This window comes from Miniopterus natalensis, chromosome 17, assembly GCF_054644295.1.
Source record: "Miniopterus natalensis isolate mMinNat1 chromosome 17, mMinNat1.hap1, whole genome shotgun sequence".
Lineage (NCBI taxonomy): Eukaryota > Metazoa > Chordata > Mammalia > Chiroptera > Miniopteridae > Miniopterus > Miniopterus natalensis.
The window spans coordinates 38,688,405-38,808,938 of record NC_142097.1 but is presented as its reverse complement, the minus strand read 5'-3'; the positions used below and the strand labels follow the sequence as shown (position 1 = coordinate 38,808,938).

Below are 120,534 nucleotides of genomic sequence, written 5' to 3'. Positions count from 1 at the left end.
AAAAGAGTATTAGGAATCAAGAGAGAGATTGTATAATGATAAAAGCAATAACCTGGGAAAATGTAAAATCTCTATACTTGTTCCCTGGCCAGTGTGGCTCGAAAGGTTGCCGGTTCAATTCTCTGTCCCGGCACAGGCCGGGGGCTGTGGGCTCAGTCCCCAGCAGGGGGCGTGCAGGAGGCAGCTGATCGATGGACTGCTCAATGTTCTACTCTCACTCGATGTTTCTCTCTCCCTCTCCCTTCCTCCCTCTAAAAATTAATTAAAACAAAAACAAACAAACAAAACTCTGTAATTGTACATCCCCAACCACCTGGCCTGAAAATATGTGAAGCAGTGTGACAGAGACCTGGATAAATAATCCTGACAGGAAGCGTGTCAGATCCACACGGGGACATTAGAAACACCAATGAAGGACCCAGAAGAAGACCTGAAGCAAAGGGAAGGCATGTCATTGCTCAGGGACATCACGCCAGTGCCGATGTCCCCTAAATAAGTCTGTACATTGAACTCGGAAAAGATACAAAGTTTTATATTTTTGTTTCATGCTTAGTCTGATGTTGTTCTTGCCCTGTTTCTGCAGTAAGTCTGCTGTTTGCTACAAGTGTTCAGTAGATACTCCCTATTAGGGTAAGGAAATTCCTTTCTATTCCCAGCCGGGTGAGGATTTTTATCATGAATGAATTTGAAATTCTTCAGTCCATGAATATGTTACAATTGCATTAAATGTATTACTTTTCAAACGTTAAACCACCCCTTCCTTAAGGCAATCCGTCCAAGTTAGACTTCATACTTATTTTAAAAGACATTTTTCAATGTTTTATATACTTATTTAAGCAGATAGGAAAACTCCGGTGGTGTTTTGATTTCCAGTGGTTGGTGTTCTGCGGTTTTCATTTGGTGAGCTGATTGAGAAACCCTGACCGGGAGCTGCTAGCAGGCGGCCACCTGACTTCCTGCTCGGCTCACCATTCCGCACAGGACCGGAGGTGGCCCTGCCCGCCGCCAGCCTTCTCACTATGCGTGACATCAGGCAGCCGGAGATCAGCCGGGGGCGGGGGGGGGGGGCCTGGGGTGCTGCCGTCCAAGTCACCCAGCCCTCGGGCCTCCTGCACACGCACCGGGCGTCCAGCGCAGGAAATAACCTTCTGTCCGCATCGTCTTCATTCAGCAGGAAGCACACCTCATCCTTTTAAAAACAGCCACAGAAATGACAGCTGACTCCCCACCTTTCCAAAAACAGAGCCGGGGGGGGGGGGGGGGCGAGTGGATCTGACTTCACGCTCCGAGTTGGGAAATTGTCCAGGCTTAACATTTTCGGCCGAATTGAACAGTGGGGAAGGCGAGGAGTCCTGAGCTGCAGGAGTCAAGGCTGGACCCATCTCCAAGGGGCCACCCACCACCTCCTCGCAGCAGAAGCAAGAGGCTGTGGACCGGCACCGGGGGAAGAAGCTGAGAGGGAGCCCCAGGAGGTCACCCACACCAGGACCGGGCCGTGCAGAGGGGCCCAGGAGACACCACAGATGGGACCCGTGAGAGAGAGTCTTTTGGAGACGTGTGGAGAGCTGCCCCAACGGGAGAGTGTGAGGGAAGAAAGAGCCACAAGACCGCTCCCCTCTCCTGTTAATCCCATCTCCCCGCCCCAGGAGATGGGGGGGGGGAGGCAGAGGTGGGGGAAAGGGAAAGCGGAGCTCCGAGGTGCTGAATTGGCTTTGAGAGGGATGTTTTCTACTCCTCAGGAGGACTGGAAAACTTAGGGGATCTGCCCATACTATAATTTCTGTAATTATGATTACGGAAAGATGAGCAGTCTCCTGTTAGCCCCTCCACTGAGTTCATGTCAGAAACCAACTCATGCACACACCTTCTAGCAGAAACAGACCTCACGCTACCGAAGCTTTTTTTCACATAACAACATATCTCGGAGATCGCCTGTGTCAGTGCCAACGGCGCTGCCTTCCTCTTTCCGGGGTTGCGTAGTATCACATCTAGAGATGGACCACGATTAATGTAATCTGTCTTCTAGCGACTGTATTCTTCCATCTTTTGCACTGACTTTTTTTTAAGTACACATCACTGAGAGAAAATAAAAAGAAACTACCTTTTTTGATTCCTTGATTTATTTGCAAAAAGCAACAAGGGTAATCTGTACAGTGGGCTCTTCACTGTTTCTAGTGCCCCCCCCCCCCGAGTTTGTGGTAATCTAGCATTGGATGGTAAAAGACACAAGTCTTTGCAGTAACAGAGACTTGAGTATAGCAGTCCCTATTCCAGCTCTGATTAGCTTGGGGACCTTGGATGCATTGTTTAAGTTTTCCAAGCTTCCATTTCTTTGTCTATGAAACGAGGTTAATGATTCTTTCCCGGGTGTGTTATATAGAGTAGCGATAATCGTTGGAAAATATGGGGCATGTAGGAGGTGCTCAGTAAATGCTTTTATTATTGATGTTGTTGTGTGTGTGCCTGTGGATGTGTCTGAGTGCAACAAATTAACTTCTGAGTTGCTTCTCCATCGCCCAGCACTCACTGCGCATCCTGGCCACCCTCGGTGATGATATAGTCATGAGGAATGCAAACGTATCTTAGTATCGAGCTAAGCAAAGGATGTTGGAAAAGAAGATACAATGTTTCGAGGCAGTGTAGTTCAAAGGCAAGAAAAGTGTACTTCTTTATTAATATTGATCCTTTGTTCTCAGACCATGCTTCAAGGATGCCTGGGGCTACCCGAGAATCTCCTGGGGCATCTGTGAAGACAAAACTGTTTTCAAAATAATAGTAAGATGCAATTTGCCCTTTTCACTGCCATTCTTCCTCAGAGGCACGGTGGGGATTTCGGAAGCCTGTATGATGTGTGGTATCAGACTGAATGCAGAAGCAGCTATGAGAATCCAGCTGTCTGCTATTAAGCCAGACACTGAAGAGATTTGAAAAAAATGTTAAACAGTGTGTCTCCTCCAGAGCCACCAATACTGTATAGTTCGTGGACACTTGGTGATAATACTAAATAAATCTGGGTGATGTTATTTTTCAAGAGAAGCAAAAAAATGACACATGATGAGTTACTGAAAAGATCATTTCAGTGTGATTTTTTTTTTAATGATTGTTTCTGTGAGTCAGTCAGTGGGTAAACATTTCATGATTCCCTATTATGTGGTCAAGCATCGCTCTAGATGCTGTGAGAAGACACACAAGACCCTGCCCTCATAGGGCTTACCTTCTAAATGGAGGAAATAGACAGAAACACATAAATAAACAAACAAGATAGTTTCAGGTTGTGAAAACTGCTCTAAAGGAAATGCATTGGGCCATATGATCATTGGAAATGACATACCTAGCTCAAAAGCACCTGAGAATCTATACTATGTTCATGGATTGGAGTTGAAGAAGACTGGAAAATAACAGCCTGCCACTCAAATGGTCAGTGGGTAAAATGGTGCAAAATACGTGATTCCTGTCCTTGGTGTGGGATACATCTCTTTTTAAAAAAACAACCCTCCCAGATTCCCTGGGAATTGCTGAAGCAGGATTCTTTCAAGAGCTCAGGAAAAAGATTCTATCAGAAACACGGCGGAAGTGTTGAAGTGCTCTGGGAGGCAAATCAGAGGCAGGCAGAGCATTCCAGGCAGCGAGGTCAGACAGGGGTCATCTGTAGACAGAGACTGACTTAGACACCCATGTGTGGGAACAGACTCCTGGGACAGAGCAGAGAGAGAACTGAGGGCCCAGGAAACAGCCACATTTTAAGACATGTCTTGGCCACTTGACATCTTTCCTAAAGGAACCAAATTTCCATTAAAAATTTGAAACCCACCAAAGAGAAATAATAAAAAGTCTCCCTTCCACTAATAATAAATCAGGCTCCTTCCACCATGCAGCAGTGAAAACTCTGTCGTGGTTTTGGAAAACACACCAGCCTTTTATTCCTCACATGTATTTGCCATCGATAAGGAAAGTAGGAGATCAGGTAGCTAAAAGGCACCGAAATAAACCGGTGCATTTGGTTTTAGCCAATGAGCGTTGGCCTGTCTGCGTTTCCATTTATAACAGAGGTTCTCACACTCGCCAGCGACGTGTGACTGACCCCGGAACTGCCGCAGCCGCTCCAGCGGCCTCCTTTCTGACCGTGTTTCCGTAATCAAAGGAATTCTCAAAATACCAAACCAGGACATTTCTCCCCAGTTCTTCAGCAACTATCACACCCTCCAGGACCTCTGCCCTCATCTCTTGGCTTCAGCTGCCACCTCTTTGCCTTGTCTCTCTCAATCCCACCTCTGTCCCACTCCCAGGATACAGATATCTACCAACTGCCACAAAAACATAAGCTTAAACAAAAATGATCATTTCAATAAAAGCAGAAAAAGCCTTGGAAAAAACAAACAAACATTGGTGTTGTCACAAAGGACCCCAGTCCTGACAGTGAGGAGGCACCATCCTCAAGGGTCATACACAGTAAGACAGGTCTCTGTGTGTGTGAGACATTTCTGGGGACTTTATAATTACTGGGGAAGGCTTTGAAGGTAGAGGCGAGAGCCAGTGCAAGGTGGGTAACCAACGGCACAACCTCATTTCACTGGAAGCCCGGGAGGCCCGAGGAAACCAGGTGACACTGGCTGCCACTCTGCATGTGGACCTGTCTCTCCTTAGTCCTGTGTCTAATAAGCCACCAAGTCCCATGCCTTCTACCTCCACTCCCAGCTGTCATTGGAGTGAAAGTCTAATCATCTCTAACCTCCCCCCGGTCTCTGCCTCTGCTTCCCCATCCATTCTCTGCAGACTTCACTTCTGCTGCCGCATGAGCTTTTGAAGACGCAGGTCTGACTTTGTGGATCACCCTTGCTTACACGCTCACACAGCAGGGACGTGCTGAGGAAATGTACATTGCTTAGCCCGAAACCAGTTTGGTCTTTCCCTGGACATCTGTGTATTGCCCGAGAAAATCCAGGGAGGCCCAGGGCAGGAGGGGAGGGTAGGAAGCCCTGATCAGGCCAAAAGGGCCCACAGCACATATGCTCAGCCAGAAATGTTAACAGAAGAAGGGGCCAGGCAGGCAAGAGGCAACTTATAAAAATAACTCATGCTTCCTATTTTTAAAATATTTGATGTCCAGCCAGTGTGGCTCAGTTGGTTGAGCATTGTCCCCTACACCAAGAGGTCGCCGGTTCGATTCCCAGTCAGGGCACATGCCCAGGTTTCGGGCTTGATCCCCAGTAGGGGGCGTGCAGGAGGCAGCTGATTAATATTTCTCTCTCATTGATGTTTCTATCTCTCCCTCTCCCTTCCTCTCTCTGAAATCAATAAAACATATATTTAAAAATACATATATGACAATACAGTCCTCACCCCTTTCAATCATCTTACACTGTTTTCCAGTTGGTACACAAGCCATTTTCAGCGGGATGCAATGTCTCCGCTGCACACTTACAGAATTTTGTGGTAGGAAGTCATCATTCATCCAGCTTTTCTTAAACTCTGTTCTATGAAACGCTGGGGGCTGATCACACCTATAGGTAAAGACCACCAGGTTCACCCAGTCGGTGTTAGTTTTGCGAACTTACTGCAGCAAAGCAGCATGCACACCCAGTGAGCCAGGGGCCGTCTCAGTAAGAGGCCGTGGGCAGGGGCCTGGGGTGCGGCTTGGTCTGCCCTAAGCGATTCTAAGGTGGGGAGGGAAGGAGAAACAGAAATCAGGGCGGATGGGGTCAGGAAGCAGGCCTTTTAATAATTGGGTATCTCATATCTCTGTTTAGGAGGCGGGAGGAACAGCGTGAGCTGGGAAGGCACTGATAGGAAAGAATTAGTCCCTCAGTGTCGGTCTCTCTGCAGCTGCGGTGCGTCCTTGAGAACAGCCCGTGTTCTGTGGGCCTTTCCCCGGCCTTGTTTCTGACTGTCCAACGGGGACATCACAGCACAGGGCTCATTCCCACTGTCTCAGGCCCCACAAGAAGCCAGCGGGGGTTCCCGGAAGGAAGAGACCCAAATAAGCCTGGAAAGCGCTCGTTGAACAATGTTAAAGAAACACAACGCTGGGCTTCTGGGCACTTTTCACCACTAAAGTGAACAGGGAATTTCCCAAGACGCCTTCAATTTAGTTTCAACACAGCTGCCTAAGGGATTCTGTTCAAACAGAAGTCAAGATGTCCAGTGGTTTCGCATCCCTCCCCTCCCCCAGCATAGCCTTCGGATCTGTTTTCCTGTTTGTCCTGCCCCTTCCTCCAGTGAGGTCTTCTCTGCTCGCTCTATACAAAATCTCCCCCCTCCCCAATACTTCCAAATGCCCTCCCACGGCTTTATTTTTCTCCTGGTCACTCATTGACATATAAGACACTGTACATTTTATTTTATTTTTTTGTGTATGGTGTCTCTGCCCATACGGCAGGCGTTTTTATTTATTTTACCCCATGGCGCACCTGATAAAAATAAAATTGTCAAACGAATGCATCTGAAACCTCTCCCAAACTTCTCCTTTGGCAGAGGAAGTGGTGAGGCCTCTAGTTTTCCGGTGTATAGACAGTAAACAAGTTTTGAAAGAGCACATGGAGAGCCTCGGGGCTCTTCCAGGGTTTGCAGCAGCTCTGCCTTCTCAGACCAGCCTTTCCTTCAAGGCCCACCCAGGGCCTGGAACTAGACACGGCGCGTCACCAGGTGGCGCTGTTCACCAAGAACAGTGGGGTTCTCAGCCCTCCCCTGGCTCCCCGGGGCCTTAGCCGTCACCCTCTTCCCAGAGCCAGGGATTCTGAGACACGGATACCACTCCTGCACTGTCTCCAAGACAAGAAGAAACCCATGGTCATTTAGAACCACTTCTGAACTAGCCGAACCCCGCCATGAGCTCGGGTTAACCCTCTACTTGGAAGCAAAAGATGTTTTTAAATACTTCTAGTAATATACGCGGCAAATGTGAGCAAAGCTTCAGTCCCCTGTGAAAAGCTGCAGGACTCCATCGCCTGCCCCTTGCACTTGGCCCCTGGCCGGCCCTGTTGGCACAAGGCTGTCCCTTTCTCTCCACCCCTCGCCTCTCTGTCCCTGTATAGGATGAAGTACAGGTTAAGATGCCAATTCTATTTCTAGCCTTGAGCCACAGCAGGCTGAGAGGCAGCGTGGAATGGTGACCTTGTACTTGGGGACCGAGTGCAAACTACGCCTCCATCACACACGGCCCCTGGCCCTTTCGCAACCTACCCAACATCTCAGGTTCGGGCCACGCAGCTGCGCGGTGGGAATAAAATCCACGGAAGGGGACAGATGTAGTGAGAGTGAAGTGAGCGGGTGTATGAGGCTTCCAGTCGTGTTTTCTGTAAAACTTCGTCTTCCATTTCGGATCAAGTTATACCCTAAAACTTAAGTCAGGGTCACTGGCTGACCTGCTGAACCCTTTTCTGCAATCTCGGCTGGTCTCGAGATGTCCCAGAGAGCCAAAGCGCCGTCGCTGAACCTCTGCATGTTGTCTTGAATAGTAAACAGGCCCTTAACTCAGCTCAAGGTAGGTCTGCAAATGCATACACACTGAGAGCTACCGGCTTCATGATCAGCAAGGATTTATGGAGAATTTAAGATCCGCCTTGGAGGGGTTAGGAAGATTATTCTGGAAACAAAAATAGACAGATGTGGGGAGAAAATGAAGACAAAGACACCAGCTCACTCTTGGGTGAAATGCCATTGTTTCCCACTCTTGAGAGGAAATGTATTAAGTCAACAAGGAATATGAGACTGGTTTTGGTTTTGCTCTCTGCCCCCACCCCTTTTAAATGGAGAGACCAGAAATAATGGTTCCATTTTGGGAACCTTTGCACAGAATAGGACTGTTCCTTCCCTGTGGCCGTGCTCTCCCACGGGGATGGCGTCTGTGATTAGAAACTACCAAGTTCAAAGGTGCCTGCTGCTCAGCCACACCTCCGGCAGGGGACTTCCAGGGGGGCACCTCCTTTCCCAGGAATCACCCCAGAGTCAGCCTCTCCCCTGCTACTCTAGAGCTGTCGGCTGACTCCTTGAGCTTCCTTCAGGGTGGGACACATCGCCCGTCCCCCAGCCCCAGGCCTTACCTGTGCTACACCGTCCCCAGGCCCTTCCTCCCTGCACTCCTTTCTCAAAGTCCTACCACTGTGAATGAAGTTGGACTCTTTTCTCAGCCCCAGTTCTGAGTTGCCGAAACTCATCAGAAAAGCAGGAGGAGATTATTTCCTGTGACCTGGTTTTATAAAAATAGATTTTATAAAAAGAAGATGAGGACCGGAATGGTATTGGCTCACCTAGTAGTTACTCTAATTATAGACGGTTGGGTGCAAGGGGCAACCATATTGGGTGACAAGAGGGTTGTGTCAGACAGGATGTCTCCCTCCCAACTTCCCCTGGCTATGCCCTGTGCGTGCCCCAATCGGCATTTTTAAATTACAACCTGATAGTTGCATCAATAGGAAGTCTGCCCATTAGCTGAACGGGGGCCTCTGAAACTTTGTATCCCCGAAGATGTGTGAGTCCCAGAGCCCAGCTTTATTCCCCCAAGATTTTGCTGACTGGCTGTGTGTTTTCCTAGGAATGATGGACATTTTGTCCGGGAAAAGGAATTTTCATTTAGACTAAGGAGGAAAAGTGCAGTGTGGTGTTCACGTCCTTCCCCCAGTATCTTTTGCTTCTGTTGTTTAGCAGTGACGTGTCTGTCCCGAGAATGAGGAAGGACTAGCAGCCATAAGCCCCACGTTCAAACTGGGAGCTTCCACTCCCATGGAACCTAGCATTAGGCCTAGGGCTTAAAAAACAAAGCAAAAACTCAGCCTGACATTAAATGAATTCAGCGCCTCTAAATTTAGTTATAACCGTTCCCTTGGCTTTTTATATATGAATGGGCATCTGGGAATTTTTGTTTGAGGGTAGAGCCCCTCAAAGAGGCTGTTGACGCCTTTAACAGAGGTCACAAACTGGCCCTCCACAGACCACATCCAGCCAGCTAATGTATTGAGTTTGGCCCGCATGGTGTTTTTTTAAAATAAGAATTGTCAACATTTTAAATTTTTACATAAACCTATAGGTTTATATAAAATACACATCGATTTATATATAGGTTCCCATAAAAGAAATACAGATTTCTATAAATATAAATTTTTGTAAAAATATAGATTTCTGTACTGTCTTGGGGAAAAAAATAAAACCAGACGAGGCAGCCCTGAGATGTTATTTCCACTTGCGTGGTGGTGGACGGTGGACCATGGACCCGGCAGGAGACATACCAGGGGCAAGGGGATCATTCACAGGAAGGGTGGGGCTGGGAAGATGACCCGTTTCCTTCCATATCTGCCTCTCTAGTCCTGAACCTCGATTCCAATGAACAGTCCATTCTGCTATTGCAGCATGTCTGAAACTAAATGCCTCTTCCTAAATACCTGCCCAAATATCTGAAAGCAGCACAATGGGCCGCCCTTTTCCTAACCACGGAATCAGCTTTAGCTCTTCCTTCCTCTTGCCTGCCACTCCCCGTTCCCCATCTGTCACCATGTCCTGTGGTTTGGGCTCTCAAAGCTCCACTGAGCAGTAAGATAGCTGCCAGCGACATGGGCACTTAAAGCCTAGCTAGCGTGAGCTGAGGTACACTATGAGCGAAAAAAACGCTGGATTTTAAATCCTTAGGCAATCATCATCATCATCATCAATCTAAACTAGCTAATTAATAATTTTACATTGATTGCCTGTTAAGATGATATTTTTGACGTCTTGGGTTAAATTTTAAAATATTAGAATGTACTTCCCCATTTCTTTTTACCCTTTTTAACGTGGCTTCTAGAGAATTTTAAATTACACATGAGGTTCACATCAGTGGCTCACATTAACTTTCTATTGGATAGCAGTGACTCAAAATATCTCTGGTGTAGAGGTGCCGATTATCGCTAGATGGCAGTCATATTACAAGATATAAGTGTATCAAATCAACATGCTATACGTCTTAAATTTATACAATGTTACATGTCAAATATAGTTCAATTTTAAAAATACCTGTTGAGTTTGTCCTAATCTATCTGACCCTGCTGGCATCCAATAGCCTAGCAGTCTCTCACATCCTAGAGTTTCACATTAGTCTAGCCCCCCCTCCCCACCTTCTAATCTGTTTTGCACACCCTGGCTGAGTTTATCTGCCTACAACACTGCTTTTATCATTAAACAGTCCGGCACAAAAACTAACACCAGCTCCCGATTCTAACCCCATAAAGTCCAAACTCTTGGACTTTAAGTATACTCTGAATAACAACCTCCACTTAAAAAACCTATCGGGCACCTCGTGTAATCCTCTCAGCAACCTAGCACCTAGCGTGCCAGACTCTCGGTTTCCTAAATAGAATAGGAAGCATATGCTTAAGCTGGGAGGGAGAGGGGCTGCACCTTTGATCTGAGAGGTTACAAAGATGATGCCGTTAAAGCATCCAAACAGCAGCTCTTTCCACTTAGGATGGTTTATTTAACACCTCGCAATCAACCAAAGAGCAATCACACACACTGTGGATCTATGAGATGAACTATTTTTACATCAGCTGAGAGAAGAAACTGCTATATTTGCATTTCAGGAAACCAAAACTGGAAACCCAACCTTCTGCTTAAGTGAAAGAAGCCTCTTCTCTCATCCATTCTATGTCCAGGTTCCATAGATAGCTTTGTCACAAGATAGATAAATTTGAATTATACCAATTTGAAATGCTGTGGCGTAACAATAATTAAAATACCATTTCATCTCAAAATTTGAAAAGCATGAATTAAAAATCTATCAGAAGTTAAATAAAGCCAAAGCTAGCAGAGCTAATAGAGCTAATGATTCTTGACATCTGAGCTAGTGGTATTTCTACATGGCAACATGTATTTAGCTTGGGAATAGAGACCCTTTGTCATCTCAAATTATGAGTTTTGACTTGTATATTCAAGGCTTCATAAAATACACCATCCTGTACATATTTTCCTTCATTTTTTTCAGCTACAGATCAAATAGGTTTTATCAAATGCTGCCTAGCAGAGCCATTTGGTGAATGGATCTTGAAATCAGGCAAAGCCACATCCTACCACTTACTGTGTTACTTTGGACAGATGGTTTAGCAGCTCTGGGCTTCAGTTGCAGCATCTCTAAATTGGGCATACGTATACTTTCCTCACAAAGTTCTATCAGAATTCAACATGAGATAATACACATGCATACAGTGCTTGGCATGCAGCAATCCTCAACGGCAGTGCAATGGGGAGATAACTTATCTGTCTGGCCTTAGCACACTCATTCCAGAAACGTTTCTCAAAGCAGCTTGGAGACTCTACAAAAGGGTGGGGCTTTGGCGTCTAATGCTCTCTACTAATCCCTGTAAACTTAATAGACCAAGAGTGACACGTGACAGGGGAATGGGGTTGGGTAGGAAAGAGAGCGTCCGCCTGTCCCTTCTGCGGCCGCCGCCACGCAGATGCGGGACAGGAGCCAGCAGGTCCGGCCGCAGCTGCACCGGTTCTTCCTTTCTCCGGGCCGACGGGCGGCGCTGGCAATGAAAACACCACCACGTGGCCTGCAGCCTGTGCATCACACGCCTTCGCCCAATGGCGAGCCGCGTCCCGGAATCGGGGGCGGGCCTCTAGCAAGGCGGGCCCGCCCACAGCCGTCGCCAATTGGTCAAGGATGCCCCGCAGCATGGCCTCGTAACCAATAGCGGCTGAAGGTTAGGACCCCGTCCTCTCAGTGGCTCGGTTCCGCCTGACTGGCAGGAGAGGCGGGGCGAGGCCAGGAGGGGCGGGGCGAAGCGGGAACGGGGCGGGGCTGGGGCGGAGAGGGGCTGGCGACCCGGCCCGCGGAGCCGGCGCCAGCGGGCTGCTGAGGTGGCTGTCGCCGGGTCGGCGTTTGCGGCTTCCCCGGGTCGAGCCCCCCATGGAGGCCGAGGCCGCGGACGGCCCCCCGGGCGGGGTCGAAGCGGCGCTCAGCTGCTTCTCTTTCAACCAGGACTGCACGTAAGCCGCGGAGCCCGCCTGGCCGGGAAGCGGGGGACGGAAAGTCGCGACCAGGGGTGTTGTCCTGTCCGCAACTTGGAGCGAGAGAGGCGCGGGCCTGCGCCCCGAGAGGCCGCCGGCGGGAGGGTCGGCGGCTGCCCGCCACCGGCTCGCGTCTAGGCGGCCGCCTCCGCCCGCGCCCCTCCCCCAGCAGGGGCTCGGGCGCCCCCTACCCGCGCTCGGGCCGCGAGCCCCGAGGGGCCGGCCGCGGGCGAAGGGGGGCGTCGGCCGGCGGAGTAGGGCTGGGGAAAGCTCGGGAATGGGGGTGCGGTGGGCACCGCAGCGGGGGGTCTGGGGAAAAGAAGGGGCCGAGACCAAAACAAAGGAGAGGGGAGGGGAGGAAAGGGGAGGGGCAGCTGCGAGTTGACCCCCGGCGGCGGTAGCAGCGGCCCGGGAAGATGGGCGTCCAGGAAAAACTTTCCCATTTGTCCTTGAGCATCTCAACGTGGCATCTGGGCAGGGCCTCGGGCGGAGCGGCAGCCTATCCCCGCCGCGCGCCCGGCCCGGCCCCGGCCCCGGCCCCGGCCCCGGCCCCGGCCCCGCGGGCGCGGGGCAGCCGCTCCGCCCGCCGCGCCCGGCGGGAGCCTGGCCGGTCCCCTCGCCGAGCCCACGCAGCCCCCTCGGCCCGGCCGAGTCGCGCAGGCCGAGCCCGCGAGCCCCGGCCCGGCCCCGGGCGGCTTTCCCCGCGGAGCAGGAGCTCCACCCTGTTGCTTTGTCGAGTGGATTTTGAATGTTTCACCTTGATGTTCACGTTTGGACCTTGGCCAGAGAGCTGGGATTTACCGACCTGTGTTTAAGGCATCTGGAGGATTCGGTCCCTTGGAAGCATGAGGGGTTTTTTGTTTTGTGTTTTGTGTGTTTATTTTCCCTTCCCCTCGTTCCGTGGCTTTGCTAGACGCCGGCCCGGGACCATATGGGATAACGTCCTTGGCATGCGCCCCCAGCGCATCGCGCGGGGACGACCTCTCCCTGGGCTCCCACTTCCTGCTGTACCAGTTTCTGTTGTGTTCTGGTTTGGAGTCGGCTTCAGGCTTGTGCTTTTGGCCTGCGACTGGGCTATGCTAATATTGAACATTCAGTGGTGTAATTAAGGCCATCATGTACCATAAGCAACCCTGGCTTCCATTCCCTTTGTTTTTCTTCTTTTAAAAAAAAAAACCCAATGCCAAACAACAGTATGCCTTTTGTTCAAAACACTGTATGTGTAGTCTGGTGATCTGGTGGCCGGACAGCTTGGTTAGACGTGTGACTTTGAAGCTTGTCTTGACCACAACCCGCAATAAGAAATGTATATTACAACATCCCCAGTACCCATATACAAGTAATATCACTGAAAAAAATTTTTTTAAAAAATGAGTCACATAATGGTGTTTACCCTTATTATGGGCGATACCCTCTGCTGTTTTCTATTTCCTTTTTAAAAGCCATTTGTGACTCCCTGAATTGTTTTTAGGATTCACTCGCGGTTAAGACTCACAATTTACAAAAATGACAGTCTAGATTAAATTTCTGATGTTTTGTAAGAAAAATTTTGCAAGAGGGGATGGCTGTTGAAATGCCTGGGTGTTTCCTTTCCGAAATGAACACAGGTTAAGGGGGGGAGTTAGTTTGCTTATTAGCAAATGGTCTAATTCCTGCTTTATAGCATTGTTTATTAGATTATTTTTTAAATATTTTTTATTGATTTTAGAGGAAATGAGAGGGAGAGAGAAACATTGAGGAGAGAGAGAAGCATTGAGGAGAGAAACATCCATCAGCTGCCTCCTGCACGCCCCCTACTGGGGATGGAGCCTGCCACCCTGGCCCGTGCCCTGACCTGGAATGGAACCCGTGACCTCTCAACCTCTTGGTGCTGGGAGGGTGCTCAGCCAACTGAGCCACACCAGCCAGGGCTAGGTTATATTAATGTTAATCTTTATTCTACTTAAGTCCAGGCTTTCACGGCAACCGGACACGAATGTTATTTTCAAAACTGTCGGGTGCTTGGCAAGTTAATTTCCTTAGTCCCTACTGTTAGTTCTGTTTTCTTGGATAAAGGCTCTGCTGGGCAGCTCTGTTGTCACCTATAAATAAAAGTTTTTGTCACGGTCAGTTGTTTTGAGCCACAGAGGGTATGACACTGAATTTTAAATAACTCAAGCCCCTTACTGGGTACACTTAGGAGTATCAGTGTGTCTTTTTCTCTAAGCCGAGTCTGAGCCTGAGAGCTAGTATTTCTGGAGAAGGGGGGTGAAGATGGCTTATCTTTATGGGTCTCCTTCACTCACACTTCCTGCTTGGCTCTGTGCTGGACACTTTGGGTACATTTTTTCATTTGATGATACATATTTACCTCAAACCCTATGCCTGTGAGGTGATGAGAATTTTTTTTTTTTTTCCTACAAAAAGGCCTTATGGATAAAATAAGGTTTTAGTCTACATTCTTTGATTCAGAGACTTTTGTAGCCAGTGATTAATCACTGAAAACATAACACTGACCAACCACACTGTCATTTTCTCATATATAAAATTATTCTGTTCCAAGAGCAGGGCATATGTTTAAAAATTATTTTAAATTGCTAGATCTATTGGTTAATATTTTAAGACTCTAGTTACATTTTTTTGTTGTTGTTACTTGCAAGCTTTAGAAACCTGTTTACAATTGCATGTGTCTGTATTTATGTGGAAAAGCTTATGAGAAAAAAATTAAAAACAGTAAACACTACAGGGCCTATTTGGAAGGTTTAAGATGCTGCTGGCTCACCTCGCCAGTAGCTGTCTGTCATCATTAAGGCTGTAGCTAAAGATGCCAAACCCACTGCTACTCTTAAGAACATCTAACACACCAGCTAGCCTTGGGGCAGGCTGGAGGGCTAAGGGATAGAAGAGGCTACCTGGCTGATTATGAGTTGACTGTGTAGTCACCTGTCCCTGTGTCCCAAGGGAGAACAAATGTTTGGGTAGGAAAAAATTATATTCCAGAGAAAATCATGTGACCTTCTCTTTTTTAGGTGAGTGAAACAAGAGCCGTGGCCATCGGGCTTGTATCAGTCAGCTGCTTATTTTAGTATGTGCTTCTCTGTGAAGAGCAAATCTCACCTTTGCATATATTTGTTTTAAATGAGGAAGTTGGACTAAGTTTTAGGTCCATGGAGGACGACTTTAAGGTCCCTTTCAGCTCGGACTTTAAGGTCCCTTTCCATTCTCCCAGGATGGAAGTGCTCAGGGTTAGACTGTTTATCTTGCCTGTCGTCATCACCCAGGTCTCGAGGGCAAAGCAGGAGAGAGCTGGAAGGGGATTCCCGGCTGCTGAACAAAAGGGACTCATTTGCTCTCATCCTGAGGCCAGGGAAACCGAGTTTCACACTCTGTCTTTATCTATGGGCTGAGAAGTGAAAAATTTTTTAAAAAAGCAACAACATTTTTTTTAGCCCCTGTTGCCCTAGATAAGTGTTTAGTTTTTGTTTGGTTTGCTGGTTTGTGGAATGTAAAAATGACTCACCTCTTGGTAAAGTACCTCTCAAACAACCAGAAGACCCCTAATTGTGATGGGGGTAGGACTATGGTGAATATTCCTACACATCCCATTTTTCCTATTTCTGCTCAGCTGGGAAAGCATGGTGTCTGGTAGGTTCATTTCTTTCGTTTTGATGGCAGAGCCCATGAAGTTTCAGGTCTCTCAGCCATTTTACATTTTTGTGTGTAGCTATCTTTGACCTTAACACACCTGCCCACCTAACAAGGTGTGCCTCACCAGTTAGAAAGTCCCCAAATATCGAAGCACCTGAGCATGTATGTTTATCTGTCCCCTGTGAGGTGAGAGGGGAAAGGGGTGTCTGTCTTCAGGCAGGTCTGTGGCTGGGATCCAGTACCTGTTGTCATTCCCAGGCTCTCATTTTCTCCCACAGATCCCTAGCAATTGGAACCAAATCCGGTTATAAGCTGTTTTCTTTGAGTTCTGTGGAGCAACTGGACCAAGTCCATGGAAGCAGTAAGTGTGTGTGTGTGTGTGTGTGTGTGTGTGTGTGTGTGTGTGTGTGAGAGAGAGAGAGAGAGAGAGAGAGAGAGAGAGAGATCCCAAGGATGTCAAATTCTCCCTCTAGACTTTAATCCATGCTACTCCTAAGCTTTCTGAATTTCCCTCCATTCACCACCAAACTCAAGTCAGTATTTTTCAGATTTAAATATAAATCAATGTCTCTGCTTGTTTTAAATAAAACCATAATGAAGCATTTAGTGAGATGTAGCAATAGCTTAGGTATCATTTTATATTAAGAAATCCTTTGTTAGAAACCGCACTGCTGACAGTTTTTCGTATACATATATGCACAGTCATCCGCTGTTATAACTGTCATACCCGAAGATCAGTTAGGATTTTCCCCCATTATATAGGCACTTTAGAATATTGGTAGCATTCATTGAGTCATGGAAGTATGTCCTTTGCTTTACTAAAGCAATACTCTCTTATTTAGATAGTCCATACTAAAGATGTTGGTGAATATTTACCAAAAAAATTCAACTTTAGAAATGTGACTTATTTTCCCAGGGTTCGTATAGTAATAGTTTATGCTCTCACAATAGCGAAGGATACAGTCTCTGGATTTCCTGGAAAGAAAGTGGTTTGGTAAATAAAATATTGGGCTCCTCACTCATTTGTAAGATGTTCTTTTTATTATGCCATTTTCATGAATATAGGGTATCCCCCAAAATGTATACACCCACTTTGATAATTATAAAGGCAATGTTTATTAAAATACATTTCATTTTCAATATTAAGGTATCAGCTGTTAAAGTGTGTGTACATTTGTGGGAGACACCCTGTATTTTGCTCTATATCTGTCCTGTGTTTCCTATGGGACTTGCCCAAGAACAAGAAAGGCATGCATAGGGAAGGAGAGTTCTCCAGCTCTGGGCGCTCAGGAGGCTCACCGATGTACCTTTTTCCTGAGTACAGTAGTACTTCCCTGGTCATTACACGGACGTCCAGATAGCTTTCAATAGGAAATGGGTTCCAGAAAGGTCAGGGAACACAGCAAGATAGGGAGGAGTACAGAAATTTTTCTATTACTGTCCCCCATGGCAGACACCCTCTTAGCAACAGGGACAAGAATTCTGAAGGCAGAGGCTCCTGACAAAGCAGTCACTTCTTTGAAACCTCTCAGTGAGAAAAGGGTAGACTGAGATTGCCAAACCCCACTGTGTTTCATAGAGCAAACAGGGGCACCCCAGGGCCCTGGAGGGGAGCTCTGGAAATTGACTCTGTGGTCACTAGCATCTTCTTTAGATACGTGAAAGGGCTTTGGAACTGTTACATTTGGAAGCAGTTAAAGCTTCCCCATGGGGAAGAATCATTGCAAATGCATGCTGATGGAGGGTGTCCAGTTGACAGGACCTAGAGGATGCCGGCTGGCTGGCTCAGCTCAGGAGAGGCTGGAGCCTGGGTAACCTCAGCTGCTTTCCCTCCCAGATGAGATCCCGGACGTCTACATCGTGGAGCGTCTCTTCTCCAGCAGCCTGGTGGTGGTGGTCAGTCACACAAAGCCGCGGCAGATGAATGTCTATCACTTCAAGAAGGGCACAGAGATCTGTAATTACAGCTACTCCAGCAACATCTTGTCCATAAGGCTGAACCGGCAGGTAAGTGGGGGGGATCCCTCTGGATTGCAAGGCTTCTGCTCATTGGGACCGAAAAGAAAAAAAGATACCCTTCAAGACGAATGTCTCTAGAACAAGCATCAGATTCTAAAGGGGATTTTCATACTCAGGTCTCGATATATTGGGCTCCTGTAAAGAGAGTCTACTCCATGCACTTGTCTCAGTGGTGGGTCCTCCTTGGTCCTCCTGCCTCCCCTGGGTGCAGGCTGGGTGCACCACTGAGGCTCTGAAACTCTCCCTGAGGTACTGCAGGGACACTTTCAACAGAGGAGCGCCTCTCTGCTTTGGGTCCCTGATGGTGCCATTTGTTGCAGATTGGTGGGAATGCCTCCCGAAATGAAGCTCCCAAGGATAAAGTGTGGTCCTCCTGGGTTGGATCTGAAGCCAGTCAGTAAAACTGCCCTGTGGGCCAGGGCCTCAGGCTTCCACTTTTCTTGCATCCAGCTAACCCTTGAAGATTTTTCTTGTAGTGTTTTCTTTGTTGAAGGATTATCCTTATCTCAAATATGCAGCACCTTCTCTTGAAAAATGTCAGTTCTTGTTAAATAAGTGTTTGAGGTATTAGCAGAGTTTCCTTTGAATTATTAGGTCTTAAATCCTGGAAGGAGGGCAGGGGCTGTATCTGTTTTGTTCACTATTGTAAGACCTGGTAGAAAAGATAGTGCCTGGTAGAAACGTGTTCCATAAATATCTGTTTCCTGACTGCCTACAAAACAAACATGCATTCTCTGTATGACCATGCAGCTCTGTCTATTAGGAGGGTGGAGGTCGTGGCATTTGCCGAGGACAGTGTTTTCTTCCGTCTTTGTACCCAAACTATGAAGTACTGATTAATTTTTTAAACAGATGAGACGAAGTGCTTTCTTAAGCCTATGGTAAGGAAGAGATTATTTCTTTGAGGTGATCAGCTATTTTGATTGACTCCACTTAAGCCTGAGAAATAAGATACTGGGATTTTTATAAGCAAAGAGGAGCCAGAGTAAAGAAGAAAATAAACCCGGGTTCTTAGCAAGGGAAGGAAAAGGCACTTTGAGAGTTTTCAACTTGAAGGCTTTAAGCCCTGTGCTTGGCTCAAGTGCTCTCTCTGAAATCTCCTGGGAGCGCCTTAAATTTTCTCGCAGAACTATTTTTTTTTCTTTGCCTAGAGTAGTAGCCTGTATGGGAACATTAACTATCCTTGTTCAGTAGCCGATTGTCTTTTTATGATTGTTTAGGCAAATGTCCTGTAAAGACCAGAACCCTCGAATCGTATCTATGGCACGTATCTGTGTAACTTCTCTCCCACTTGCTCTCCGATACTTTCATTAACAAGTGGGACAAGGGAGGGTTAGCCAGGCATCCGGGTCTGTTAACCTTTAGATGTCACTCCCCTCAACATAATACTCATTAACTTTAAGGCTCTTCTCCCCCACCTGCCAAAGGACATTAATGCACCTGCAACTACAATGGTACCTCGGTTTTTGAATGTACTCCGTTCCCGAAGACCCTTCGAGCTCTGAAACATTGGAAAACTGAGGGATTGACAGCCAACAACTAGGCCTCAGGATCTTGCCCTCAGTGGAAGCCGCAGAGCATGTTCGATTTCCGAGGCCTGTTAGAAAACCAAAGCATTTCCTGCCAGGTTTATGGCATTTGTAACCCAAAATGCTCATCATCGGAGACCTTAGAAAACCGAGGCACCACTGTACTCGGCTATTAATGGCCAAGCTCATCTGAGCCCAGATGGAACAGGTGTCTCTAACGTTTCTGCACCTAAAAAGGTGACTTGGAACAGGTCTCGAAAGCTTTTGGGGTTTGCTTCCCTTAAAACGTTCAGGTTTGGGACTTAACAACTTGAGGTTTAGGCAACTCCTGCAGCCCCTCCCTGCCAGGTGGGGGAGGGGTCCCTCAAATACATAGAAAGGAAGAATATTTAGTAATTGTGACATTTTCCACTTTCAGTTGATGTGATTGCCCTGGTCCTTGATTGAGAAGATGTGTTTAAGGGAATAAAGGCAGTAAACTGGATGCATTTCGATATTCAAGCTTTACGGCTCTCTGGCCACCTGTTCTCAGCCTCTGGCTGGGGATGAGGACCCTACAACAGATGCAGCATCTGCATTCAGCTTCTGAAGCTGAGTCTAGGTCTGTGCTGCTGAGTGCAGATGAAGGGAATTATTAAATTGTAAAACCTAGAAAAGTCAATGTAAGCCAAAGAGACAGGGAATGAGCTGAGGCTGAAAACTGATTGTTAAAGGAAGCATGTTCCCAGGCCCATACCCAGATTGTCACAGGAACTGGAGACAAAGTACCTCCTTTCCCTCCAATGTTTCCTTTCTGTTCTCCCACATAACTCTTGTCTGCAGCCAACAGGGGGCAACCTGAAATCCGGCCAAGTGGGCCGCAGGGCAGATGGTGCTGTCAGAGCTGGTGGGAAGACAAGCTAGCAGTGGGTGCCATTCCTGCAGGACTCATGTGTGGAGGACCCAGTGTGCTGGGAATTGGATGTGGGACTGGGAGGAAATACAAAAGACTATCAGAAACCTAAGAACATGAACAAGCATAGAGTAATGCAGTCCAAACCATAGTAAGTGTGCTGGCAAAAGACAGAAGGACGAGGGCAGTCAGAGAATATGTGCTCTGTGGAGAAACACTGATCTGTCATCAGTGTTGAGACCCTGTTAGAATCTTGTTGCCTCTCAGCACCCAGCCTCAGACCTGTGACCACAGAGCCTTCATTAACGTTAAGATGTTGACATTTTATTTTTCTGCTTAAAGTGTCGGTCTCCACTTTTCTGAGCTTCAAGGAGTCTTCTGGGAAAACAGTAAGGCAGTCTTTTCCTGTTGCTCTTTTGTAGTGTTTTAGGTACCTTCCTTTCCAAGTTTTGTTCCCTGGGATGAAAGGGTCTGGCCCGAGAACAGTGGTTCTCAAGCACAGGTGTGCGTCAGAATCCCCCAGGGCACCTGTTGAACAACCTCCCGAACCAGAAGCTCCAGGGGGAGCCCTGGCCTTGCCCCTTGGGTGCTCAGATCTGCATCCAAGTCTGAGAACCACTAGCTTCAAGGGCAGGGAGTCAGGTGTGTGCAGGGGTAGGAGGCGGCTGCTCGAAAGGCTGGACTTGAAGTGGAAGAGAAGAGAAGGGTCTCACAGCACTGGGGAGGGGCCCCCCCCAGGGAGCGGAGCCAAGCATGGGAGGGGGAGGGGTGTTCCATGAGGGCTGAAGGACTTATCCGTTCCCTCTACTAGAGCTGGAGATAGTGCACAAAGGTAGGTCTGCAGAAGAATTCAGTGAAGTTAAAATCTGACCATTCATTGGAGAGGGGTAAATCAGAAGATTGGGTGACCCAGGGGGAGCAAAGAAACCCACCTCTAGGAGGGAGATTTGTCACGAACATTAAAAGGGAGCCTATCTCCATACATTACAAACTCACAGCCAACATTATACTCAATGAGCAAAAACTACAAGTGTTTCCCCTAAGATGGGGAATGAGACAGGAATGTCTGCTTTCACTACTGTTATTTGACATAGTACTGGGAATCCCAGCCACAGCAATCAGACAAGCAAAAATAAAAGGCATCCACACTGGAAAGGAGGAAGTAAAACTATCATCATTTGCAGATGGCATGATACTGAATATAGAAAAGCCTAAAGACTCCACCAAAAAACTACTAGAACTGATCACTGAATTCAGTAAAGTAGCAGGATACAAAATAAAGCCAGAAATCAGTTGAGTTCTTATATACCAATAGTGAACTATCAAAAAGGGAAACTAAGAAAATCCCATTTATAATTGCATCAAAAAATAAAATAACTGAATAAACTTAACCAAGGATGTAAAAGACCTGTACTTGGAAAAGTATAAGACACTGAAGAAAAAAGATTGAAGGATATATAAATAAGTGGAAGCATATACCTTGTTCATAGATAGAAGAATTAACATCATTAAAATGTCCATACTACCCAAAGCAATCTATAGATTCAGCGCAATCCCTTTCAAGATACCAGTGGCATATTTCACAGAACTAGAACAACTATTCCAAAAATTCATATGGAACCACAAAAGATCCCAAATAGCCACAGCAGTCTTGAGAAAGAAGAACAGAGTTGGAAGAATCATGCTACCTGGTATAAATCTATACTACAAGGCCATGGTAATCAAAACAGCATGGTACTGGCATAAAAACAAACAATCCAATTAAAAAATGGGCAAAGGACCTGAATAGACACTTCTCCAAAGAGGACCTACAGATGGCCAAGAGACATATGAAAAGATGTGCAGCGTCGCTCATCATCAGAGAGATGCAAATTAAAAACACAACACCTGCCAGAATGGCTGCCATCAATAAATCAGCACACAAGTGCTGGGGAGGGTGTGGGGAAAAGGGAGCCCTCGTGCACTGCTGGTGGGGATGCAGACTGGTGCAGCCACTGTGGAAGGCAGTATGGAGTTTCCTCAAAAGATTAAAAATGGAGCTGCCTTATGACCCAGCAATTCCACTTCTGGGAATATGTCCGAAGAAACCAGAAACACTGATTGGAAAGAACTTATGCCACCCCTGTGTTCATTGCAGCATTATTTACAATAGCCAAGATTTGGAAGCAGCCCAAGTGTCCATTGGTAAATGAGTGGATAGAAAGGCTGTGGCACATTTACACCATGAAATACTACTTGGCTATAAAAAATGAAGGCAGTCTTACCCTTTGCGACAGCATGAATGGACCTGGAAAGCACTATGCTAAATGAAATAAGCCAGTCAGAGAAAGACAAGTACCATAGGCTTTCACTTACATGTGGGATTGAATGAACAAAATAAACTAACAAGCAAAACAGAGACAGACTCATAGATAGCAGGCTGACAGCTGTCAGAGGGGAGGAGGGTTGCGGAGCTGGGTGAAAAAGGTGGAGGGATTAAGAAAAAACAACCACCAGCTCATAGACACAGACAACAGTGTGTTGGTTACCAGAGGGAAAGGTGGGTGGGGAGGTAGAGGAGGGTACAGGGGGATAAATGGTGAAGGAAGGAGACTTCACTTGGGGTGGTGAACACACAATGCAATATACAGGTGATGTGTTATAGAATCATACACCTGAAACCTGTATAATTACGTATTAACCAGTGTCATCCCAATAAATTCGATTTAAAAAGGGAAGCCTATCTGATGGAAATAGGAACCCAAAAGCTTGCCCAAAATTGCCCTAAACAGCAAAGGGAGGGATCCTGATCAGGAAGGGTTCAGAAATTGCCATTCTAAGGAGAAGGAAAACTAACCGCCCCCCCCCCCCCCCAAAAAATCTCAATTTCTAGGCGAAATTTCTAAAGGTCTTGTATTTTATGTTTCCATTCAGGTGGCTAGTATGTGTGCGCGCACACGTGTGTGTGTGCACGTGTGCATACATAAACATCTTCAAATCCATCATTCACATTTTTCCTCCATTAGACTCAGGACCAAGTTAGGGCTTAAGGAAAGATGGGTGATTTCTATGGGCTCGGTCCCTTCCGAGGCACCGGTCCAGTAGGCTGACGCGTCTGTGTGGTTGCAGAGGCTGCTGGTGTGCCTGGAGGAGTCCATCTACATCCACAACATTAAAGACATGAAGCTGCTGAAGACCATCCTGGATATTCCTGCAAACCCAACAGGTGAGCTCCCCGGATGAGACAGGCGACCCCTCCTCTCGCGTCCAGGTGCCCCTTTCACAAGCCCTATTCCCACCCAACTTGAGAACCTGAAGCGGTGTTTTTGCTTTATAAGTGTTCGTGGTGTTTACCCCGCAGCTGTGTTTTAATGGTGGCAGGTTCAAGTACATCAGGCTGTGCATCCTGCAAGAGGCTGTGTGGCCCTCACGGCCACCCGACAGAAACTCCTTTCATCTGGGGCCCGCTCTCGGCAACTGTGCCAGGGCTTTTAAGGTAGACGCGTAGGAGGCTTCATGCATCTGATGCTGAGAGGTGTTTGCCCCTAATTATTTCCTGTGGTTGCTCAGCACAGAGTGGGCGTAATAATTAAAAGCAGGTTCTGACTTGGCGTGTCTACATGACTAGGAGAAACAGGAGCCGAGCCGCCGAGAGTATGTTCTGTTACGTTACAGAGACACGTCTACTTGGGGGATGTGCTGGAACACTGGATTTCACAAACTTCTCAGGGTGCAACGCTGTTGGATACGTTTCCCAGCTAAGAAGGGGAGTGGCTTGGATTTGTTAGACTGAAATAGCAGGTGGTGACATTGTCTGAATTCACTGAGCGAGGCGTACACGAGGACGAGGTCCTCCGTTGGGTGGCAGAGTGGGGAGTCGTCACACTGGAGTAGTTTGCGTCTCTAATGATTCAGTTCACAGGCGTAAATTGATTACAGTTCAGTATCATTAAGTGGCTGCTTCCGTTTCCTGTGGTTTCCCAGTCCTTTGACTGTCACTGAATTTTCAAGATCTGCATGGACCAACCCATGTCACGTAGACCCTGAGCCTTAGTTTCCTTTTCTGTAGAATGGGATGATAATACCCATCTCGAAGGACCGACCGAGAACTCAGTGAGATAATGTTTGGGAAAGCGACCAGCTCCCGCACGGCCGGCCACGCGGTAAATCTCTCCTGTGCCTCGTTCCCTCCTCTGCATCTCGGTTATGTAGATGGCCCTTTACTGCTGACTTCAGTGCTTAAAACGTTTAGCCGTGACACGGTATTTTTAAAAGAACAAGGCCATCGAGGCCACTGTCAAGGCCTGTGAGATGACTTTAAAGCGTATTTCACAGAATGGAGGGTGGTGAGGGAGGGAGCCGTGGGGTTAAGTTGGGTGTTTTAGGGATGAGGGGTTGAACTAGTCTGGAAGAGGAACTGCTACTGAAGACGTACTGTGTGGCCACACTGGGCACCAGCAGGTACAGATATGGCAGCCACACACCAAGAACCCCAAATCTAGCCACACTGGTCCCTGAGACCCTCTGCTCCGTGTGACGTATAGGGGCAGGACACGTAGAGGTGGGACCCGGGGTGCGACTGGGGTGCGGGGAGTCGACAGGACCATGTGCTCTCTGGTCGGGCAGGAGAGGCGAGCAGACAGAATCTGAGCAGCACCCCCGGAAGGCGTGGGCCTGAGCTGGACCTCAGCGGACTGGGCAGGGGACGTTCAGGTGGGCAGAAAGCTCAGCTGCCAGCGGCTCTCCATTTTTTGGAGAGAGGGTAGCTGGGCACAGTCAGTGGGCTTCCTGGCAGAGGGACCTGTGGGTTACCCAGCGGTAATCTGCCCTCCCTCCCTCCCTCCGTCCCACTCGGGCTGCTCAGGCCAGGGGACAGTGCTGCCTGCCCTCAGGACCGGGCCTGGACCTTCTGTGAAAAGCCAAGTTTCTCCTCATGCACTCCTCATTTTTAGCAAATATGGCTGTTTTTCTTAGCTCAGAAAACTCACTGGCTACCTCACTTTCTGCAGTTTAAACAGGGAGGAAAGAAGTTTTTGAAAGTGTGAGGCTATTTGGAAAGAATGTGTATTATTTGCAAAGGGAATAATTTTATCTCAAGAAAACTTAGAAACAGCGGTAGGTGTTTTCTCTGTCTCGGAGAAGCATTGCGAGTGGATTCGGGGATGGATTTAGCATTTCCTTCTGAAAGGCCAGGGTCAGGCTGAACGACCACAGTGCGTCTTACTACACCTTGGCCATCCTTCGGAGAGAATGTCCAGGAGTTTTTCAAGTCCTGAAATTTATAATTACCCTCTCAACAACCACTGAGCTCCCTTTCTACTTCAGTAAACCGGAGATGATGATTATCACCCCCCCAGAATTACGGGGGGATTACCCGAGGGCAGGGAGTGAGAGCCCGGGCTGCGTGTTCCGCGCGTGCAGGCGGCCTGCTAGGCTCACCCCCTAGCCCAGCGCCAGCCTGGAGGGCAGCCTGGCCCTGCAGGGACGTGACCGGCTCCTCACGCACGAACCCTCATCTGACTGAACTGTCAGAGCCACGAACATAAAATCCTGAGGCCGGCGGTCGGTCTCCTTTACTCTCATTCTCTAACAGACTTTCTGAACAGCAACAACGATGGCTCTGATTTTTATAAACCCTTAATGAGTCCACAAGGGAGACACAGTCCCCTGTCTAACTGGCTCGAGCTCACAGACTCGGGATGTGTGCTGCCCACGTGAGCCGTGAATCAGTGCCCCGAGCAGCCTCTCCCGCTGCTCTGCGCTCAGTGTCCGACGTGGCTGTGAATTTCCTTCCTCTGTCTGCCTTTGCGTCCTGTGGAGGATCGCAGGCTGTTCCCCCGCAGAGCTGGGCCCGACGGGGCTCAGGGCTCATTTCCTGCCAGCACAGCAGTCTGCGCGCGGAGCGGTGGAGGGTAGAAACGTCCGGGCGGGGTCTGCCCGCTGCAGGACTCGGCTGTGCGCGGATCCCGCGGCCTTCTGCGGAGCGTCGAGGGGCAGCCTACGCCGCACACAGTGTGTGTGGCAGAACAGAGTCGTGGCTTACTGTCCAGTGATCCCTCTCTGGAAATGGCGATGCGAGGGGGGGGGGAGATGGCGCTCATTTGCCGACGCACAGAGACTCCTTTCTGTTTCTGAAAACTGGAAGGCATATCCTGAGCCGTGAATCAGCCCAGAGGGAACTGCATGTCATCAGTCTCCGTTAACTTGCTTGAGGTTTGACATGTCACACTCTGACTACCAAGATGACAACGACCTGGAACCACAGGACGTGCCTCTAATCCAGCGGGTGACGCCGCCGGTCCTTGAACAGATAGCAGGCCCTTCTTTTCCAGCCGTAGGAGGATTGCAGCCAGACTGTCTCAGTGAAATTATAGCTGACGGCGACTTACGAACATGTGTGGCAAGGGTCCCACGAGTGCAAAAGCCACGTCAAAACCTAACGCCGGTGGAAGGAAATGTGCTCGAACACTGAGCACCGTGAAAAGCCTCTGGGGTTTAGAATGATGGACGATTTTCTTTTCTTCTTTCTTCCTACTCTCTGGGCTCTGCAGATTGTTTACATGATCACTTCTGTGTTATAAAATAATGTCAGAGGAAAAGCTCATTTCTGTCCTTAAAAGGCTTTGCGTGGCACCTGTGACAGAAACAGAAGACAGACTCTTCGTGTTTTCCTTGGGGGCTTCACAAGAAATAAAGCTACATTCTCACAGCTGGTTGGGTTTGCCTGAGAATTGGACCCTAGGAGATCGAAGGAGCTCATGTGAAGCATTTCTGGGCACCTTGGTTAAGCCTGCGAGGGTCAGTGTGCAGAGCCCCCCGGCTAAAGTCGGGGGGTCGGCACAGGTGCAAACCTGGAGTGCGAGCTGCCAGTCATGCGGTTAGTGTCAGAGGGTACCCTTCCTCGCCATCACCCTTACCCCCTTGTCAGAATCTAGGGCCATCTCATGCTCTATTAGGCACGACACAAAGTTCCACGTTAGCTGAAGAGCTTGAAGCCTTTCTTCCTTTCTGAGGTGTCTGCATTTTCACATAAAACTCTGAAGGGCACCTCACACCTGTTAGACGGCCTCAAGAAGTCACCAGCGTTGCTGAGCACGTGGAGAAAGGGAGCCCTTGCGCCCCGTGGGGAGAATGTAAGTTGGCGCGGCCGCTGTGAAAAAGAGGAGGGAGGTTCCTCAAAAAACTAAAAACAGAAGCACCCTGTGATCCAGCCGGTCCACTTCTGGGAATATATCCGAGAGAAAATGCAATCACCCTCCCGAAGGGATAGCTGCACCCCCGTGCTCACTGCAGCAGCATCCGCAGTAGTCAAGATACGGAAACAACCTAAGTGTCCAGCGATGGATGACTCAATAAAGAAAATGCGCTGCGTACGTACCAGGAAGTATATTCGGCCAGAGACAGAATGAAATCTTACCACTGGGACAACATGGATGGGCCGGGAGGCACGCCGCTAAGTGAAATAAGTCCGAGGGGGGCAAACAGCGCAAGTACCATACGATCTCTCATATGTGGAATTTTAAAAAAATGAGTTCACAGATGCAAAGAACAGATTAGTGGTTGCCAGAGCAGGGAAGTGGGGGGGGGGGGGGGCAAAACAGGTGAAGGGGGGTCAAAGGGTACAAACTCCCAGTTATAAATAAGGCCTGGAATGTAATGTACAGCATGGGGACTACGGTTAATACTGTATTGCATATTTGAAAGCCGCTAAGAGATTAGATCTTAAAAGTTCTGCTCTCAAGAAAAAGATTGTAACTATGTATGTTGACAGATGTTAACTAGACTTATTTGTGATTATTTTGCAATAAATACAAATATTGAATCATTATGTTGGCAGACCTGGGCCTTGAACTCATGTCCTCAGCTTGTCTCTGCCAGATAGATATTCTTAAAACCGCTTTACTGAGATATCATTGACATGCCATATGATTCATCCATTTAAAGTACACAATTCAACAGCTTTCAGTATATTCAAAAAATTGTGTGACCACAACAATTAATTTTAGAGCATTTTTCCTCCCCCCCCCCCCAAAAAAAAAACCAACCATTCCTCTTTGCCATCACCTCCTGTATCTCCAGGCCTAGGCAACCCTAATGTACTTTCTGTCTCTCTAGCTTTATCTCTTCTGGACATTTCATATTGGTGGAATTATACAATATGTGGTCTTTTGTGACAGGCTTCTTTCACTTAGCATTATATTTTCAATGTTCATCCATATTATGTTGTATTATATATATATCAGTACTTCATTTCTCTTTATTATCTAATAATATTCCATCGTCAGGATATAACACATTTTATTTCTCCAGTCATCAGTTGATAGCCACTTGGATTGTTTCTACTTTTTGACTATTACGAATAGTGTTGCTGTGAACATTTATATACAAGATTTTGTGTGGCTCTGTGTTTTAATTTCTCTTGGGTATATACCCCAGAGTGGAATTTTTGGTTATATGATGAATGACTCTGTGTTTAGCCTTCTGAGGACCTGCCAGGCTGTCTCCCAAGGAACTGGCCACGTGACTTTCCTAGCAGCAGTGTGCGAGGGCTCCAATTATCCATCCTTTTGATAACAGCCGTCCTTTTGATAATAGCCGTCCTAGTGGGTGCAAAGTGGTATCTGGTTGTGGTTTTGATTAACTGCTTTTTTTAAACATATGCACTCAGAAACCTTCAGGACTTACCAGCCGCATTTATAAGATCTTAACTCTTGGATTTGGCACTCAAGTCCTACGGTTGCCACGTTCGATCTTTACCTTCTTTCCACTAACCACCCATGTGGGCACCCGCATGCAAGCCACCCCGGTGTCCTGGTCATCTTCCCTCCCCCGTTTCACAAGACCAGAGTTTCTTCTGCTGGGCAAGCTGTCTTTGAAATTGCATTTGGGTTGCAAAGAACCCAGAGGAGATGGGGAATTGGGGTTCCCAGAACAAAACCGGGAAGGTCTGAATGGTTTCTTGTGAGGCCAGGGCCAAGAGTGACCTTGTACAGGCAAGGGGGTGCAGGGAGCCAGAGCATGCGGGTAAGGGCGCCAGGCTCAGTCAAATTCTCCCCATAGTTCTGTGTGGCAGGTGATATGAGCACAGCCATGGCTGTGTTGTTGGCAAAGCCAGAGCAGGAGGTGGGACCTTGGTTCCAATTCTCAATGTTGGATTTTTTTCCTCCGTTCTTCCCCCCAGCAGATTAGGTAGGGTACATTTGAGCCTGATCTAAAGTTTTTCTTATATTTTTATAAGGAACCCATTTAACATACTAACCTGTATCAAAGATGTCAGTTACCTTTTTTATTTGAAAAGATGTCTCTCTTGCTCTAGCCAGTTTGGCTCAGTGGTTAGAGCATTGCCCCAAAGACTGAAGGGTCCTGGTTTAGATTCCCGGTCAAGGGCACGTACCTCAGTGCTCTGTCCCTGGCCCTGGTCGATGTTTCTCTCCCCCCTCCCCAGGAAAAGCAATGGAAAATGTCTTTGGGTGAGGATTTAAAAAAAAGATATCTCTCTTGCCTAATCTCAGAGTTCCTATTCTGGTAATGCTTTCAGTTCTGGTAATTCCTTGAATTCACTTCTATTGTCGGTACCTAATTAGATAATTAATGATTGAATTATTAGGTTATTAATAATCTAAACCACTGTTATGAAAATCCTTCACTTACATGCTATTGGAGTCAACTGTAATTAAAAAATAAAAAATTATTTAAAATTAAAAAGTGCTATTAGGACCCCCCCCGCCCACACACACACACAGACACACATTCTTAATCCCCCTTGTAAATAAAAATGGCTTATGTTGGTTCGATGGTTTGATTGGCTGTTCACTCCTCCAGAACCTTGTCCAAATGCCCTGGGTCCCGAATGCCCTTTTTTTAGTGTGTCTCAGTGGTAGACACATGGTTCTAACCGCAGTCCTCAAGTAAACTTCCATCTCCGGAGGCGTCCTTTCCCTTATCAGGGCAGGATGTTTGGCCCCTAAATGAGTGATTTCTAAACAGGTCCTTTCCCTCGCCGCCTCCAGTTCTCCAGCGTGAAATGACTGGCCGGCTGTATTTGATCACCTGCAGGGAGGCAGGCACATTCTCCCTTCACAGTAGGAAGTCCCAAGTCAGTTAGAGTCAGTTCTCTTGCAGGCCTAGAGGGTAATGGAATTGGAAAAGTCTATATGGTTTCGGAGCTCTGGGGTAAAATGTGAAGACGGGCATTTGAATATTCTACATCCTGATTGCTTAGCTGGGGAGAGGACATGGCCCGTGTCCTCAGGAGATCTTCCCCCTGTAAATATACTTAATCGATTAGGTTAGAAACATCCAATTAAAGTCAATGTCTGCAGCGCCGTTCCTCCCCTCACCAGTAGGTGGCGGTGTAGGCGCACTGTTTTCAGGGGCCCCTTCCAGGTGCGTTCTCTCCGGACGCTGGCTTTTCATCTGCCGTTTGTTCTCTGCCAGGTCTGTGTGCCCTCTCAATCAACCATTCCAATTCTTACGTGGCCTATCCCGGAAGCCTGACTGCAGGCGAGATTGTGCTTTACGATGGACACTCCCTGGTAAGCCGACAGTGAGCGGGCTGGCCCAGCCCACCTGCTTGGCTCCGCCCGCAGTCAGTGGCAGGTGGTAGGGAGGCTCTGTGGCAGTGGGCTGAGGTTCAGAGGTGGAAGCAACACTGGGGAGTTTGTTCTGGCCACAGCGGTTGGGTGTGGAGGAGAAGGGAATGATATTTGCCCTCAAGCCATCAGTCAACACAGCCAGGAGGCAGTGTGCCAGGCCACGGCAGACATCTGCAGTATCATGGAAACCACATACCAGCTGGTGGCCCGCTGTCAGCTTGAAGGTGTTGTACTGCAGCCTGGCCTGGCTGGTGACAGTGTACAGCTCGTGCACACTTCCTGTCCTCTGTTCTCCAAGCTTCACAGCGCGGGGCAGGGTTGCTGTGGGCAGCCCCCTAACGACGAATGCAGGGAAGGGCCCTAGACTACGCACCGGGCACAGCTGATTGTCCATCTCCCTGGGGGCAGGAAACGGAGCGGCCCTTGAAGCATAATCTGGATACACAGGAAAATGGTGTACACCTTGTATGTAAAAGGCCTGATGGAAAGAGAGAGACAGGCGACCGGCAAATGAGGGAGAGTGTTTGAGAAGGAAAGAGGAAGGAGCGGGAGGGAAATCCACCTTTCCTCTTTCCCGGAATCAATATCCGTTTTTCCTTTTCGCCAACAGAAAACAGTCTGCACTATTGCTGCCCATGAGGGGACGCTGGCCGCCATCACCTTCAACGCAGCGGGCTCCAAACTGGCGAGCGCTTCTGAAAAAGTGAGTGCACTCGGCATCCTCACAGGCTCTCCTCCTGCTGCGGGTCTGCTGGATGGCAATCTGATGAAACGCGTCTAGTAATCTGATGAAACGCGTCTGGTGACGTGAGACTGACTGGTCTCTGGGCCCACTCAGAATTCATTTCAGAAGACAATTTTTGTGTGGTGTGATATGATGATGCATCTATTCAACAGACCAGAGGCCTGTGCTATGCAAGACGCAAGACACTCTGCACGGAAATTCACCGTCTTACTGAGAAATGTGTGTGCCGATTGTTGTAGATACAGATAGATGCTGCCGTTCATTAATGTAATATAAACAAAATGCTTTGCTCTTTAGCAGGACAGCTTGATCTCCCCTGACTAGAATAATCAGGGAATGTGATCAAGTTCAAATGCCATAAAAAACAGGTCCGTTTGGACCGTCAGAGACTGACTATTCCAGGAAGCCAGAGCCATCTGAGCGAACACACACCGAGCATTGGGCTAGGGAGGGAGGGAAAGGGGAGACAGAGACGGTCCGAGAATTGCTTATCCGGCACATACACAAACAAATAGGCCTCCCTGCCCAACACTTTGTGCTTCCTCTTTGGGGACAGATGTTCACAACCAATAAAACAAGCTCTTCTCTAAAGGGACATGTCTGTGTGAAGCCATGAATGGTATGAAATGTTCTCCTGCTTTCTTTTCCAGGGCACGGTCATCCGGGTGTTCTCTGTACCTGATGGGCAAAAACTCTATGAGTTTCGGAGAGGAATGAAAAGGTGTGTGTTCACTGTAAAACCCACTTTAACGTACCCACCGAGGTTCTACAGTGGACGGCTGGCAGTCATCTAGGGAGAGGCCGGGGGTGGGCAGCTCTATCCCCTCCTCTCTGCCCCAGAGTGGGTAGAACTATACTTTCTCAGGTAACTGACCCAGAGGCCCGATTACTGCTTAGTACACCTGAGAGCAAAGATGCCATTTTAACAGAGTTTAGCCACGAGAGTCTTTTTTTGATGTGGGATGGGTGGCCAGCAAAGGAGAAATGAGAAAGCAAGAGAGTCACAATCCACAAGTAATTCCTGACTCCATTCTGTGGAAACAAGGAAGTGTGATGGTCTGGGAGCCTGTTGGCTGTAGGGGTTTGCAGCTGGAAAGCAGCTGGAGAACCTCCACGATGACAGGAAGGCACAACTGCCTGTTTCTTCTCGCCTGAGACCACGACCCTTAACCAGCCTTTCAACATTAATTCCTAAGGAATGACATGATGTCAAAGAGATTCTTAGAATACCTAGACTCAGGGTACATGTAGTTCTCTTACAAAGCTGATTTCTGAACTGTCAGGCAGTAACCCCCTGGCTCACTGGTCCACACGCTGCTCTGTTTTCTAGGTACGTGACCATCAGCTCCCTCGTCTTCAGTATGGACTCGCAGTTCCTCTGTGCCTCCAGCAACACTGAGACAGTGCACATCTTCAAGCTGGAGCACCTCGCCACCAGGTAAGCTCCGCGCCAGACATGAAATACTCGGCCGAAGGAGTCAGGCCCTGATTACTCTGCCCCTAGAGGCCACTGGAGGCATAAGCGATTTCTTCCCCTGTGAAAGCCACAGCCTTACATCTCAGAGAGACAGGTGTGTGTTAGCAAAGGCTCGGTGGTGTAATGCATGGAGGCACAGTCTGCGAACCTCAAGGTGGGGTAGTCACTTAGTCTTTCTGGACCTCAGTACAGATTCACCGTCTACACATCTTGGGCTTGTTCTAAGGATGAAATGAGTCCCGTGACCTAAAGCGCTTAGTGTAATACCTGGCATATAGTAAACGCTACTAAGTATTAGCCGGTGTAGCGCTAAATACAGTAACACAATTGTTGCATTACCCGCCACGGAGCGCCGGGCAAACATTGTCCGTGCCCTCGAGTGTGACTGTGCGGGAGTAGGTGAGGTCGGGAGCAAAGGCATCTGTTAGGTCGCAGCCAGGGCCGTGCGATTCGTTTCCCGTTGTCGCTATAACAGACCACCACAAATGTAATGGCTTAACGCAGCCAGCATGCGTTACCTTGGGGTTCTGCAGGCCAGCAGCCCGGGACGGCCGCGGGTGCTCCGCTCGGCCTTGGGAGGCAGCAATCCCAGCGTCGGCTGGCGCGTTCGCATCTGGAGCTGAAAGTCCTCTTACAGACCCATCGCGTGGATTCCTTCCTGGGCTTTGGGTTCCTCCGGCTCCTCTCTCTGCCAGCAGCCAGAGAAAGCGCCCTGCTCTCAGGGCTCGCGCGATTAGATCCAGCCCACCTGGGTAACCTCCTACCTGCCGTCAGCTGGGCCGCATAGCAAAGCAGCCACGGCTCTCAGTGCCGGCACGGTCCAGGGCCCAGGCTGCGGGATCTCGGGGCCATTCCTAGAAACCCGCCTGCTGTGGTGTGTGAGTGTGAACTCACAGTGCTAAGTACACGCTACTCGTGTGCCTGTGCCCTCTCCTGGGGACAGTTCACACTCAAAAGCAGTAGGGCCCTAACGAGGTCTCCTCCCCCCAGGCCATCCTCCACGGCACGTTGCCTTGCCCAGCCCACCCCACCCCGCAAGGTCAAGATCCCGCCTCTGGTGGCGCAGGTGGCTCACACCTTCCTCGGGGGACTTCGGGCACCTCCTGTCTCCTGACACTTCTCTTCAGTGTCATTACAGGAAACTGAGACGTGCAGTGTTAGTGATTAGCTCACACTCAGAAACCAGGCCGTGGAGTCAGCAGTAAGGGTGCTTGCTACACGGACAGAGCATCTCTCAGTCCGTGGAGCATCGTCACACTTCCACCCTTGGTCCCTACAATATTCCTGGGAGGCAGGCAGGTGTGTGTGTCCCATCCACACTCAGGTCTCAGCAACAGCGCAGTCCCCCTGTGGCAGAGGCCCCGGGATGAAGCTGGATGGCTGCAGGGGGCACACCAGGTCCCTCTGAACCATCTCCACCATAATGAATCCCCCCGTAGCTGGTCCTTTGGGACTGTAACCAAACACCGCCCAAGGGTCGTGCCCAGAGGTTTGCTTCCCACTCCGTCTGGCTCGGAGGCCTCACACTGAGCCAGGTCTGTTCTTCTCCGAACGCAGGGCAGGCTTGAGCCTTAATTTCACAGAGTTCAGATAGCAATTCCATCCCATACTCTCCCCTGGCCCTGTTAGAAACCTGGAAATCAGACTAATCATCAGATACGACCTGTTTAATGGAGGAAAGTGTAACACTGGGAACCTCTTAAGAGCTCTGTAATGGCTCTTCTGGACACACGGGCCCTTGCTGCCCTTCCTGCATGCCAGGACAGTGTGTCCCGAGCCGTTCTAGGTGGGCAGGACACCAGGCTGAGGCAGTTTCTTCCTCTTGCGGTGCCCGCAGCTCACAGTGTCGGGGTGTGGGGGTTATCCCGTGGATCTGGTGCCTGCCGCTCACAGCATCAGGGTGTGGGTGTTACCTCGAGGATCTGGTGCCTGCAACTCACAGTGTTGGGGTGTGGGGGTTACCCCATGGATGCTGGTGCCTGCAGCTCACAGCATTGGGGTGTGGGGGTTACCTCGTGGACACTGGTGCCTGCAGCTCACAGCGTCAGGGTGTGTGTTACCTCGTGGACGCTGATGCCTGCAGCTCAGGCTCACCCTAGCCTGTGCGTTGCTCCCCCAGCCGACCAGAAGAGCCTTCGACCTGGAGCGGCTACATGGGAAAGATGTTCATGGCTGCTTCCAACTACCTCCCCGCCCAGGTGTCCGACATGATGAATCAGGACAGGGCCTTCGCCACCGGGCGCCTGAACTTCTCTGGACAGAGGAACATCTGCACCCTCTCCACGTACGTCCCACCCTCTCTCGACACTGCTACACGTGCATTTCCCCAAAGCACAGACTCCCCAAACACACGCACAGAAGAAAAAAAAAGACAGCCGAGAGGCAGGGTGAGCAAAGCCAAAACCCTGCAGTCTCCACCAGCTGTGTTTCCTGCCCGGCTATGGTAGATGTTCTCAGGGCAGCTGGAGGCTGGCGTGGGAATTTGCACCTTCAGCTTATGGTGACACTGTCCCAAAAACAATGTCTGTTTTTACATAATTACGTAAAAAGGCTCCCGTCCCGCTGTCTAGGTTCAGACACCTGTGGGATTGACAGACGTTTTACCTAAGGAGTGTAAAGAAGTTAAACATTTTTAAAATTTCACAACACTAGCCAGCAAAGATGGCGAGAGAGTTTTCCACTTTTTTCCTTTTTGTCCCTGTTGAAGGCAGAGATAAGATAGAGATGATGCCCCACTCAGGCTCAGGCGAGCTCATGTTTTTGGTGGCAGTAGCTCTTCATCGAGTGATCGTATGTACACGTGTCATTTTGTCTCTTCCACACAGTTACTTTCAAAGACAATTAATCCTCGAGGTAGATCGCGAGGTCAGAATGCAAAGAAGTAGCCAGACACCCAGAACCTGGGGCCAGTGGGCTGCAGAAGTAGGTGACCATCGGGGGAGTGAGGCTCTGTCATCTGAAGCTGGGCCGGGACCCACCTCTGTCATAGTCACAGCACGTGTCTTGCTTGGCTCTTAGGATCCAGAAGCTGCCGAGGCTGTTAGTGGCATCGTCTGACGGACACCTGTACATCTACAACCTGGACCCTCAGGATGGAGGAGAGTGCGTCTTAATCAAGACCCACAGGTGGAGTTGCAAGTTTTCAAAAAGACAGCCTTTCACGCCCTGGCTGGTGTGGCTCAGCTGGCTGAGCGTTGTCCTGTGCACTGAAAGGTCACTGGTTCGATTCCCAGTCAAGGCACATACCTAGGTTGCGGGTTTGATCCCTGTCGGGGTGCATGTGGGAGGCAACTGATCAGTGTTTCTCTTTCACACTGATGTTTCTCTCTCTCTCCCTTCCTCTCTCGCTAAAATCAAGAAAAAAGTTTTGTTGGTTTTTTTTAAAGATAGCCTTTCAACAGCTGGTTGTGTCGAGTTGCCATTTGGCCAAGAACAGTGACAAGCTTCAGTGCTCTTTTCTTTGTTTACCAGCCATCTCTGTGGCAAACCTCTAGGGGGCACCCGCCTTGAGTGGGGCTCAGTGTTAGGCCCCCTCACCATGCTGTAGGCTTCTGGGGAAAGGTCAGGGTGAACGCAAAGCAAAACGTCTTCCTCCTCGGGCATGACGGCTGCTCAGAAACATTTACTGGGCAGAGCTGAGAAGCTCTCCTGACTTCTGTGATCCAGTCCAGGATGGCCTCTCCCTGCGGTGGACACGACACCGAGCTGCCACTGCCACTGCCCCTCCCCCATGGAGCGCCCTGGCAAGCCCGTCTTGGCGCCCTTGCCCGAGTGAACCTTGAAAAGCCAAGCGCCAACCTTCCCTTATTAAATATAAGAGGGGTCACTGTGAAGTCGTGGGGCTGACCCTGGCCATAGAGGTCCCTCGGTCCACACCGACCCCGCAGGGCGCTGAGAGGGCTCCCCTGGAAACCAGTGGCCGAGCCTGAGCCCCCAGCGCCGCTCCTCCCGGGCGCCCTGAACACGCGCTGACCACTCTTCCCGTCCCTCTGCACTGCTGCTTGTAGGTTGCTTGGCTCAGGAACGGTGGGCGAGACTCAAGAAAATGACCTCGGACCTTCATTACCTCAGTCCTACGCGGCAACTGTAGCCAGACCAAGCGCGTGTTCTGCCTCCACTGTGCCAGGTGAGCTGACGTGGGGCACATGCTGACAGTGCCCCTCTCCTCCCCTCCACTGTTACGTGGGGAGGGAACCGCACGGGCCACAGGACCAGCCTCTAAATGCAGGTCCCTGACCCTGACCCTGGCAGGCACCCCACCACAGGCCCAGTTCCCTAACAAGTTAACGCTCCGCCGCTGAGAATTTGCAAACTAGTGGAAAGTTCTAGGCACCTGGGTGGAGGGTGGGTAAGAGCAGCTCATCCGCCCCTCGGAGGCATCAATGGTGGGAATTTGGACTCACTCAAGGGCAAAGGTGGCCTCGTGGTTTCCCCGGATCCTCCCTTTTTCTGAGGTCCTGCCCCGGGGTTGTGGCACAGGAAGGGACCCTGTGGCCTCTCTCACGCCCCCTTCTTGGCTTCCAGGGTACTCCGAGGACGGCGGGGCGCTCCGCGGAGAGGTTATTCCTGAACACGAGTTTGCCACGGGACCAGTGTGTCTCGACGATGAGAATGAATTCCCTCCTGTGAGCATTAGGAACCCTTAAAAGAGCGGCTCAGTCTGTGTGCTTCGAGGGAAACCTCTGCCACGTGCAGGAGGCCAAGGCCCTTTCCCGCCGTCTAGTTAGGACAACTGGTCCCCCTCCCTGACACTCAGAAGGCCACAGTGTTTACCGCGCTGTTCGCTGCCAATTCCACAGACTAGCCACTAGGGGTCGCTCTCAACACAACAGCATTAGAGTAACGGATACTAATCCAGGGAGTCTCAGGGGCCTCGCTCGCCTCCTTCCGGGGCCTGGAGCCCTTGACTTTGCTTCCATAGCACTATCTTGGCTGCTTCTAGGGTAGGGACTTTTGCCTGGGCACACTCTTATTTTCGTGAGGTTCCTAAGGGTGCTTTTGCAGAACGCCGCCGTGTTTGGACTAAAGAAGTCATCTAACAGGGCTGGGCAGGTGCGCTCTGCGGGCGAGCAGGACCCTCAGCCCGTCCGGCTCTGACAGGGCAGACCCCAGCCTCTGCAGCAGCTACAGCCCTTGTTAGCTAACGGCCGTGTGGAGGGCTCCCCTGGGCAGCTCCAGCTGGGTGTCCCGGCCTCCTGCTTCGGCTGGCTGGCAGCGAGGGCCCCGGGCTGGCTGGGGGCTGGGCTTGGCTTCTTCCAGCATCCCTGTCTGAACTGAAGATTCTCTCCCCGGGTAGCTGCTTGTGGCTGCCTTAGCTTCCGATTCTTCAAGCTTCCATTTAGGGCAACGTAGAGACGCCTTTTGTGAGCTGCAGTTAGAGAACAGCCAAGATAGTCAACCTGAAATCATTTGAAGACAGAAGCAGTGTTTGGGCTGAGACTCGGAGAGTCAACCGAGTGGCCCTCCTGGAGGCAGAGCCATGGCCATTGGGTGCTGCTTCCAGGTTGTTAGGTCCTGGTGTCTAATGTTTTCCCCTGACCGGTACTTTGTATCAGTTGCGATTCCGTTTGCAGAAGGATGGCTTGCAAGTCTGGCTTTTTGCTTGTATAGATCCACAGGACAACCTAGTAAGCACAGTCAGCTTAAAAAAAAAAGGTATCGTGGGGCCCTTGCACATGACTGGAGGGCTGTGGGAGCTCCCATAGAGACTCCATGGATTACAGATTTACACTCTGGCTTTTGGTAGGCAGATCGCCAAATACATTGCCAACAAGGGGGTGGAAAGCAGTGGTTCTTAAAAATACTAATTACACATTTAAAAACCTCTGTTGGCTGGCTGCCTCCCGATGTACCAGCTGTTTTGCCTTTGGGTTCTCTTGCCCGAGCCAACCGTAAAGGGAGTTTTTCTGTCACCCAAAAGTTGGTGGTTATTTACCTGAAGTTGCATCTTCCAGGAACCAGAGCAAGTCAGATGCAGTTGGGGATAAAGGCAACTGTTAGGTTCCCTTTCTGTGACTTTAGTAAAAGTCTGTGACAGCTACAAAAGGTTATTAAATTCTTAACTGTAATCAGAGTAGACCTTACCTAACCTCTTAAATTTATAAGATCCAGGTGTTTCAGATACTAGCATGCAGGAGGTGGTCCCTTGCCAAAGAAAACCTGTATAAAGTAATAGGCATGCGGTGTAGAGCATTTGTTTGGAATGAAAAAAAAATTGGAGATGCTTAAGAACTAGCGCCGAGGCCTGTTGGCCTGTGCGCTGCCAGGAAGCTCTCCTTCTTGAGGACCAAAGGGCTGAGAGTTGGTTTATGTCCGGGGTTTTTATTCATATATAAGGAAACCTTCCTTGGCTGTGAGGTCACCGAGTGAGGTTCCCTAGAGCGGTTGTCAGCCCCCAGCAAGGGTCAGGCAGCCTGTGGGCAGAGCCGGGGGCAGGCGTCACGAGGGCGCCAGACCCCAGCCCGGCCTCGCACCTGCAGACGACAGAAGAGGGCCCTGCTCCCATGAGACTCTGACACCGTGGCAGGCAGGTTTCTCCATCTCACTGCACGAGGACCAGAGACATGAGTGCTACCGGGATGCTCTCCCAACAAGGACCATCTCAGTCACGCCCTTACCAGCATTAACATCCAACTGGAGATTCTAGACAGCTTCCTCTCTCTGCCTTTATTATTCTGTGTTTGCTATAGACATATCTGTCCAGAATCCACATCTCTACCCACATTCCTTAAAAACCCAGGACTGTGAAAGAATCCCAGAATTTAAAATTGCTTCTATAGACATGACCGTGGGTTTCCCCGGATACTTTCCTGAGAGGCTCTGGGGCCTTTGCCTTAAGAACACGGGTCATCACCAGTGGTCTTTTAAAAAAAAAAAAAAATACACATCCCTGGATATGATGACTCTTATCTCCTTGGGATTTTCTTTGCCCCTAGAATAACGAAAGAGAAGAGACTGGATCGTCTCTGGTACCTCAGAGAGATGCAGTCAGTATTCAGGAAGGCGGGCAGCTTCTGTGTTGGTAACAAGCCAACCTTTACAAGTCCGCGTGTTTTCTGACACTAGTCTCACTCTTGTGAGCAAGAGCCAGGGGCCTGGGGCCAAGGGTATTGGCTGACTTTTTAGTAGTGATGTAGCAGTCTGTGTTTACAAGATGATCCTGTTTTAAGAACCCACATATACATATCAGTACACATACAAATATTTTATAGTCAATATCTCCTGAAACTGTGCCACGCTCGTCCACACCTGCATGAGACGAGTGCATTCCTGCGGCCGTGTGTGCCCAGCGCCCCCTGCCGACCCCTCCCGGGCACAGACCTGTGGATGATGCAGCTTAACCGCCTCTTCCTGGGGAGAGTAAGGCCCTTCTGTTTTGATTTCGGTAGATAATCTTGTGCCGCGGGAGCCAGAAGGGCAAAGCGAAGCAGTCCTGAGAAGCGCGCCTCAGAAAGCAGGACACCCCCTGTCAGGTGGTTGTGGAGAGAACAAGGAAGGTGGAAGAATGGCGTGCGATTGTGGGAGCAGGATGGGGGGCAGGAACCCCGGGTGCCGCCTGCTCGAGCCACGGGACCTGGCTCGCTGCTCACCACGCCCTCCCCGCCCCGGCCGCCGGGGGGAATGGGAGACACGGTATATGCATCCTGCTAGTGAAACTATGTTACAGCCATAACGTCAGTACTAATAACCATATTGGTCTATAACCGTAATTTTGTATTAAAAGGGCATCCTTTTTCAATGTATGCTGTGTAAAAAAAATGTATGTATAGGAAAATGTCTTCGAATTGTATTTCTTGTATATTACATAGTAGAGAAGAGACTATTTTAGCCAGGCGAAGGGTGTTTTTGCAGTGATTGGAATACATCACGTCCTACCTTCGAGTCCCATTTAGGACACTAATAATAATAAAATTGTGGCAATGCATGTTTGAGGCTCTGACAGTTTATTTCTTCGAAGTTTTAGGAAGCAGGAAGGACTCCTATTTGACCTTTAAAAGGGGTGGGGAGGGGGGAGGGCCACGGACGTACCTGTGGCTCTTCTGCTCCGAGACCTGGAAGCACCTGACGTCGTCTAGTCAACATCCGAGCCACTCAAGCATCCCCCGGGGGCGGCCTAGAGATGGAGGAGCTCGGGCCCAACCCAGACCTACCGGGTGGGAATCGGTTCTGTCACAAGCCCCCAGGTGATTCGTATGAATATGAAAGATGGAGCCCAGGCTGGTGTGGTGCAGTGGTTAGAGCGTCAGCCTGCAGACCAAAGGGTCACGTGTTCGATTCCCGGTCAAGGGCACATACCTGAGTTGCAGGTTCGATCCCCAGCCCTGGTCGGGTGCGTGCGTGAGGCACCCAATCGATGTGTGTCTCTCACATGGATGTTTGTTTCTCTCCCTCTCTCCCTCCCTCCCTCCTTTCCTCCCTTCCACTTTCTCTAAACATCAATAGAAAAAATATCCTCGGGCGAAGATTAACACCCACAACAAAAAAATGGAGAAGCGCTGCTCTAGATACCAGTTGGCACAAATCTCTATTTAAAATGGGTGCATAAAAATAAAAATAAGATGCTGAAAACATACTGAGGGCCTGCTTCAAGTGCCAGGGAGCGCGCCCGGCATCTCCCGTCTGCCTTACGGAATCCTCAAGGTCCGCTCGCGAGGCCGCAAGGAGCGGCCGGGTTCCAAAGCGGGCTTGGGCCTGGGCCGGCTGGGAGCCGAGCGCCTCCCGGGACGCCTCTTGGCCGCTGCCCTCCCAAGTCAGCACGCAGAAGGGGCGGCTTCCGGACAGAATTCCGAGGCTAATTTCTACAGCGTCCGTCGCTAGGAAGAGGGCGACACGGGCCTTCCCGCGTCACTCCCCGAGGTCACCGCTCGCGGGCGCGGCGGCCCGCCGGGCGGCCTGGCAGCGGCACGCAGTTTGGTGGGGGTTGCAGCAGGGCACCGCCGCCGGGTCCCGCGTGTAGTCCGCCCTGGAGACGCTGTCACCGGCAATGTCGTGAAGGACGTCGGCGAGGGCCCCCCTGACCTCGGGCAGCACGCTCCGGTACTCGGCGCTCCCCGGCTCCAGAGGCGCGGCTTCCGCAACATCGTCTTCCAGGTTAAAAATGAGGGGGGGCTCGTGATGCCGCTCGGGCCCCACACCCCCGTCGCAGGCTTGGGCTCCGCCTGGAGAGAGGGCGACGACAAATACCCTGTCAAGCCCAACGCTGGCCCCCCGGTGTGAGAGGGGAGACCTGTGACTGAGCGTAAATTCACTCAGACACACCAACGCTTCGACCATTCAAATGATGGCTCCCCTGTCCCAGGAATGACCTCGAGAACCCGCCCCCATTCCACGGGGCTCCTGTTGTCCAGAATGGCCTGGAACGTCCCCTTGGACCTGCCTTCAGAGCCAGCAGAACATGCGTTCAAATATCTTTCATCTCTGCCCTTTGGGAATAAATTTGCTTTTTAAATCGATTTCTTAAAGAGCAAATATATTCCATTTTTTCGCACCTCAGGCAGGAGGACAAGGTGACTAATTCCACTCTGGGTTGCAGTGCAGATTCTTGTATGAATTAGTCTGGCTATTAAGGCAGTCCCCAAAGAGGAGCGAGGACAAACGTTTGGAACGAGGGCAGCATCCTTGGTTGCTAATGATTCAGATGACTTTCTGTTTGTTTGCCTTTTCCATGAAAATAAGTAAAGAATCCGACATAAATGAATACAATTGAATAAATAAAAGGAACGGAGGCAAAGGACAGCCCTGGGGAACACGGGAGTTCCTAAAGACCTCCTTTGACTCCGAGCTTCTCAGCGGCCAAACATTCCTAAGTCAGAAACTCCAATCCCATTGCTCGGGGCAAGCAGAGCTTTTTCTGGCACCATCGGGTGAGAGAACTTCTTCCAACGGCTCCTCATACGTTCCTACGGGGAGCACAGCTGCGCGGTTAGGACGGTCCAGCCGACGACCTCCTATCATGCCCTTTATTACCAAGACGAGAGCACCACGCCAAAGTGCGATTCCGTGAAGGCTGGCCTACGGGGGCCAGAGCCACGTCCCCTGGGCATGTGGCTTTCAGGCCGGTCCCATCAGGGCAGGGATGAAACCTGAAGTGACCGAGTGACAAGACCAGGTAGACCGAAGAGCCTGTGGGGAGCCGTCGTCAGTGGTCTTCCCCCCCCCCCCCACGTGGTTGAGAACCAGGTCACTGGGAAGAGTACGGGAGTTACTGCCGTGGCCTAGAGTTTGGGGTCGAACCGAGCTCTTCCTCACTGACATAAAGAGCGGTCTCGTGAGGCTTGGCCGTCAGTCAAGTGAAGGTTGCGGTGGACTCCTCTTAAAACATTAAAGACTTCCCATTAAGGGAATAGTGGGGCATATAGCAAACCCTCCTATAGATAGCAATTATGCATCCTAGGCGACGGATTAGGGGAAATGGAAGGCACTGGGAAATAACCAATGCGGGCAGAAACCGAAAGGGATTCAGTCTTTGAAAGGAGGAAGGCGCATTGGGCTGGGTCTGAGTTTAAACGCTTTTCCCCCGGAGAAGACCTCCCCCCACCCCCGTCTGGGTCGCACAGAGCAGCTGCGGTCTCTTTGGCCTGAGGTGTCGGGGGCAGAGTTCGGGGCCGCCACGGCAGACGAAAACGGGTGAGCAAAATCCTGGGCAGGAGGGAGCCAACAAGGGGAGCCTCAGGGTCTGCACATAAAGCCCCTTCACGTCCGCGGCTGAGCCCTGAACGGTGCGTGCGCAGGGGACACAGGTCCTAGCGGCAGCTACGAGCCCGAGGAGCTCGGTGGGCACTCCTGTGCTGCTCACCACGGGGGAGGGAGTCGAGAGCGTGAGGTCTACTAAGTGAGAGAGGCCTAATGAACATGTCCTGCTTTCCACCGAAGACCCGAAAGGTTCACGCTAGGGTTAAAGACCATGTCCTAGGACTGAGGCCTGCACCTGAGTTAAGGCCCGAGTCCGCAGGAGCTGGTTCCCGCAGTGTAGGCTCCACCAGTCCAGGGCGATGAGCGAGGCACCCGCCGCCAAGAGGTCAACAAAACCAACCTCCTTAGGTCACAGAAGTCAGACCCTCACGATGCGTCACCCACAAGGTCCAGTTTCTTTAACACTGCCAAGCAGGCAACTTCCAGCTTCTAGCCCAGCGTCTAGGAGCCTAGAAGCCGCCGCTGCCCCCTGACAAGCAAGAAGCTCAACGAGCTGAGAAAGCAGCGGCCCTCCTCAGACCTGTCAGGGAAGCGAGGCCACAGGGCACACCGACGCCCCCAAATCGGAGACGCAGGCGAATCAGGAGAGCACCGCCGTGCCAGGGCAGAGAGCACCGCGGTGCCAGGGCAGAGAGCTCCGCCGTGCCAGGGCAGAGAGCTCCGCCGTGCCAGGGCAGAGAGCTCCGCCGTGCCAGGGCAGAGAGCTCCGCCGTGCCAGGGCAGAGAGCTCCGCCGTGCCAAGGCAGACGGCTTGGGGGCGCAGTGCCCCGGGGCGGGAACCTCGCCTGTAGCGGACGGTTGCCCGAGGCTCAGCCTGCACAGGCCTGAGAGTTAGCAGCTCCACGGGGCCAGTCATTTCTGAGACGGAAATTCTAAGAAAGGGTCAAAAGGAAAGGCGAGGGGTCAGAAACACTGTAAACAGGAATAAAGAGGAAGAATGGCTTGATGGCTCCTTAGGCTGGACACGGCTGAGGAAAGACTCCGAGCTTGAGGATATCGCAAAAGAAGCTTCCAGAATTGAAATGCAAAGATTAAAAAAAAAACAACAACCCACTGGGGGGGAGAAAAAACCAGAACAGAATACCCAAGAACTGTGGGACAACCACGAAAACTGTAACAAATGCATAATGGGAACACCAGGTTTAAAATTAATTATCTTTCTGTCTACTTTGGGAAACTAGAGTAAGGAGAGTAAATTAAACTCAAAATAAGAAAAGAAAGAAAGAATAGAAATAAAAGCAGAAATCGCGACACAGAAAACAATACAGGAAATCAACAAAGCCAGAAGTTGGTTTGTTAAAAAGGTTAACTGGGACACGGAGGAAATATTATGAACAAATTTATGCCAACGAATTTGACAACTCGGATGAAATGAACAAATTATTTGAAAAACACAACTTACCAAAGCTGATACAAGAAGAAATATAAAATCTGAATAGCCTTATATCTATGAAAGAGATTAAATTTATAATCAAGAAGTTTTCCATCGAGCAACCTCCAGGTCTCACCCTGGCCAGTTTGGCTCAGTGGTTAGAGCGCCGGCCCGTGGACTGAAGGGTTTCGGGTTTGATCCTGGTCAAGGGCATGTACCTCGGTGGCAGGCCTGATTCCCCCCTCACCCCCTGGAAAAGCGATGGGAAAAAATTCCTTGGGTAAGGATTTTTAAAAAAAAGAAAGAAAGAAACCTCTAGGTCCAAATAGCTTCACAGGTAAATTTAATCAAACATGAAAGAAATAATACCAGTCTTACACAGACCCTTCCAGAAAACAGAGGAGAAGGGAACACTTCCTGACTTATTTTATGAGGTCAGCAAAACTCTCATCATACCAAACCCCGACACAGGAAAATCATAGACAAAACCTTAGCAAATCAAATCCAGCAATATATACCATAAAATATATATAGTCACAACTAAGTGGAATTTATGCAGGAATGCCAAGCTGACAACATTTAAAAATCGGTGTACTTCACAGCATCAAGAGGGCACGTATACAAGTGCACATGTTAATAAAAACCCCTCAAATTGCATCGTTTATGTCTGCGCCTTTCCCGGTGTGTAAAGTTGGCCTTGATTGCTTTTTGAAAAAAATGGAAAAAACAGTTGAGACACCTTAGTTCTAGGCCACACACCCAAACAGACGGGTTGCCTTCTTAAGGCCACTCCTCGCTCACGACCGTAAAAATCACACCCTCGTCGCAGGAGGACACGCATCTTTCTCTAATCGGACGCAGTAGATGCCAAAACCAGCTTTAAGGAACCGGGATGCAGACTCTCAGGGGGTGCGGGGAGGCATCGGAGCACGGCCCCGTCTCGTCCTACCCGCTTTCATCCCATCTGCTGACATTTCAGCCCTCCCCACCCCGACTCTCCTGGGAGCCGTGACTCCTCAGCGCGGAGGTCCCCTGGGTCTTATCATTCTTGTGTGACTGTGATCATTGTAAACAGTCCTGTTGCTTCATGGTAACATTCGTGATTCCAGTGTTGTGGTGCCGAGGGCTTTCTGGCAGGGCTATTCCCCCTGAAATTAACTCAGCCTGGGGAAACCATGCCTCTCAGATACTGTAATGTAAGGACTGCAATCTAGAAACTTTCCATCTGAGAGCGGAGCCATCACCCGACTGGTTTGCGTTTTCGGGTTTGGAGGAACAAAGGCTGCTGTGACATGTCCAATATCCTCCAAGCTATGAACTCATACAACTTGTTTTGTTTTCATGCCACATTCTCTTTGGGGTCACTTATCGACACTCAGGGAAAATCGTTTCTGTTCTGTGTTATATAACCCTTTGGAAAGCTCCAACATGAAATAACTGAATCTAATTGGAATCCGCATCAGGTCCCAGATTTTGGTTAGGGGTGGGTTTTTTGTTTGTTACTTACTTATTTAAAAAAAAAAAAAAAATCGCCCTGGCCGGCGTGGCTCAGTGGTTGAGCGTTGACCTATGAACCAGAGGCGATGGTTTGATTCCCGGTCAGGGCACATGCCCTGGTTTTGTGCTCGACCCCCAGTAGGGCAGCTGATCAGTGTCTCTCTCTCATCATTGATGTTTCTCTCTCTTTCTCTGAAACCAATAAAACTGGTGTCTTTCTGAGTTCGACATAGGGCAGAATGTGATCGGTATCGAATTTCTCCAGATCCTGCACAGCTGGGAAGAGGAGAGGGAGTTTTACGATCGAGGCGGCATTCGGTCTGAGGCCTTAGAAGCTGATTTTAATACGGAGGCTACGGAAGACGGCCCTGGCACTTGGAGAAGACTAGGAAGGGAGCGGGACCCAGGGTGCAGGGAGTCTGAATGCGACTGGCAGCAGGAAGCCACTGGAAGATTCTGAGTGCCATCCTAACGCAGTTTCTACAACGTACATTTAAGACAGTCGCCGAATGAACCCCGGAGCAGAGACGTGTGTCGGTTTGCTAAACAGATCTCTAAACTCTATTTTCTGAAACAGTCTATTGTCAAGGAGATTACACTTTCAAATATCTCCAAGCTTCCATTTAATGTTCATCCAAACTGGCATCTGATGTATAACAGTAAAATGTGTTAAAAGAAAGAAATGAAAAAATAAAAGAAACAACAGACCAAGCGGAGTCACTTGAGCTGAGCCACATCACCAACCCAAAACTCACTAACCGATCTGCAGTTCCAGCCTTTCTGGGGTGCGCAACTTGAAACCAATCAGTCTGGGATTTCCTGATCAATACTAGTGAGGTAATCTGCAGGATAAAACCCCCACCACCCCTTCCCCCCAAAATGAAGATGGTTACCTTAAAAATAATCCTTTCTTTTCTCTTTCTGACAACTCCCCTGCCACACCCTTCGGCCTATAAAACTTCCCATTCTCTACACCCATCCAGAGGCGCCCTTCTAGTTGCTAGATGGGTTGCTGCCCAGTTCATGAATCACTTAACAAGGCCAATTAGATCTCCAAATTTACTCAGTTGCATTTTGTTAACAAATGAGATGTTCTCCAAGTGAAAAGGAACTGTACAAATGTGCTGAAGTAGCTCTGAGCTTGTTGGAAATTTAACAGTAGGAAGACCTTGTTTGCTGTGTGTGGGTGCAGAGGGCCTGTGCTGGGCCCTTGGGTGCTGGGCCCTTCTGCTGGGCTCAGGCTTTGGGGGAAGGGAGGGCACACTGTCAGAGGTGTTGAGGGCCACCCACACTCATTCCTAGAGGCCTAAGTGAGGGTCCAGACCGGGGTAGGGGCAGGGGCCGCTGTCCAGGTCTGTGGGCCGGCACCCCCCTAACTCACCGGTAACGTAGAAGGCCTTGTAACGCTCCAGGCGGACGGTCTGCAGGGCTCCGTACTCTCCAGCTGCCCCGCTGTTGGGGTGAAACAGCGCCTGGGGAAGGGTGGCAGGGCTTAGTTATAAGAAACCATGCTAGAGGCTCCCTGGAAGCATTGCTTTCTTTGTCACAATCCCTCCTTGTCCCCTCACCCCCATCCCTGTCCCAAACACTGACAGACATAGGCCAGTAGCCTACACCAGCCCCTCCTGGGCCCCTCTGTGAACTGACCGGAGGGGGCTACAGCTCTGGTAAGACTCCCGGCCCCAGCACCAGCTGTGTAAGCGGCAGGGTCCCGCGCAAAACGAGAAAGAAAGAAATCTCGTCCACGAATGGAGAATTGCAAGAGGACCAGCAAGTGTGTTTTGAGCCCAGCACAGGGTCCTTCCGAGTGTGGGGCTCCGGGTGAGTGCACAGCTCATGTGTCCAGGAGCCTGGCCCCGCCCGGGCTCCACCCTCCAGGCTCAACCCGGGGCCTGGGAACCTGCGGGTTTCGCAAAGGTTCCCAGGGATCCTGGCGCAGGTGATCCTGTTCTCAGCAAAACGGCTTCTTCAGCAGCCAGTTGGTTTTCTCTCACTTGAGCAAGGACGGCATCGGGAGGCACCTCGAGAGGACCTCTCCGTGTGATTTCTCCAGAAAAGGGCACCCCCTGACCTCTGAGTGGCGCCATCCTCCCCTCCCACTCAGTCTGACTCCATTCGGACTGAGGGGCTCCTTCCTCTGCAGGTCCCAGATGAAAGAATCCCTATAGCATAGAAACACCTAATCCGGGGATCCCAAGGGCAGGACCTGGTAGTAAATAAGTGACCAGCATCCTTGGTAGGCTGGTGGGTTTGGGCTGAACGTGGGAGACCGCCCTGGTATGAATCATGACCGATATATATCACTGGGAAGGCGCTTACATGATTCAAAGTTTCCATGGGGCTAAAAAAAAAAAAAAAAAATGAGAAACATCTGTTGGAGCAGTAAACAGCTGTCCCCCCAAGTTTCCCGGCTGCGAGAGGATGCCGAGGGCGGGGCTCCCTCCTCCCACACCTGCCTCTTCCGTGCCGTGGCGCTCTCGTGACAGCCTCTGCAGTCCCCCAGCCAGCGTGATGACAGCGGGCTCCTTCCAAACAGGAAAAGAGATGGTAACTCAAAACCCTCACTTCTTCCAGCCCCGGGAAGCCAAGCCTCTCACCGCAGGAGGCTGCTGTTTCCTTGCGGAGAAGGCAGGAAGTGGGGGACTTGGAAAACCTATTGTCAACTGATCCATGATGCACTCGGACATCCAGAAGATGGGAGTCAAGGTCCGCCGGTTCCCGTCACGGGCGTCGCGTCTCGGCGACAGAAATTCCATAGTGTGGGCTGGGATATTTAGGCGACAGTTCCAGAGGCAACTTCCACGGCCCGAGAGGAAGCTCACACTGGGGGACGGCTCACCCTCAGAAACTTGGACGGCTTTTGGAGAACGTGTATATCTTTTCCCCCCTTGGAGCAGCCTGATTGTAGTGTTCTTGTTTATATCAACATAGGAAGGAGGTTGGCCAATTTACCCATGAATCACAGCTGCAGACATTTCCTCCCCCGGGGACGCCAAATTTCAAAGACGAAACTACCTTCCGAAAACACGTTGCACCTTCTCGGTTGCCCTTCTTACCCCTTTGCTTTGTTCTGTCCTATTTTGTGTCTGCACATGAGAGTCATCCGAAGGCAGGTGCCTGCGTCGCATCCCCAGGAGGAGGCCTCCTATCCCATAGGGTGGGGGTGGGGGTGGGTGCACAGCTCGTCTCCCCCCAAAGTGGTCAGCCCTTCGCCAGCCACTCGGGATGCTGTCTCTCACCACGAGAAGCGACAGGGGCTAAAACCTAGATACCCAGCTTCCGTTTCAACATATGGCCCCCATGCATGTGCCAAGCATTTTGTGACCCACGGCAGCTCCGGGCTGGTTTGGGCTGGGCAGTGGCAGAGCCATCAGGCAGGCCTCCCCTTTGTTGACAATTCTTGGGCTTGGTCACGGCAACCTGGGGCTGAGATATGACTTGACCCGTGGGGACATTACGGCCTCCCACTTCCATCTGGGAGACCCAGAGTGCAAAGTGGGAAGCTGGTGACCCTCCCCTGCCTGGCTCCCCTCTCCCTCCTTGTGGTCGCCCTCTCTGCTAAGACGCGGCCCTGTCAACATCAGAAGCAGGAGGCTCAGCAAATGCAAGAATACGCAGCGTGGAGCATGGCGCCAGCTGCTTCTGGTCCCGAACATCAAGTCTCAGGACGGCCCTAGCTGCCATTCAGCAGGAAAACCAATTGCCCGTTAATTTGCCTTTAAACCTCTCAACAAAGGACCTGGGGAGGGTGCAGAAAAGTTAGTGGCTCTAGGTTACTTCATTTGCAAAGTAGGGAAGAACCCAATGGCCGCGATATATTTGCATATTGTATTGAGATAACTAGGAGTCACTCTGAGTTTCCTGAAACCAGATGGTTTTCTTCTAACCCAACCCTATGAGAATCCTTGTAAGCCCAGGCCATCTCTGAGGGTGAACACAACTAAACTGTGCTATTTAAACACACCCAGGCATAACACATCGGTACATGTGTACACGCATGTGTACATGCATATACATGTGTGTACACGTGTCTATATAATCACTCATAGTTTTACCCCTGGCCTTCCTTCATCAAGTTAGAGGTGATTTATTGTAGTCTCTTTAGTAGGTGACCAGAGAAGTCCAAGGCCAACAACTACCTATGTGCCCCCAAGCTCCGAGTAAGGGTCTTCACCTGCGGCATCGGGCGCCGAGGGCTGGGTGGGCCCCGGGTGCCTGCGCCCACGCGCTTTCACTCTCAGGTAACCGCCGCGGCTTCGGCAAGAGCACAGGGCGGGGGTTTCCGTGGGCCGTGGGGTGCGGTGAGGGGGCAGAGCAGCCGGGCTCGAGCCGCGTTACCACGCAAGCACTCCCACGACAAGCCCGAGCGGCCTGTGGCTGCGCCTGGCCCTCCGTCGGGCACTGGACGCGTAACTGTTGAGCCCTGTGGATGGGGCCCCGGCAGCCTGCAGGCTCGAGAGAGACGGCGGCCGTTCCCGCTGTGGGAACGGAAGTGAGCGCGAAAGAGCTGGCTCCCACAGCCCGAGCCACATCAAGGAGACCGCAGGCCCTGAAGCCCTTCCTGGTGACTCCAATGATTTCGTTAGTAGCCATGGTGACAAACACTCAGGAGCACCTCGCTGACGTCCTGGATCAGCCCCCAGGGTCACTTACTGCAAACTCTGAGCCCGAAGGAGGAAACCACTTCCCTGCTTTGCTGTGCTCAGGAGCAGGGCTCGGCCTGGGAGCCCGAGCGTCTGCAGCTGCTAAAAGTCAGCTGCTCCGGAGACTCGGTACTTGGGGGGGGAGGGGGGCAGGCATCAACCGACAACACCTGGAAGCTAACGCGTTTACCAGAAGCGCCCTCCCGGGCCCAGGGTGCGGCTTGCTGGGGCGGCCGAGCGGGAAGGGCAGCTTCGGTGGCTGCCACAGGACACTCAGCAGCATCCGAGTCAAATATAAATAGGCCCTTTGATGTGTGGTCCGAAACCGTGAAGTCCTGCTCCCGGAGCCTTGCAAAGAGGCTTCTGGTTCCTTCCCCCTCCTCCCCCGCTCCGACTTCCCCTTCCCCTCCTGGTGAAGGGAAAACACAGGGAAATGACGGGGAAAGGCCATCAGGCCCCGCATTTCCTGGCTGTGCTTCAGAGCACCTGAAGAGAGGACACTGGGGTGTTGGGAGCACATGCCCGAAGCCAGAGTGGGGGCTGCTGAGCCTCTCCCTGGGCCCTCCAGGAGCCAGGGGACTGTCCCTCCACCCAAAGGTCTCTCACAGGGAATGAGCACCACTGTGCACCCACCCTTGGCCATATGGTTAGACATAAACCTGGACTGACACAGCAGGTGGGTTATAGGGGAAGGGAAGGGAGTGGAGAGAGAGGGTCACCTCAGAGGAGTCACCCGTGGGGTTTCTTGAACTGGATCTGGAGCAGCTGCTTGCCTGTATCCTCTGAGGATGGCTCTGTTTGCACAAAGGCGAACTGACCCCGGGTGAGAGGTGGCAGGTCAGCCCCCTGAAGAGCCCGGACGGGTACATATTTCCTCCACTTACCCTGTGCCCAGTCTGCGACCCGCCAAAGAGCACGTCGGAGGCATCCAGGCCGTCGAAGTGGCGGCCTTGGGGCAGGCTGGCCCCCGCCAGGGCCACCACAGTTGGGAAGATGTCCAGCAGGCTGCAGGGAAAATGACACACCCTTGGTCCTGGCTGGTCCCAGACTCTCTCCCTGGCCATACTGTGGGCAAGACCTACTGGACCAGCCCACGCCCGGCACTAGCAGCCTCCTTTGTAGCCCGCCCCCTCCACCTGCCTGGCCCTCTGTTAGGTTCCACCTTGGTTTCTGCTCCTGCAAGAGGCAGAAGAGCCCGGTGGCTCAGCGGCCAGGTGCTGCCTGGACTCAAACCCCAGTGCTGCCACCTATCTGGCCCCTCCAGGCTTCGGTTTTCTGTTCTCTAAAATGGCCAGGATGAGCCCTGGCCAGTTTTGCTCAGTGGTTAGAGCGTCAGCCCACGGACTGAAGGGTCCTGGGTTCGATTCTGAACAAGGGCACATACCTCGGTTGCAGGCTCGATCCCCAGCCCTGGTCAGGGTGCGCGTGGGAGGCAACCAATCTGTCTCTCGCACATCAGTGTTTTTTTCTCTCTCTCTCCCTTCCACTCTCCCTGAAAAAGCAATGGAAAAAATATCCTCGGGTGAAGATTATTTTAAAAAAGGCCATGATGATAATAAAGACACAGAGAAGAATCTAGCACTCAGAAAGTGCTCACTGGATGTATTATAACTGTTCTCAGGGGCACCCCTGTGGGCCTATCTAAGTGGTTCTACCTGTCACCAGCTAGGCCACAGCCACCAGCTCAGAGGGCACAGTGTGTGACAGGTGCCTGAAGAGAATGTGGACCTCATTTCTCCTTCCCCGGGTTTCTGTGTTGCAAATATCTAGTCTTTGCTTAGAATCCCATGATGTGTGAAACACTCCAACTCCTTTAATTTAGCTATTTCCTCCCATCGCAGAAGAGCAAACGTTCCTGATAGAAATAGCACATCCAGACATAGAAAGGAGAAAATGATGCACAGACAGTCCACCGCCCAAAGACAGCCACTGTTAACATTTTGGTGGGGTTTGTTCATGTGATTGTTTTAAACTCATGGTACAATTTTACTCTACCACAGGGCGCACCTGTGTCCAGCCCGCTATGCTCACGTTGGAAACAACTCGTCAGCAAGACCCGACGGGCTGCCCTTTCACCAGAGCTGCTGACCCGCGGGCCCGGCCCACGGAGCGTCTGTGGGACCTGTTGGAACTGGGAGGGCAGGGGCAATGTGAGCGAGGCTGGACTTCCCCGGGAAAGAGGCTCCGGCTGGCCTGAGGCTGGGCGCAGGAGCAAACTTCAGACTCACACCTGCCACTTTTCCCAGTGGGCGCCTGGTGGGGGAGCTCTTCCCTCCAAAAAGGGCGACAGCCTGGCTGGTGCGGCTCGGAGGTCGAGTGGCCTCCCACGCACCTAGAGGTCGCCAGTTCGATTCCAGGTCAGGGCACATCCCGGGTTGTGGGCTCGATCCCCAAGAGGGGGCGTGCAGGAGGCAGCTGATGGATGTTTCTCTCTCACATCGATGTTTCTCTCTCTCTCTCTCTCTCTCTCTTCCCTTCCCTCTCTAAAAATAAAAAAATTAATAAAAACATATCTAAAAGGGAAGGGGTGCTGCAGATGGGACCTGCCATGCGGCTTCTCCCCCCGCCTCCACTGCCTCCTCTCCAGATCGCTGCCTGTGACCCCGGGCAGAACCCCTCCTTTGACTACGGTACAGTGTCTCTGGTTTGCCTTCCGCTTTCACGGCCCCTGGGGCTGGTGGCTTATCTCCTGACCTACGTGCCCCGGGAGCTGGCATCCCACACGGATGCAGTGTCAAGGAGCCCAGAGAAAGCATCTGCAGAGTGCAGCGCCGCCCAGGAGCCCGTCGGGGGGCCCAAGGTGGCTGCCAGGCCGCAGTGCGCTGTGGGGGGCGCGGGACCCTCCTCTAGCTCGCGCCCCGACAGAGGTCCGCGTCACACACAGATGGGGCCAGCCGGGAGCAGGAGGAGCGGGGGTGTTCGGTCCTGGAAGGCCTGGTGCCCTTTCCATGCTGTGTTTCCCCGCCTCTGTCACGAGCTCGCCTGCTCATTAGACAGCGCCGAGCCTGATGTTCTCGGAATCCCGGTGCCTCAGCGTTTACCGGGAACCTCAGAGGGTCCCAGGCGGCCAGAGCACAGAGGAAATCTCCAGCCCCAGAGAAACGCGTGGGTGTCTCGGTGACTCGCCAGGCCCAGCAGCTCGGGTTCTCAGAACTCCTTGCTCATGCAGTGGAGGAAGCCAAGCCCCAGGTTCTCCCTGGAAGAGGGAGGTCCCCCTGGGCACAGACAGTCCCAGTGCCCCCCGAGCCTGGCATGGACCTGGAGAAACCATCAGCTCTACAAAGGCTGCCAAAGGGACCTCAGCTGCTCCAACTTCAAACCTCACCTAAGTAATTGGTCCTGGGCGTCTTTAAACCTTGAGGAAAGTGAAGGAAAAAAACCTGACATTTTCAGGTTTCTGCAGCTTGTTATGATACACGGGGTGAGGCGTTGGGCGGGGTCCCAGTCTGACTCCCATGAGAACCCCGGTTCTGTTGCCTTCCCAGGTCCTTTCCTCCATACAAACTATCCAAAATTCCGTTTCACAGCTGCGCGGACATAAAGATGACTATATAAACAGTATACATAAAACCATTTTCTTCTACCCAAAAGTTCTTTTTATTTCTTCTGGTTTTAGAAGGAAATAAAAAGGTCACGTGCTCCCAAAGTCTCCTGGCCCCGGCAGAGAAGCCGGCCCTGACTTTAGAAGGGAGAACAACCCCCGTCCCCCAGCCATGGCCTCTGGAGACGCGAAGGGCAGCCAGGAGCCTGCTCGGCTCCACCACCAAAGGCTGCCACCGGCGTGGGCAGGGGACACCCCTGCAGGTTCTTTTGCCCGTGTGGGAATATATTCCATTTCTTGCTATGGCTTTGGCCGACGCAAGGCGCTGACGGCTGTCCGCAGGCAGTGCGTGCACCCATGTTCTCAGCCAAGGAGCTGCCAAGGAGCCTGGGTGTGGAGGCCGGTGACGGAGAGGATGGGGGGGGCCCTGCCCCCAGCGGGGGGGGGGGGGCTGTGTGTGGAACCGCCTGGGCCTCAGGACCAGGGCTGATGGGAAGTCTGCTGCTGTGACGGGCCACCCTGGGGTGGAGTGCATCCCAGGGCAAGGTCAGCGGGTGGGAAGGGATGGCGCTTCCTAGAAGCTGGTGAGAGTATATCTGGGAAAACGGTGGACGTGATCTGAAGACGGGAAGTGAGAAGGGTGAGGGGGTTGCTCGGGGAAAGAGTGGGGGGGCGTGGGACTGGACATGGGGGGGGACAACAGGACTTCCTCCATCCAGACCATGGAAGAGTGGGAACTGTCCCTAGGACGTGGAGAGCAGTGTTTTTAGCATGTAGTTGCAAGCTTCTTCCTGCGGGGTCATTCCCTCTCGTTTCCCCTGGGAAAAGCCAGTGCTACCCCTTCCCGGCCTACGCCGCCTGCGGGGGCTGGAGGGGCCGCAGCTGCCCTCAGAGCATCAGCAGAGCCCAGCGGTGAAGCGTGAGCGTTCACCGCAGAGCCCAGCGAGGCTGGGGGGGGGATCACCTCCTTGTCTCCCCTACTGCTGCTCACTGCCAGGTAAGGGGGTGTGTGTGTGTGCGCGCGCGAGCGTGCATGCGAGCGTGCACAGGGGGTGGGGGTGATGACTTGCTGGACATGTGGCTTGACCCTGACCAGGGCAACACCGAAACCACCGGACAGTGACATGAACATCTCCCCCTCGTAGCTCCTACTCCCAGGATACAGTTCTGTGGCTCGAGACAGTCCAGAACCAGTCGAATCCCCCTTCCATGTAATGACCACCTTTCGGATGTCAGAAGGAGCCACGGGGTTCCCAGGGGATTATCCACTGTCCTGGCTAACCAGCAGCTTTCGTGTTTCTCAAATGAGCTTGTTTCCAGCTCTTCACACCATTCTGGTTCCCTTGCGCTCGCCCCAGGGATCTGAGAGAGAGAACTCTTCTGTGCTGAGCAGACAGGGGCTCCCACTTTGGATGCAGAGCAGGCCCCTCCCCTTCTTACGCACAAAGCTCTGGTTCTCAACCAGCCTGAATCTGTCCTCCCTGGGGACACTTGGAGCTGCCCGGAGACATTTTGGTTGTCCTAACTAGGGGTGGGGAGGTGACCAGCATCTAGCGGGCAGAGGCCAGGGATGCTGCTGAACATCCCACAGTGCACAGGGCAGCCCCCACGACAGAGCATGATCCGGCCCCAAAGGTCAACAGTGCGAGGCTGAGACACCCTCCCTTCTGGTTTTAGGTTCCAATCGCCAGCAGGCTCCTTCCCACGTGCCGCCCAAGCCCCGCCCTCCTGAAGGCAGGTCGCCTCCCCAAAGTCAGGAGCATCCGTGCCTAGGGCAGTGCTTCACCCCTAGCTGGACACAACAATAAACATCTGTTGAATAAATGAATTTCCCCCCATTCTGTCACTGTGTCACCGGGCTTTGGAGTCCTTTCTCGGATCCTACCACGTCAGCTGCGTGCACCCGGAGTGTGAGCAACGGTTACCTCTAAGAGGGAGCCAGTGGCATTAGTGCGGATCCCTTCTCCCCTGCCCCTCAACACTTTTTACTTTTCTGTATTTGTGTGAATCCTTGTATCAACTCATCTGCTCCCTGGTGTTTACATCAGGGCAGCCAGAATACAGGTTAAACGACTCCGGCCTTATCTGGAAGATCTGTTTCCTCTGAGCTGTGACAGATCTGTATCCTCTGCGCTGTGACGTACTCGGAGAGCGATAAGCACTTGGGCGGGAGCGCTGGGCTCCCGGGAACAGGACGCGTCAGCCCGTCTCTCCTCAGCACTGAGCCTGAGGGAGCCGTGGAAACGGGAGGCAGGCACCGGGCAGCCGGTCCCGGCAGCAAGGATGCTCCCCCAAGCGCACATGGATTCAGGTGGGAAACGCAAGAGGGTGGGTTCTGTGGAGACAAACTGTCCTGATACAACTGAGACCCGTTTAACACCAAAACCATCCTACAAGGGGCTGCTAGAGTGTATCAGTGTCGTTCTGGTAAAAATTCCTGGCGCCCTCAAGTAAATGTTACCTTGTACTGAGATTCACTTCCTGCGGTCCCCAAACTATCCCGTGTCAGCTGCCGTCTCTGGGGCCCTGGATGATCCACAGGATGACGCAATCGTATCACAGGGCTGTGGCAGGGGACAGGTGTAAACACCGCTCTCAAGTGGGAGGCACGTGCCTGGTCTGGGTGATGTAACTTGAGAGACGGCGGTTCCTTGTGCGTGTGCAGCCTGGCCTGAGAACACTTGGCCTGGCCGCGCGCACCAAGTCAGCCCCATAAAAAGCAGAGCGCCTGGCCCTCTTCCCGGCCAGCCTGACATCACAGGGCTCCAGCCCTCTTGACGGTATGGGGCTGACCTGGAGTCCTGGGCCCCACAGGCTGCCCGGGGTGGTGCCTCCCACTCCCTGCTTTGGCCAGTGGAGCCGTTTACCCACCTCTGCCCTGGGCTTGTTTCTCCTCCCCCCACCAGGTCTGGGGGTGCTCCAGGGGGCCCGTGGAGCTTGCTTCCCTCTACTAAGCTGTGTTCTCTAGGCTCGTACATTCAGCTGATGAAGAACCCGTGGAAATAGTAAATTAGTCCTCAAACAGACCCAAACCTCCGAGCACATGAGCAGGCACTGGCTTCTACTGAGGGTCCCCCTTGTCGGTGAATATAGGGCAGACCCTGTCTGAATGAGTGGTAAGTCCCCACTGAGGTTACACAGCTCAATGGCACACCCACAGCCAAGTTCTGTGCCCAGGAGATGGCCTCCTAGATGTGCCTTAATAAGGAGTTAAGGGCGACGGCGAGATGTCACATGGACAGTTGTCCTTTCTTTGAAGGGAGCACCCAGTGACCGGCCTTCTTGTAGAGGCCTCATTGCCAGGGGTACGGAGAATGTCCCCGCCTAAGGATTCATTCTCTCCCTGCCAGCCTGGTGGCCCCGCCTCCCTTCCCCCTCCCCTCCAGGGCAAGTGGACATCTACATGCCTCTCTTGGGGCCATGGGATTGCCCGTGAAATGCTGGCTTCACACAGCCACCCCTGGGACACCTGCCCTACCTCCAAGGATGGAATTATTCCAGCTCAAATGATCGATTCCTCCCATCAGCTCGGGCCAGGGCGGAAGGGACACGCTGTAGCAGACCCACCACCACGACTCAGCGCTGAAGGCCACCAAACCCGCCCGGTCCCCTCTTCACCCAGACATTAAGCCGGGTGGCCTGGGAAGACTGCCCTGCGCCACTGCTTTAACAGCAGGTGGAGCTGCAGGTGGCAGGTCCATGCTGCTACAATCCGAGCTTTGGAACTGCCTGGGGACGCCTGGGAAAGGCGGGCGGTGGATGAGGTTGAGGTCTCTGACCCATTCAAACGCCTGATTTTCTTTATTCTGTTAATTCTCACCCGAGGATATTTTTTCCATTGATTTTTAGAGAGAGTGGAAGGGAGGGAGAGAGGGGGAGAGAGAGAGAGACATGGATGTGAGAGAGACACATAGATTGGTTGCCTTCCGCATGCGCCCCGAAAACCAGGGCCGGGGATGAAACCTGCAATCGAGGTACGTGCCCTTGAGCAGGAATCGAACCCGTGACCCTTCGATGCACGTGCCAACGCTCTAACCGCCGAGCCACACCGGCCAGGGCCAAGATATTCTTGTGGTGAACCCCAACGCGTCAAGGTAGTTTGGGCGTCATACCTTAACAGGGCAGGACTGGTGACATTGGCGGGGATTCTGCCAGGCCAGTACGCCACAGCCGGGACGCGGTGCCCTCCTTCCCAGGTGGTCCGCTTGGCTGGACTTCCCCCTGCGGAAGGAGGGGAGGCGGTGGGTTCTTTGACAGCAGTAACTCAGGCCTGCCCTTCACCTCGGAGCTGCGCCCTGGGTCACGGGCCCCTCTCTAAGGGGGCCCTCCCAGAGCACCTGACAACTACAGTAGTGACCAGCTATTTTTAGCCAACTAGCGAGTATCTTTCAAGACGTGCTTTTATTTTACCAGACTCGACATATGTAAGTAGCTGCCTCGGTCGCCCTTTACTGAAACCGCGTCACTTTAGTCTCTTCAGACCGCATCACACTTCGCATCGTCGGCCTCACTGACTCGCTTATCGTGAGTCTCCACACCACGAGACTTTGTCAGTCTTGTGCACCCAAGACACGGGCACTTAACAAACACTCATTAAATAAATGAATTTGTCTTCCTACTGATCATAATGTGGCCGTCTGCTTTGGATGAAAACATACAATGGTTTGAAAAGAGAAAGGCAGAAAGTTCCCCAGCTCTCTGACCTGCCCGGGCCCAACCTCGGGCCGGGCATGGACTCTGCTGTTGTTTCTGCTTTGCGTTGTTTTACCTTGAGTTCACGAGCTGATCCCATGCTGGGGAGACAGCATTAGTAAGAACTCCGACCTCACGCCTCCCCGGAGGAGGCAAGGACAATCTATGTGCAATCTATGAATTTCCACTCTGGTAACGAAAGGAATTCCTTTTGTAGACGCTAAGTCAAAAAGTGACCACCAGAGTAACGGTGGCCAGCGGGCCGGAGGAGATGAGGTCATGTTTGATGGAAACATCCCGAACACATGTTGCCTCGAGTTAACCATGACCATCCCCACCACTCCCACACTCGCCCCACCCGCACCCTAGCCGAGCCAAGGATTCCTCAGGGTTAGCCTGTAGAAAGCCTGCCAAAGCAAACGTGTGTGTGGCTCACACGTCCCGTGGTCATGCGACTCCCCAGCTCGGCTGGCGTGGATGTGAGAGCAACGGTGATGGGAAGGAGCGGACAGCAAGGCCAAGGCTTCTGCCCCTCTGCACGACACAGAGCCTTGGAGGTCCCTGGCCCGGCGCCCAGCATGCCACCCCAGAAATGCTCGGCATTCTTGAGGTTTCCTCGTGGCCAGCTTTGGGGTCCCCCAAGTGTCGAAGTGAGAAGCAAAAAACACAAAGCAACCCCGCTCCTATGGACCGTTCGTGTTTCGGGGTGTGGGGCTCTTGGGACCAAGTGGAGTTGTGCAGCCTGCATGGGAAGCTCTTCGGCCTGGCCCAAGAGTTCTCAAATCCATCCTTCCGGACGAGAGCCACCCTTCCACAAACACACACAGAGCCTACTCCCAATCACTGACGCCCACAGACGAGAGAATCCAGAACCACACAAAGCAGGGAACCCACGCCCGCGCTGCTTTGGGTACATGATTTACGCCGCAGCTGAAGGCCAAAGAGTAGGGAGGAAGGGAGTGTCCACACTTGCATGTGCTAGGGCTCTGCAGAGAATTCCACCCCCACGAGGGGAATTTATGGGGAAGCTTGGGGGAGAGCTGGGAGAGATACAGAACCTGTTTATTTGCATGTCTCTGGTGCACAAAATTCACACAGTTCTGCAACCTTTGAGGCCCGATGCTAAGGTGAAGGCTTCAGTTCCAAGAAATGAGCTGGTAGTTCTGACAGTCACCAGATGCAGGCACCAGGGTGGGCACAGGAGTTGTTCTCTGCCTCCGGGATGTTTCTAGAACGGTACACTAGCCCCTAATTAAGAAATCTGCTAATTGGCCTTCACCACTAGGGAGTCTGCTTGTTTGCCACAAGCTTTTGTGTTGCTGCTTTCAGGCAAGGGACTTGCCTAAGTCATTTTTCAGAGAAAAATACTTTGATGTGTTTGCCATTTTCAGCAGAGGGTTGAAAGCTGGAGGGGTTAGAAGGAACTCAGTCAGTTATAAAACGTGTAGATGTCAACCAAGCGAATGGGCCGCAGGCAAAGATTCAGAATTAAGAGAAAGAGAAAAAGGCTAGCTGAGCAAAGCCCCTCGGTGTGTCCGCAAGAGGGTCCATCCCCCTGTGTGGTGGAGCTGGCCAGCTAGTCTGGCGGCAGCTGGGTTCTGGCTTTAACACAGAGACACGGCTCTATATCCCAGCCATGCCCAGAGACCTCACACTCGAAAGCGATTTATCTGAAAAGCATCCAGGGTGTGCATAAGCAATTATTAAAGTGTATACGCCTCAAGGTGTGGATACCGTCTTATCCTGCATCCCAGCATCTCAGTGGCGCTGCTGGGGGTGGACAAGCTTAAAAACTCTCACTGGCATTCTCTGTGGGTCCCCAGGGCTGTGGAGTCTGATGATCACAGTCATAGTGCTTGTTGTGGCTTCTCTGCACTAGCAGAGGCCGAATCCCAGGAGAGCTGCCTCCGGTCCCCTGGTCCTCTCCAGTGATCCGTGCTCCTGCTAATGGAAACTCACTCCCAGCTACACACAGTAATAACAGTAACACTAGCATCTCCTGTTTACCGAGCCCGGCCGAAGCACCAAGTTAAGTACTCCTGAGCGTTCCTGCATTATCTCATTTAACCCTTGAGAAATAGGTGCTTATTATACCCATTTTTCAGACGAAGAAACCGAGGCTCAGAGAGGTTAAGTAACTTGCCCAAGTTCACACAGCTAGCAAACGCTAGAGCAGGGATTTGAACCCAGGCCTAACTACACAGCCAGCACTCTCAGTCATTACATTTTCCAGGGTGGCGTTCCCACTCACCCCTGGATGTGTAGTAGAATCACAAGGGGAGCATGAAAAATACCCATGCAGAGGTCCCTTCCCAGAAATCTCAATTTAATTGGCCTGGGGTGCACTCTTGGTGATTTAAAGTAGAGAGTGCGCCCATTCCAGAAGCAGGCGGGGCAGGGGCACGATCGGAAAGTGGGCATAATGCATTTGAAAATTAAATGTAGCCTAGTGCTTTTAATCACGGGGTTTTACACTGCCCACACCTTCACATCTTTAAGACACCGGATCATAACTATGAACCCATCAGTTATAAGAAGAACAACAGGTAAGTCCACAGGTTACCTTTCTATGTACTTTCTGATGCCAGAAGCTGTTTCTCAGTGTAGCTAACCCCTAATCCCTTGACCAGTGGCACCAGCTCATGAAAAGTGTTAGCTGCATGTGGCTTTCTGTTGAGAAAAGCATGTCCCATAGTCATGAGAACGCATCTCAATGCACTTGTGGTTAGTTATGACTCTAATTAAAGCAGAGCCTCTTACTTAAAGCAATAAATATTTAGCCTCAGCAACCAAAGTATAAACAGAACCATGATTCATGGATTTGCTTCCTTGTCCTTTCCTGGCCATGGAAGTGAAGTGACCAGTCCCTCATGCGTGGAGACAGGGCCAGCCAGGGACGGCGCCCTTGGCCCAAGCTTGGAACAGCAGTCTCTCCCGAAAGGGACCCAAGCGCCACGCCACGCTGAGTCAGAGACCGAGTTCGAAACTTCTTGGTAGAGCCCGGAGGCCACAGGGAAAACCCCAGAGACGCGGGCTCACTAAGTCCAGGGCGGGACTTGGGTTCTGGGTGAATCTGAAGCGATGGTCTGAGGGCCCGAGCTTTAGGAATGTTAGCAAGGTAAGGGGGAGGCGCCTCTGGCACCCGGCAGGCCTCAGGTCGAGCTCCAGGGCCACCCCTCCTCGATTGTGTGGCCTTGGGCAGAGCTCTTAACTCCCATCAGACTCAGTCTCCCCAGCCACGGAGGGGCAACAAGGTTGTACTCATCTCATGGGGTGGGGGGAAGTTACACAAGAGAATGTATATGAAGCTTGAAGCAAGATCCTTTGGCATAGTGTGTGCCACAAAGTGCCAAAAAAAAAAAGCCATCCAAAAAAAAAAAAAAACCACCAAAAAATTACCTACAGATAGAGAAGAGCAGCAGTTGCCACCGGGGAGCTCAGACACTGAACTGCGCCCTCCGACACCTGGTCTAGCATGGATGTTTTTTTGCGTGTGTGTGTTTTTTAATGCTTACTCAGCGATATTTTTTCCATTGCTTTTTAGAGACAGTGGAAGGGAGAGAGACAGAAAGAGAGAGAAACATCGATGTGAGAGAGACACATTGATTGGTTGCCTCCTGCACGCACTTGACCAGAGCGGGGATCGAGCCTGCAACCGAGGTCCATGCCCTTGGCCGGAATCAAACCCAGGACCCTTCAGTCCATGGGCCGACACTCTAAGCACTGAGCCAAACCAGCCAGGGTGGCATGTATGGTTTTTGTGTGTGTGTGTTTTAAAACTAATTTTGAATGTCATTAGACAGGACCCTGTCTCCAGTGTCCTGACTCCGGAATGGCCCACACTGGTGACACGCACACGTGTGTGTTTGTATCACCTGCCTGGGCTGCGAAGACATCTGAGCTTGTGGCTTGGGAGGAACACGCCGGTTCCAAGGAGCCCACGTTCTCTAACCTTCCGAAGCAGCAGGCTTCCTTTCTAAATATAAACATGTGCCCTTGCCAAGGGTGCCCGTAGCATGCTGGTTTTCTAGAAACAAAGGGCAGCCAGGCCTCTGCTGGGACCGATGACTCTGGCTGGCCAGGGGTGGCCTGAACTGTGATGATGGGGACATTTCAAGCCTGGTGGCCCAAGGCCCAGAAGGACACACAATTCAACCTCCACTGGGTCCCCACCAGCTGGCCCTGTCCGCGACCAGGGCCAACAGCCAACAGCCTGTCCCATGCATGCTCCCTCACCCAGCCCACCTCTGACCTTTCTCTGGCCCTCCCCCTCCCCCTCCCCACTGGACAGAAGGCCCCGGATGCAGAGCCTGCTTCCCAGTGGGAAAGTTATGCAACAACCTGATAGCATCAGATTACAAACAACCAAGGTCTCTCAGAGGCTGAGGGTGCCAAGTTCAACAGAATGTTTCCTCATCACCAAGGGGGAGGAAGGAACAGTTCTGCTCTTCCAATAAAACAAAAAAAGAGTTTCCAGACAGAGGAGCAGTGTGTTAGGGGACAAACAAGGTGCGGGTTCTGTCCTGGGCAGGAGGCAGGTCTGGAGTGGGGAAGAGAGGGACAGCCGCTCAGAGCCAGGCCCGGGCGGGGGCCGTGGGCTTGGGGTTAGCGGTGGGCAGGCGCCTCATGTCCTGTTCGGGAGGAGGCAGGGTCACTTTGGGTTGCCCTCCGCCCCCCGGGATGGTTTCCCCTCACCCCTGCAGCGCGCAGGCCGAGCCCAGGGGAGCACCCTCGCTCCTGCACGGGGTGAAGAGATGACTCCAGGAGACGCTGCCTCATCCCATCAGCTGAGCAAGGCGGCCCGGCCAGGAAAGGAAGGGGAAGCGAGGAGGGGGGCCCGGGGGGCCGAAAGCAGGAGAAGGCAGTGCGAGGCCTGACGCAGCGGGCTGGCTGCACAGAGGAAAGAGCAGGGCTCTGAGTACTGTTTGTCCTACTCCGCTGCAAAAATATCGACCGTCTTCTCTCTTTCATCCGCTCTCGAGGCCGGCCCCCTTACCGTGGGATGTGCAGGCGTCCCGCCGACGGGGAACCTGCGCGAGGAGGGGCAGGCGGTCTAGGAGGACCCCCAGCTCACCTCCTGCCCGGGCGCCTGGCTCGGCCCTTCCCCGCAGGGCTCCGCCTGGCCTCCCGGGGCCCACTGCAGCTTGCTGGGCAGCGAGGAAGGCTCTGGAATAGCGGAGCTGGTCTGGAGGTGAACATGAAGCGTTCACCCCCAGGCAAAGTCTGCCTCCAGGATCTCCTGAGAGAAGAAAACGAATCCAGCCCCAGCCCCCCACAAATTCAGGTGCCGTGCCCGCCACTCAGATCCCACATCGAGCAGCAACACTGGGCAAGTCCGTGCCCAAAAAAGTGTTCTCTTGAGACAACTGAAATCCAGCTACTGAGGAACGTTTCCCAAGACAGAGGCCAGGACACCAGGAAAGTTATCCACATGCTATTTATGCTACCCGGGTACCTTACCAAGAGAGCCTCTCTTAGGGCATTTGCCGGTCCCCTCCCAATTCCCCCCTTTGGGGCACCGCCGTGTTTCGGCTGGCTGCGAAGCAACGGAGTCTTGCGGGGATAGGTGAAGGCCAAGCGTGAGGCTGAGCGAGCGTCCCGCAGGCAACAGCCCGGGGGCCCCTCCCAGCGGTCCAGTGAGATGGGTCCATCACTCTCATCACAGAGGGGGACCGGGCTGAAAGAGAATAGTGGCCACAGCCCCGACAGCCGCTCCCTTGTAAAGCTCTCCAGGGACCCGAGCCAAGGAGCACCAGGTTAAAGTTGACAAATAAAAAGGAATGACCAGCACGTCCCTCTCGCCCCCGGCCTCGAGGGGCACAAAGGTTACAGTCCTGGGAAATGACAAATATTCTGCCAGACTAATATGAAAGGGACTTTGTGTCCTTTGACCTGGGGGGCCACAGCTCAGGATCAAGCTGGACGGCAGGAAAACCCAGGCCCAGCGGGAAACCTCGTCACGTCCACTTCCGAACCCCTGGGATACAAGCACCTTCTAAAAAACTTTATTTTAATTTTTTCGGATATGAATAATACAAGTTCGTTGTGGGAAAAATCATACCCAGAGGTAATTACTGCTAATCTTTCGTTACCTTCTGTTGCCTCTTCTAACCATTTCCCGAGAATACCTACTCTTATTTTTATGTAATAAAATTGTCCTTCACATACTGTTTTGCAACCTGCTTTTTTCGCTGAAAAGTATTGAATGCAAATGTTTCCAGGTCAGTGACATGCAGCATTTCTTTAAATGGATGCATCGTAATTTCTTTCACACTCCTCTACTGCTGGGCACTTGGGTTATGTCCAACTACTTTTTAAACAACTACTGCAATAAACATCATTTTATATACATTGTTGTGCACTTGGATATTTATTTCTTTAGGAGAAATTCTTAGAGGAGAAACTGAAGCAGAAAGAGGCATGAGCCTTTTTGAGGGTCTGGTCCATACTACCAACTGCCCCAGAGAGGCTGCTCTCTCAGAAAAGTATGGTCCTTGGGAGGAAAATTGTCCAGAGCAGATGGGTGCTGAGCTGGGAGCGAGGGTGTTTAAATAGAGAAGGGCAGTGTGGTGTGCCCGGGAGACGCAAGCCCGGCTCTTTCCTCATAAGCTGTGTGTCCACGGGCAGGTGACTTGGCCTCTCTGAGCCTCTCTCTGTAAATGGAAATGAACCTACCTTTTATGATTGTAAGGCGTAGAGACAATGGATACAGACACCTTCAGTAGCTGTGTACTCAATATTTCTTGAAGGAATGGAATGACTTAATGGTTGGGTGGATGGAGGGATGACTTTTTCAAAGAGGAAAGAAAGAAGGGAAACAATGAGAAGGGCAGCAGGATGGAAGGAAAGGAAGCGCACAGCTTGGGCAGGCCCGCGGGCTGGCTTGTCGGAAGAGGGCCGGTCCCCTGAGAGTGTCCCAGGAGGAAAGGAGAGACAGGACGCTCTGGGCTAACCAGAAACTCTCTCTGTTCCAATCGGTTTCTTTTCTGGCACCTGGTGACTGGTGAGGACTTTGTCCTTGTTTCACAATGATGCCCTAAGGCCTGGGTAGAAGTTGGTCATTCCAGAGACAGAATCCCATGTCCCACCCACGGTGGGATCCACCAGCGCCAGCTGAGACCCCTACCTTGATGAGCTTGCCATGATCCGGTGAAGGGACCCACGCTGCCTGCCAGCTCACATTTCTGAGCCCACGGGCCGTTGTCTCCTAAAAACCAAAAGAAGCAACACGGAAAGGTCAATGGGCTAGTGGTCACTTTGGCTGATTCTCTCTCTCTCTGGCCCTACATCCCTGGGCACAGCAGGGAACTAGATAGAAGAGGGACTTGTAAAATCAAATACGACCCTGCCCTTGAAGAGCTGCCCTTCAATGAAGCTCTGCTGGACCTTCAGAGGTGGCCCCTCCTTCCCCAGGCTAGTCCCATCTTGAGGCTCTTGCCTCATGGAGTTTTGCCTGTTAGCAACTGCATTACCGTTGCCATCAGCCCAGCAACTACTTATTGAGCACCTATTATGTGCCCATTGCTTCACGTAGATTATCTCATGATCCTCCAACATGCTGTGGACTAGGTTCCATTGTTAGCTTGACTTTGCAGGTGAAGAGGCTTGGTGAGATTAACCTTCTCAACAGTAGCATAGACTCAAATCCAGGCGTCTCTGTGACCCAAAGGCAGTGCTTTTGACCACTGCCCTCATCCAGATGGGGACCTGAAACCCACAGTGCCTGTGGGGCCTCTAAATGGCTCACCAGTTCAGATCCACTCAGCCAAAAGACAGGACCTGGTGGCCTAGTGACCAGTAGCAACCAGAGTCCCTGGGACCAGGAGGGCAGTGAAGAGGGAGTCTTAGAACAGTCCAACCGAGGACTACATAGGTTCACAATGTCAAAGTCATTCATTAACAATTAAGAGCAACACCCAGATGGCCCCGATCAATACCTAAGGGCCCAACAGGGTACCAGATCTCTCGGTGCAGACCTTTCCAGGGGCTTAGTCTTGGAGGCCCCAAATGGACAGGTGCTTAGCATTCAAACCAACCAACACTAGTAGGGCCCCAAGTTCAGAGTGAGCCTCCTACCCGGTTAAAGATGATCACTTGACCAGGCTCAGCTCTTCAGGGCGCACATGCAGAGCTGACCATTAGATCTCAGATAGGCTGGCTGGGTTTTACTACTTACCTGCAAACCAGAGGAATGTATTTCCTTTTGCTGTGCGGTCAACTTGGTCTTTAATCTGGCCCACCAGGCCGTCCATCTCTCGGAGGCCTGCAGCGTATGGCCTCCGGGCCTGTGGGCCTGCTGGTAGCTGGGTCTTGGTTAGGGGGACGTGCATGTGGGCCAGGGCCACATAGAGCAGGAAAGGTCTGCTGCTGGCGCTGGAACGGAAAAGCCGAGAGGTTATCTATGCACATCTAAGACCTACTGACTGGTAAACACCCTGGAATCTTGACCATCTACTCTAATTTCAAAGAACCTTCACTACCCCTCATACCTGTGCCCAATGCCCTCATCATGGTCAAACCCTTGCCCCCTAATGAGCTTCAATGCCCAGTCCCGGGCCCTGCAAGGAGCAGAGGCCCGGCCAGCTGTGATGGAAGGAAGAGCTCACACCACCTGCTTTCTCCCTTTCTGTCAATTCAGAGTTTGCCTGCTGCTTAAAAAAACCCAAGTCAAGGATTAGCTTTCAGCAAGGGTCTAAGTTCAAGTACAGATCCAAGTAAAACTTTCAAAGAAGCCCTAGGGCGGGCCCCTTGTGGAGGAGAGCAGGACCCCACACTCTAGGAACCCTGATAGTTCTGACACACAGGTGGGGAGGGGGAAGGGGCCCCAGGGGGAGGTAAGGGGGAGGGTGGGCACCGCAGAGGAAGGAGCACAGGCCTGGAGGCCTTTTCTGCTGACGTTCTGAAAGTCATGGATGAACTGGTGAGCCAAGCCCTAAAGAACTCAGCAGGCCTGAGGATTCTTTTCTGCTATGTTGAAAGCCAATGGGATTCATGTGACTTTTCACTTAATAACTGATGAATAAATCAGCTCTTCACCTTTTCACGTGATAAAGTAGGATCTGTTTGTCCTTTAACTGAGTAGTGAACAGGTGAGTGAACAGTACTACACTCTCTTCAGAGCGAGAGGTAATCTGTCCCTAGGTCTCTAGTCCCTGGCCGACTGCCACCTCTCATCTTGAGGAAGCTGTGCTGCTCCAGGCTCCGTGAAGACAGGAGAGCCAGTCCCCACCAGGCCAGTCCCCACCAGCCAGAAGCATCCACCTGTCACTGGCCACAGGGCCTGAAACAATCTCAGAGCTCCAGGGAGCAGAGAAATGCTCCACCCTCCAGATGGAAGGGTCTCTCCCCTTTCCCTAGGGGCCACCTGCACAAAAGACAGGGTTTCCCAGAAAGTCCCGAGAAACTGGTTAGACGCAATCTCAGAAGCCCCAAGACGCCGCTCTGTAGATTTAGGCCTGACGTAGGTTTTATTATCAAGAAAACATACGTGGATCTACGACCTTGCCGCCTCCACCCTCCCTGCTGCCCTTCTCTCTAGAAAAATCTGACCTGGTTGAACAAGGGGCTGGGGGGATTCTTGCACATTCAAGGAGCTGGGTGGTCAGTTGTCCACAGGTGGAGTCTATTTTTAATTCTGCACAGTAGAGAGGCACTCAGCACATTTTTTTCTTGCCCACTTAGCCTACAGCCACAGGAAATGCTAGAGCACCTACTGGAAACTACTGCATTGCCCTGGAGGAGTTTACAATCTGAGAGAAAGATGAAAGGAACACACAGGGGGTCATTAGAGGATAGTGCCGGGGCAGCTGAGAAGGGTCAGGACCAGGGGAGGGGTGGTGGTGTGTGTGCACGCACGGGCGTGAGCTTGTTCCCCCTTGGTCTATGTACGTGCACCCAAGAGGAGTGTGCACGACGGGGAATCCCACTCTCTGCCCTGGCCTGACAGAGGCTGCAAAGCAGCAGCCCTCACACACATACAGCTTGTTAGAGACACACTACGGTGTGGTCCTGCTTTTTGCTTTTTGTTATTTTTAATTAGTTGTTTCTAACATTCACAGATCAGGTGATTTCGCACAAGGGGCAAGTATCCCGTCTCTCTTGTAAAATGGAAAGCTCTGACAATCCAGGCTCCCATTCCCACAAAGCAGCAGCGGGCAGTTGGAGCTAGGTAGCGGCTGCCTCCTGAGATGGGGAATGTGCTTTCAAGTACGCCACAGGCCCCACCATTCCCTAGTGCCTTGCAGTCAGCCTGCTTCCCTCTTAAAGGCTACCTACCTACATCCTGTACATGCTGAAATTTGTAAGCCCTGTGGGTTACACTGATAATGGCCCCCAAAGATATCCAGGGTGTAATCCCTGGAATCTGTGTTACCTTATATGGCAAAAGAAACTGTACAGAAGCAATCAAAGATCTTGAGATAGGGAGATTATCCTGGATTCTCCAGGTAGACCCTAAATATAATCACAAGTGTCCTTATAAAAGAGATATTCTAGAGGGATATTTGATGACAGAGAGGAGAAGGCAAAGGGACAACAGCAATCGAGATTAGAGTGATGTGGTCACAAGTCAAGGAAGCCAGCAGCCACCAGAAGCTGCCCAAAGCAAAGAACAATGTTGCCCTGGAGCCTCCAGAGAAATAGCCCTGCTGACACCTTGATTTTAGCTCCTAAGGCTCATTTCAGACGTCTAACCTCCAGATCCATGGGAGAATAAATTACTGTTGTTTTAGCGAATAAATTGGTGGTAAGTTTGTGAGTGAAGCAATAAGAAAATACAACCTGCCAACTAACGAAGTCAACGAAAGCCCTAAGCGCCCAAAATACACTGGACAGACGCTGCCCCAGGAGAGGGCAGGTGATGCTGACAGTAAAGCAGGATCCCAGCAGGAATGCAGGGAAGCCCAGCAGGAATGCAGGGAAGCCCAGCAACTCTGGGAACACACCTGAGGGACAGCAGCCCCGGGCCTGGGGAGTCCAAGGAGGACCGCTTTCCAGTTTTGCTTACAGGAGACAGGTGTGCCTTGCCCTTCGCTGGACGAGGGGAGTCGGCCACGGCTTTGCAGGGCGCTCAGTGAGGCCCGGGGACGTGGTGGGCAGCGCTTGGGGCCACGGGACTCCTTACCTTGCACGCTGAATGAACCGGGTGGCTTTCTCGGCGTACCTCTGCGCAAGGCTGCTCAGGTTCACGGGCTGCTCCACGATGCGCAGGTTCTCATACAGAGGAAGGGCCACGTCCATGTAACAGTCCCCATCGGAGGCCCTGTGTGGGAACCGCAGACGGGAGAGTATTCATTTCCACGGCCTAAGTAGCTACCAAGTAGAGCAAGACGCTTTAACGCAGCGATGGGCGTAAGTGCAAACCCTCGAGAGCCTGGCGCCAGATGAGTTTTCCAGTCGGCCATCTCCTCCAAGTGCAACACTGATACACTACCTTCTTGCCTTCCTTTGAATAGAAAGACTTTTGGGAGCTAGAAACACTATTACTCCCATTTTGCTGGGAGAGAAACTGAGATCTAAACAAACTGAATTACTCGAGTGGAGCCCCATAGTCCATCAGCAGCCCCATCCCTGGCTTTTTCCACTGTTCCCCTAAAGGATGACTTGTCCATGGGGTGCAACAACTTCATGTGGCACAACATCTAACAGCAGAAAAGATAGCCGGGACAATTTTAAAATTTCAAACCATGTTTAGAGAATTTGGAGAAACTTCAGTCATCGAGAAAAGTAGAGGTCAAACCAAAACTCTCTCCCAGAAAAAAAACACACAAAAACTCAGCCCTTGACCTTACAGATCAAAATTAATCTGACCCATGAATGCTTCATCAGTGTGGCTGAGGGACGACTCTGGCCATGACCTTGGGCAAGTTACCTGAGGTCTGAGAGCCCGACTTTCCTTAGCTGAAGCATGGGGCTGCCTGTGTCCCCTCACAGAGGTACTGGAAGGACTACATGAGATAACGAATGGTTAGTGCTTTGCACACTGATCGATGTTCTAGAAACTCAATGAAAACCCAAGCCCTCTGTCCTGGTTGCCGCGGAGAACCAGGCGCAATGCTGACCACCATGCAGAGAGAGGGGGGTAATGGGGGGCCCCTCCAGTAGAGAAATGGTCCTCATGGTGCAGCCGAGGGCTTGAGAAACAACGATCACACCTATACGCAAACACTCCCATTACGGAAGCTTAGGCGACAAGCGCCGACTGGGGTAAATCATCGCCAAGGGCCACAGTTTTTAAAAAAGAAACAGGAGTTATCACCACACTGGGCATCACAATGCTAATCGCAAGATTTGTGTTGAAATTTTCAGCTTTTCATGATCTCGTTGCAACTCCACCATCATTTACACTCCCCCTTTCCCCCCACAAGCCAAACCTTCTTTCTATTTGATTTATTTGAATTTTTATTGAGTTTATTGGGATGACATTGGTTAATAAAAGTATATAGGTTTCAGGTGTACAATTCTACGACACATCATCTGTATAGTGTACTGTGTTCGCCACCCCAAGCCTCCTTCCGTCACCATGTAGCCCCTCTTTACTCTCTTCTACCTCCCCCACCCCCATCTGATTCAACATGGATTTAAAAGGGACCGGCTGACCTATGTCAGCCCTTGGTATGGCCACGTGTGACCCCCAGGTGAGAAGGGCGGTGACATGTTCTACAGCCTCGCTTCTCACCCTGCAGGGTACATACGAACACCTGGCATCTTGTTAACTGCAGGCCTCAGGGCGGGGTCCGCGCTTCCGCATGTCTAACCGGCACCCGGGTGACACCCACGCTGCTGGTCCAGCCGCCACGCTTTGAGGAGCACAAGGATCTAGAGGACATGGGCTCTGGACTCCAGGAGACACCTGACTGAGTCTCTGTCCCTACCTCTTACAGCTCCAGGGCGACCCGGGCACAGGGATGCTTCCTTACCTGCACAGCCCGGCTAAATCCCTGCCTCGCACAGAGCGTTACAGATAAGTGTACAGAGCCCCCGGCACGTAACAGTTTCTCAATAAACAACCATTATTATATTAACTATGGTGCCATTCATGAGCCAGCTGAGGCTGCCCCCCCAAGCGGCGGAAACACCTGCGACCTTGTAAATTAGGCAGCGGCAGGGCCCGGCCTGACCAGGCGGAGCACGTGGTTTGTGTGGCTTTACTACCTGAACAAGGTTTATCACCGTTTTCTGATCATTAATGTATTGCAGACTCATTACTAAATTTTGGAAAACGTTCAATGAGAAAGAAAAAAAAAAAGAAAGAAAAGCCCTCAGTCCCACAGCCAGAGTGAGCGGCCCATTGTTACCGTTCCGGCCTAGTTCCTGTGAGCGCCTCCTGACCGGGCTATAAACACAGGGACGGCTCCGATCGCGCTGCTGACGCCTAGTTTCCTGCTTTCTTCACTTGCTGTCGTATCGTGAGCATTTCCCATTTCGCAGAACATGGTTTTAAATTAGTGCCTGCGTGGCATTCCAACGTCAGATGCGGGGGTGGGGAGTGGGGTGAAGCTTGTGAGGGGCCTTGTGGACTTTTCCGCCTCTCTCTGTCCCTCCTGATGTGCGGCGTCGAGGCCAGGTGTGTGGCCCAGGAGCCAAGCCAGCAGGCAGGGGAGGGAACCCCACCTGTGAGACCGGGGCTGCGCCCGGCTCAACCCGGCAGAGCTCAGCAGCCCCAGGAACCTGGCAAATCCCAATAAGGAAATCCTGCTGACCTCACCTTCGTTAAACATTTCCTTATACTCTTTTGTGCTCTCCTGACAGTCCCCCGTCAGCCTCCCTCATGCACTCCCGATGGACCACACCCCCCGGACTTCGCCAGCTCTGGGGCCCGCAGCCAATTACCTTGCCGGCCTATCGCCCCGAGGGCACGCTGGACAAGGAGGGTGGTCGTAGCCCGGGGTGTCCGTGCAGCCCATGTCGTGGCTGTACGGGATTCCAAAGTAGTAATCGAAACCTGGGAGGAAAGCAGCCGGTCAGCACCCCCGCCTGGCTTCGGCTCCGTGAGCCTGCATTCTTACACCCGGGACAAAAAATTTAATTTTCCACGATTTAATACAGTAGTGCCATGGAGTGTGTAATTAAAAGAGGATTTGATGAATATCCCCTTGTAGTAGGCAAAGAAAACACGTGGCAGGGTTCTGGCTGGAAGACCAGATTTGCAAAACATCTTGCGATTAGCTAACCCGGCGCGGGAGGAAGTAGAGAGAAGGTTTGAACACCTACCATCCCCCACGCAACCACTGGCACATTCGGGAAGTATGTGGTGAAAATCGACTGCACGCACGACACTTTAAGGGATACAAGAATAAAGTCTGCCCTCGAAAAGCTTCCCCATCGGAAGAGAAAGTAAATTACAGAGATTAAGCTGTAAGAGACGGCTAATGGGTGGGCCAATGGGAGCCGTGGGAGGAAGACCTTAGGGCCAGGTGCTGGGCCTGGGGAGGGGCTGGGGCAGGAACCTCAAAGTGCTTCTAGGAGGAGGTGGCATTTCAGCGAGAGAGAGCTCGGGAGGCTGGCAGGACGGGGCTGGGGGTTCTGGGGTGCGGTGGGGTGGGGGGTGGATGTGAGAGTTAAATTGAGACCCGAATACACTGTGTGGGCATTTTCTTCTGAGACCCTCCCTCGTCCTGTCTCTTCTCCAGCCCAGGCTTACGCGTGCGGCTTCCCACAGGATTTCTCTACCCCTCCCCCAAGTCCCGCCTGGCCGGGGTCCCTGCTTTGGTGAACCCATCGGACAGTTTTGACTTCTTACCACACCAGATGTGTCTGGGCCTCACGGCAGCCAAACGTTCCCTGAGATGTGAGGGACTAGGTCATGGAGAACACTAGGGCTCGAGGTGAGGAGCCAGGGAGCTGGGACAGGAAAGGTGCCAGGGGAGACGGGTATGAGATCAAGGGGAGCCCAGGCACCCCAAATGCACCCAAACGATGCTGTGCACGAAGATATCCTAACTTAGGAGAGATGTCCATGGGTGCAGGACAGCTTAAACGTTATCACAGTCCTTTTACACGGGGGTCTTTATTTTCTGTTTCCCAGGAAACAAAGCCCCCCAAAAATTCTTACCACGGAAGTTGGGGTGATAAGAGCCGTGATGCCCAAGATGCCATTTGCCTGTAGGAAGATGAGAGAGAGGCTTTCAGAGGAATCCACCTGGGAGCTCCCAGCCCCTCTGGGAAGCTGATCACACTCTCGGTTTTCCATTAGCATTGCCCTTTGCTGAGGACAAGTGAAGGGAGGCAGCAAACACAGTGAGAAAGCCAAGCCTTGCTCTGTGGGACCCAGAGGGAGTCCGCAGGGAGACAGAAAGCAAGCAAGAGTGACTCAGCACCTACCCAGGACACACAGTGAAAGGGGAGCACAAGCCATTCCCGGGAACCCCGAGAAGCCAGCAGGCTGAGCGCCTTCCCTCTAAGAGGTTTCAGTGCCCACAGCAACCGCACCTCGCCCGCCGCACCCTCCACTCTGCCCTCCCGGGCCGGGGCCTGCAGAGGGTGCAGGTGCATGTCCCACACGGTCTCAGAGATGCCCTGCCTGGTCACATCAACTTCTTCTGGGGCCAACGCCAGCTGCCTGCAGAGGATGGTGCAGAAACTGCCTCCCCGCTGCAGTTCAAGTGCAGCCACCTGGCCGCCAATGAGGAGACTCGGCCGCACTGCTGCTCCTCGCGCTAAATGACTAAGTCCCGGGGGAATAGCTGGTGCTGGGAGCCAAGTGCCCTGACAATGCTGCAGCTCTCTGACCTGCTAATTCTGCTCGGAGTAAAGACCCCAAGACACCACCACAAGGCAGAGGGGCAAAGAAATTAATGTGGCACCAAGATCTGAACAGCGGGACCCTCCCGGCAGGCCCGACCCTCCCTCGCCACTCCACGCACGGGGGAAGGAGGCAGGAACCCACTGGGCCCGGCTCTCGGAGTCGGAATCACAGACACAGGCAGCCTGAGGGTGCTGCTGGGGTGGCTGGGCTGCCTCGGCCCCTGGAGGGGAGGCCGGCAGTGAAGCAAAGCAGGGGAACAAGCGGGACCAGCCACACCTGTGTACACTGACCCGCTCCCGGCCAGGCGACACTGAGCGGGGCTCGGCGCCTGCCTGAGACTCAGCGTCTTCACCTAGACGGTGGGGGACATCACAACCTCAGAAGGCACCACCATTCTCTGGAGCAAAGAGACACTGAGCCCAGGGCCTGGTACAAAGTGCACACTGAGTGAGAGGCGCTTGCTTAGGAAGGAAAGCAAGCTGTGGGCACTGTGGCAGACGCTGCCGCTTGCCGGCCCTACGCCCATGTCCTCACGCGGCCTGTTCAGAGAACTGTGGTTTTGTTTGGGGGGGGGGGTTGGGAACCTGTGCCTGAGGCCAAATTGACCATTGTAATCCTGACCCCCGTTTCCCAGCATCCCTTGCACCGAAGAGTGGCCATGCAACCCAGGGACCGAGAAACGACTTGTGTTCCTGATAAAAGTGAACACGTGGGCTGGCGCCACCTTCCCTCTCTTTTTCGTTCCTTGAAGCCAAATTCGGGCGAACGGTACTGAGGCCACTCTACTGCAACCATGAGGCGACAAGCGGGAGGTTCAAAACCAGCACAGTAAGGACAGCAGAGCAGAAAGAAATGGTTTTTCTCCTTTGAGTGGCTGAGCCAATAAAATCGAGCGCTTATCCCTAAGCTCATTAGAATGAAAAGAAAACGGCTCGTGTGCGGTTTAGCCCACGGTTGGGTGTCTGCAGTTACGGCCGAAAGCACTCCTAACGTGTACACCAGAGACTGGCAGGAAAGCAGACGTGAGCAGATGAAGCAGCATCACGTCGGGGCTGCACAAACACAAAGCAGCCAGCCCAGGAGACGCAGTGGGGGACGGGGCCCAGGCGGCGGGGCACCCGCCTTACCTATCATCCCGGTGACGTAGCCCGCCTGCTGCAACACCTCGGCCAAGGTGGTCTCGTTGAGCGGAAGGCCCCCCACAGAGGTGACGGCGAAGTTGTGGGTGACTCCATTGCGCAGGCCCAGCCGGCCAGTGAGCAGGGAAGCCCGGGAGGGCGAGCAGGTGGAGGCAGCTGAGTGGAAATCCACAAACCTGCACGGAAAGGAAAGCGATGGAGATGGCTCCAACCACAGGAGCCAAACCAAGAGAAAAGTCAATTCCCACTCAGTTCCGGGGATTCCAGCGCTGGGGGAAGAAAGCTCGCCCAGTAGCAGAACAGGTGAGGAAAATGAAGCCCAGAGAGGTAATGTGACTAACCCAAGGTCACACAGGAAATTCCAATTGACGCAATCCAGCATATCTAGTTGATCTTTTTTATCCAAAGAGTCCATATTTCCTAAGTTTATTTGTAACCCCAAAATCAATACTCGGCCCTAAAGCACATATACAGAGACACAGGCAGACCTTTGAATAAATCTGAGCCACTCAATGTCCACCTTCCCAGCTGAGGTCGGCTCTCATACTGTAAGCAAGTGTCCTCCTTTTCATAGTCGGTCGGTACCGTGGGGTTTGCATTTTTGTTCCTATCGCTGATTTTGCTATTTAAAGTGGCCCTCAACAGAGTGCTGAAGTGCTGGCCAGCGGTCCTAAGCTCACAAAGGCTGGGTGGGATGTGCCTTATGGGAAAAAACACGTGTTCTATACGCTTCATTGAGGAATGTGTTATAGTGCTGTTAGCTGCGAGTTCAGTGTCAATGAGTCAAAAAAATGTATTAAATAAGGTGGCTTTGAACAGAAACACACATAAAACAAGGTTCTGGACTGATCCGCTGATGACAATGTGGCCAGAGGCACACAGGAACCTAGAAACAGTGGCTCAGTATTCCCTAATTCAGTGTCCACAGTGACCTAATAGAACATAACTACCGCCAGTAACAAGAGCTGACTGTGTCCACTACACACTGCCACTCGCCCAGCCCCTTTTCAGACACTATGGAGAAATATAAAAAGTCTAACCATTTTCCTACCTTCAATAAACATGATTAAACTTACATGTCACTAACAGTAGGACAAATGTCACTAACAGTAGGACAACCTGACCTTCTGTGTCTCTCCTGATGAGAGACAACATTAAGTTCATAACGTCAAAGATTCCTGCCAAAGACGTTCAACTCGAATCTTCTCAGAGCCCTGGACCTTATTTCCAGGTTACAGAAAATATAGCTAATAGAACAAACTGTTTGACACGACAAGTTAATGATTTCACAAACCAGTCTCCAGACATTTTACAAGACAACTGGTTGATCTCTTTAAAAAGTCAATATCCGAGGGAAAACTGGATAGAGGGACGTAGTGTACATTAAAAGAGACTGAAGAGACGTAACCCAGTGTAATACATGATCCTTGATTGGATCTCAGTTCAAATAAGCTAACAGGACACATCTGGGGGCTAATTAGAGAAATTTAATATTGACTGGATATAAGATGCCGTTAGGGAGTTATTGTTCATTTTCCTGATTATGGCCACGTGGAAAAATGTTCCTGTTCTTTTTTTCCAGTTTTACTGAGGTATAATTGACGTGCAATATTGTATTCCTTTATGGTGTGTGATGCAATGATTTGATATGTGCATATCTTGTGAAATGATCACCACAATAAATTTATTAACATCCAGCAACTCGCATACAAAATTTTTTTCTTGTGATGACAACTTTTAAGATCTACCCTCTCAGCAACTTTCAAACACACAACACAGCATTGTTAGCAGTCGCCATGCTTGCATCACATCCCCTTACTCCTGCTCACTGCCCACTGCTCACTCCTGTCAAACTGGTCACCAAGCCCGACTCGCCACCACACAACCGTGTGAGCCGGGGAGAGACGCCAGGACGCCCGCTGCCCAACTGACGTCCAGGGATGGGCACGGGAACCAGAGCGTCAGCGGTCAACACGTTTTCTTCCTGCTCACAAATCACACAGGAACTCCGTCTCTGCAGCCTGCCGTGGCGGGTGTGGAGTTCATTAACGCGAAGGGCGTTCAAATGGATCAGAGAAAAAGCCCTTCGGTGGCTAAGCACAAGGGACTTTGGTCCATGGTGGACTGAGCTTTGCCAGTGGGTCTGGGATGCTCACAGGCTCTTGACCACCACTTCTTAATCCCTGGCGCTACAGACTGAATGCATGCGTCCCCCTAAATACATGTGTTAAAACCCTACCCCCCCCCAAAGTGATGGTATTTGGAGGTGAAGCCTTTGGGAGGTGAAGAGGTTTAGATAAAGTCATGAGGGTGGTAGTAGTGCCCTTATAAGAAGAGGAGAAGCCCTGGCCAGTTTGGCTCAGTGGTTAGAGCGTCAGCCCATGGACAGAAGGGTCACGTACCTCGGTTGCAGGTTCGATCCCTGGCTCTGGTTGGGGTGCGTGCAGGAGGCAATCAACCGATGGGTCTGTCTCTCTCTCCCCCTCCTCCCTTCCTTCCTCTCTCTAAAAATCAATGGGGAAAAAATATCCTTGGTAAGTGTTAAAAAGAAGAGAGGAGGAGACCGGAGCTCGCTCTCTCCCCACCATGTGGGGACACAGTGAGGAGTTGGCCATCTGCTACCCGGGAAGGAGTCAGCACAACCTGACCATGCTGGCAACCTGACCTTGCACTTCCCAGCCCCCAACGCCGTAAAAAATAAATGTACATTGTGTAAGCGCCCCGCGGTTATATGTGTTACAGCAGCCCCAGGTAATACGCCTGGACGGTGCCAAAAACACCTGGCAATCCTGAGCCCGCCTGCCCGTTTCTCATGACGCTCCCGAGTGTGGTCTCTCCTCGGCCACGTTAACGCCATCACCTTGGAAACAGCTGGAGCCCGTTTCTACAGCAAGATGTAGCTCCCAGTTCCTCCCCAGGCTGCGGGTTCCCTGAGGATGGGCCTGAGAGCTGCGACTCCGACCCCAAGCAGGGCGCCTTGCTGGGATGGAGCTGCTCCAGCAAAATCTGGTGAACAAACAGAACTGGAAGCGAAAGAGGCCCGTGTCATTTGATTGGAAAAAACACGTTAGTCCGCTTTCCACATAATCGCTTAAGCTGATGTTTTTAGGGCTCAGTTCCTTCCCTACCGTGTGATCAAGTTCATAGCTTAACTTACTTCCTTTATTTCCGAGTCTTTGGAGAGCCCTAACTGCACCCCTCTCAAATAAAAACCTACCAGCATCCCACACGGCCCTGGGAGCTGACCTGCCTGTCTCCTTCCCCCTCTCCCACCTCTGTCCCCATGCGGCAGGGACTAATTAATAAGTAACAAACTGGTCTTGCTTTTGGGAAAGCGTCCTTTGTTTCTCTCCAGATCCATCCGGGCAGGCTCAGGCCGGTTCACCAACAGGGGTCCTAATTAAAGCCTGAACTGCATTGTAAAGCAAAGCTGGAGACGCAGAGCCAGACGTTACAGCAGCCTGTTAACAGGAAAATCGGCTCAAATTAAGACACAGCCAGACGGAAACCGAAGCAACTTGCCATCGCATAAATTACGTGGGTTACAACCAGGGGGCCCGAGCGCTGGACACGCCGTCGTGAGTGCCCTGGAGGGGACGTAACATTGCAGTTAAGCGTGTCCAGCTTTATTTATAAGGGAGTTAAAACAGATGATGAGACCGTCCGTGGCAACTCTCTAAACCGCTACATGACTAGAGTAAAACCTATGTTTGCTCCATTCATAATTTACAGGCTTGGAGGTGGAAGTGGGTTTGAAAAATTGTTTGCTGTGGCCTTTGTGAGCAGAGGGACAGGGGTGGGAAGTAAGAACTAGAAAATCGCTTACGCAGGCCTTAGACACAGCCGCTCACCTCAGCCCCCGTTTCTGACTGTTAAATGGGAAGACGGCCGAGTTATCCTTCTGAAGGTTGGTGGTGGGACCACTGAGACATCCAGTATGCAGGCCCTTTGTAAACTACAAGCAAACGTGGCAGGAAATAGCAAAGCTTATGTGCTTTGTTCATTCATTCATTCACACATTCATTCATTCATGCACCGCTCATACTATTGATCTTTTCAAAAAAAGATTCCTGACAGCTGAACTTGGCATGATCCTTGGCAATCTTTTACTTTCCTCATTGCCTTTTCCTTGTGGACATGTGACATTCACACTCAATGAAGGACACACACAAGGGATATGAAAACAGGATGCACCTACAGGCATCTCAGTGCCTCCTAGACCGGACACGTCTCCCATTGCCACGACCTTGAGCCAAGCCATCCTGGAGGCACCTGCAACGTGCCCCGGCCCTCCAGGCCACCAGTGGACCACCCCTAGTGAACTGGAACAATCCATCTCAAAGGCAGGTCGATGGTGTCAGTGCTCAGGGCTCCCCACTGCCTTGGGGATCAAGTCCGAACACTAGGCCTACGATGCCCTTCACTGGCTGCCTGTAGACTAGTTCAGCCTCCCGCTCCCTGTCCCAGCCGTATTCAACCGGGAGCGCAAGGCCTTTTTATTGTCTGGATGACAGATACACTCGCAGCACCTAGGACAGTACCTGGGGGAGCCTCTAGGAGTATCTGCTTTGGGTTCATGCTTTCCCCTCTGCCTGCCACACTCTTTCCTCCTGCTTCATCTGGCCAATTCCTACTCATCTTTACGGTCTCGGCATCACGTCCTAATAGACGAGTCTGGCTGACTACCTCGTGGCTTCCTTCGGGAGAAATGGCCTTTCTTTTCCTAGAGTCCCACAGCACTACCTTTAACATGATTTTAGCTCTGAGGGGTTTCGCTCTTATCACCCAAAAGGTGAGAAGCCCAGCACGGACGGTCTCAGTAAATAAGGTGCTAATTCCACCCCTAGGATGTCAATTCGGGTTATTAAGGGGGGGTCATGTCAGGAATTCCTGCTCATCCCCCTTCTGCACTCCAAAGGCTGGTGTCCTGGTCTTTATCGACCAGCAGACTGTAAACCCCTGGAGGGTAGAGCTCAAGACCTGCTCTTAGTAGAGATTCACTGTCGCATGAATGTAGTCGGGAGGCTTAAAGGGGAACAAACGAGAGCCACTGGACAGGCTATTTTGCACCTGCAGTTGTGAAGCAGGCTGGCGCCAAGGCCTCGCTGGTTAATATTTCAGTTCCTCTTCTCTAAGATCAGCTGCCATCCAGATCACCATTTCCGGTCTGACCCCACCTACTAAAACAGAGCCACAAGGTTAAGACCCCTGCTATAGGCCTCAGCTTGCGCCAAGTGGGCAGGACACAATTTCTAGGTCTCTTTGACCTGCTTACCCAAGGGCAAAGCTGTAAAACTGCCTGTCCCATGACGCTGAGACCTTACAGTGAAAAGATAGGCCAGGACCTCCCAAAGCAACCATCGCAGATTTCATAATAAAGGTCGCAGGACAGGATGTCCCCCTGATGAGAGTATTCACCCTGAATCTGAATTACTGTGTGTGTGGGGGAGATACAGCTGGAATTACATGGTGGGGGAATTACATGGTGGGGGAATGGTCTTTCTCTTGCTAACATGAGTCTCCTTCCAGAAGTTCTTCCTGCCCTAGCTCTCCGGGTGTCCACCAGGCCTCAAGACCTCACGGCAACCCTGCAGTCTTGAGCCCAAGCCTGGCTGCCACCTTCCTTCACATTATTGCAAAATCCCCAGGGCGTAAGATGGCTGAGAGAGTCCTTAAAGGTAAAAGGATGGGTGAATGGTTGCAAAAGCCAATGTTGAGAACAGAAACCAAACCGGGCGTTTGGCTGAATCAATGGCTCCGCTCATTCCCTGCTGGGGCCCTTTTTAGAAACAACCTCAAGCCTCTGAGACCCTCTGATCATCCAGGGGTGAATAATGGCCTTTGATTTCTAGCTAAGCCACTGCCTATAACTCTCAGCAACAGCAGTGACTTTGAGCAGAATGAAATTGTCGGCAGAGGCGAAGTGAAGCAGAAGGGGAGAGAATTCAAGGTGCAGAGTTAACATAGTGCAAGTCAGCCCACCTGTGTAAATGTATTTACACTGTACAGTCAGCCTCCCGTCTGAGCCAGCCTTGTGGACAATTCCAGGGAGTGGGCAGGGCCTGGGCTTTGCTGGCTGGGACCACTTCTCGGTGTCGCTGGACATCCTTCCTGTCTCTCCCCATGACACCTGTGAGGCACGGCTGCTCAGGGGCTCAAACCCCAGTCTGCACATCCTAAGCCATTGCCTGAATCCAGGCACCCAGCCAGGAGACTTGTGCAAGTAACTTCTTAACCTGAGAATTTTCAAGAAATATGTCCCTTGTTGATATCAGGTGAAACCAGCACTGGCCTTCCCTGGATGTGCTGCCCACGAGCATTAAACTCGCACTGGATCATCAAGATTATTCACCGGGTTCTCCTAATGGTTTCGGTGATTTACATATTTTTCAGACTGCCCGGAGAGCTGGAAGGAGCCAGTAAAATGCACCTGTCCTTTCCCTTGAAGCGTAAGCCATTCGTTTTTCTAGCCTGCATTGCCATGCAAGTTTCTTAATGGCCTGAGAAGTTGAAGTTGGTTACTAAGTCCCTGGCCTTTTCATTTCAATTCCAACATTTTGATTTTCTTCTGGTTATCATACTCTTTTTATTTATTTATTTTTAAATATATCTTTATGGATTTCAGAGAGAGGAAGGGAGAGGGAGAGAGAAAGAAACATCAATGATGAGAGAGTCACTGATGGGCTGCCTCCTGCTCGTCCCCCACTGGGGATCAAGCCCACAACCCGGGCATGTGCCCCGACCCCAAATCAAACCACAATCTCCAGGATCATAGGTTGATGCTCAACCGCTGAGCCGCGCCAGCCCGGCCATCGTATCCTTTTGAAACTTTCCCATGTTCGCCAGCACTGCCCAGCACAGATGTGCGCAGGGAGAAGGCCGTGTAACGCAGAGGCAGAGACCCGAGTGCTGCATCCACACACCAGGGCAGGCCAAGGGTTTTCCGCAACCAGCAGACACAGGAGAGAGGCATGGAACTGATTCCGCCTCCGAGCTTGCAGGCGGGATCAACCCCGCGGACACCTTGATTTAGGGCTTCCAGCCTTCGGGACTGCAGGAGGAAAAATCTGTGTCGCTTTAAGCCATCGGGTTTGCGGTAATTTGTCGTCAGTCTTAGGAAACTAATATGCTAGCTTTTTAGGACAATAGGAAAGATAAGCTCTCGAGTGGCCCTGTTTCGCAATGAGAGTTCTTCACGGTTCCCCACTGGCACGAGCAGGCAGGAGGGCAAGCCAGAGATACATTAATCCCGGCCCCACAGGAAGCCGCCTTCCGGGCAGCAAAGCACGAAGTGAAAAGCCCAGGACCTCGGGCCAGAGGGCTGTCTGCCTGGCCCGTCACAAGGCTCAGATGGAGAAAATATTTTCATTAATGCGAGGAAAAAATAGGAGAGCCCACCAAACTGTGTGCGGGGGGGAGGGGGGGCGGCTCCTGCAAAGAGGTCCAGGCCTCCAACTTGCTAGTTTCAATACTGGGCCTGCTATTTCCCCACCAACCCACTCGACACTAAAAGCAGAAGTTCCTAAGCTTTGGGCAACCCGTTTTCTGTGACAATCTGGTGAATGGTATGGATTCACTCTTTCCCCGGAAAAAATTCCGAAGTGGAAAATTTGGGGTGACATTTCGAGGCATCGTGAACTCCAAAAGCTCATTTATTGATGAACGAAGATTTGTGAATTGCCTAGTATGTGACAAGCACAGCGCTACGGGCTAAAGGAGGAAGGACAGACAGGGCATTTCTCTTCCTGAGGCCCAGAGCTAGAATCGAGGCGCATGTTTTCCTGCAGCTGCCATAACAAATTACCACAAACGAGGTGGCTGAAAATGATAGAAATTTGTTCTCTCCCAGTTCGGGAGACGAGAAGTGTGAAATCCAGATGCCTACACAACTGGTTCCTTCTGGAAGCTCAGAGGGAGAGTCTGGCCCACGCCTCCCTCCCAGCTCCCTGGGGTTGCCAGCAAGCCTTGGTGTTCTTGGCTTGTAGATGCATCACTCCAGCCTCTGCCTCCGTGTCCACTTCATCTCCTCTGCGTGTCCCTCTGGGTCCTCTCCTCTTCTTATAAAGACACCAGTCATTGGATTTAGAATCCACCTCAAATCCTACATGATGTCATCAAAATCCTTAAGTACATTTGCAACGACCCTGTTAACAAGTAAGGTCATGTTCTGAGGTTCTGGGTGGACATGAATTTGGGAGGGTGCTATTCAACCCAACACAGGTGGTCAGATGGTTAGACGATCACCATGGAGGGCTGCAAGGGTGATGGCAGAGTACACCTGAGACATGCCAGCAGGCTTTCCTGAGGCCCTCATGTGCAACTGGAACCCAAACGGTGAGTAGAAACTAATTAAACATAGGAAATGGAAAGTGCACCAGGAAGAACTAATCACACAGGTGAGGCCCAAAAAGAGGAAGGCCACAGCCGAGGACGGCTGAGAGCCAGGGGGGCCATGCGGGGACCAGTGAGGAGCACGCGCTGGTCTCATAAGCTGCCGTTCGGAGTTTGGACTTTAGCCTTAGGGACACAAAATGCCTCTGAAGGACTGTAAGCAGAGAGGTGTTTCTAGCAAGGTCACCTTGGCTGAGAGGAGGAAGATGGACTGGAAAGGTGAGACCACTTGCAAGGGCCCCTGGGTCCACATCTCGGGGAAAGCTCCCGGCTCCAGGGTGCAAGCACCTGAAGCCCTGTGGAGATGCCCCAGCGTTGTCCTCCATGGCGAGCTGGAGTGATCCCACAGAGCAGGATGGACGATTCAGCCACGCCAGATGGGATCTGGGCCAGCCAGTGGCATCAAGGTCAGCCCGAGAAGAAAGCCCAAAGGGCTGGAAGCTGACACCTGTATTCTAGCTATGTGGGAAAGGGGGTTAGGCATTTGAACAAAACGTTTATGAACACTTCCATCCGTTCAGATGCACAGCCCCTCACCTTCGCAGACCCTTTGGGGTAACGGTGCCTAATAAGTAGTCACCTCGCAAGTCAATCCTCTTGCCTTCTGTGCCTCCCTGATTCTCAGTTTTTCCAAGGTCTCCCTTGTACCCCCAGGCTGGGTTCCAAACCCTCCCCAGAAACTCCAAAAATTCCTGATGCCGATTCACGTGCTAGATCCTAATCCTTACTTTCCACTGAACCTGTCTCCATGACCAGACACTAAGTACCTCGAGGGCAAGGGCTTTTATCTTGTTCACATTGGTATTCTGATGTCCTAACACACACAGATTCCAAGTGTTGTCAGCTGGAAGGATGGGTGGATGGATGGATTTCTCCATGAGGCTGTACTGGCTTCATAGCAAATTGATCAGTCACATAATCAAATCAACAAAGACCCATTAATTACTCTTTAAATGCTTCATGCTGCCCCCTCCCCCCAAAAGAGGCAAGTAACACATCCAAAAAGAAGCAAACTTGTCTGGCTAGAGTGGCTCAGTGGTTGAGCATCGACCTAGGATCCAGGAGATCTCGGTTCGATTCCCGGTCAGGGCACATGCCTGGGCTGCGGGCTTGATCCCCATCAGGGGGCGTGCAGGAGGCAGCCGATCAATGACGACTCTCTCATCATTGATGTTTCCATCTCTCCCTTCTCCCTTCCTCTCTCTGAAATCAATAAAAAGATATTAAAAAACAAACAAAAACAAGCCGACTTAGCATCCTCAAGACTCACCTCATTCCTTGGGAAGCCATCTGATCAAGGTTGGCAGTGTCCTTTGTTGCTGCCCAGTTTGCTCCCAGGTCACCCCACCCCATGTCATCTGCCAGTATGATCACAAAGTTCGGTTTCTGGCCTCTCGTTTCCCCACTGAAGCAAAAATCCACAACAGGATAAAGACATCCCAAGAAACCCACTCCCACCAATAAAACCTTTAGAAAAAGCCAGGCCATGGTGGGAAGGGGAGGATTCCGATTATATGGAACAATGGCGGGCCACCACGAGAGACTTCTCTGAGAGTCCCCTTCCGCTCACGCTCAATGCAGGGAGTCTTGGGAGATCAGTGTTTTGCAAGAAGATATTGCAACACACTCAGTGCAAAGATGAGAATGCTGAGGCCCCGTGCTCTGGTGGAGGGGACGGTGGTGGTGCCTGCACGAAGGGTGGGAGCTGCAAAAATGAGGCTCCTATTTAGAATCCTAGCTCAAGAGAGTCACGAAACTTGCACCCCCAAATTTCACTCTCCCCACAACAGCTCCCTAAAATGACTGGCTGTGTGCAACTATCAGACATCAATGTCAATAACTGCCCTTTAGCCAATTAGAAAGCGACCCCTCTGTGCCCAGGGACGTCAGAGCCGAAGCCCAAGCCTTGCATCTGGTCGGGACTCCAGCTGCTGAGTGCAGGATAAACTCTCACATCTGCAGAACACCTGGACATTCCAGAAGCCGCAGTCGGTCCCCACTGAGCCTCCGAGTTCCAGGTGGCTGAGGGCTTCATGTTTCTGTGAGGTTTCCTGAAAGAACAGAAACTGACATGAAAACAGAGTGAAAACCGCCAGCGCAGCTGTGTTTTACTCAGTAGCTTAGGAAATAATCACTTTTCCATGCCAACACATGTTTTCCTTATTACTCGAATATTTCACTGGGTCATCAGTTTCTCCACCTGAGAAACAGTGATGATGATAATATTTGCAACGAGCCTATAATCACAGGGGCGGGAGCAGCATTAGAGGTGACCTCGCTCAACCCACTCACTGTATACACGCGAATGCTGAGGCCCGGTGTTTGGATAGGGGAGGGACCAGCACGCCACTCTGCGTGACCCCAGGGCTCCCCCACTGCCACCCACCATGCTTCTCTGATTCACCAGAAATTCCCACACTGGCTGTGACGTTACCAAACCCACTGAAGCTTCTAGAAGAAAGGGTGAGACCCTGATGACCAAGATGTGACCCTTTCTAACAGTCATGCTGCAAACAAACAATTCTATGCAAAATTCCTGGCAGAAAGTAATTGGGGGGGGAAAGGAAATGTAAAGAAAGAAGTTCATGGTAGAACCTACGGGGAGATTCTTTTTTTTTTTTTTTTAATATATCTTTATTGGTTTCCGAGAGAGGAAAGGAGAGGGAGAAGGAGAGAGAGAGATAGAAACATCAATGATGAGAGAGTCACTGATCGAGCCCACAACCCGGGCATGTGCCCTGACCGGGAATCGAACCCCGATCGCCTGGATCCTAGGTCGACACTCAACCACTGAGCCACTCCCGGCAGGGCCTAAGGGGAGATTCTAAGGGAGCTCATTGTAGGCTCTTTTAATTTTGCTGTGTCTTTGAAATATTTCATTAATAAAATGGTAGGAAAGAATTATTTTTATTTCTTAATGGAACTGTGTCGCTTTACATCTTGACAATGTAATTTTTAATAAGACAATCTAAAGACATGCTCAACCAGTGCTTCTCCCGCTTTGATGTGCATACAAATCATCTGGGGATTTTATCAAAATGCAGGTTCAGCCAACCCAGCGGCCAACGCGAGTGGATGTGGCTAGTTGGAGGTATGTAAATTCTGGAAGACCTCAGAAGGATGGGCAGACACATACTTAACCATAAAAAAGATGTCCAAGTAACCGGTCACGGTCATCTGGAGGCCAATGAATCAACTGTTCAGAAATGCACATTTTTCTGTTTTCCAAAAGGTGAGCTATTATTTCAAAGTCAATTAGATTCAACTGCTATTTGTTGATCTTGAGGCCCCAAAGACTTCTCCCTTTCTAGAAGAAAGAGCCCTTGCACAAGGAGGGCGCCCAGCACACACTCGTGGACCTGCTGGTTCACTCCCAGCCTCACTCCGCTGGCTTCCGACCATGAACAACAATCACAGGAGGCTTTCCTACTTCAAGCTACTCAGCTTGGCACATGAGAGTAGCCTAATTCTTGGTCAATAATCCATTTCAGAAGGACCCAACACAGAAAGACTTAAAGAAAATTCACTTAATAAGAAGCTAAAACTAAGGTGGGAATGTAGATTGTTCAGCTTAAGAGTTCCATAACAAAACATTCCTTTGAGGATTTTCAAAGAGAATCATGAAATACTTAACATTTTCACGGACCGGAAATAAGCTGATTTAGCCAGGGCCCCATTGCCTTGTCCTTCATGCCTATACTTATAGGGAGACATTTAATCCTGTCCCCTTTCATTTTTTTAAACTACAGTGAAAAGGCCGACCAGACATTCTAAGAATGGACTGGACTCCAAGTCCTTTAAGATCCAAGCTAGGGAAAAAAAAAAAAAAAAGATCCAAGCTGATGTTTTGGGAAACACTATGGAGGTTCCTCAAAATATTAAAAATAGAATGACCCTATGATCCAGGAGTCCTACTTCTGGGTATTTAGCCAAAGGAAGTGAAATCAGGATCTTGAAGAGGTATCTGCACCCCGTGTTCACTGCAGCATTTTCACAAAAGCCAAGTTATGGAAACAACCTAAGTGTCCATTGACGGGTGAGTGAATGAGAATGTGTTGGATACACAATATATAAACAATGGAAGATTATTCTGCCTTTAAAGAGACGGAAAGCCTGTCATTTACAACACCCTGGATGAACTTAGAAAACATTATGCTAGGTGAAATAAGCCAGGCACAGAAAGACAAATATTGCAAGATCGCACTTACGCGTGGAATCTAAAAAAGTCCAACTTGCACAAGCACTGAGTAGAATGGTGCTTGCCCGGGGCTGGGGGTGGGCAAGTGGGGTGGGGAGTGTTGGCCGAAGGTTATAAACATTCAGTTACACAGGACGAATAACTTCCAGAGAGCTCATGTCCAGCATGGTGACTACAGCTAACAATACTGAACTGCAAACTTGATATCTGCTAAGAGAGTAGATGTGAAATGTGCTCACCACAAAAAAATATAAATGGTCTTATGTGAGGGGATGGACATGCTCATTAGCTTCACTGTGATAATCATTTCATAATCAAAACATCATGGTGTACACCATAAAGATATACAACTTTCATTTGTCAATATACCTCAGTAAATCTGGGTGGCGGGTGGTATTTTCCAAATTCAAGCCGAGACCAGCTCAGTACCTTATCTGGGGTGACTTTCCCAACATTTTCTTTACTCACCACCCTCCCCTTCTCAGAAGAGAAAGCAGACACAAACAAGGTGCACTCCTGGGAGCTAAGGAAGGAGGGGCCTTTGGCGAATAAAGCGTTCACCCCTCCTTCCACTTGTCTGGAAGGTGCTCGACCCCCCGACTCAACAAGCTCCACGAGGAAGGCTCGTCCGTTCGGTGAGAGCAGAACTGGCTGGGACGGACCCTTGCTGAGCACCGGTAGGGGCCGGGCCCTGCCTCGCTGCTCCTCGGGCAGCAGCAGAGGGAACCTGCGCTGCCAGCCAGCTCTGCGAGGGCTCCTGTTCTTTTCCGTGACCCCCATTCTACAGCAGGGCTGCTGGGTCCGCTACAGTTAGGTCTCCCGTGGGTTCTGGGCTTGTTTATAGATAAAGGCACTCATAGAAGTGGCATGACCATGCCCTGGCCAGTGTTCACAATAGTTAGAGCATTGGCCCACACACCAAAGAGTCACGGGTTTGATTCTTGGTCAAGGGCATGTACCTGGGTTGCAGGTTCGATCCCCGGCCCCGGTCAGGGCGTGTGTAGGAGGCAACCAATCGCTGTGTCTCTCTCACATAGATGTTTCTCCTTCCCTCCCTTCCTTCCTTCCTTCCACTCTCTAAAATTCAATGGGGAAAAAATATCCTCACATGAGGATTAACCAAAAAGAAAAAGTGTCGTGACAGACAGGCGGGGTGGGCTGTTGTCTAGAAGAGCTGCAAAGCACACGGGCTGAGGCCACCTGAAGATGTGCTCTGAGCAGCCGAGCGGGAAGCCCATCACCTGACCGGGCTCCCGGGGCCTCCCTGTGGCCGGGCAGCCTGCTGGAGAGCCTGGGGACAGCTGAAATAACCAGCAGGTCCTGGCGACCTCTCTGGCAGAGGGCTCTGTTGGTTTTCCAGAGACAAAGCTTCTGATGAGCCGAGGCCAAAAAAGACAAAGGCCCTCGGGGAGCGCGGTCTCTGGGGGCAGAGCTCTGTTGTTTTACCCCAGATGAGAACCTGGTCACGCACCTGCCGGGCCAAGAGTCACGCTGGGGCTGCCAGGAGGGGCCTGGGGCACCAGCGGCCCAAGGGTGATCTGAAACGACTCCCCCATGCATCGTCTCCTACCCAGCCAATGCAACCGGTGACAGGGTGACAGGCGTCAGCTAGGCGCTGTGCACACAGAGGGAATGAAACACGAAACCTGCTGCCCTCATGGCACTTTCGGGTGGGGGTGGGGGAGGAAATGAAATGAGCAAACAAATGCCACGGGGAGAAAATCAAAGCGCGAAGAGGATCGGGAGTGTGGGGGTAAGCAGGTGCAAATGAAAGGGGTGGGTCTGGCCAACCTCCCTGAGAAGGCGATCTTTCTGGAAGGATCTGTAGAAGAGATGGAGGCTGCTGGGAGGCAGCAAGCACAGGGGGCTGGCACCCACCGGGGGCAGCAAGAAGCGGCTGAGAAATGGCAAGTGTCAGGGCAGGTCGGGAGGAAGGCGGGCTTGCTGGAGGGGTTGGGCAGGGCCGCAGCTCCCCCCCCCCCACGGGCGGCGGGGCAGGGCCAGGGGCACCATCGGGACAGGACAGGTGAGAGGAGGAGCTGAGCCGGGAGGAGCCACCAGCTCGGCACTGAGGCGGCCAAGTGCCCAGGGCGCAAAATGTAAGGGCCTGGCACTCCCGCCCTCGTGCCACCCGTTCAGTGAGCTCCTGCTGGATGTGGCCTCGCCCCAACGCGGTGGCAGACGGGACAAACGACTGCGGCGATTGCTGGCCCCGTGTGAGCAACGTCCTCGCCGCCCCAGCCTCGCCCCTCGCCCCCAAAGTGTCAGTTTGGGGCGGGCCCAACTCAGAAAGCTTGCTTCCTGAGGGCATATCGGGGGGGGCCAGGGGGGGGCCTCAGTCTTAGCTCAACAAAAAAATGCAAAGAAAATCTTTCCTATCTGTTCTGTGTTTGTCAGTTTTGTTGACAGGTCATTGACGCACGGCACCGTGTAAGATTAAGGGGTACAGCACAATGGCTTGACATATATCGTGAAATGATGACCACAGTAAGTCTAGTCAACATCCATCATTTCATACAGATACAAGTGAAAAAAGACGGGGCCCAGCCGGTGTGGCTCAGCGGTTGGGCGTCGACCTATGAACCAGGAGGTCACGTTTCAGTTCCTGGTCAGGGCACATGCCCAAGGTTTCGGGCTCAATCCCCCGTAGGGGGCATGCAGGAGGCAGCCGATCAATGACTCTCATCATTGATATTTCTCTCTCTCTCCCTCTCCCTTCCTCGCTCTCTGAAATCAGTAAAAACACACACACATTTTTTTTTTTGAAAAAAGAGGGGAAAATGCTTTTGTTCTCATGATGAGAACTTTTAGGATCTGTTCTCTTAGAAATGTTCAAATATATCCCACATGACAGTGTCAACAACAGTCACAGTGTCCTTCCCATCCCCAGTCCTTCCTTACCTCCTAACTGGAGCAAAGGAAGTCGTTGACTGAATGTCTCCATACAGGCTTGGAGAGCAATTCCTCTTAGAAAAATTAAAATGCTGATTTGTTTGTTTGTTTTAAACTTGAAGACCTCAAGCCAGACCCTGGTGCTGGGAATATCACTTTGGTGAAGCCAAGGATGCCAGGAAACTCATCCACGGGGGGGGCCTATGACGTCCTGCCTGCCTTTCTGCAGGAACCACCTGTTGGGACTGTCACAGAAGGAAGCCATGTGGCAGGAGCCAATTTGGGAAGGCAGAGGTGGCGTCATGCCATGCATCTAACCCAGTTGCCCTGCAGAAACTATATCTGGGTCCCTGAAATCAGGTCAGAAACACAGAAAGAGCGGGCGGGCCTCTGAACAACATCCTTCCTCTAAAATTCTACCCTCTCCTTGAAAACACTCCACTCAGGAGAGGTGGGGTCCAGCAGGAAGGGCTCCAGGTCAGTTACCTGAAATCCACTCTCTGAAAGCCTATTTCCCAATTTTTAAAGAGTTTTTTTACAAAGCAGTACTTACTGATTATTTATCGAACACTCTATTACGGAAGTTGTCAAACATACAAAAGCTGAGAAACTCATACACACCCACCCAATATCTAGATTCGACAATTAGCAACACACTGCCAGCCTGGTTGTTCTGTCTCCTCTCCTACTTTTCTTTCCCCATCTTCCACACATACTGGGAAATTTGCCTTTTGGGGAACGGATTTTCAGGATGTGTTGGCCTGCTTCTAGAAGAATGTGTGTCTAGGATTCAGCATTGTGGCTCATTAGCGGTGTGACCCTGGATAAGTTACTGAATCACTCTGAACCTCAGGTTCCCCACTCACCTGAAAAACGAAGCCAAAGTAAACTTCCTCCACCACAAACAAAACATGGGCGTGAAATAAGCCAACCAAGCATCTGCTCGAGGCAAGTGCTCAGAAATGTTGGCTATTGTTATTCCATCTCTTGACTATTTTCAGAATGAAGAGACAGCAAATAGGAGAACTTCGGAAAAAGTACTATGCGCCCTGGCCAGTTTGGCTTGGCGGTTAGAGCATCAGCCCGCGGACTGAAGGGTCTCAGGTTCGATTCCAGTCAAGGACACATACCTTGGGTGCAGGCTCCGTCCCAGGCCTCTATGAAAGGCAAACAATTGATATGCCTCTCTCTCCCCTTCTACTAAAGCAGTGCGGGGGAAAAATTCTCCGGTGAGGATTTTTTTAAAAAAGAAAAAGTACTATGCAGGCCCAAAACATTGCTAAAATGAATACTTGGCAAAATAAATGGTGACATCCAGGCTCCCTGCAGCTATGGGCTGAGTGTCTGTCACATGCTCTGTTCATTACCAGGCTCTGCAGTTGGATCCTGAACCAGAGAAGGTAGAAGCTCCAAACACCACGGTCACAAACAGTTCCAGAGGGAGACTGAAGAGTCACTCTGACTTGCAGTTTTAAAGCTCCAAACCGTAGCTCCGTGTCACACAATGCCACACTGTCTGTGCCAGGTCTCCCTGCCTGGGCAGACTCCGGTGACAGCAGGCATGGTCCTTGGAGTATGCTGCCTACCAGCAAATCTGGTTTTGGACAATATGACAAGTCAAGTCAAGACGTAGAGTGGGTGTGAGGGAAATCTCCCTTTGCTGATAACTGGAAGTGGAAAATACGTTTTAATATCAGGAACATCCAAAAGAACTATTTGTCCATGACACTGGGCGAGGTGCTCCCGCAAAAAAAGTCTAGGACTCTAGGGTATAAATTCCTCAGGGGCAAGAGGTCTGTCTGTTCCACGCACCGCGCAATCCCGGGACCTAGCAGACAGCGTTCAGTCAGTATTCGCCGAACTCGGGCATCTAACAGGAACGGTGGCCGTGCCTGCTCCACCCCGACCTGAAAGCCCAGCTTCCTCTCATCACTTCCCAAATCTCCAATGACCTTGCTCAGTTCCCCTTTTTCTGAGATTCTCACAAAAGTTGTTATAGAAATAGATTTGTGTGTGTATTAGAGTCAGGAATATAAGTTTGATGTGTGTATTAGATTTGAAATAAGTAACTTCATCTTGTGTGACTGAGTGTCACTGTGAGGCCTGCGTGCCACGATAAGATTAACACTTTGTAGCCCTGGCTTCCAAGCAGGCCTCTGTGGGACCCTGATAAGACACACTGAAGACGCACCACACCTCCAACTGAACTGTTAAAAGCAGGGGCTTTTCGGCCACATCCTTGGATGCTTGTCTGCCCTCCACAGACTTTGTCCCCAGCTCCGGGAAAGCTGACCCTGCCTTGCTCTCCCTGCACCTCTCTCGGAGAACTTCCAGAGGGCTGCAGTGACCGACGCCGTCGGGCCGCACCCCAGACCTCGTGTGTCTCTCAGCGGATCCTCCGGGTGGCCTGCTGGTGCCGAGAACCATCGGGAACGGGTAAATAAACCCTGTGTGATTTGCTTTATGTTTGTCTCTGTCTCCCTTCTTGAAACTTGAATTACTGGCTCGGTCTCACTGAATTACAGTGTCTCTCGCCCCTCACGGTGGTATAGCCACGTACTGGGAATTAGACCACCTGCGTTTACGCCTCCAGAGAAACTGGGACAAAAGTGCACTGTTGAAATGCTCTTTTGGGAAAGCATCACCCATGTGTCCTGTCTCCCCGCTTAGGCAGTCAACACTTTGAGAAGAGGGACCACATCCTCTGGGGTGTGGTTTTGTGGCCTGGGAGATGACAGCGTCCATCTGTCCAGCTCATGAGTGGGCCATGATGAGCCGACACTGCCCAGGCGGAGGAGCAGTGGGTGCGGGACGGAGGGACGGGCGCTTCCTATGCCCGGTCCCGCCATATGCCCTTCAGACCCACCTAAGGGGGCCACAGCTCTCCACTAGCCATGGCAGGGCTGGGTCCCTCCCTGCCTCCTGTCCATAACACAGCCCTGGAGCACCCGTCTAACTTTTCTGTGCCACCCCCTACCCATCTGGAAATGAGAATGTATACTGCTCCAGAGGGGTTAAAATAGAAAACTCACACTTGCTGTTCCAGGGAACAGCAGGACCGGCTGTGCGTGTTTAGACAAGACGGGGAAAGGCAGCATCTCCCTTTGGGCAAGATCTTTATTCCTGGGACTTTGAGGAGCTGGCGGGTGGGGCAATGCTGAAAAGTAGCCAAAGAGGGCCTGATTTAATCACAGCAAAACCCAGCACCTTCCAATATTTCCAGTTAGATATTATGACCCACAGTTGTGTCATAAAAGCGAAGCTGACATGCATTTATCCTAAAAGCAACGCGACTGAAATCACTTGCTCCTGAGAATTTTTATTCTTGTTTTGTCTTGTTCTGCAACAGGTTTGGGGATGGTTTACAGAGGCCTCCTCAAAGCCATGTGGTCTTTTTGCTTTTTAAGTAGTAAGAGGAAGACAAAGTACAGGAGCAGTAAACTGAATATTGAGAAGTCTGGGAACAAGTATCAGTGTTGAAATCAAATGAAACTTACTCCGGAGTGAGTGAGACACACCCAGGGATACATCAACACCAGGCCGAATGGTAACCGGGCATAACAGATCACCACCTCCTCTACTGTCGGAGGTGGGGAGGTGACCGCCCTGTCCCCAAATCCAGCATACTCTCTCTTACCTGCTGCCTTCCCTCATGTGGCTCACCCCTCACTCTCCCCTCCTGCCAGTTCTTGCAAGGTCTGTCCTCCTTCCTAGGCTTCACTGATTTCCATCTTCCTCAACCTCCCAGCCGAGTCCCAGGGCCTCATTCTAATCCAAGCACATGCTCAGCTGCTAAAACCCCTACACAGGTTAACGCAGATAACCAGCCACCCAGGGCTTAGCCCCTCCCATGCCCAGCCCCAGCAACAGGTGCATCTCCCCACCATGGGAGAGCAGAGGCGACATGGCTAGTGAGGGCAGAACTGGGATTCAAGGTCAGGTTCCAGAGCCTGTCCTCACGTGCGTCTTACATCATAAATTATATACCCCCTACCTGGCCTTCAAGGTCTATTTTGGTGACTCTTAGACTTGTTTTATCTCCCTGGGGAGAACTTATCCATGAAGGTGGGGGCAGATCTTTCCTGTCCTCACATTAATATGGGCCTAGTCAGTGACCTGCATTACCTTATCCTATTTCTCTGAAATAGAGATATTGTGTATAAATTGAAATTTAATATTTTACACTTTACTCCAAGTGTGAAAAAAATCCCTTCCGAACTTAGTATCACAATTATGACTGTAAAAATTTATACTAAAATATAAATTTTGACAATTATTAAGCATAAGATAATCTTATTGGAAATGTGTCTTTAACAAGATGGACTGGGGTGTGCATATTGACTTGAAGAAAGGCAGTTTCCCTGACATTCTATTTCAGTACTCCCCCAGAGGCCTTTACAGGTGGAGCAGGTTGCCCAAGTGCATTCCTGGCTCTGGCTAAGCAGGGCAAGGCCAGCAGCTGTGCAAGACTAGTGGTGCCCAGGCCTGAGCCACACACAGTGGGTTCTCAGACAGTCAGGTTTAGGAATGAGATGATGTTCTGGGCAGTCAAGGACTCCTGCAGAAGGCCCCTCAAATGCTCCCCCCTCTTCATTTTCTGCTCTGAAAACCCAGCCCTCCAAAGCAGGCTTGCTCCCCCTCCGGGCTCCAGACAAGATTCCTTTCAATCTCCTTACCCCCAAGCTGCAGTTCTCACGGGCTGGTAAATGCGGTGAGCTTATTTGCAAGCCAGGGTCATATCTGCTTGGCAACCCAACATGAAGACTAGAGGTTCTACAAATGTTGACAGAGACCAGGCAGGCCAATTTTGCACAAAGGAATCTGTTTTCATGCAAATGACCCTAAAGGAGAAGACTAGAAAAAAGAGCAGTGGGGATGGTTCTCACAGCCAATTGATTTCCAGAGAAGGTGCAGAGGGACTTTTTAAGGGCATCATTACAGCCCTGCCCACTGTAAGTGAAGGGCCAAGGGGCTCTGCTGTCACTTGGCTGCCACAGGCACAACAGAGAGGCTAAGAGGGGAGATGAGCCCCTTACTTAATTTCGTGATTTTTCTGGTTCTCTACTCCAGACTCCAAGGGTTCTTTTATTCGGGTTTAGAACTAAACAGGGGTAGTTTTGTTTGGGGAGGTGATCACCATGGCAATGCAGTGCCTTCCCTGGAGGACTGAAATAAGCAGAGGTTTTCACGCTTGGTCTCACTAGGATTGAGGGAACGAAGTGAGGGCAGCCAGCCTCAAACCAGGCGGGCACAAGTCACTGGTTTGTGGCTGGCAAGGCTGCATTTTCCAGCCAACTCGCTGTTATCCAAACACAGGTGGCACATGTAATCTTCAGATGAGCTCTACTTGCAAAATGGGCCAGAGTGTATCTGTAAGTGTGAGAAACCCTGGGCAGATCCCTCCAGCGCTCTGTGCCTCAACAGTTCTCATCTAGAAAATGGGGATGAGTGTCGGCTGCTGAAGTCTGATGATGGGGCTAAAATTAGGTCACATGTAAGGCACTTAGTAAAATGTTGGGAACAAAGCAAACCTGTAAAAATTAATTACAATATTAATTAAAATAATATGGATAATGCCTTATTATTATTATATTATTACAGTTCTGTCCCCACAACAGCCAGTTGTTTCACTTTTGGTGATTACAATCAGTTTCCACATATTGTTACGTGTGGATTCTTCACAAAACTGAAAAAAGGATCGCTTGCAGGGTCTTTGAGGAGTGGGGTCTTTGGGCTTGGTGAGCCATAAATAACAAAACAATGAGACCTAAGGGGTGCCCAGAGCTAGCCATATGCCAGTCACTTCCATCTGAAATTTACAGGCATCAAAAATTAAACCTTTCCATTCTGGGAGCACCACCATCGTTCCCACTTTACAGATTTGGAAGTTGACGCTCTAAGTTGAGTTACTCCAAGGTTGCAAAGCTCATGGGCGGCCCCCGGCTGTAGAGCACTGGCCCTAACAACACACTGCACCAGCACACCTGCCCCCACCTAGCTCACGCCCCAGCTCAGCAACTGCACAGAAAGGCATTTAACCCAGTTCACACCACCCCCAAATCACCAAGAAAACCAGGCAGCCAGCAAAGACGGGTTTTTATCAAAATTCACATCGCCCGTTCTTCCTTGTGGCGACCCTCTGCGCACGCATTCTCAGGCTAGGTCTCCCGGTTTTGACATGAGAACCACAATATCCGAACCCCAACCGAGGCGGCTGGGGAATGCGGAGAACAAGGCCTTTGCCTCCGGGCAGGTGCCAAGTGGGTCCTGGGGTCTGAGGTGGTCACCGGGGAGCACAGTCTGCGTCCCCGCGGGCTCCGAAACGCCTGGGGCCCGGCACACCGCTTTGTCCCCAGGACGGTTCTTCCCTGAGGTTTCCCGAGCGCACTCTCTGCTGAATTCCCGGTGCCCTCGGGGTGCGGGTCCCTCTGCTACACGGGGCGCCCCGCGAGCGAGGCGGCCGTGCACCTGTGCGGACTTGGGCTCGCGCCCCAGGGCGGTCGGCGTGCGCCCCCGGCCGGGGAGGCGGACTCAGCCCCGCGCTCACATCCCTTCGCTCAACGCGGATGCTGCTGCTGCGGAAAAGGGGGGAAAGCGGGGCGCTCTCGGCAGCCCGGCCGCCGGCTCCCTGGGGCCACTGCGGCACTCCCCCCCCCTCCCGGGACGGGAACTGCGGGGTGCAGGAGTTGACGAAATTGGGGGAAGTTGGCCCTGGAGGAGGAACTTGGGGACCGCGGCGCCGCGCGCGCGCGCAGCTCACACTCAAACTGGAAAGAACCTGTTCCGCCTGCGGAACCGCTACAGCCGCCAGCGCCGCCGGGGACCATCCCCGGCGCCCCTCACCCTACACCCCCCAAATCTCAGGACGCGGGGCGGGTTGGGCGCGCAGAGGGGCAGCTTGAGAAGGGAGACGGCCCGGGCGCGCTGGCAGAGAGGGCGCAGACGCCCCCAAACAAGTCCGCGTTCGCTAATCGCGGTGCGGCAAAGCGCCGGGGTCCGCTCGGGTCAGGCGCGCAAAGCCGCGCCCGGTTTTGGCCGCGTGCCCGGGACCCCGGCGGCGTTGGCGGGGGGGAGGGGGGGTCCCCGCGCGGGACGGCGACGCCGTTACCTTCCGTGACCCCCGGCTCGGCTCCGGACGGGCGCGCGCCCGGCGCGGACCGGGTACACGTGGGCCGGCGCGCGCGCTCCAGGCAGGCCCCCTCCTCCGCGGCGCTCGCAGCACATGGTCGGCGCCGCGCGCCCCCGAGGCCGGCGGAGACCGGCTGCAGCCGGTACAGGATCGGAGAGAGACGGCGACACCGGGACGGGAGACTGGCAGCGGCACGAACAGCCCCGTCGCCGGCGGGTGGGGGGCGGGGGGGAGGGTGCGGCCGGGGTGCCCGAGGCGCGGGAGTAGGTGGGGGGCCGGGGCGGGGCGCTGCGGGCCGGCGCCGGTGACACGCTCCTGAACCAACTTGCGTTAGGCTCCGGCCCACGCCCTAAGGAGTTAAATCTTTCTCGTGTTACCCAGCGGCTTATAAGGAGGGGAGGCCAAGCCTACGCCTTATTGGGAGCCTTTGGGGTTTATTTTCTGCCCTTCTAACTTGGTGAGTTGGTTTTATTATTTTGCATGTTTCAAACTTTGATGATGGGGTGTGGGGTTTTTATTTTCATGCGTTCAGAGCTTTTTTGCCGATGGGTGGCGGGAGGCGGAAGAGAGCGGTTCCCACTTAACATTTTGGAGAGGTGGTTCCGAAAAACATTCTCTTGACAGAATGCTCAGGGCCACCGGGACGCAGCGCTCTCGCCAGCGCGGGCAGCTGAGAGTTGAATGATCTTGGCCCTGTTCGGTGGGGTCCGGAAAACACCTACAGGCAAGTCTTGGCCTTTGAGCGCGCCCAGCCCGAGAGTAGGGGGCTCCTGACCGCGGGGCGAATCGGGGGGACGCCGGGCTCAGCGCCTGCAGGGATTTTCCCCAGGAAGCTGCCTGCGCGTCCCAAGCGCCCAATGTCAGAGGTGCCTTCCCCTGGGCTCGCGCGCGCACGCGGGGCCGCCGCCGAGGCAGCGCGAGGGAAAGCGGGGTCCCAGGTCCCCCCACCCAGAGCTCACTGCCGGGGCGTCAGCGTGACCCCGCTGGGGGAAGGCAGGCATTCCCCTGCCGAGCGCAGGTCCTGCACCTTGAGGGTCACGGCTGTCAGCGGCTCCCCTGCACTTCCAAGCGCCCTGAGCGGCCCGCCCCTGGGAAGCGCCCCTGGAGCTGAGCAGTTCTGTAGCGAAGCAAGATGAGTTTACAGAGGAAATGGGTTATTTCCTTCTCGGCTTTTTCTGTTAAAAAAAAAAACACAAAAAAACAAAACTCCCACCAACCCCCCAAGACAGGTGATAGAAGTTTGTGCGGTGGCCCATAAAATGTCACCCAACCCGGGAGTGTTAGAAAGCACCCCAGAGCCAAGTGCGGAAGAGCGATTGCAACTTGTCAACCAGGAAGCTAGTTGTTTGCGCTGCTAGGCGCTGGGGCTGGTTCTTTCTCCAAGAGATGCTTTCCACCCTGGAGAGTGCCTTTTCTCAGGAATCTTACTGTTTTTGCAAATCATAAGAAAACGAGTGATTTGTTTGCAAAAAAAAAAAAAAAATACCACGTGCTTATGCTAAAATCTCGAAGGGATGCATCTCTCCCTGTCCCAAGCACCATGAAGTGGCATTTTTTTTGGGGGGGAGGGGTAATACATCCTGCCTGGTGGATACAGAAATACCTCTTGTCATGACTAAGGGAAGGGTGGCCAAGGTAGAGAGTTACACTGTGTAAATAAACAATGCAGCCAAGTGGAAAAGCTCCCTCTGTCTTAATGAGTACCGCTAACCCTGAGCTTTCCTTCTGTGGTTTCCAAAAAAAGGGTTTTCCTCAGTGGAACTCCTGAGGAGGACACTTAAATTAGGGGCTCCGGTTTCAACATCATGATCTTGTAAATATGGGTGAATTGGTTGTATCTGGTGATTCAACGCTGCTGAGGCAGCCCTACAGGTTAGGTTTGGGATTTTTTTTTTTTTTAATAGAGAATTCAGATGAACTTCACCTAAGTACAGAATCATTTTGACAACTGGGACGGAAACAACTTGTCAAAAGCTGTTATCCAGGCTGCGCCTTTAAGAAGAATGGATGTTGGCAAATGCATTGCCCAGGCTTTGCTTTTCCCAGTGGCCACCACCATTTCCACCCAAAGCTTGCATGTTAAACTTGACTCTGAACTGACCCTGGACGAACACTCTGAGGGTCTATAATAACCCAATATTTTGCATTCTGCATGCCCAGGGCCTCAAAAAAGACAAACCCATGGGTTTTGCATCCAAGGACTCAACATGGGTTGAAAAAAATTAAAGGGTAGCTTAGAACAAGTCAGAGTCAAAGACTACCATAGATTCTAGGTCTTCAGGGCAGGAAGAGATGCGAGGTCATTGGAATCTAGTTCATCTACATTGCTTACCTGTAGAGGACACTGACCGTCCAGGAGCAAAGCAATTCACCCAAAACCACAGAGCCATTCAACTGGCCTCACCAGTTAGATCCCCCACACAGTAAACTAATGTCCCTTCCCATCAGATAAATTCACATGACCATAAAACTGAAACAGACACGTATTTCCCTATTCTGGAAGAATCTGTAGAGGCTGCTAAGTAACTGGGTTGAAAAGTCAGGCTTTAGTTTATTGCTTTGTTGAGGCTGACAGTCTGTTGGGCCAGGTGGCCTGCTGAGTTGAATGGAAGAAAGGCCAGTCCAGGAGAGCATTTATTCTGCAAGCAGGGACTTCCTCATTTGATGACTTGTTTTTCTAAGAAAAGAGCAGTGCATTGCTGAGGAGCACCCCAAGACTCATAATTTGCTTAGTAAGCTTTTATTGAGCACCTGCCATGTGCACTGCCAAGCACTTGGTCTGGAAAGAGCTGCTAATACCTGTAGGTGCCCGCCCTGTGTGATTGTACATGCAAAGTAAGTTATTATCTGGCACAGTTTAGAAACCAGGTTATCCTATCAGTCTATACATCTTCAAGCTAAATTTAATAGGAGACAGCATGCTTTAGGGTGATGAAGTCATAAACTTGAAAGTAGGACTGGGTTCTGGAGCGCCATCTTTCCTCCGTGGCATCCCCGTAATAACAAGAAGGTTTCAGTCCTCCAAAAACCTAAGAATGCAGGTGAAAGTTACATTTGGACCTGGCTTCAGGAGAGTAGCCCAGATGTAAAGCCAAGTTTTAAAAAGCAGACAAAGGAATCGAACACCCTAAAGGGACTCAGAAAGTACCCAGAAGGGGAGCAATCAAAAGGCTGCCATCTTCTAACGAGGGGATCAGATCTCATCAAGGCCCAGCTATGTTTCACGAACATTTCCAAGAACCATCTAGCATGTGCCCCTTCTTTCTAGCTCCCTCATTTCCTTGGGCCACCAGCTTTGGCCTGAGGAATCAGGTGAGTAATGAAACTCAGTGCTGAATACAAAAAGATCAGCTGTGAAAGCTGGATGGAGCCTTAAAGGTTCTCAGGAAATCTCTGACTAACAAGGACCTCAGGCCCAAAGAGGTGCAGTGACTTTCACAAGGTCACACAGTGAACTGGTGAATCAGGTCACAGACCTCTCCCTTTACACACCGAAGTCAAGGGAGCTTTTATTTTTTGGGGGGGAAAAACGTTTCCTTACAATTTTTATGTAAAACACCCCTCTCCCTGGCCTTTAAAATGCTGTCCTGGAGGCTGATTCTGCAGGGCCCAGGAGGCAGGAGATTTGACTCTGGACCATTTGGGTCAAGTCCCTTCACCTCTCTGAGGCTCCGTTCTCCAATTTTGCAAAATGAGCAGCATTGTACACAGAGGGGATGGACAAGATGAGGTCCTTCCCTTTCCGCTTTAACATTCCGTAATTCCAACTCCATTCTGGGGCTGCAGGTTGATCCTAATCCCACCAGTTATGCCCACACAAACCACTGATCATGACAGACAAAGAAAGAGGGATTCGCACCCATCGCCAGAGCTGAGAACGCTGGCCTGAGGCAGAGCCTTCTGTGATGGGTCAGCTCGTGTACAGAAAGTGCGCAGTCCTGGTTGGGTAAATGCACTCCAACCGCAAGAGCCTGTCTTCATCATGCGGTCATTTTAGGCCAAAGAGAGATCCGGTTCATTTCTGGGCCCTCATCTCCTTTATCCCAGTATGGTTTTTTAATCCCAGTATGTTCATATTCAGGTTGGCGCTGAGCCCTCTGTTCAGACTCTAAGATCTGATGTGCACCCTCCTAGCTTAGGACAATTGTGGTAACCTGGCCTTGGACGGTTCTTGTCCGAATGTGCTGAACTCGGGGAGGACATTGCCAGATGGTTTTAAATATGCTTTTCAAACTTGAGGCTCTTATTATCATCATCAACAAACATTTAAGTACATGGAGGCAGAGACATCTCTCTGCCTTTTCACTATAGTGTTCCCGAGGCCTGGCATGGAGCCTGGCACTTAGTAGGTACTTTTTTGAAAAAAATAATAAAAGTTATCTGCAGGGTACTTGGAAATGGGGGAGGACAGGACATTCAAGGGATGTAGAACCCAGATTTTGTTTTCTGTGAGCTTAAAATTTAATAGACCAAATAACATAGACTCATTCAAGTAAATAATACCCAGTTATCAAGAGACCTGTCACATGGAGAAAGCCCCTTAGGTTGAGTCAGTCAGAGGGAGCATCACAGAAGATGGATTTTCATGGCACCGGGCCTTGAAGGTGCCAGAGGGGGCACCCAGCTTGGGGAAGGGCGGGGCCACAGGCAAGGTGGTCAGAGCCTGCAGGGCAAGGAGGCGTCCATTTGGGCCATGGCAGGTGGGTCAAGTCAGAACAGACAGAAATAAGGCTCCAAAGACAGGTTGGGGTTCCATTCTGAAGGACACAGGAAGTCAGGCTAATGGTGGATTTTATCGTTCAGAATGAGGAAAACCATTGCAAAACCCTGAGGAAAAAAAAAAGTCGAGCCAATGCAGCGTTTCGGAAAGACTGATCATACGGAACCCGAGGAATCAGAAGGGGACTAGTAAGGGAGCGGTGGCGGGGAGGGGAAACGGAGGGGGAAGGCTGCGGGCGCCCCGGCCCCTCCCAGGGCAACCGCAGGAGGCGGGGAGGGGTGACTTCCCAATCTCCAAGCCAGCGCAGTTGTCGCTCCTGCTCCGGCTGGTGGGCCTGGAAGTCTGGGGGGGGGGGGGGGGGGCACTGAGCAAACCTCACTGGCTGAAGGGCTCAGGTCAGGGCTCCACCTTAAGTCACCTGCTCTCAGGACGGGCGCAGCAAGGACAGCTGCTCTGTAGCTGCGCAGCCCGCATCTGAGCCGCCCTCCCACCTTCCCCTTTGCTCTCGGGAGTGACACACTGACACGCGCGGAAGGGCACTGGCCTCAGCTGCAGACAGCTTAAAGCTCCTTAAAGCAGCTTGCGCCCTGTTTTATGCAACCAAATACTTAACAGCAACAGGGTGAACCGTATTAACTTGGGGCAGACTGGCTGCTTTTTAAGATTCCTAGAGTAAACTCAGAACATTAGATCCCAACACCAGAAATTGGCAAGTCCACTGGATAATGGGGCTGTGTCCCGTTATTTTTCAGTTTCTCCCCATCTGTCAATAAAACCTGCCTTAGACTTCACACGACGGATACACACCCCCCCTAAAAATTCACTGTATAATTGTAGAGAATTCTTAAACTGAAGATAGGTTAGCATGAAGACCTTAAAACCAAGGACTCATTATTACAGATACTAATTTTTAGTTGGGCTAAAACCACACATCACTGTTTCAAAGTAGATGTAACTGCAGAGTCCGAAAACCACAGAGTTCATGTGCAAGAGCCCAAGGCAGATGACTTCCTCCCTCCAGTGCTAAACAGAGTGTTTCCCCTTACTTGGAGGTATTAAGTTACAGGCCTGCTTGTGTGAAGGTTGGTTGAATGGGAAGCCTACTGAGGTCAGGAGTAACTTAAGGTTAACGGGCTGCCCGGGCCCCCCAGGTTGGCAGTGCCTTCCCTGGTCACTCTATTCTAGAGTAGTACCTGTGGTGTGCATGGAAATTCAACTGCTAATGGACCCGCTGCTGATCACCTTTGATAACTTACTCATGCCAAACTCCCAGAAGACAATTTCCACATCTGGGTTTATAGTTACGTTCTGTCCGTGTCTGTCCACCCATGTGGGACACTGATCATAATCATAAAGCTGCTGACTGAGTGGGAAATGGGATCAAGGCCAGGTAGCTGGATAATCTGGTCAGAGGCCTCAAGCACAGATGCACAGAGTGTCGGGCACTCAGTCCCCTGGAAGGTGGTAGATGGACTGTCTCTGTGTGCCTCTTAGCCTGCCTCTTTTTCATTTATGGTCGACATTCCCTTTGGTCACTTCAGTCTTCCTTTACCTAAACTTTGTCATCAAGCTCAAGGTCATTATTATTTTTTAAAAATATATCTTCATTGATTTCAGAGACAGGAAGGGAAAGGAAGAGAGAGGTAGAAACATCAATGATGAGAGGGTCATTGATCGGCTGCCTCCTGCATGTCCCCTGCTAGGGATCGAGGCCGAGAATCAAACAGAGATCTCCTGGACCCTAGGTCAATGCTCAGCCGCAGAGCCACGCCCGGCTGGGCTCAAAGTCATTACTGATCCTTGGTGTGTTGGCCATTCTCTGCCTTTCACTGCCTCTAAATATCTTCCCTGATGCTTTGTTTGTTTTTCCCATTTAATTGCCACAGCTTGGAAGTCTTACTAGCAAATTCTTTAGGGGGATCCATTGTATCTTTTATTATCCAAAGACTTTATACTAACTGCACATGATTTAAATATTCATCCACCTGAGAAATGTGATAAGCAGTTCTCGTCTGTTACGTTTGCTAAAGAGTATTAGAATCATCAACCCTCGTGCTATTATTGTTCTGAATTTTTATTTATTTTTTTACTTTTAATTTCAGATCAAGAATGACCGAGAAGAAATCACAGCTTTGTTCCAGAGCCAATGTTTATACTCAAGTGCCTGATGGGGGATGGGGCTGGGCAGTCGCTGTGTCTTTCTTCTTTGTTGAAGTCTTCACCTATGGCGTCATCAAGTCATTTGGGGTCTTCTTTAACGACTTGATGGACAGTTTTGAGGAATCTAACAGCAGGATCTCATGGATCATATCAATATGTGTGTTTTTCTTAACATTTACAGGTTAGTACATCTTTCACCTTCAACACTATTCTCATTTTAACTTGCCTAACTACGTAATGGTACTTGTTGTGTTTCAGATAATGTCTTCCTTGACCTCTTGGCATTTCTAGCCTCAAGTAATGCATTTTTCAGGGGGTTGGGGATGGCAAGAGAAAGAGGAGCTGAAAGGGAAAAGCAGCCTCATTTGCCGGCCTCGACTGCCTTCAATTCAACACACAGGCATTAGACACCTACTGTATGCAGATTCTTAGGGTGTTGAGGATTACTCTGAGGACAGCAGTAACCCCCAGTTCTGCGGGGGATATCATAGTTTTTAGAGAAGCAGCATCCAAAGTACTTGGCCTAGCCCAGCCGGCGTGGCTCAGCAGCTGAGCATCCACCCAGGAACCAAGAGGTCACTGGTTCGATTCCCGGTCAGGGCACATCCTGGTTTTCGGGCTTGATCCCCGGCGGGGCGGGGAGGGTGGGAAGGAGGCGGCTGATCAGTGATGATGTTTCTCTCTCATCAATGTTTCTGCCCCTGTATCCCTCTCCCTCCCTCTCTCTTGCAAATCAATAAAAACATATTGGGGGAAAAAAAATGCCGCGATTGATCTGCAGCTACTTGAATCTGCAGGTGTAAAACGCAGGAATAAGGACGGCTGACTGTGTACTTGTTTTTTAGAAACCTGAGTAAAGCGGACCCGCCCAGCTCAAACCCATGTTGTTCCAGGGCCAACTGTAATTCCTGAACTGACTTACGCAGGCGCCGCGGCACAAAGTGTATTGCAGGGTGCACCTCGTCCCTCCGAGGCCATGACCTGCGGGAGGGAACCTGATTAGGGCTCATGCTTGCGTGTCGCGTCCGTCCCGGGCACCTTCTCTCCGTGACGGAGGCTTTAGAGGAGGGGCCGCCAGAGCCCAGCCGCCGCCTCCGGGGCTAAGCGTCCCTTGCGCTCTGCGCTCTTTCCCCAGCTCCCCTCTCCACCGTCCTCAGCAACCGCTTCGGGCACCGCCTGGTGGTGATGGCGGGGGGCCTGCTGGTCAGCACCGGGATGGTGGCCGCCTCGTCCTCCCGTGAGGTTTACCACATGTACATCACCATTGGCATCATCTCCGGTGAGTGTTTCCCTCGGCTCGGAAGTTTTCCAGAGAATGTCGTTCGGAGGCCAAGGAAGGGAGGCAGGGACCCAAACCCCAAGTGTTTTTTCCTTCTCCCTTCCCTTCTCTTTTTAAAAGAAATAGTGCCCCAGACCGGTGGTTTCGAACAGGGCTGTACGGGCCCCAGGGGATATGAGAATCTGTTCTTAATGCCCAAGAACGTTTTGTCTAACTTTTTATATTTACCAATGAGAAGAAAAAAAACACCTCTTTAGTGATACTGTAGTTTGCCACCAAAAGACATCATTTTCGCAAAGATTTTTATTTCTTTATCTAGTATTTCCCAAATCAGGGTCTGAGGATCCTGAGCTATAGAGGGAGGGTGCAGTGTACTGGGCTTATTCTTAGGGGTCTGAGAAAACGTTTTTCTCTTTAAAAGGAGTCCATACATTGCTGACATATACATATATTCCCTTTATAGGTAGATAGATATGAGATATATAGCATATGTATGTATATATAGCTAATTGTCACACTTTAAAATTTTTAGATATTTCTATACATATCAAAACTCAGTTATTTCCAAATAGAAGTCTTATATATAAAAACCAAACTCAACATGAGTCATGTCCACTGTGAATTATATACATGTGGAAAAAAATGCAAAAGGGCAGGAAAAAAAAACACCCCAGCAAACAGTTTTTATACTCCTCACATCCCAAAACAACTGCTGCAGCTTCTCCAGACCTCTAATGAAACCCATTTTTCTTTGCTACAACACCTTTTCCAGAATGAATTACTGGGCTCCCAGAACTTAGGATTTAAAAAATAGACACAGAACCCCCAGCTCTCTGCCTGCACCTCCCGGTGCCCGGCCGCGGCGCTCACTGTTCTTTGGACTCGCGCAGGTCTGGGGTACTGCTTCAGCTTCCTCCCGGCCCTCACCATCCTCTCTCAGTACTTCGACAAAAGACGTTCGATGGTCACCGCGGTGGCTTCCACGGGCGAGTGTTTCGCTATGTTTGCTTTTGCACCAGGTAGGTGGTCACAGTAGCCTGTGTGTTAATGTGGCACCGGGGAAGCCGCCCGGCTGTCCCTGCTACACTAACTCACCCACAGCTGGCCGTTGGGTGGCTGTCACTGGACGCATAATACGAGGGTACTCGCTTCTCCAGCACATTTTTGGGATCTATCCCCCCTAACCCTCGTGTTAGGAATTCAAACATCTTAATCCCAGTCTACGTTTACACAAATAGGAAGATACATGGCACATATTCAGTATCGAGGCTTGAGACATCCATTCTGAAATAAGTAATTTAACAATTTGGGGTTGTGCATACTATTAATTCTTTCCTTTGTCAAAAAAGCCATATTCAACGTGCGTTTAAATTGTGCTCATAAAGTCAGTTTTATTATCTGTGTGTGGGTCATCTTACAATGGAGTTTTTATCCCTGGTTTAATTCCCTTTTTTTTTTTAAGAGTAGTTTTTTTCATTGATTTTGAGAGAGAGAAGAGGGGAGAGGGGGAGAGAAACACCGATATGAGAGCAAAACATGGATTAGCTGCCTCCTGCATGCCCCCTACTGGGCACTGAGCCTGCAACCCAGGCATGTGCCCTGACCGGGAATCGAGCCAGCAACCTTTCAGTGCAGAGGATGACACCCAACCAACTGAGCCACACTGGCCATGGCATAATTCCCTATCTTAAGGTTAACTTGTGAATTACTAACAAATAACAGACAGATAACCTTGGAGACACAGATTCATTTCCTACCCTGCCATTTTTGGCGATTGTGTCCGTGGACTGCACTCTGTTCAAAGGAGACACATGTAGAAGATTTTAGGGGTGACCTGTCATAATGTCTGAAGCTTTTCAGATAGTTCCAACCTCCCATTCGGGTGTCCCTCCCACCCTCCAGGCTGCCTCTGGTCAGCAGCCTGGGACCCAACTGACTGGCGGGTGACTTCCACAAAGTAGACACTAGGGAACTGTATCATTTCATTCTGAGGCAGTCGCTGAGCTGCTGTTAGAGTCTTCGTTTACTTTGCACTTAATGCACTGCGACTAAGGACTGAATGGCTGGGTGGATAACGCTGTAGCTCAGAGGCTGGATATTCTATTCTTCAGAGGCCAGAGAGTAAATATTTTAGGCTTCGTGGGCTAGAAGTCTCTGTCAGAACCTCTCCTCACCTCTGTGGTTGCAGCATGAAAGCGGCCGGAGACAATGAGCGTGGCTGTGTCCCAGTCAAGCTTTATTATCAAAAAGAGGCACCGTGTGCCTCAGTGACTGAGCGTCAGCCCATGAACCAAGAGGTCACTGATTCCATCCCCGGTCAGGGCACAGGCCCGGGTTGTGGCCCGATCCCCTACAGGGGGCGTGCAGGAGGCAGCCAATCGATGTTTCTCTCTCATGGATGTGTCTCTCTCCCTCCCTCTCTGTTCCTCTCTCTCTAAAAATCAATAAAAACATTTTTTTTAAAAAGAGGCCGAGGATCGGATTTGGCCTGCATGTTGCTGTTTGCCCAACTGATGTAGGCCAAAAACTTACTCCACCTCTATGCCCCTACCTGGCAAAACGCACCGTCCAATGCTCTTTAGGAGGCCCGGGCTGACAATTTTTGTGTTATATATAATCATTATGCACATTTTCTCCTTAATGATTCCTAGAAGCACCAAAATACAGAATAAAGGCCAATACAGGTGGACTGCATTCGCACTACTGAGTAAATTGTTTCAAAAATTCATTCTAAATCTAAATCCGTATTTCTACTCACTGTTTTCTCTGGATGTTGAGTGGATGTCTGGCCTTAACATTTTCTTTCCGCTTCCCTCCCCGCCTCTCCAAGCATTCACGGCTCTGAAGGAGAGCATTGGCTGGAGATACAGCCTCCTGCTCGTGGGCCTGCTGCAGTTAAACATTGTCATCTGCGGGGCAGTGCTGAGGCCGATTCTCATCAGAGGACCAGGGTCACCGAAGATAACTGGACAGGAAAACCCAAAAGAAGTGCAATACATGCTTGAAAACGAGAAAACACGCACCTCGATAGACTCCATCGACTCAGGAGTAGAACTAACTACCTCACCTAAAAACGTGCCTAGTCACGCTCACGTGGAACTGGAGCCCAAGGCCGACGTGGAACAACAGATCCTGGAGAAGACCAGCCCCAGGCGGAGCGACAGCAAAGGGCCCCTTCTGGACTTCTCCGTGTTGAGAGAGAAGGCTTTCCTCTGTTACGCGCTGTTCGGCCTCTTCGCGACGCTGGGGTTCTTCGCGCCCTCCTTGTACATCATCCCCCTGGGCGTGAGCCTGGGCCTCGAGGAGGACCACGCGGCTTATCTCTTATCCACCATGGCCATCGCCGAGGTTTTCGGGCGGATCGGCGCCGGGCTGGTGCTCAACAGCCAGCCCATCCGGAAGATCTACATCGAGCTCATATTTGTCATCCTACTGGCTCTGTCTCTGTTTGCCTTTACTTTCGCTACTGAATTCTGGGGTTTAATGTCCTGCAGCGTGTTTTTTGGTGTTATGATTGGAACGGTAGCCGGCACCCACATTCCGCTGCTGGCAGAAGACGACGTCGTGGGAATTGAGAAGATGTCTTCTGCTGCCGGAGTCTATGTCTTCATCCAGAGCATAGCGGCACTAGCTGGGCCGCCCCTGGCAGGTGACGTAAATACACCAAATCCAAACCCTTGTCGACTATCCCTTCCCCCCTTTTTTTAAAGTTTTTATTGAATTTAGAGAGAGGGGAAGGGAGAGGGAGAGAAACCTTGATCGGCTGCCTCCTGCACGCCCCCTACTGGGGATCCAGCCCGCAACGCAGGCACGTGCCCAGGAATGGGACCGGCGACCTCTCGGTGCATGGGATGAAGCTCAGCCCACTGAGCCACACCACCCAGGGCTCCCCCTCCACCATTTTTATTTATTTACTTACATATATATTTTTCAAAATACGTCTTTATTGACTTCAGAGAGACGAAGGAAGAGGGAGAGACAGATAAAAACATCAATGATGAGTCATTGATGGGCTGCCTCCTACATGCCCCCTACTGGGGATTGAGCCCGAAACCCGGGCATGTGCCCTGACTGGGAATTGAACCTCAATCTGGCTTTTTAAATGTAGAGTTGGACAGGTGGAACATCTGTAATCTTTCTGGACCTGAAGCATAGTTCAGCATGACACTGTTTAGGGCAAGAATATTATTAAGGAAGACTGGAGATAGGCTCTACATGGAAATCATATTATAAAGTGGGCACTATCGTATAGATTACGTAATCTATAATATTTACTATTCCCTTATTAATTGTGCTGGCTTCCTGTTTGAGTCTGATTTTAATGTCTACTGATTTTAATACTTCCATAGAATTACAGAGCTGGCAGAATTAGAGATTACCTGAGCAACTCTCTTGACTTCAATGTGAGGAAATTCAAGGTCAAAGATTGTGAGCCGATGGTCCAATGGCAAACCAGGGACCAGGTCACTCTGCCCAGGCCTTTCCCACCACCTTGCCTTATAAATGCTAGAGGGGACCCATGGATTTATAACTTTGTTAACCTCTGACTTAGAACAACAGAACTAAGGGACATCTGTGAGTCACCTTCCCTTCTTAGGACGCTGAGAGGGAGTTGAGCACAGAGCAGCACCCTGCATTTACTCAGTTGATTACTACAGAATATTTCCTGCCCTGGCCGGTGGGGCTCAGTGGTAGGGCATCAGGTTTGATTCCCAGTCAAGGACATGTACCTGGGTTGCAGGTTTGATTCCTGGCCCCAGTTGGGGCTCATGCAGGAGGCAACCAGTCCATGTGTCTCTCTCTCTCATCCTCTCTCCCTTCCACTGTCTAAAAATCAGTGGAAAAAATATCCTCAGGTGAAGATTAACTATATATGTGTGTGTGTGTGTGTGTGTGTGTGTGTGTGTGTATATGTGTGTATATATATATATATATTTCCCTGTAGGAAGGACATGGGAATGTTTCATCTTAGACCTGAAATAGATCTTTAAAGTTATTGGGACTGAAAATCTTACCTCTTGTGAAAAAACATCTGAAATGAGCCCAAGTGAAAATGATAGAGCTCCTTCCCCTCTTAAGAATATTTATTACCTTTTCAAAGAAGCACAAGTCTCATGGTCCCACGTTTTAGATTCTCTACTGGGACAGATTAGCCCACGAAGAGATTTTAGGGACGCCGTTATTTCAGCTGCTAATAAGTATGTTGTATGTTTGTCTGATTTATCCCCTCCCCCTCCCCCCCAGTCTAGAAGAGAGTCCTACCTTCAACACTCCTTAGGGAAACAGGATAAAACAAAGAAGGCAAAGGGAGTGAGAGGCGTGGGAGCGGGAGGGCCGGGGGAAGGGCCGATGCCCGCTGCTAACGGCTGTGAACGCTCTCTCCCAGGCCTGCTGGTCGACCGCAGCGAGCTCTACAGCCGAGCCTTCTACTCCTGCGCCGCGGGCATGGCCCTGGCCGCCGTGTGCCTGGCGCTCGTGAGGCCGTGTGCCAGGGGACCGTGCCAGCGCCGCCCGGCAGAGGCGGGAAGCGCGGAGAGCTATCGCGGGCGAGCTTTACAGGACATACCCGAAGACTTCCTTGAGATGGACCTGGGCAGAAGCGAGCATAAGGGTCCCAGAAAGCCAGAGGCAGAATGACAGGCCAGCTGGGGGGGCGCGGGGGACACGGCGGCGGACGGGCGCTAACCGCCCCGGGTACCTTCAAAACGACCCTCTAAAGGGAATGTACACACAAATGCCACTCCCAACATACTTTTCTTTATTGTTAAGTTTTCCTTTCCGCTTGTTCCTGAAGCCAAAACAGAAACAACCAAATGCTCTTCCATCCGCGGCTGTGGCTGTGGCCGTGGCCGTGGCCGTTCCGAAGCGACGCACAGGTGGGGAGGACTGGCTCCCAGTCGTTTCAAACAGCCGCCTAAATGGGCACAGTGGTTTCCAGAGCTCTCCCACGGCTAAAACTGCTACATTGTGAAACGGCACCTAGCCCAGGTCACTGCAATGACATTGGCCATCCAAAGAAAAAAAGAATCTCAACTCTCTTCTAAAATTTCTTGTTTCCAGAACTACGAACGAATTGTTTAAACCCCTTTGAGAAATACCGAGGTTTACATTAAAAATGAATAGCCTCTTAATTTTCCAAGTATTCCATGGAAATGAAGTACATACATTTGAAGACCAAACGTTTGGCTAATAGATGGAAATTTCTATATATACATATAAACTTGAAATGCATGAATGGGAAGATTCCCACTTCTTTTCATGGCCAGTCATTTCCAGAAGTATTTCACACAGAATATACAGAATAGATTCAAAAATGCATCTCCTGTTGCTTTTAATTATTCAGAAATATGTGACTGTAGAGTCTTTAATTTAAACCACTATTTATTATTAAGTTATTCTAGGATGATTAAAGTAGTCAAAAGAAATATAACCTGGGACATAAGCATCATTCTTACCTCCCTTCTGCAATCCTTTAAAAGCCCCAACGGAGACGACTTCTCGCAAAGTTACTCCAGGAGGGCCACGTGGGAACGACCCTTGCGTTTGATTAAGGGCAGCGGGCGCTATTTACAGCGGGGACAATGACGAATAGCAAATTGCCTTAGCATTTTAAAACGATGTTTCATCGCCTAAGAATACTTGAGGATCTTCTTCGATCAGAATTCTATTTCGTTGACTTGTTGAAGCAATTCTGATTCAGAAAAGAAAACCATCTGACCGCAGAAGCATTCCTGCATCTCGCGTGGGGCAGCAGGGACGCTTATCGTACCATCCCGAGTTACGAGTGGCAATCGGCATCTTACCTAAACTCCGGTTGCTCTCAGTCGCCAGAGTTTTCAGGGTAACCGATCGTCGTCGTTTTTTGCAGTTACACTACATGTAGAGTATTTCTCATCGTAGCCGTTTTCGGTAAAGAAGGCGAGTGGGAGGGTAACGGCGGGTTTCTGCTCCTAGGACCGACTCTCGCTCCGCAGGCGACGGTCCGCCTTCTCCGTCTTCACTGTTAATTTATGACAACTCAGGGGGAAACAATGTAACAAAGCCTAGTTTGATTACAGGTACACAAAGCTTGAATCTTTCTCTGCACTGAAGTGAAAGTGGCATAGTTCCTCACCGCCTGCTAGATCTTGTACAGAATTTTATCAGCCATAGAAATAGGACAATCTGTAAATCTCTGGGGAGGGTGGGACTGGAAATGACAAAGTGTCCGTCCAAAAAAAGACACACCTAAACCGAGGTGGATGTAGCGGATCTCTGTCACTGCTTGAGAAGGACTTTGAGCTTGTGACAGTGTTGCAGACTTACATGACTTCAGCACTTTATAACAATTTTTACTATGAATGTTAAATACAGTTTAATATTTATAACTGATTTCTGAGCTACGTGCTCAATGTCCATTCTGTTAACTGCATGGAAAAAAAAAAATGCCAATTTCAGCTTGTCAATAATCAAGGTTTTCAATGTTTGGAAGAAAATGAAAACAGGATTGCTGATTTGTTCTGTACTAGGGACATTCTGGTACTTCTAGATTTGCAATAAATGAATGGCTTTTTTATTTAAAGAGACTGATTAGTCTTTTATTGACTCATTGGCATTCACTGTTTGATCCAATTAAAGTTATAAAAACAATTTCTGAAAAAGCTTTTCACTCTACTAGAGACACAAACACTTCTGAGAAGTGTTTGTTGATTTTATTTCTTGGATGAAAAATACATGAATGAAATGATAGCATAATAGCCACCAAGTAACAGCTAAGCCTCACAACTGTAATAAGTAGAAACAGTGAAGACTATTCAGTTATAGAATAATCCTAAGAACTGCTCTGACCTGTAAGTAAATAGCACACCGACTCAAGTTCACAGGCATTGGTGAACTTTTTCTGTAAAGATCCAGGCAGTAAATATTTCAGGCTCTGGTGCCGTGAGGGCTCTGTCACAGCTATTCAACTCTGCTATTGTCTTGGGAAACTAGCCATGGACAGACAAAACTCCTGCACCAATGACTTCACAGGTAAATTTTACCAGACATTCAAAGAAGAATTAACACCTATCCTTCCCAAACTATTCCAAAAACTTTAAGGGAAGGAAAAAATGACTCCCAAGCTCATTTTAAGAGGCCAGCATTATCCTGATTCCAAAACCAGATGAAGACATTACAAAGAAAGAAAATTAGAGGCCAATATCCCTGATGAACAACATATCAGCAAACTGAATTCAGCAATACATTAAAAAGGTCATACACCATGATCAAGTGGGATTTTTTTCTTTGGGACGCAAGGTTGGTTTAATGTCTGCAAATTAATTAATATGGTACACCACATAAACGAAATGAAGGGTAAATACATATGATCCTATCAATAGATGCAGAAAAAGCAACTGACAAACTCTAGCACCGATTTATGATAAAAACTCTGAGCAAAGTGGAACCAGAGGGGGCGTATCTCAGCATACCGAAGACCATACAGTATATCACAGCTAACATCGTACTCAATGGGGGGAAACTAAGTGTTTCCCTTAAGATCAGGAGCAAGACAGGAATGTCTACTTTCACCACCCTTATTCAACATAGTCCTAGACGTCCTCGCCACAGCAATCAGACAAGAAGAAATAAAAGGCATCCAAATTTGAAAGGAGGAAGTAAAACTGTCATCATTTGCAGATACTATAATACTACATAGAGAGAACCCTAAAGGTTCCACCAAAAAACTACTAGAACTGATAAATAAATCAGTAACATAGCAGGTACGAAGTTAATATTCAGAAGCTGGTTGCATTTTTATACACCAATAATGAACTATCAGAAAGAGAAAGTAAGAAAACAATCCCATGTACAACGGCATAGAAAAACACAAAATACCTAGGAATAAATTTAACCAAGGACGCAAAAGACCTGTACTTGGAAAATTATAAAACACTAACGAAAGGAATGGAAGAAAGGCACCCATAAATGGAAGCATATACTGTGTGCTCATGGATAGAAAGAATTAGCATCGTTAAGACGTGCTAACTACTCAAAGCAATCTGTAAGTTCAATGCAAACCCTACCAAAATACCAACGGCATTTTTCACAAAACTACAACACATAATCCAAATATTTATAGAGAACCACAAAGGATCCCAAATAGCCACAGCAACCTTGAGAAAGAAGAACAATGTGGAATGTAACATGCTACCTAATATCATAAAAACAGATACATAGATCCCCTGGCCGCTATGGCTTAGTTGGTTGAAGCATCAGTCCGTGCACCAAAGGGTCACAGGTTTGTTCCTGGTCTGGGTGCATATGGGAGGCAGCAATGGAAGTTCTCTCTCTCTCTCTCTCTCTCTATCTATCTCTTTCTCTCTCCCACCTCCCTCTTCTCTCTCTAAAATCAATAAAAATATTTTTTTTTTTAAAAAGAAAGAAAATGGTTTTTCAGTCAGGGTTCCCATAGTCCAGGTCAACACTGAAGTCATTGGGAAGTATTTATTATATTTACATTTCTGTACTCCTCAAATATTCTAAAATTCATAAAGAAATGATCGTGAATCATTTTCAAAAGCTCCCAGATGTGAGACTCGCTAATAGGGATCTAGAGCTTGGAGGCCGTCTCCTTTGAATTTTTAAATGGTAATGAGCGTTACTTTAAATTGCCAATTTAAAGTCGCTTCAGGCATGTTACATGCTTAAAGGTCACTCCTACAAGTATGCATTGTGCTGAGAAAAGAGATGTTGTCCTTGACCTTAGATTTGTCTTCATACAGGTGTTAACAGAAGTGAGGGCTACAAGCTCCAACAGGTGGGCCAGCCACTGTTTTATAAGTAAGGAACCTAGCGCCCCCTGGCGTTCTGTTTCTGTATTGACTGCCTCAGAGTGCAGAGCCACCCAAGGGACAAGAAACTTGCAACTTTATTTTTCACGTTAAAAAACTTCTCATATCCAAATCGAAATTACTTCAGTGACTATGCACTTTCTCAGGGGAAATCAGATACCAAAACTGATACCCCACACCTCTATCTATAAAGGCGTTTTAAATATAGCTCACCAAAATTATTGATAGAAAATACAAACCGTGGCTATGTAGTTATATGATTTATATGCCCTTCCAGCAACTCAAGAAAAAAACAAACAAACAAACAAAAACAAGCACACCAACTATTCTAGCAACTTACACTTCTAGAATTCGGCCAAAACTTTAAGTACCTCCTCCGCATTGTCAACTCCTGCACTAAGTCCAGACTTTGTCACTGAGCTCTGGACTTATACAGGCCCATGTGACAAGCAGATGGGTGACAACTGGGCATTTCCAATTGAACAAGTCCTCAACAGAACTCTTAATCCTTCTCTCCAAACCTGTGCCTCCACAAGTCCTACTGGCTCTACTTCCTAAATACATCCAGAGCCCGACTGCTTTTGCCAAACTACCAGTACCCCTGATCCAAGCCAATGTCACTTTAGCTGGACTATTGCACTAATCTTCTAGCCTGCTTACCTGCTTTCACTCTTCCTACACACCCACCCGCTGCACCACGGCCTTCGCTCCCCAGACGGCAGCCTTACAATATCCTTTTAAAGCACAAGCCAGACATGATCACATTTAAAACCCAATCCTTGCCCAGTCAGTGTGACTCAGCAATTGAGCGTCGGCCTAGGATCCAGGAGATCACGGGTTTGATTCCGGGTCAGGGCACATGACCCGGTTGCGGGCTCCATCCCCGGTGGGGGGCGTACAGGAGGCAGCCGATCAATGACTCATCACTGATGTTTCTCTCTCTCTCCCTCTCCTCTCTCTCAATCAATAAAGACGTTTAAAAAAAAATCCTTCATGTACGGCCTCATGGAGGCTATAACCTTCCCCGCTCCCCTTGGTTTTGCTACTTTGGCTGTACCGGCCTTCCTACTACTCCTTGAAATCACAAGAATCAGGCCTTGGCATTCTTGGTTCCCTTTGCCTGGCGCACCCTTCCCTTAATGTGTACCTGATGTAACACTTCAATTTGGTGCCCTCCAAAGGTCACCCATGAGGAAGCCTCACTATCCTCTCCAAAGCAGTGCTCGTTTCTATCCTTTTACTCTGACATGATGTTATAAAAGCATCTGTTGGCTCCTTTATCATCTGTCTCTTCCACTGGTACGTTAGAGAACCAGGTTTTTCTTCAGTGCTGCATGCCCAAGGTTTTGAGCAGGGCCTGGCACACAGCAGATGATGCTCCAAACACATTGTTGAATGAATGAGTTCTTTTTTAAAAAAAAAAACACACCCACGTTTTTACTGATTTCAGAGAGAGGAAGGGAGAGGGGGAGAGAGAGAGAAACATCAATGACAGTCATCGATCAGATGCCTCCGCAGGCACCTACCAGGGATCGAGCCCACAACCCAGGCATGTGCCCTGACCAGGAATCAAACCGTGACCTCCTGGTTCATAGGTCAAGGCTCAACCACTGAGCCACGCCGGCTGGGTGTGAGTTCTTTGTTTTTCATTGACTTTTACAAGAGAAAAATTCACGATTACAGCTCAAGAGTACCTGGTGCCGCTGTGAAGCATTTGGGCCACCCGGGCCCAGGACACAAGCACTGTGCTCAAAGCCTACAAGCCCCACGTCTGAGATGGGTCTCCACGTGCTCGGTGACAATGTCCTACATGTGTGGGCCAGGTGTAGGGAAGGAAACATAGATCCACCAGAGACGAAACAGCGGGAAGAAATGACCACTGGGTGGTATGCAAATGGGAACTCAGGGTTTGCACACTGCTGGAGCAGACTTTGTTTTCACCTAACCTGTTCCCAGTAGATTAAGGTAAAACATTTTTCCATGATGTTTTTTTTCAAATGCCTCAACTGTCAGCAAGTACTTTCCTGGATCTTGGAACAAAGCAGGGCCGGAAAGCAGGGAGCCAGGGACCTGGCTTCACTTCTGCCACTGGTGTCACCGCACAGTTTCCTTAGCTACCTGGGGCCTGTCTCCTCACCTGCGAAATGCACTCGGCAACACTCACCTTACTAACACTTTACAATTCTGCTCGCCAAAAGTGAAACGCGTGTGCGGGGAATGCCAAGCCTCTGGCAACAGGAGCAGAGGGTAAAAACCACCTGCCACCGAGAGCAGCAGCAAGATCTGAGGGGGTCAGCGCCGGCTCGAGGCGCCCCCCGCGCGCACCCCCTCGCGGCCTGGATGTCAACACGCTGCGCCGCGGGGGCGGGCGGCGCCCCACGGGGCCGCCTCCTTAAACAGAAAGGTTCTCTCTCCTGTTGATTCAGCTCCACAGGCCCATCTCGCCACGTGCAGGACCCAGCGGTACTAACCTGGAGCTGGGGCCGCGCGCCGGCCGCGGGGGGCCCTTGGAACGGGGGCAGTCACCGCGTCGAGGGCTCGGCACGAGGGCGGAGCGCAGAGGAGCTCGGCACCTTGCGTATTAACCGCGCGCTGAGACGGCGTTCTGTGTTCTGGAGGCGCGGAATTACAGAAAATGTACGCAGCGGAAGGTCGTTTCACGCGCGTCCTTTCGCATCTGCTAACGTGGCTCCCGGACACTTTTAAATGACGCCGCGGGCCCTGGGGTTTGGATCGGGCGGCTCTGCTCCGGACTGCCCGTCGGGACGGGGCGGAGGAAGCGGCCAAGGGCCAGACTCCTTCGGAAGGCGCTGCCCGCGCGCTGCACCCGAGACGCCACGCGGGCCCGCTCGCCACGCGGAGCGGCCGAGGCCCCCCGGGGTGCAGCCGACAGAGCGCCCGAGGCCCCCTGGGGTGCAGCGGCCCGAGCGGCCCGCGGGAGCAGAGGCCCGGCCCCGGGGGCGGGGTCACCAGCCGCGCCCGGCCCGCGAGGGGAGGGCTCGGGCCCCGAGGCGGAGGGCGGGGCCGCGCCGGGAGCGCGGGGCCGCGGTGGGTGCGGGGCCGCTCCCTCGGGCCGGGCGCGCGCGCGCCGCTTCCAGGGGGCAGGGCCGGCGCGCGGGGCGGGGCGGAGCCGCGCTCGCTCCGGGAGGGACGCGCCCGCCCGGGGGCCGCGCGGGCGGGGGGGTAACCAGCGTTCGGATCCGGGGAGGCTGCGGGTCAGAGGGCGAGCGGACCAGAACCTTCCGCAGAACCTCCGCCCCGCCCGCAGGCCCGGCGGCGTGGACGGCGTGAGCCGCCCCGAGCCCTCCCCGGACGCGGGCGCGACGCCGGGTCGGCCGCCCCGCTCCCTCCGCCTGCGCGTCCCGCGCGTTCCCCACCCGCACAGCGGAGCCTGCGTGGGTTTGCTGTCCAGCGACGACAAGGTTACCTACGGGACGTGAAATCGAGTTGCAGTAAACGTTGTATTTTAAACCGTAACCTAAGAAGTCGCCCCTAAGCGCGCACAGCCCGCGGGCTAGTTACGCGCAGCTTTCAGGGCACCGGCGCCGGGCAGTGCGGGGCGTCGGCTGACGCTTGTCCAGCGTTTAACAAAACCAAACGACGCGTCTGATACCTTCTTCCTGGTCTCCCAGCGCAGAGTAGGTGCGAATGGGCCTTTCGTCTCGGCTGAATGACCGTGACCCCCGGAGACGCGCCCCTGCCGAGTCCGGGTCCAGGTAGCGCTGTAACTGCAGGCGCACCTCGGACACGGGGGTTCCCCGGACACGGGGGTTCCCCGGACACGGGGGTTCCT

At 51.1% G+C, this 120,534-nt stretch overlaps 3 protein-coding genes across 3 annotated transcripts; 2 read left to right on the top strand and 1 right to left on the bottom strand.

The window, feature by feature from the left end:
- The first annotated feature begins 11,844 nt into the window (after nt 1-11,844).
- WIPI1 (WD repeat domain, phosphoinositide interacting 1) lies at nt 11,845-40,763 on the top strand. The gene is made up of 13 exons (XM_087826321.1): nt 11,845-11,955; nt 15,882-15,964; nt 17,441-17,610; nt 23,152-23,248; nt 30,460-30,557; nt 31,228-31,320; nt 32,013-32,083; nt 32,693-32,800; nt 34,959-35,123; nt 35,858-35,965; nt 36,847-36,965; nt 37,364-37,464; nt 40,228-40,763. Exons 1-13 carry the CDS (start codon nt 11,876-11,878, stop codon nt 40,273-40,275), a joined length of 1,341 nt encoding a protein of 446 aa, XP_087682447.1. The 5' UTR covers nt 11,845-11,875; the 3' UTR covers nt 40,276-40,763.
- An 843-nt stretch (nt 40,764-41,606) lies between these two features.
- On the bottom strand, nt 41,607-86,590 carry ARSG (arylsulfatase G). The gene is made up of 11 exons (XM_016201478.2): nt 85,822-86,590; nt 76,149-76,336; nt 74,329-74,376; nt 73,107-73,218; nt 70,399-70,536; nt 67,453-67,649; nt 66,403-66,483; nt 58,697-58,805; nt 51,928-52,048; nt 47,782-47,872; nt 41,607-41,997 (listed from the first exon to the last, which is right to left on the bottom strand). Exons 1-11 carry the CDS (start codon nt 86,037-86,039, stop codon nt 41,684-41,686), a joined length of 1,617 nt encoding a protein of 538 aa, XP_016056964.2. The 5' UTR covers nt 86,040-86,590; the 3' UTR covers nt 41,607-41,683.
- Nucleotides 86,591-105,599: 19,009 nt separating this feature from the next.
- SLC16A6 (solute carrier family 16 member 6) lies at nt 105,600-112,566 on the top strand. The gene is made up of 5 exons (XM_016201480.2): nt 105,600-105,831; nt 106,786-106,929; nt 107,820-107,948; nt 109,760-110,578; nt 112,316-112,566. Exons 1-5 carry the CDS (start codon nt 105,600-105,602, stop codon nt 112,564-112,566), a joined length of 1,575 nt encoding a protein of 524 aa, XP_016056966.1.
- The last annotated feature ends 7,968 nt before the right edge of the window (nt 112,567-120,534 follow it).

Bases quoted from the DNA above. Each gene is read 5' to 3' on its own strand.
- WIPI1 (XM_087826321.1), top strand. From the start codon at position 11,876: ATGGAGGCCGAGGCCGCGGACGGCCCCCCGGGCGGGGTCGAAGCGGCG. The intron at 32,801-34,958 runs GTAAGCTCCGCG...TTGCTCCCCCAG, and splicing joins CTGGAGCACCTCGCCACCAG to CCGACCAGAAGAGCCTTCGA. The intron at 37,465-40,227 runs GTGAGCATTAGG...TGATTTCGGTAG, and splicing joins ATGAGAATGAATTCCCTCCT to ATAATCTTGTGCCGCGGGAG.
- ARSG (XM_016201478.2), bottom strand. From the start codon at position 86,039: ATGGCCTGGCTTTTTCTAAAGGTTTTATTGGTGGGAGTGGGTTTCTTG. The intron at 47,873-51,927 runs GTAAGTGGAGGA...ACCCTTCCCCAG, and splicing joins GGTCGCAGACTGGGCACAGG to GCGCTGTTTCACCCCAACAG. The intron at 41,998-47,781 runs GTGAGTTAGGGG...CCCTCTCTCCAG, and splicing joins CAAGGCCTTCTACGTTACCG to GCGGAGCCCAAGCCTGCGAC.
- SLC16A6 (XM_016201480.2), top strand. From the start codon at position 105,600: ATGACCGAGAAGAAATCACAGCTTTGTTCCAGAGCCAATGTTTATACT. The intron at 105,832-106,785 runs GTTAGTACATCT...CTCTTTCCCCAG, and splicing joins GTTTTTCTTAACATTTACAG to CTCCCCTCTCCACCGTCCTC. The intron at 107,949-109,759 runs GTAGGTGGTCAC...CGCCTCTCCAAG, and splicing joins TATGTTTGCTTTTGCACCAG to CATTCACGGCTCTGAAGGAG.